Genomic DNA, 118,871 nt, shown 5'->3' on the forward strand with positions numbered 1-118,871 from the left:
GCCTGCCTTTCCTCACTCTATAGAAGAGAGCCCAGCACATGTAAACTCCCCTTGAATGGCAGGCTATTAACTGTCAAGCAAAATGCTTAGTTTGTCATGTAAAACTCTTGTTATAAATAGGCACAGGTTATAAATCAGTCCTGAGAACAATGGTGAAATCAGAGAGACCCTTTTGAAGCGTCTCCTTGGAGAGAAGCCTGTAAACAGAAGCGAGCAACAGAATGGGAGTTAAATGCCTAGTCTTCAAGGAAAACTCAAGGGTAATAGGAAAACCATTCTGAATTGGTGACTGTAGTAAAAAAAAAAAAAAAGCAGAGTAAAATTGTCAATGTAGGCATTAAGACTATATGATGTTTAGAAATGAATACCACATAGTTTGGCATGATAACTACTGTGATAGAGAGCTCCCTAACAGCAGACTCCAAGGAGCTGAATCTGTTAAGGTTTCCCAGAAAGTTAAGGAGGTGGTGACCCCTTAAAAATAGAGCTAATAGTCTAAGAAGACATTGAGTCTTTATTGGTTTGTGTCCTGGCTCACATCTATGAAAAGTGTCAAACTCTCATTGATTACAGAGCTGATTCTCACTCAGCAACTTTATTTAATGCTCAGGTTAGGCGGGTATTGAGGAAGACATTGGGGATTCAGGTGTAACCAGTTTCCTGCAGAATAGCTGGTTCCTGCAGAGCTTCTAGGACTCAGTATTCCCCTAATAACCAGTGGTGAAGGGATAGGTAGGCATTTGTCATAATAGTGTTGATGAGCAGATATTGGATCCCTGCAGAGTGGAGGAGTTGCATCTGCTGGTTAGTTGTGTAATTCTACAGTTTGTTTGATGTTTAGGAGGAAAAGAGGTGTTTGTTTGTGTTACTACTTAGATGACCTCTATCTCCAGGCTTAGAAAATGCTTTTATTTCCTCTGTAGCAAGCAGTTCTGATTTAAAACAGTCTCTAGGCTCCCAGGTAGTCCTGAGAATAGACAGGTCAGGCCGTAAGAGTTGGAAATGCCTCCTTCCTTCCGGCTCTTGGGAAAGTGTGAAAAGTCTAGGAGAGCTGCTGGACTACGCTTTATGATCTCACGTTCTTAACAGTGGAAATGTTTTAGCTTCCTTTATCCTGAAACACAAGATGGGACAGATGGGCTGCCAGCTGGGGCAAGGATCTTATGCCTTACGGTTTCTGAGGCCATAATATTCCAGAATAACTGACGTAACTATTGATGTAACTTTGGTGCAGGTTGGGGCTGATTTTGTTGCAGAGGCTCAGAGTGCAGGGACCGAACAGGAGTCCTTTTATTAGGTCTTGCATTGAAATTCTAAACCTGAACCCTGGTGTTGTAGCACCTGAGCTGGGTTTACCTCCAGCACAGACTCAGCTAAGAGGTGTCCACAGACACAGGATCCAGGCCCTGCTTCTCCAAAGACCCCTGTTGTGCCAAGGGTCTGTCTGTGGGCAGGGTGTTCCTGTGCTGTGCTTTAAGGCGACTTATTTTTCTGTGAAGTGAGATTGGATGTAATGAGACCTGTCTTGCCGCAGCTGGTGTGAGGTAGGATGTGTGCAGGCCTGCTGCATGAAGATGGGCTTCGAATGGCTGGAGGGATGGGTGCTGGAGGGGAGCTTGGCACCCTGGTGTGAGGGAAGAACTGGAATTAATATGGAACAGTGAACATAGCCCACCTGGCTGCCCTGCGCCTTTGCTGTACGACACCACAAACTCATCATAAAGCTTGTCAAGTCCTCTGAGCTCCCTGCAGCCACTGGCAGGTGCAGGTTGGCTGCAGACATGCAGCCTGCTCCCCCTGGTGACAAAGGGAGGGGTGCCAGAAATCCTCAGACCTACCCTGTGCTTTTAGGCTCTTACATCCCCGTTCGATCCACAGCGGGGCTGATGCAGCTGTGCCTTACGACAAAACCATAACCGTGTAACAGAACAGCTTTCTCAGGCGTACAGTTAAACTTCTCCGCGCAGATCCATGGTTCTCTAATTGCCCAGACAAATAAATCTGCTCAGAGGGGGTGGGGATGGAAGAAGCAGTTGTGAAATGTCTGTCGTGGCTTTTTCTTGGTTGTGGGGCCTGTTGATCGATTCATATGGAGGCTCCACGTGGAGATAAGGAGAGAAATACCAGCTCTAAAGTTACACAGCGTTGAACGGGAGTGCCCAGCTCTGCACTGCAGTGACAGCTCAGTGAGGATGGACCATCGCAGGCTCTGGATTTATCCAGGTGCTTCTGTGCAGCTCCCTCTGCGGCATGTCCCCTTCTTGGGCTGAGGTTCAGCTCGGGTGTCCCCACACGCAGTGCTGGCATGCTTGGAAATGTTTTCGCTGCTGTTAGGACATTTGAGAAATATTTGACAGACTCTGTTGTAAAACCAAGAGAGAAACCCGGTATCGCATGAAGAACAACATTTTGTGTTTTCCATAAAACCGTCCCACAGGTTTTGTGGATTTTGAAATTAGGATCTTAAATCTCATTTGAGACACTTGCTTCTTCGTTAGATCCACTCTGTGCTTTGGTTCTTTACTGCAGCTTGGGGGTTTTTTTTGGCCAGGAAAGTGTTGCGTTTGGTGTTTGTTTGGCATAAGCATTGTTTGCATGTTTGTTTTTTTCACTGGTTTTGGTGTTTATTTCTTTTTCTGTCTGCTGTTTGCTCCCCCTCTAGCTGTGGCTAGTTTGCAGAGCACTGAAAGAGCAGACAGAGTTTTCACAGCTCTCTGGGAAGGAGGCTCAGCCACGATTCTTTCTTGTGAAAGTGGCCCTGGCTGATGGGGTGGAGACGTAAGGGCGTTTGGAGCTCTATCTGGCAGGAGGACATTGGATAAGATTTTGTTGTCCTGCTCTGTTTAAGGAATGCTCCTCTTCACCGTGTGCTTTTTCAGAGCTTGTTTTCCTGCAGGAGCTGTGAGAAGAGGTGTTAAGGACAGGCTGGCGTGGGGAGCTGGATCAGTGCTGGGTCCGCGGGGGGCAGAAAAACAAAGTGCTCCGAACTCGTGGCAGAAAAGGAACGAGGCTGCATTCTGGGTATTCCTATTCTCCTCACTTAGGCACTCATGGCTTATTTATAAACGCCAGACAACCTTTCCTAGTCTTTTTCTTTAGGAAAAACATAGGGAATCTCTTAATTGATACACACTGATAAGACTGGGAGCATCCATCCTTCCATTGGGCTTCCAGCCTGCAGCTCCTGCAGGTAGGCAGAGGCAGCCCGTTTCCTTAAGCACAAGGTTTAAAGGTAGGCACAAAGTTCTTGGCAGGACTAGCTGCAATACTGATTAGCTGAGATGTTTGCGTGGACAGGAAACCAGGTTTCAGCAAATGGGTGAATATTCAGTGTAGCTCTAGTTGTGAGGGGGGAAAAAAAAAAAAAAAAAAAGCTTTAAGGACGATTTTCAGCCGCTTTTAAATTAGCTCAGCTATCTCAGGTGTCTCCTTTGACAGGGTACTGAATGTTTGCTCTGTGTGTGTGTGTTATACTTGGAATCTAATAAAACTTTACAGGATGATGAAGTTTGAGGTTTGTTTGTTTGTTTTTGTTTTGGTTTTGTTTCAAGCAAAGTTCTCAAGGGCTGTTGTAATTATCAAACCCTCTTTTTCCCAGCAAAGGGTGCTGGGAGTTGCCAGTAATCTATAAAACAGGAATGACAGGCAGTCTGGGGGAAATGATCTCAAACGGTATAAATATCTCCGACCAGGTTTTGGTTTTTAAAGTTTTATGAAGTGATAGAGATTCTGGGGATGTTTTTACAAGAGGTTGGACAGCGAGGAGCAGGGCAGCTCACACGGGCAGCTGTGTTGCTGCCCTTGGGGTTGAAGCCTGGAACTGTTTGAGGCTATGGCTGTTGTATCCTGAGGGGACACATGTTTGCCTGTGGTAGTAAATAGTCTCGGATCAAATAAGTCTCAGGGCAAAAGAATGGAAAAACCTGGGTTCTGTTTCCAGCACACCCATTGACCTGCTTGTTGACCCTGGGCAAGTTCCCTCATTCTTTCTGCGTCTTGCCCAGTTCAGCCCCCAGCTCTTCAGGAAAGGCTCTTTGGTGGGTCCCAGCAGCCAGGGCATTGGGGTCACGCGAGGTTAATGAGCGCTTGAGTTCTAGAACTCTCTTAAATTGGCATTAGGTATCGCCTGGTATCTGTGCTGACCAGCAAGAGCACTGTCTCTGTGAAGGGTGCTGGTGCTTTACAGGCGTGAATAACTCCTGTTAACGCTGCCACAAGCTGTGAGAGCTTTTCCTTCCTCCTGCTGAGAAGGGGAGGACAGGGGTATGAGATGAATTCAGGGCTTCTGCATAACGCTGCTAGCACTGAGGGATCATACCTCTCTTCTACTCAGGGAAAGAGTCATCTGCCTTCCCGAAACCTCCTGATGAAAATGAAATGGAAATTTCCCTGGGAGGGGGGGGGAGTGTCTTCTCTGAAACGTTTCTGGGTGACCACCCCCCCATTCTGCTGCTGCCTTTGCATTGCCAGAGGTGTTCTGCAGTCGGAGGTGAGGAAAAGCTGACCTCAGAAGATGGTGTTTCCAGTTTCAACCACAGGCAGGAGCCACTGGAAATATCGTCCCTTTGAAGGTTCCAGTCTTGCTATGCTGTTTGCTGTGGTTTGGATAAATCCGTGCAAGTCGATCTTCACCTGGGCTAAACCAGTAAAAACAGGGGCATAGAGAAGTTCTGGTTCCTACAGAAGTGGGTGCCCAGCTCCATCAAAACACTTAGTGATCACTTGTTCCTAACCTTGTTGTTGCCTTTCACTGCAGGGAATCTGAAACAGGAATTTCAGACTTCTACCTCTTTGATCTTGTTCTCACTCTCTTTTGTTGTCATGATTAATGACAGACTATTTTAAAAATGCTGCAGTGTCCGACTAATGCAATCTGAGGGGTGTGCAGAGTTCCTTATTTCCTCCCATTGCAGACCTGCTAAAGTGATTGGAGAAGAGTTTATTCTCCACTTTGCCAGAGCTTTTGAGTGCCTGAGGCAAGGAGAGGGTTAATATTATCTGCTGTGTTAAAAGTAACTTCTTTTTTATCAATTAACTGCATAACTCTCATGGTCAGAAAAAGAAACAAGAATGCGTGACATCCAAATTCTGCACATAAAAATCCCATTTTTTAAAATAATAAAATGTATCAGGTTACTTAGCTGGAGACTGTCCATCTTACAGCAACATTTATGTATCAGTTAGCAAACGCCTCCCTGTCCCTGCACATCTTGTCACCACAGCGATGATCTTGTGGGGCTGCAGCCCTGTCACACGTCTTTGAAGAGGTTTCTTCCCACCACAAGCGAGCAGGGGCCGGACAGTGTGCTCGGAGCGGGGGGAGGCATTCACTCCTGCCTCCCTGGATCTCTCTCCCAGGACAAATGTCCCCCTTTCAATAACGATCACGAGCACGCTGAGTAGCCCAGAGCGAGGGACGGTCAGTCTGACTCCTGAGATCTGCTCTTTGTGGAGCTGGTCTGTGCCTACATTTACTCTTTCCTTTAAAGAAAAATGCCAAGGAAAGGGAGCCAATGTCAGAGAGTGGTGCTAGACATCTCGGTGGGGGATCTCCAGCCGTTGCCCCTTGCCTTGCTAGGGTTACATTCTTCTTGCTTTCCCCCCTGTTTTAAACAAATAGGAGCTGGAGCCTTAGGGTATATTAAAGTGTGATAGGGATCTTCTCTGATAACACCATTTTGGGTTACACCTGAGGAAGCCATTAGCTTAAAACTCACAACGAAGAGGATCTGGTAACAGGGGAGGCAGAGGGTGGATGAGAGCTGTGCCAGGTACCATTCCCCTTCCACAGCCCCAGTGACTCTCAGGGCTGGGCAAGCAGGGAAGGAGCAGAGAGCAGGTGTGTGGGAGCTGCTGCCCGTGCTGGTGACGGAGCCTGCGTGGGGGGGTACGAGGGAACGGAACAGGGGGGTAGAGGTGCACACATGCACGTCCACTGGACCCTCTCTTGAACCCACAGCTACCTGCCCAGAGAACCCAAGTCCTCCTCCCATGCTTCCCCACACTCCCCCCTGCCTCATTTTCCAAGCCATCACTGATGGTGTTAAAGCTACCCAAATGTCTGTGTTTTTAACGTCAGCTTGCAGTAAAAATAGTAAGAGTAATTACTGTTTGAGGCTTGATGAATGCTAGCCCTGTGAAAACAAGGTGACACCCAAAGTTAGTCCCCTCTCCGCGCGCCACCAGGCAGCAGCACTTCAGAAGAGCACCCTGGGTGCTGATGGCTGAAGGTGCTGATGCACCAGGGATGCCCGTGGCTGCCTGTCCTCGCTCAGCCCTGCTGCCCTACGCCGACGCTCAGCCCTAACACGCTGTAGGCAGCAGAAGCTGGGCTGAGGAGCGTGTTTCCAGCCCTGAGGGCTTGGAACCACTGTCCTGCTCATCTCCAGAAGGGGCAGTTCCAAACTAGCTGTCTCCACTGGACCACTGAGACCACCTTCCTGCTTCCAGCTGGCCCGGCTAAACCTCAAGGATTGCTCTTGCTTCCCCCTCTCCTCTCCTGCCCAGTGGAATCACACAGGCATTTGGGGTCATAAGGAATGTGCTGTTTTGACTCTGAAAACTCAGCGGGAGCATTCGCTAAAGACACGCTGTAGTTGTATCAGGACCAAAAAAAGGGGGTGTGGGGGAATGGAAAAAATTACTGTTTCCAACTGCAGCCAGGTTCCTGCTTCCCGTGTCCTTGTACTGCTCGTAGCCTTGCCCCGGGCCTGCTGCCACAGTTTAATCACCCTAATGAAACAGCAGCGCGTGGCGTGGAGCCCGCGCCGCTCACACCGAGTCTCCCTTGGTTTGTGTCACAGGCTCTACACGCCTGAGGAGTCACTGCTGCTCCTTTTGCTTAAAGTGGCAAAAAGAAGCCGTTGTGGCCTGTCCCTGCTGTTGTGAGCTCTGTCATAGAATAGAATCCCAGAATCATCCAGGTTGGAAAAGCCCTTGAAGCTCCTCCAGCCCAACCATGAACCTCTCCCTGACCGTTCCCAACTCCCCCAGATCCCTCAGCGCTGGCTCAGCCCGACTCTTCAACCCCCCCAGGGATCCCGGGGACTCCCCCCTGCCCTGGGCAGCCCATTCCAACGCCCAACAGCCCCTTCTGCACAGAAATCCTTCCTCAGAGCCAGCCTGACCCTGCCCTGGGCAGCTTGAGGCCATTCCCTCGGGGCCTGGCGCTGGGGCCTTGGCTCCAGAGACTCATCCCCCCTCTCTGCCCCCTCCTGGCAGGGAGTTGCAGAGGGCCAGGAGGTCTCCCCTCAGCCTCCTCTTCTCCAGACTGAACCCCCCCAGTTCCCCCAGCCGCTCCCCAGCAGACCTGTGCTCCAGACCCTGCCCCAGCTCCGTTGCCCTTCTCTGGCCACGCTCGAGTCATTCAATGGCCTTTTTGGGGTGAGGGGCCCAAAACTGAACCCACTCAGCGAGGTGCAGCCTCCCCAGTGCCGAGCACAGGGCTCAGATCCCTTCCCTGTCGCCCTACACTGGCCTTGTTCTCAGCATCTGCTTTTGGTCACTCGTGGGGGCACAGGGAGCTTGCTCTGACCTGGCAGAGCCATTCCATGCTGGGGTTTTTGCTACGGCCTTGGTAGAGCTATGCTAGAATGGCATTTTTTGGGGTGTATAGCTTTGTTCTATGCTGTGTGGGCTCCGGTTTTGATTAGGGATGTCAGTAACTGCCTCCTCTGCTTCCCTGCACAAAAATTCCGTCTCATCCAATTAGTAATTGTGGGAGGTAGGATGCCTGAGGTCAGCTCTGTCTGATGATTTCAGGCCATTTAAACTTCGTTCTAGCTGGCTGGTTACTTTTTTCTGAGGATGTTCATAGATTGCCTGCTTTTACCTGGATGCTTTTTTTCATGAAATCTGTAGGAACTTAGCTATATCTGAGATCTTCGCATTGCTGCCAGGTTTGGTTAGGATGTATTATGTACAGATGTCAGAGGCACGATCTTATTTCTCTAAGAAACCAGGAAATAACTACTCAGCAAGCTGTGAGTAACTGTTGTCCCTTATCACTGTACATACAAACTGTGTGGAACAAGATAACAATGTGTTTTAACTTCTGTGCCACATTTTCATCCAAACATGCCTTCCATCCTCTGGGGAAGGATTTTTTAATTTATTTTATTTTTATTCCAGACAAATATTCCTGCTTCTCAAAGGGCTGAGTGCTCCCCGTTGCGTGCTTTAGTATCTCACCTGTCTTGGGGTACTAAGGCCTTTTGGAGTAAAAAGGAAGTCTGGGAGAGAGACTGGGTCAGGATTTGAGTGCAAGCTTAGGCCAGCTTACAAATGAGTCAGCCCTTACCTAACATGACAAAGCCCATCAGTTTTTCCCAGACTAGAGGAGATGATTAAAGGGATGGGAAAAGCAAAACAACCCCCCAAAGTAACTCTCTCAGATTATTCAAAGGTAAAGTGATAATGCGATAACAGCTAGAAATCATCTTTCTCTCTGCCAACGATGTCAGATGCTACTCTGACCTCTGCAGAGAAGTGTTACCAGCCTCCCACACTTTTTGGACCAGTTACTTCATGCCTCCAGCTAAATACCAGGAGCTCCAGTTCTATTCCTGGAGAAGAATATAGGGACAAATATTTGCAAAGGATGAGGCACTCCTATAGACATGGGGAAGTAAAATGCAAACCAAATGGAAAGGGATTTTCTGCAGCACCTCCAACACCAAAGGACAGTGGCCTGGCTGCCCGGGATGTAGAAGGCTCCCAGTCTGGCCGAGCACTGGTGCAGCCAGTACCGTACCCCGCATTTGCTCAGCTCTTCGCCACGCTGTGGGACAAACCTCCAGCTCCTGCAACGTGGAGCAGCTTCTAACCAATTTTAATGACGCTACGCAGTTTACCACAAGGAACAAACCTGGGCCCTTGATTCTAAAGGAGTCATTTTTCTGCAAAAGTCAATTTTATTAGAGAGAGATGAGACAAACCAGCATGTAAATGAAATAACTCTGGGTGTAAACGCCACGTGCAAAGGATTTGCCTTTCGGTTCTCACCAGGCTCCAGGACTCCCTTTCTAGTCACGCCTGAAGTCAGCTACAGGGAAGCACAGTCTGTGGGAGCTGGGGGCTGCTGATGCAGGAGCACCAGAGGTGAGGCACGCATGCAGGACACCCTCTGCTTCAAACGGCTCCAGCTTACACAGACACATTTTTGTGCAAATCTAACAGTAAATCAACACCTTCCTTTAATATAATTAGATGTTTCTTTTTGATATATCCACTTGGGGTTTGTCCTAAGGCTGTATCTTTTTCTCCACCAAGGTTATTGCAACATATACAAATCTTTTGGGTTTTTTTTGTTTTGTTTTGTTTTTTTTTTTAATTTGTGAATACTCATGGGGCAATTTAAGATGTGCTGGATTTATAGCCCTGAGCAGTAGAGGAGAAAAGCTCACAACAACCTATGTAAGACTACAGAGAAATCAATCAGTGGAAAAATGGGTAGAAGATCCTGAAGGGATTTTTAACATGTAGGTGAAAGGGAGGACACGAGAGAGATGATAGCATCCATCTTTCAGTATCTAGAGTGCCTTGCTCAAAACATCTCACCTGTGCAAGACTGTGTGATACCACCAGAAAGCACTGGGAATGTGTAAAGCAGTGACCAAGAAACTGGGGTGAGACAATGTCATTAGCAGGACATAAACTGGGGAGGAGCAGGAAGAGCGCGTGGCACAAACCAGGGCCAGGAGCAGGGCTGCAGAGTGCTGTGACAGGGAGAGGGAAGACCAGCGCCAGGCTGGCTCTGTGGGACCCTCTGAAATGGGTTCTCTGGACAGAGGGACGCTGGCGAAGTGGGGGCTTTGAATCAAGTGAGGAAAGAAAATGCCATCATTCAACCAACTCTCAGCCCAGGGGAATTCTTGTACCTTCCTTGATCTTTGAACCTGCTAGCATGAATTTTAGTGACGTTTGTGCAAATTGACAGTTCTCCTGCGTCGATAAAGACAAAAAGACTTGAAACAAAATATTGTACCTCCCCTGAAAGGTCTTGCAATGGACGCTGCTGTCTGGGGCTGCAGTGAAGAGTCAGGGAGTTTGAGAGCAACTTATTTTGGTGGAGCAAGAGCCTCCCTGGTAGGATGGGACTGAAGCCTGCCTTTTGGTCAGACACCCTCTGTGAATCTCCTTCTGGAAGGTGCTGCCCCTGGTAGCCTGAAAGGGGGCTGGAGGAGGCTGCTGGGATCACAACGTTGAGGATAAGGACGTATGAGTGAGACTGGCTGACTCTAGGAAAGGCCTGGAGACATGGATGGAGGCAACAGGGAACGTGCCTCTCATTTCTAGTATCTAAATTATTGCCGACCCAAGAAGGTTTGGGATTGCTCAGGGAAAACACATGTAAAGCAATCCCTTCTGGAGGATCTCTTTGGATGAGGCTTTGCTAGAGAAAGCTGGGGGTAGGGAAACAAAGCAAAGTTCCAAATCTGATACTATACTTCCAAACTTCCAAGACTGATTTTACACTCAGCTGTAATTTTATTTATTTTTTTTTTCTGGGGGATGTCTGCTGGTTTCCTGAAAACACATCCCTTCTCGAAAGTAAGTCGAAATCTCCCCCATTGGCTATTTGTCTTGGATTGTTTCATGGCAAGTAGTTTGTTAAGATTAGATATGAACATGAAGAAATCTGTGGAGAGAGGAGTGTAGGGAAAGATGATAACGAAATGCAGGGAAAGCTTATCTTGGACAAATAACCCCAGAGGAGGCTGTTCCCACCTGTTTGTTTATAAATAAAATGAGAAGAGAGAAAACACCAAGTCTTCGAAGAGGAAAATAATTTTTTTTTTTCCTGTTCTGGACAGAGTTGGGCATAGGCACAGAGAGAAAAATGGGAGCCCTTTGCCAAGGTGCCTTTGAAACCGAGGCAAGAGTGGGCTGGGGAGGTGCACAGGCAGGGAATGGACAGACTTTGCTGCAGCACGTGGCTAGTGATCACACCAGGGACCACTTGCTTCTGCTGAGCCACAGGCTAGAGTTACATGCCAGAAGTGCTTGGCTACGAGGGGTTTGTTTGTGGCTCTCTAAGCACAAGGAGTACTTGCTGCTGCTTCAGCACAGTCAGTCCCCACAGCCCTCGTGGGCTGCAGCACTCACCCTGGGGAGCACGAGCGTAGAATAATCGCCTGTGAAGGCCGGTGGTTACAGGGCTGCAGCCCAGGGCCGTTTTTTCACCATGCTTGTTCATTCTTCAGGGCTGTTGAACTGCTGCTCCTGATGGCCAATTGTTTTTTAAACAGTTTCTAACTAGAAAAAAAAAAAGGAGGGGGCAGTTATGACTCTCCTGGGGTGACGCAGGAGTAGCAATAGCTTCTCCTTGCATCGTGGTTTTTTTCATTTTGATGTTTTAGCATCCTTTCCACATCCATCCGTTTCATTGCTTTTAACAGTGAAGTGCAGTTGTCAGAAACAAATGCTAAACCAACCTCAGTGCTGCCCTCCTTCTGGATGCCTTAACAAGGCATTCAGGAAACAAAACTCTACAGGAGGATCTGCCAGAGGAAGGAGTAGCACCTCCTGGAAATGTTTGTCTCACCCAAGACTCCACACTTTTGCACACAGCTAGGTCAAGATGTATTGTCTGCACCAAAAACCTCTCGTCTTCAGGGTGGCAGTGCTTTTACCTCCAGGGGGTTGTCTCGGTGGGACTGTGCTACACGTTAGGTAGCACAACGCAGAGAAAGTCGTCACTGGTGTGACAGAGGTCCTCCAAGGCCTTCCCTTAGTTCTTACGTGCGTGTGCATGGGCGCAGATTCAGTAATTAGGAAGATGGGCAATCATAGATCTGTGTGGGGAAGAGCTCAAGAGGGACAGAATTCTGCAGCAGAAGGAACTAGAGGATGTAGAGCCAGAAGGGTTAGTGCCTCTCAGGAGAGAAGCAGGACTCTGTTTGGCTGCTTTCCTCTGTTTGAGGAAAGCAATCCACGCGTAAATAAACTGAGTTGGTTTTATAGTGAGGAGAATTAACAAGACTAGTTTTAATCCTAAACCCTCATTAGCAACGAAGACTTGAAACGTTCCTGCCTAGAAAAGAAAATTACAAGAGAAATGGTGAAAATAAAACCCCAAGTGGCATTTATACTCAACTGGGAAAAGACTAGGAAATCTTTGGAATCTACTTACCACTCTTTTTTTTCGTTGCCAGTGGAAGCTGCCTAACACAAACCCATAACAAAGATGGACTAATAGTCAGTGAAAGGAGAACTGCTTACTCACTGACGGCTTTGCAAATTTATATTTCATTATTTAGCTGGCACAAAAGGCCCTCCATTCCTGCAAATAATTAGCTGCCTGGCACGCCTCGGGGGCTTCAATTACACACCTGTATAAGTATTTGCCAAATCAGCACCTCAGAGTAGAGAATCAATAAAGACCACATAAAACATGTTTCTTTAAATAATCTGTTCAGTGGTATTTTTCTGTTGCCTTACTCATAATGGTGAAGCCTTTATACTCTAATGAGTATTACCTTCATTTCAGCCTAAGCATATTTGCTTTGGGTAGAAACTGCAGAGGCCAAGGGGGAGTTTTTGAAAAATTTAAGTTCCTATAATTCTGGCTGGTTTTGGCTTCCATGGACTCCAATAAAAACAGAAGTCTGATTTCTTAAGCACCTTTTCTAAGAGCTTGTACTACTCTCACGGAGCATAACAGGTTAATGTTACGATGCTACGGACTGTCTGAAATGTCTCTGAAGCTGGATGAGCAAGACCTGCTCTTCGTTCAGGAGAAATGTAAGAAGCTACAAAGCTCCTTTAGAAAAATCAGGTCGTTAAAACTGTAGGAGCCATCAGATCACAGGCCCTGTGTAAGACGTGGCAGCGCTGAGCTGTGTCCCCACAAATGCAGAAGGACGGGGCTGTGGAGTTGGGGAGGGAAAGCAAAGGAGGAAGGATGGACAGAAGGACCACAGAGGCAGCAAGAACACATCAGAGGCAGGTGGTTAAGTTTGAGAAGAACTAAGTACAACTGTTTGGGCAGAATGTGAGTCGAGAAGCAGAAAGTCAGCAAAGAACCTGTGAGCTCCTGGTGATGTCTGCTCGCGTGTAGGAACACTGGAGAGGCCAGTCAGAGGGAACAGACAAAACTGGAAAACCAAATCCTCGTCCTGCACTTCAGTGAGGTAGTAGTGACTTGCTGAACATGCACATAAATGTTTGCTGGGTCTGAATGAGAAGCCTAACCAACAAGAAATACATTAATTGTTAAAATAACTCTTGTGTTCATACAGAGTTACATTAAGGCGGTGCCTTCGTGAAACAAGTGGGCAAAAGACAAAACAAGTGGGCAAGTGAATGACTTGCATTATAATATACATCAGCGATATTGTATTATGTTATTTAAATTTTTACATCAGTGTTATATGAAAACAACGTAGTGCTGGGTTATTAATTTATGCTTTACATTGGGAACGGAGCTGGTGGGGCACCAAGCTGTTAGCTGTTAATGTAAGAAAAGAATGGATTTTGGATGCTCAAGCCACATACTTGTCTGAGACTGTGATGCTGGAAGATCAAGACAAAAGCCGGGCTCTATCCACTCTGCTTTGTCGGTGACCCTTGGACAGGGCACGTGTAGGAAGCTGTTGAAGCCCTTGCAGGAGAAGGGGCTTCTCAACCCAGCCTTGTACAAGCAATAACTCGTAGTATGATGTGAGGAAGATTCAAGACCAGAAAATGCAGATTACCCAACTCTGTGTTTCCTACGATCAGCCAACAGAGTCAGTTTGGTAACAATAAACACGTAAATATTGTTCGATGCTTCTTGGTCTCTGGGGCAGGATCTCTGAGGCTGTGAAGCTGCTGATCTCCCTTGCTGAGAATCCCGGCTACTACAGGGTAGAGAGTGCAATGCGGGAGGGAGGGGAGGAGGGATCACATGGTCTGTGTGTCAGGAGGGTGGAAAAAAAAGGAGTCTTTTTTCCAAACCAACATCGTTAAGAATAAAAGCAAATCACAGTGTCTGCAAAGAAGCCCTTGAGGACAAAGATGGGAACAGGGTTGGGCAATGCAACAAATAGACCATTTTTCATCACAATCTCATAATTGCTGTCTTGTTCCCAGTCTGCTCTTATGATAGACTTTGCAATACCCACTGGGGACTCTTCTAGGACACAGCACTGTGAGCCAGAACCTCATTTTAACATTATACCAGGGAAACTATGCTAGGCAAACTGGAGCCACGGAGTCAAGTTTGGATCCAAAGTACATTTTTTTTTTTTTTTTTTTTTCCTTTGGCTCCAGAAGCCCAGAGCAAGGAATGTAAATTGGCTTTGCAGAAGTATGTCAATTTTGGTGCCAAAGTTTCATTTGATATCATCTCTGTCTGGCACCTACACAGCAGGTGCTTCCCGAGATGACCTGAGGCACATGGGCGCAACGCAAACACTGGGCTCAGCTCTTCTAACCACACAGCTCATGTGTCTTGCACAACCTTACATGCCACTGCCTCCGTGCAGGCGTGGAGACTGTCTCCTGACACCATGCCCCCAGCCACAGCTACAAATGGATTTTGCAGGGAGGCTGCTTGCTCCTGCCTCCTTCACCCCCACCCAACCCAAGGCACCGCCTCACAGTCAGTGCACACGCGTGATAAACCTTTACTGCTCATTAAGAGTCGCTCTTGACAACTCTGTTCTGAGTCTTGCTGAAGCTGATCGATCTACCTCCATGAGTAAAAAGTGCTCAGAGGAGTCTGGGGTGCAGGCCTGCCCCTTTTGGGTGAAGCATGTCCCTCTCTTTGGGGCACCTTACTGAAACCCCCGGGGATGCGTTGTGGTGGCGTGCAGCAGAACCTTGTGCAGAGCTTGGCACAGGATTAAATGAGGCAATCGTGTCCTGCTGGACATGATCGGGGTCTCCTGCAGCTGCAAAGTCAGCCACATCGTTGGCAGTCATCGTCGTTTGGAGGGGGAGAAGTTCCTGCCTGAACCTCAGCCGCTGTGTTGCAGAGGCAGAGTCCATGACTGAGCACTGAGCTGTGTGCTGGTTCCTGTGCTGGTGTGAACCTTGGTCCCTCGATCACAAAAGGTGCTCAGATGCTCATTTCAGTAGTAAGCAGAAACCAGGTGAACCACACGAGCTTTCTTCAGGCCTTGGGGTCGTTGTCGTATTTGTCTGGATGCAGAAAAAGGAAGCGTGTCGGAGTAAGAGCAGTTTGGAGTATCAACCATAGTCAAAGGCAGGCCAGGAAGATCGAAATGCTTTCAGGGATTTGTAGTAAGGCGAGAAGCTGAGCATCTTTCTGTTCATTCAGCTGTGATGTCAGGTTTGTCACACTGAGTTGGGAGGTATGGAACGGACTCAGTTCAGCTAAATCCAGCCTGCTTTTGTGGATGCTTTTCTGATCCAGAAGTGTTTGAATCCACTAAGATTTAAAATAAGCTAGGACCAAATCACTGAGTGCCCCAAAGCTCCCCAGAATTTTCAAGGTGATTTTTCAGTCAGATTCCCAACCAAAGGAACGTGTTCTGTCTTTAATTATTAATGTCTGAGAGAGTAGATTAAATTGTTTTCATGATGGGGCAAGGATCCTCTATTTCTCACACACTTCCAGGCTCACATCTGATAGCAAACTCCCATGGAATGATTGCAAAAAATTCCTTGCTGGAAGATATGATTAACCAACGGCCTTCTGGAAACTTAACAGGCAGATCACACACCCGATTCCAATCTCCCTGAGCTAACGCATGCTGACAGGCGATTGTTTCAATTAATTCAAGGTGACAGTAATTGACAGTCTTTTCTGTGAAAGGCTGATCTGTCCATACAGGAGATGTCCTCTAACGTGCCTTTGCAAATAAAGTAGGAAGAAGGTAGATTAAAGAAGAGAGCAAAAGATATTTGTGTAAGGCATCTTCTTCCCTCCTCAACGCTCCGCGGAGTGAAGCCCTCTGCACAGCTTGCTCTGCTCTGCCATCCCCAAATCCATCACAAATTATTTTACCATTGTAACTGCTCTCACCTGTCCCAGGTTAACAAATCCCAGTGAGTAACAGAACTGACTCTGACTTCCAGCAGAGGCAGCTACACTTCACTACCTAAATCCTGCCTGACTGTTGAATTTAGCCTGGGTGGTGCTTTCCTGCCCCGAGTGGAGTGAAGCTGGGTGAAGTAACCGCTCTCATACGGTGATTATTTGGAGTGATAGGCCAGTATGTCAAGGGAAAGCTGCTGCCTCTCCACCTGAACTCATCTGTCCCAATTAAAGTTGAAATTCCTTCCCTACCGTGGGTGTCTATGAACTCATGGGAAATCAGGATTACCGATCTCCTACTCCCAGGTAAAATGTGCTCTCGTTCAGTGCCTTGGATTCGTAATGTGAGATGTGATGGAAAGGAATGGTGATATAATATTGAAAGAATGTTTCTTTTAGCTAGAAGCAATTTTTTTCCTGTGCTTTGTTTTGTTTTAACCAGACACAGCCCCGAGTGAAACCTTTTAATGTGACGCGGAGTAGTGTGGAGAATTAGTCATTTATATTAAAAAAGCAGGATGTAGCTTGGCAGAAAGGCATGAGGGTGGCGTGGCTAAAGCTGCAGGATTTACAAGGAGACAGGTGAATTGTTGCACTGTAATAACATTTGGCTGGAGGAATTTTCAAGGAAGCCGAGTGTCACAGTTAGCCCCAACGTGCACATAATGACTACGTGGAGTTTCGTGCTGCTGGTAGGAAGCAGAACGAAAGTGCCTCGCTCTAAATGTCTTAATTACCCGGCGCTAGATAAAAATGCGTTTCGCTGTGCTAAGCAGAAGACTGTTTATAGAGTAGGTGCAAAGCCAGGAGCTGCAAAAAGAGATTAAGGGGTTCAGAGAGAGGAGACAGAACTGTGTGTAGAGACAGAGGGGCTGGTGTTTAACCGGTAAGATTCCTGGGGGGGACAGGGAGAGGGTAAGGGAAGAAGAGGCTGTTTGTTGCTTTAGCTTCTCTTTCTCCTTGGGTCCCGCAGCTTTCGCCTCGAGTGCTTAGCTCTTTTTCAGGACACATCCTGCAACACGTCCCTGGCTTCTCCTCCCTTACAGCCAGACAAATTGGACCTCGTTAAGCATCCTCCCCCAGTTGCCTAGGCGCCAGGGCTGACAGTGTTGTGATGGCTAAAGAGGAGGCTGACAGGGAATCTGCTGAGTGACAGCTGGCCTCTGGCCAGCCCCAGGGCAGAGCTGGGGGGGCAGCAAGGCTCTTGTGCACAAGATTCAATCTTTAATATTTTGCAAATGATACGCCTGGTAAATTAACAGTCGCCGCTCAGAACTCACACTGGGAGAACCGCTGTGTTCCTCTTCTCATACTGGGAAGACAGAAAAAAATCCTCTTGAGGCTGGACAGGGGAAGTGGTGTGGAAGAGTTTGTCATGAAGAGGCTCAGGACTATGGCTTTGCTCCGTACAGAGATGTCCATGTGGCTGCACCGTGTTACTTCTCATTGCTAAAACACAAACGTGTGATAGATGGGCTACAGAGAAACCTCAGGGATGCTGCTCCGGGCCTCCTCAGGCCTCTCCTTGGTATTGCTGGAGGACAATGTTTTAGCTTTGTGAGACTTCTGGGAGTTTAATAGCAGGCTTATTCCAGTGAGACTGAGTCTAATAATTAGCCTGTTGATTCTGTGGGGCATGCTGTGGCCTGACCATTTGCTTTCCTGTGATGAGTGACCAATTGATTATGATCAGTGGTGACAGCCATAGTGAGTTAACAACCCATGGGGATGTTGGGTTTAGCCCTTGTTTTGCAGTAGGCGATGTCCACTCCCCCTGTCATTTTTTTTTTCGTTTTTTTGTAATTGCTAGGCAATTCTCACACACACAAAAAAAAAAAAAAAAAAAAAAGGGCCTGGGCTATTTTCCTGGCAGACCAAAACTATCCTCTTCATCATAGAAGCAGCCTGACCAGCAAAAATGGAATGCTTTGCTCTGCACTTGTACTTGCTGTGGAGAAGGATGTCAGGGGGCCGGGATGACTGTTGTACAGGCTGTTCCTTACCCTGCTCTTGAATCAGAAAACTGTGATAAATAATGGGAAAATTAGATTCCTGTGAGGAATCACAGCCACCAGAAAGAGAATGCATTTCAGTCATTGATTTTTAAAGCTACTGAGGAGCATCTGTGCTGTCAAAGTCCTGCTCGTATTTCTCCATTAAGCAGATTCTGATTCAGAACTGAAAAGGAACTTCTCTAAGTGTAAAGCCTGAGGACTTGGAGAGGTGCTCTTGCTGGTTTATCGTGTGGCACTCCTGACCCAGTAAGCCAGTGCAGGATGGGTGCTATGGGATTTGATTTCCTCTGCCACGAGGAGCAGGTGATTCAGTAACCCTGCGATGTGCTTCGATAACTGCAGCAGTGGAGAAAAGCGATAGAACTGGAGCCTTGTAGCAGAAGTCAGTTGAACTAATTGTAAAAAAAACATACGTTTTTGGATGGTAGCCCACAGCTGGGGGTTCCCAAATTACTCCAAAAACTGTGCATTGGTCAATCAGAGACATCTGTCAGACTTCTGTGACCAGTTCAGTGAATGAAGGGACAGAGCTGCATGTGGGGGCCATCACAAACGGAGGAATAGATGTTGCTATTCCTCTTTATAAGTAGGTGTTTTCTTTTTCTCCACGTGTGTGTTGATTTTCTTACTGTCACCAGCTTGTGCTCTTTTCTCACTTTGATCTTCAGATCAAAGAGCAGAAGGGGATGGGAGGTTGGGGGGGGACGGGCAAGGGCGGGGGTCAAGTTGGTCACAGAATATTAGATTTCCCAACAAACATGCTAGGAAGAAAAAAAAAAAAAAAGAGAAAGGAAGAGAAAGAAAAAGTAAAAAAATGAAAATAGAAGCAAAGGGGAAAGAGTCAATATGTTCTAGAGAATGATTACGCTTATTGTCCTGACACGGTGTGTCTGTGCTCAGATCAAACCATGAGGACTAACCCAGTCACTGAACTGGTGCTGGTTCCAGTCTGCTGAGTGTAACTCAGACACAGCCTCCCAGCCTGTCTGCTCGCACCCGGAGCCGCAGCAGGGTCACGAGGTGCCCAGCCTGTCCCCCGCAGGGCTGCTGTCACTCCCATGGCAGGGGCACCCGTGCCAGCCTGAGACCAGAGTCCCTCACAGGAATGAGGCAGGATCCGTGTCTCACCTGGGCACTGGTGTGGTGAGCAGACGTGGCAGAAATCTCAGCTAGTTTATAGCCAGTGGTGGCACAAAATAACTGGAAGACAAACAAGAAGTGGTGGGAAAGACAGCTTTCAAAGACTCCAGAAGACGATGTGTGTCCAGTTCCTTCAGGAGAAGTAATTCCCCCTTCGGTTTACCATCTGGACAAACCGTGTCTGGAGAACTCGGGAGGTTTTCACTGGTACAGGACAGGGCACTGGAGCTCCCAGCCCACCTCTGCTGCCCAGAGTGACCGTGCCCCTTCTCTGCCTTTGGGCTGCCAGTCAGACCGGGAGAGGATGATACACGGTGTTGCAGGGGGTGTATTAGGCTTTAACAGGTAAGGCTTATTCTAAGAAATTAAGCCTTGGAAAGAGTCAGGGAGCATCAACTCTATCAGTCCCGAACGTTTCATCATCTGTCAGCATTTTGGCAGGTTCTACAGTCTGTCCCTCAGGCATACCCGGTACTGAGAGCACTAATCATGTGTCAAACCCCATTCCAGCTCGAACAGGAGATGGCTGAAACCTCGCAAGTACATTTGTCTTTCTGGAGTTCTCAGTTTGCCTTTGACCGGGATGGATTTACTGAAGCATCTGCATCAGTGTCTTTCTGGATGAGAGATGTATTTGTCTTTCTGACACGGGCTCTGAACATGATGGTCCTTTTACACCCTTGTCCTGGTACTTTCAGATCTGTCTGAGAGTGTGTACACAAATGCACATGGCTCTTGGGAACTTATAGAGTTGACTTTCCAACTCCAACCTGAGGGAACAGCTTGCTGATGATGGTCCACAGAGTGAAAGCAAAGCCTGTGAGATGGGTAGTTGTGAAATGGAGGGGTTTGAGAAATATTGTTCATTTTATTTCCGTTGTCTCTGCTAAAGGCAACCCTGACCATGGGCACAGAGCCAGGACATATCGTGACTTAAAATAATAAAACCAATTTTCCCCGGGAGAGTCGGGTCCCTTCAAATTCTGTAAATCCCTCCCTCTCTCCTCTTGTAAATAGCTTTAATACACCACAGGCGCCAAATCACTTGACCTAGGTTAGCCTGTGAACGGGGATGCTTTCTGCTCGGCTGAGTAGGCTGGAGCCTGGATTTTTCCTCCCATTCTCTGGCTGTCAATCCAGGTAATAGTCAAAGGCCTTATCTGAAATGCATTAGACTCTCAGCGAATTGTCTGGGCTCCGGGCCCTGGGTGCTGAAGGCACTCGTGCGTGTAATGTGTAGAAGAGGCGAGACGGTAGCTTTTAACACCCCTTGCCTCATCTATTTTCTTGGCTCAGGTTCAGCAAGTCTCCACAGTCTGCCAGCAAGAAACGTATCCCTTTTGGTTCAAATATGTAGGCAGCGGTAAATGATCGGCTGCAAGATGCTTCTTTGAAGGCTGCGAACACTCAGCACCCAGTTTTGAGGCTATTTTTCCTAATATAGGGAAGTTATTTCAGAGACATAGATGGCTTCCCCAGAGGCAAGAAAAGCAGGGGGAAAGGAGAGAGTCTGGGGCCTGGGCAGTTCGAAGTGGCAGTGCTGGGAAGAGTGAGGATTTTCAGAGAGGTGTTAGGGCGTCTGAAGCAGCCTAATGGAGAAATATTCCCAACTGAAGAGCAGATCTGAGGCTTCATTCAGAACTGGCCATCTGTTCTGACCTCTTGCATACAACAGGCCCATCTTTTCCTTCTGACAGCGATGGCCAGCCTGCAGCTCAAGGTTTGACTGCAGTTCGTATCCCAGAGAATTCACATTCTCTTGAGCTAACAGCTCCAAGCGTTTCTATCCTCTCCCCTTATACCTTGTTCCAAAAATCTTTTAGCTGATGACTATGGACAGTAAATATTTAAGCACTTTCCCCCAGCAGATGTCAGAGCATGATAGTTAGATCTTGTTTGTTAATTGACGTGACCTTCCTTGTGTACAGTTAGGAGGGAAACACTTTTCAGTAGTCCAAATAGCTTTTATTTATGCACATGTTCAAAGATCAATTTTGCTTAAAGAAAATGCACTGAACATCTTTGGAGTGATCTAAATTTTTGTAATTAAAAAATGGGAGAATACGTTAACAATCTAATAGCTTTGACATTAACGTCTGTTAGCATCCTTTTCAATTTTACCGTGAAAACTCCTTCTTGTCTTTTCGTTGATTTGTGATATGGAAAACCAGTAGTGAATCCGCATGTTTAAATGCTAATTCAGTATGGGAAAAGAAGTAAAACCATCTAATCGATGTTATTTGACTGACAGATAAACCACAAGTAGTCAGGGCAGACCGGCTACCCCCCGTTAGCTGTAGGTAGCACCCAGTGAACTGGTACTTTGGCGATTTTCATAACTACCTGCAGTACCACACTTGTGCTTCCCAAGTAGAAGAGATGACCAAAATATCTCCGATGCTCAGCCTGATGTCGCTAAACTTTTGAAGCATGCCTGTTTCAGCAGTTTACTTCACTGGGGTTCTGGTAGTCTACATGATCTTGGTGCGTGTAGATTCACATGCAGTTGTCAGTGAGGAGGGGACAAGTGGCGAGGAAAAGAAAGGAAGATGGATCATCCATCATTTGTGTGCTTAGGAGCATTGCAAAAGTGTTTCTCATCAGCTCTGGAAAATCTCACTCACGATAAAATAAAGCAGCCATCGTAAAGATTATCCGTGTAGCACGTGGACAAACAAGGAGCACTCTTCAGGGCAAACCTGATGAAGACAGAGCATAAACAGCAGCAAAGCATGTTCCTTATCACATTCTCCTGAAGCAAGAGGATGAGTCAACACTCATGGCCTATTTCTCCCTTAACCTTTCTGATGATGAGAGGCAAACCCAGGTATGAAGGGGGCTCTTTTGGGATGGTGTGGAAACTAGTTAATGAAGGGACTGCTCCGAGTACCACTTCCAGACAACCACTGAGCAAACACTTACGTGAATTCAAGATCCTCCCATTTCTCTGTGTAAGAAGGAGCAGACACGTCTAGCTCTCCTGATGACTCTGTGAGGCAAGGTCTGTCATTTTCTAGATTTTTTTTTGCGCAATGTCTAGCAAAATAGGCTGACTATAATGCAAATAATGCTGTTATTAGTGGGTCAGCCTTGATGACTAGGAAGTCATGATTCACAGATGTGTAACAATTGTAGTTGGCCAAAGGGAATGAAATGGAGGGAAAGGAAAACACATCAGAATGTCAATGCAGCAGGATCAGGGCCAGTTCAATATATGTGGTTTGGATAGAAAATTCCTGATTTGCCATGGCATACAGAGGAACTTTACAGGAATTTAGAGGTTTGTCACTTGAATCTCATTTCAGGCTTCTGGAAAATGCTGTAAAGAAGCTGTCAAAATTGCTTTTGCCTTTTCCTGAAGATACTAAAAAAAAAAAAAAAATATTCTAAAGGAACATCAAGGATCAAGAAGAGCTGCACCACCTCCTGCTCAGACTTACTCCACCCAGCATGAAGCCCTCAGAGAAACTGCTGTGAGGGCGGGACGGAAATATTCATAGAACCATAGAATGATTCCTGGGGGTATTTCACAGGTACAAGCTCCTTTCTGATGTGGAGAGATAGGACATTTTCCTGCCAGAAAAATAGACCTGATGGTTGTTTTGTATTAGCAACTAGACACTTTGGTGTAAGGAGCAACGTTCTAACCAGAGCTGGGGAGTGGGGGCGGGCAGGGCAGGGGGAGGGTATCGTGCAGTGGTGCCACAGACTTCTTAGAACTGGAAAACGTGATAATTTCTGATCGAGCTGCGATGTGACTCTTTGTCTAATGTTAACACTTTGACCCTCACCGGTGGGCAGAGGTTGTCTTTGCTCAGTTAACTGAGGTGGTACAAGCTGCTTTAGTTCTGGGTGTGATTTAAGCACAATGGTAAGGAAAGAGCTGGGAATTGCAACCTGAAATAAGTGTAGCCCATAGCCTGGAAAAGGTTGGAAAGACATGGAGCTGGAAGGACTTTTATGCTATTGCAGTTGGTTGAGTGCTGGAATTGTTCAGCAGCAGATGGCATAGCACTGTGGAACAAGAGCCAGCTTGCCTTTCCTTTTTCCCCTTCCTCTGTATTGTTTTGTTTTTCCTTTCAGATTCTAATGAGCCTCATCAGAGGCTGTTAACCACTTAACTATAATCCTGTTGGGAAATCTCGGTTTCCAGAGCTGCTCTTCTCACAAGCTACAACATCTGAAACGGAAGCAATTAATTTATTATTATATATTGTTCTAGTTATCCAGTGATATGAAGTGCAGTGAGAAAACTGTAGGGAACTGTGATGCTTTTGCAATATGCCCCAGCCAGCAAGGGAAAAGTGGAGGCAGATGTTGTTTATAGTCAGGATATGACAGCAGGCATGGTCAGTACTGCCTACAGACTGGACTTTTGCATAAGTATCTTTTAATTTAAGCCTTTCACAGGAAGGTTCTCAGGAGGGGAAACAGGACCCAAACTGATGGGAGAATCCACATCTTTGGCATGAACTGGAGATTTCCTATAAAACAACATTTATCTTTCCCACTCTCCGTTCCTCTTAGCCCTTGGCTGTGCAGATTTCAGCCAGTACTCCAACAGGACTTCGGTGGCCCAGAGAACCAAGGGCCAACATGTAGGGAACAGTCTCTGCAGGCCTGGGGAGCACCACTGCCACCACTCCATCCCTCACTGCCCAGCCTTAGCAGGGCAGAGCAAAGGATCAGAAGGAGCTTGGGAGAGTGGCTGGGCAGGACAGAGCCTTGTCACGCTCCTGTAGCTGGCCAAAGCTAAAATAATTAGAATACTGCCCGTGTGATTTTTGCAGCAGGTTTATTTACTCTATTTTCACAGCTACCTTGGTAACGGTGAGGTGATACGAGTCACGTGTGGGAAGAATAATGCTTTAGCGTGGAATGAACATGTTTTCCTCCCGTTTTAACCCTTGCTCCCTTCATCAAATGCTCCCTTATCCTCCTGAAGAAAGAGTAGATGGACTGTCTGCAGACACAAAATAAGCCGGAGTGTTTGGGTCTGACATTTGAAAGGAGAAACCATTGTGGTAACGTTGCTTGGAAAGATGATGTGTAAAGCTAGCCAGCAAAAGAACCTTTAAGGTTCTTTTAAGATTTTCTTTTTTTTTGTTTTTTAAGGAGAAAGAAAACAGGAAAGTCAGAGTTTCACAATGTCTGTGCTGAAACAAACAAGAGACTGGGTCAGCAAGTCCAAGCCCTTGACTGGAAATCCAGAATTTATGGTTTGCTAGGTAATCTGTATGGAATTCCAGGAGGGAAAAGGCATTCACTGACCCATCCTGAGACTGCTTCTAGTCCTTGGGCTTGATCAGGAAGGAAGTGAGAGCCCTTAGAGTGATCTTGCCTGGGGACCAAGGCTGGGATCCAGGCCACAACCACATCCTGGAGTCCCAGCCTGGGCAATAACCAGCATGTGCTCACCCCACAGCTCTTCTGCACTGGGGCAGCCTCACCTCAGCAGTGAAACAGGAGGGGGCCTTGGGGGAAGGTGTAGGCTGCTTGGATGTGCTAAGGTACCCAGTGTGCCAGCAGAGATGCCTGCAGGAAGGTTGCCAAAGCCTTGCCAGCATGATGCCTGGCCAGATCCTCTGCTCTGGGTCCCAGAAATAGCTGCTCTACATTTTTGCATGCATAGCAATGTGGAAATTTGCTCTTTTAGGCTGTTCCAGGTATAACCAGAGCTAACATTCCGTGCTTTAGATAGTCAGATAGGACTTGTGCAGGGCTGTGACAAGCTTCACAGCCTGCTAGGCTCTGCTGCTTCTATTGTTGAGTTGAAACATCTCATGTTTTATTCTCGAATGTTTTTTTCTGGCCTGTTGCCTGAGTGGACAGGACAACGGGAAGCATGGAGCAACGTCCTCTGTCCATTTGGTTCCCATGAAGTGCTGAGAAGTGGGTTGTCAGTCTGTGGGCTTAGAACTGGAGAGAAGGGCAGGGTATTGAGAGTTGTCAGCAGGTCCAGAAGGAATTCCATGCATGAGCATCTGCATTAGCACTTCTTCCTTCCCGGCAAAAGACAATCACTAGGTGATTCTGGTTCTCACAGGAAGTTCATGAATCGGTGCATTGCATAGCACAAAAAGACTAGCTTTCTGTTTGTTTATTGCTCCCGTTGTTTTAGTCTTAGCAAGGAAGGCCATTTCATAAAATTTCAGGTCTATGGAAATACTCCACTCTTCAAGAAGGCATAAAACTGGAGGCTGGATGCTGCATGTGTGAACCGATTTGCTAGTGAAGTGCATGTACATGAGGTGTATCACTTCTAAGGGTTGGAAGAGTTATGGCATTAAGGCATGCACTTACTTGGCTGGAACAATCTTCCTTCTGGCTTCCAAGTATATTCCAGTTCTTTTAGAAGAATTCCACCCGTTGCCAATAGATGGAGGGTGAGGAGCAAAACACAATGCACGCAGTAAAAATTGATGCAATCCTCTAATGGAAAAGAGAGTGACAATTCTGGGCAACAACCAGGACAGAAAGCCAAAGCTGCTAATGACCCTTTCAAGTGATCAGAACTGTGACAAACCTGTTTATTAAGTCAATGTTTATTTATGGGCTTATGGAGCCAAGTGTCTTGAGTTCCCATGCTGGCTCTGCTGTGAAATCTTTAATTTTTGATGGCATCAGACAAGACACTTTCCTTACACACACTTTTGTTTACCTGCTGGTAAAATAAGGAGAGGAGAAGAAAAAAAAAAAAGCTTCATTCATTTCCTAGAGGTGAGATCCTGAAGAGAAATTGGTGAAAATCTTCACAGTCCTCAAAGAACTGAAACAAAAGAAAAGCCCTCTTCACTTACGTCCAGTCCATTTTCTTTAACAGCCTCTTTCTTTCTTTGGAATTCTGCTGCTGCCTCTTGCTGCAAGACAGAAAGAAACCTTAAAGGCATGGGTGAGAGCACAGCTCTTGCTCAGACTGCAAATCTTCCAAAGGATTAGGGTTTTACTTCAAATAGAGGAATGTAAATGTGTCTGGCTCCATAGTGGCTGGAAATTTCTTGCTGGAGCCAATGTTGGGCCATACTTGGCGGTGACGAGACGTTTGTTTGCCCACCCTGGTTGGACTACAGCTCTCGGGCTGGAAAATGTTAAAATGGGCTGTGCGTGCTTTCGGTGTCATAAAGCAGAGTTGGGTGGGGGGAGGAGGAACTGGATATAGGTGATTATTCTCCACTGCTCACGGTTGTATCTACTAAGGGTGGAAAACCTGGGGGAAGAAGCTGGGTTTATTTAGTCTGACTGCAAGGCTGGGAGATTGAGCTCATTTATTTTCACCCCTCTCTGTCTTTTAGCTATCGCTGCTTCCTGGCATTTTGTCCACTCGTAGATCCACAAAGGTGTTTTGGGGCTCTAAATCCCACTGAGGCCAGTTGGGTATTTGGCATTTAAATGCCTTTTGTGGTTTTCAGGTTCTCTTTACAAATGCAGAAAGGTGTCGTGCTAATGAGTAGGCAAAAAGAGTTAACAGCAAAAAGAGCAAGTTGGCCTGCACACAGGAGAGGGAAACATGGGTGTATGGAGCCAGGCAGCCTGCCTTGGCTGCTGGGGGATCCTAGGGAAAGGTCTGAGCACACGGAACGTGAGGCTCACGCACAGGGAATCCACAAGCCCTGGTACAGGCTGACGGCGCCGTGTTAGCACAGAGCTGTTGTGAAGGGCACAAAGATGAGAGAGAGGCCTTGGGGGTCTCCCAAGTCACCACTCTGGCCTGCCAAGTAGCACTTGGCTTTTTCTGGATGTCATCTCGTGTTTTGATGGGGTATGTTTTACTGCCACGCTCCCACATCTGGGCAGTGGGGGTCGGGAGATAACAGCTCTGTAGAAGGGCAAGCAGCTGATTGCTTCTGTGCTACCCCCAAATCCAACACCTGATAGGAAGACAAATCTCATCCGCAGGAACCTGAAGGCAGAGATGCACAGCATGCTTTGATTTCTTCTCTTGTTGTCAGCAATACCCAGAAACCTCCTTTTTGACAAAGCTCTGTTCTGAAATCTGATGTCTATAGCAAAGTTATGGCAGTTACGAAACAAGCGGGGTTTTTGCTCAGAGCGGGGGAATTACAAAAGGGCATGAGACCAATAAAAAAAAAAAAAAAAAGGTTCTGAAAATGCTTAGAGAAAGTAATGATGGGGCAAATGCAGCCAGGTTCCAAGTGTAGAATGTCTCTAATGTTTAATTCTGTCAATTTTTTATTAGTCTTTAAATCTGTTCAGTAATAGCATCCAGCCTTCCCTCCTGCCCTGCTCTGCCGGGGGGAGAAGGGCGTTATAGAAAAGCACAGGACCACAGGTTCTACTTGCAGCTCTGAGTCCCTGGCTGACTTCAGGCATCTTGCCTTATTCTCCTCCACGTTAGAGTCTCCTGAATACGATGGGAAGAATAACAGTGCCTTTTTCAGACTGTGACTCGGCCATTAGTGTAGATGAAATGCTTTGATTTCCGTGAAGGACTAGCTATTCATGATAGGGGATGGGAATCCTGTGGGCCAAGGGGTGTTTGGCTTTGGTCAGCTGAGTTTCTGTGTTATCCCTTTCTGGCAAATATTTCCTTGGAGCTAGACATACCTCTTAACTCAGTTGGAAATAAGATGTTATGTGTTGTCCCCGTGAGCACAGATTCAAGTCATCATCAGTAATTTACAGCCCTAAGTGCTTTTGTGTTCAATTGTCCACTCTGTGATGTGCAATGGGAGAGAAATTATCACTCCAGTTCTTGATAAAGGGAAAACCAACTCTGTGATAGATAATCTTACCAGAAACATCCATACGCAACAAGTGCAGGTGTGAAAATAAAAAGGCAGGAGATGCTTATTCAGGAGCAAATCAAGAAAACTTTATTTCAAGCAGTGTCTCTTTTTCTTCTTTTCCAAGAGCTCTAGGATGAAGTTCTTCTCCGGCCCATTCTCTTTCCAGCAGAACCCTTCCCCTAATTCATAGTGAACACCAAAGTATCTTTCACTCCTGACCCTTACTGTCCTTTCCAAAGAAATATGTTCAGCCTGGGGGTTTGACAGGCTCAGTGCTTTAGCCCTCAATGGCAGTTTGTATTTACGTAAGTGGAACACTAATATTTACTTAAGATTATACCCTATTTTTCATGACTGAAGGGAAGATTATGCTGCATGCTTTTTATATTTAAGAGGTGGGGAAGAGGGAATGGTCCCGTGGCGTGCCTAAAGGACCAGAGACTGTTCTGCTTTGCATTAAGTATGAAAATTAGAGCAAAAGGGTGATTGGGACTAGAAACAAAGTTGTCCAAAAGCAGTGGAAATGCATGCTAACATCATTTCTCAGGAAAAGCAACATGAATGGGGAAAGAGGGGAAACCCCCTAGTTTAGGCTTAGTGATTGGGTGCAGGTACCTAGGTTAGTTTGGCATTAAGAGATATTTCTGCGTAGATATAAGGTTCTGCTGCTTCTCACCCGTGTTCTTCCATGTACTGCTCTCCAGCTGGGTGGGACTGAGCCAGGGGACTGAGCTATCATCTGTCCACGCTTGGTCCTCCCAGTACTTTCCATGCGTGGTTTTAAGCAACTGTCATAGATTTATCCTTTTTCATAGAGGCAGGGAGTCTGCGCCGTACGTCACTGGTGTCTGGAGGATTCTTGCACCTGACTCTGATTTCAGCAGTTTTGGAAAAGGGGAACTCGGGAAGGTCTGGAGGGAAGCAGCCTCATCCCAGCCCTGGAGGCACAAGCCTGGGTGAGAGGGATGAGGCAGCTGCTTTCAGCATCCAGCTGCACCTTACCCCTGCCCTGCAGACAGCACTGCTCGGTCACCAACCTCATTTTGGTGACACAAAAAGCTTGTTTGCGGGGCAGTGAGGCACAGAGCGAGGGGTGGCTGGCCAGAGTTATCTACCACCGCAGAGATCCCGTATCTAGTCTGCCGCTCCATGTCTCGAGAAACACGGCCCACCGAGATCACTTATTTTGTGCCAAATATCACCAGTCAAATCCAGTTGGGGTGACAGTGCCCTGACATGGGGATCAAATGAACCTGGATCTTTGCTGACCCCAAAGACTGGAAATCGCTGACTTCAACCTGTGCTGATTTATACCAAATGAATATCTGATTGCATACTGAGGAATATAAATAATTATGTTAATATTTGTATTCTGTCAGCATCTGAGCATTTATATTTGATAACAATATACTATATATTTATCTATTGATATATAATTTTAATATATTATAGTAACAGCAAAAAAGAGCTGTAGAAATATTAGGATAGTAAGGACTTGTAACTCGGAGACAAACACCTTTAATCCAACTATCACCAATCAATGCAACATTTGGAGTAAGTTGATAGCAAACATTTCAAAATATATTTTAACTTTGGGAAGGAATCTACTCGGCACCTCTTTAAATAACATTTATATAATCTAAAAGAGGAAATTCCCACATACTGAGTGACGCAGATATAATTTTGCCGCAGCCAAAGGCAGGAAATCCAACGGTAAGCCTGAAATTCTACACTCAGCCATTTCTGTTGTGCCTCAACAGTAACGGGTATTGTACAAGTAACAGCTACCTAGATCTAGCCCTGTATGAGACACATCTGTGCCTCATCTGCAGAGGTCATGAATCTCTTTTTAAGACTGAACTGAACAGGAAAGTGCAATGGAATTGCCTGGCGTTCAGTGCTTTGCTTCTTTTTAGCATCTGAGCCTTGGTTCTTCACTCCAGGCTGTCCTGAGCTGGGACCTTTTGTCACTCGCTGGCACAGGATGATGATGGCTGTTGCAAAACGTCTATCCTTGCTCTATTGTGAAAAGGCAACCAAAGCAATATCCTTCTTCCAGGCCTGTAAAAAACTACAAGCTCTATTTTAATTATTCCCACCATCCAGCAAGCAGGATTAGTTGCCAGGGCGAGTGCTGGCATTAGCACTGACAACTGCTCTGCAGATCTCACCAGCCAAGGAGTTGGACCTTCCAAAGCTAGCGCTGCCATCTGCAAATTTAACTGCAGCCACCAAACCACTGGCACAAAGACATATGCTGGCGATGATAGAAAAGAGAGGCTGGGCAGCTGTCCCTTCAGGAGAGAGGCCCTAGTGTCATTCCATGTGAAGCATTTTCCTTGCCCACACAAATACACTGATGATGGTATTAGCGGTGTCTTAAAATGGTTGGGCAGAGACTAGAGATAGGAAAGCCCAGGCTGGTGTGTTTCTCCGGAGACCACACACGTGCTGTATTTATGAAACAAAGAAACAAAAACGAAGTTGTCTCCCTTTTATATATTTAAAAAAAAAAAAAAAAAAAAAAAGTACCTGAATAACAGAACTGTGTGGTCTGGCAGCGCCTCCCTATCCTTTGCTTAACTTAACTGGAGAAACAAACACAACCTTTTTTAACTTTTATCACTTTGCTCACATTTCTCTCCTTTTTTTAAGCTTTTGAGAGAAATCCTTGGAGTAAGCCTTCAAAAGAAGCACTGCTTTGTGACCAGTGATTGCAACAGTCCAGGTTCGAGTAGGACTGATACAGGGCAGTACATGGCTTCAGTGCTTCACAGGTGGCCCTTGGCTTCGGAAGAAGTTATCTTGACGTGGTTGATCCTACCCTGGCAACGTGTTGAGATAGCTGACCCCTTGCCTTCACTTCCTAACTTGCTGTGAGCCTAAGAAACCCTTTTGAGTACAATTTGTGTGTTTCTACAGGCTGGACGGCCTGAAAGAATTCTTCTGAAAGTGATTTGAATTCCTCCAACATGTCTTTCACCTCCCTAGGGCATTATCTTGTAGTGTGATTATGGGTGCTTGATCGTTGCAGTTAAAGATTGCCAGAAGGAAGTTAGTTAACAGGAAACATCATCTGGTTTTCAAAGGTCAGCAGGCAGAGTGTTAGGTTATTCACCAGCCTCTATCAAAGTTTTTTGGTACAAATAAGCCCTAAGCAGGGCAATGATGATTTGGCTCTTCTACCTCATTCCCATAGCCTTGACATTTCTGGGTGCATGTGAAGCTGAGGAAAGGAAGATTCCAGACTTTATGATGGTTTTGGTTCTGGTTTTCTGTGGGTCAGCCTCCAGGGTATTTATTTTGGCTTCTCGTCTGGGGAAAACAGGTGTCTACCTGCTGCTTTTCATTTTTAATCTTCCATTAGTACCCTCAGGTGGGGCCTTTAGGATAGACAGTCACTTCCTTCCACCTCACGGAGAGGTGATTTACATGTTCAGCATCACTCAGGTGGCGAGTGACAACTGCAGGTTTTGTCTTCACTCAGTGATGTATCGATCTCCGTACCACCACTTAACTAGTCCCCTTCAGAATATGTTAAGAAAACAGAGTCTGCCTGCCTGCCCAGCCGTTTGGCATGATCATGTCCGACTAGTGGTAAGCCCCATAATATTGGGAGCCTGCCAGCAGAGCACTAGCAATCCACAGCTGGCAGCCCTATTAATATTTCTTTAAACGGCTTGTCCTTTGTTGTTGCATGTGCTTTTCTTCCCAGTTTGTCTCAGCAGACAGGGTGCATCCTTGCAAATAAGGTGGGTGATCTGTCCCGCTTCACCCTGGGGAAGAAAGCCAGACTTAAGGTCATCTCAAAGTGCCTGTGATACCCCCGGCCAAGTTGTGTTTTCTAAGTGCACAGGGAGCACTAAAGCAGCTTCCCCAGCTTCCAGCACAGCACTGGGTACTGGGAGCTCCAGAGGGACAATCATTAATTTTTATTTATTTTTTTTTTTTTTAATTTGCCTTGGTCAGATTTTGCAAGGGTGGTTTTAATTAGCCCTGCTCAGCTATTAAGCACATGTCCAAAGCCTGTCTGGCTGTGGAAAAGTGAGTTAAATAATTTGGGAAGGTCTGTGCAGTGCCAGCCAACTCACTGCTCATGAAATGAGCTGCTTGGGCCAGCACTGGCGCTTCTATAAAGGAAAGCTGGTCCCTTTGAGGCCCAGGTCTATCTGCTTTTATCACTCTGCAGGCTCTCGAGTCTAACTCCCTGGCATTTATTTCCCCAAACAAATGATTTGAGCTCGAGAGGAGGGCAGTTCTCTTCTCAGACCATTTGCAGCTGTATGCAGCCACGCAGGGAGACCAAAACGTGTTTAAAGATTGGGGTTTGCAGAAGCTCCCCAAAATCTGGAGTCTTTTCTGACCTGAGCTGTACGTGTCTGCAAAAGTGAACCAGAAAGCTTGTGAAAACTAGAAGGCTTCCTGCAACATATCCAGTATTTCTCCTTTCATTCCATCTGTAAAATATCTTAGGAAGAACTTTTCCAGAGCTCAGGCCTCCGGTGTGAAGGTCTTAAGGAAAATCAGAACAAAAAACTGTGGCTGAATGTACCTCACTTCAGAGAGGTTCTAAAAAAGCCTGAAGACTAATAAAGAAAGAAAGATAAAGACTAAGAAATAAAAATATCTGAAATCCATTGTCACTCACAGAAAGTGTCCCAGCAAGGACAGTTTTATTCCATCCTGCCACATTTTAAATCTTTCATGTCTGGTTGGCTTCTGACACACAGTTCTACTGAGAGCAACTCTTCTGAATTTGTCAAGCTGAAGTCAGTATAAACAAAAATGAAATTAAAGCTATCGTGCAAATCCCAGTCCATTGCAAAGCTAAGATATACTCCGAAGATCTCTGTCGTGCAGGCATGTGCAAGTTGGTAAAGTGAATCCACACAAAAATGTGTATAAATTCAGACCAATAGGAGCTGTGTGTGCAACGCTGAGCTGAAAAGTTTGCCTGGGATGTCAGATACCATTGGGGTGACATGAGAAGACAGAAAGACGGTTGATTCCTTGGAGACTGCCTGGGGCCAGCCGCAATTCCCAGTGAAATAAGATTAAGAGTGCGCAGAGACACTGTCATGTTTGGCCCATGGCTCGTGATTCCAAGAGAGCTGAAGTCAAACTGCCAGAAATCTGATAGTCTGGAATGTGTGCTAAAATAAATATTTCCTCATAGGTATTTCTTTTGTCTGGGGGTTACCAGTCAGGTTGACAGGCCTACAAACCAGCTCCCTGCCTCAGGTTTATCCAGGTACTGACTGCCAGTCTTCTACAATGGATTATGTGGTTTATCTGCTGGAGTCCTGGTCTCTCATTCCTTGCCTAGTGAGAAAGGATGAGTGATGGAACTTGTGCTTGTCGTGGCACATTGTAGACCATTGTCTCCAACAGACAGGACCATCGCAGAGTGGTAGAGTTTGTTGGTCCAGCCCCCACACAAAGCAAGCCCAACTTCTATACAGAACTCATCTCATTATGTAAAACTGATGGTTTAAATTTTGGCCTGTGACTGTGGATTCTGTAACCAGCACCATCCCTAACTGAACTTTAATTTCAACTCATATCTCTCTTTATATCACCAAATGACCATGTAAGACTTTTCTGCTTTTGTTCTGCTGGATGCTGTAACCACTTGCTAAACATTCTTAATTACTGTATGCTGGATATATGTATAGCCTTCTGCTTCAGAACCAGGCTGTCACCTGAGCTAAGGGACTGTCAAATTTAGCCAAATTTAGGGTTTATGGCCCGTGATGGGCGGTTCTGATGCTCACCATGCAGTGACATGTGCATAGTTAACTTAGTGTTCAGTCTGAGTTCCTCCACTGATGTTCTGAATGAAATGCATGTTCTGTGTTAGACCCTGGTTAGGGTTTATTCAAGGAAAATGGTTTGTTGGGATATTAGGTTTTTATATCTGTGAGAAGAGAGCCAGTCACTAGCCCTGTAATTTTTTTTTTTTTTTTTTTAAAGATCCACTTGGCTTTGTCCTCCAAGTTGTGGGATGAGTGTGCCACAGCTTTCAGTTTTCAGAAATATTTAAAGATTGACAAAGGAGACTGGTGAGCAGATCTTGCTAAACAAACCTGTTTGGAGATCCACACGCATCTTGCAAGCTTGGACGATGAAAAGGAAGCTCTCTGCACTGAGATGCTCTGACCAAGCAGTTGCACTGAAAAATTTGACTGGGAGGGGGAACAGAAGGCCTGGAAACAAATGTAATGGGGACAATGGGCAAATGCAGAGATGGCCTAGAGTAGGAACTGGAATGTGGGTATAATCTATGGCCTCTGTACGTGTCTGTGGCTCTGCTCTGTGCTGGCTACTCCTGCTGTGATTATTGCTTGGTAAACTTAGGAGGAATCTATCTCAGGTCCATCAACCTGTGCTACCTTCTCCCTTCCAACAGCAGTGCTGCCACCCAGATCTTTTGGTTAGTGTTTTGTTCAGACTTTTCTTTTTTTTTTTTTTTCTCCTTGTCATGAATATTCTGATCTCTGTGATATTCATGAATCTCAGCAAGTGCTTGCTTCTGAAGAACCCAAATTCCAGAAATATGTTGGTTTATAAAATAAAGCGCCTGGCTATGCTTGGAAGCCTTTGATTTGTTTTATATTCAAAGATCCGAAGTATAGAAAAATGTCTTGCATTCCTAGAGCTCCTTTCATAGCTAAAAACTGCTCAGTGTCTCTCTGAAAACCCCGTAGAGGCTGAAAACCCTGGCCCCTTGTGTGAGCAGAGCAAGTCTTCTCTGTGCTTAGGTCCGAGGACATGCCCAGGTGATCTCTTGGCTTGGGGCTCATCATCCTGCAGGACAGAGCCTTAAAGGAAGGTAGAGAAGGGTTGATTGTCTGGGAATTTCAGTGGTATGTGAGTAATTAATGCAAACAAAAGGAAAAACTTTATTTTTCTCTCCCATCAGAAGCTCCGAAACAACGCTGGTTATTGTTTGTGTGTGTAGCAGAACCCAGTGGATCTGGGCAGCTGATGGCAGTCTCTGTCTGTCACATGGGACGGAGGGGTTGTAGTTTTTTTCTTGGTGATATTATGCTGGAGTTGTGAACTGCCACGAAGTAGACAACCGATTTGTAAAATTAAAAAAAAAACCAAACCAAAACCAAACAAGAAACCAAAATGTTTTGTCGTATTTGCCCGGCTCTTGATCTAAATATTGAGCTGACAAGAGGGAACAGATCATTCCTGCCTGTAGTGCTGCAGTGTTTGTTCTAAACATCGAGTTCATCCACCACAGCCTCACCCTTTGCTCCCTAATGGCATTTTTGTGCTATTGCTTGTGTTGGCCAAAAGCGAGGAGAGAGGCAGGTGTGACTTTTACCAGGCAGTGGCAGCCACAGATTTATCATGTGCTGGGTTTCTTTCTTAAATAAACAAGAAAAGCCTCAAAGGGCCTGTGGTCGTGGTGAACACGTGAGCTGTGGCAGGGGCTCTTCTTCCTCTGCAAGCTGATGTATTAGTGATGTGGCTTTTAAAGTCACGATTGTCTTTTCTGTAGAAATGGTTTTATATTACGGAGGAGAAAGAAGATGTAGAAGATGAACTGATCCCACTCATTAAGAAGGAGATAAAGATTTGGGCCGTTATTTTCCCAGATCTAATATTGTCTCCATTACTTCTTGGTGCTTTGTGTAGCTGTATTGGACTTCTCACAGTCCCTGAGACTTGTGCAGGCTCCTTTCCTCCTGAGATTTCTGTGAGGTCTGAGTACAGACTTGAAAGAAGCGGAGGTCTTAATCGGCTTTTGAGATGCTTGCAGATAAATCCCAGACAAACAGATAATTTCTCCTCGATAAACACCAATGGGTTGCTTTGATTTTTATTTTTTTTTTTTTTTTTCTCCAGAAAGAAAAATGAGTGACGCATGCTATTCCTAGCTCACAGCCCCATCTATAGAAGTGTCTTTGGGGAGGCAACTGAGCCTTTGTGAATGATATCTGGATGTAATTTATACATGACTAAGAAGGGCTAATCATGAGGAAAGAGAAGATGTGCCTGTAGCAGCTCTTTATAAATTGTATAGCTCTATTACTGACAGTCTTTTACTAGCCTACAGGTGCTCTCAGCTTTGCAAACAGAACAGATGGAATATGACCCAATTTTGAACAAACTTGTGGTTTTATACAAGTTTTCTTTGGCAGACCTTTTGCAGAAAGTAAATAGTTGATATTCATGTGAGATTGTTACCACTCTTTGAAACAATTCTTGTTAAGTTTCAAGACGTGAATGCGACCAGCTTTCAGTCAGTCCCTCATCTGAACTGGGTGAAGTATGTGAATCCTCAGTGGAAGAGCAGATAACTCCTCCCCCTGGTTCCAGATCTGGTTTCCATAAGAGACAGAAAATCTTGAATCTCTTTCTGAAGTTTGTTAGACATTTCCAAGTTAAATTGTGAGGAAAATTACAATCTGATGAATACAACTTCTCTGCACTTTGTGAGCATCAGCTTTTGTTCTGAGACCAAGAATAAACCCTGTGAAACAGAAAATAAATGGGGAGGAAGTAGTGTTCAGTGAATTTCTAGAAACTGCTAAAAAAAATTCTAGAAGAATTTTTTGGAAAACACTATACACAGACTAGTATGTGCCGGTCTTCATCCCTTCTTTGGTTGCTTTGTGGGATGTGACCAATGTTTCCTAATATTTAACTCGCATCCGTGGATTTCCTGAGGGGCAGGCACTGAGAAATGGTAAAGTTTTCTTATTAACGCTGCCTGCTGCGTTGTAGGCAGCTCTGAGCAGTGTTCAGTGGCATTAACTGCCCGTGGAGCTCCACTTGCCATCTTGCAACAGCCTCCAGTCTTCAGTACTGAGGAGTTCAGGTCCAAAACCGAGGCCTCCGGGCGCTGGTGCCTGTCGACGTGCAGAATGGTGTTTGCAGCTGGGAATTCTCTCTCTGATAACGGAAGGATTGTCATCACTGATGGGAAGTGTAATTGCGGGGGGTGGTATGGGCTGATGGTAGCTCAGAGAAAGCAATAACAGGTACCTTTATCCCATCTGGAAGTGGTGCTCGTGTTTGCCATTCTGCTGCTTTGTGCAAGCCAGCGGTGTTATGGAAAGGAGCCTGAAACGGAGCACGGAGAGTTCGGCTGACGTGTGGAGGCACTTCAGGGCCTGCCTCTTGGCAACTTGAGAACAAAGAGAAATGAAAAAGTTCCCGTTTACTGCGGGCTTCTGTTTCATTTGGGGATGTGAATTTAGAGTTGGGACCGGTGGGGCAGACCTTGGCGACAGTCAGAGACATTTAAGCACATTCTCTGAGGATACATCTCAGATTGCCAACAGGAGATAAGGACGGACAGACCTGCTGCACCCCACGCTCGCTGATTTTGAAGGCAGGGATGCAGCACTGACCACAGGAGTAAGGCAAAGGGTATAGAAGTGAAATAATACCTCCGTTTTGGTAGAAGTTTGCTGGAAGAGGCACTGTGCCTGGGGGCTCAGCGTTCTGGTCTAGGTCCATATCAGACATGGCTTCAATTCTTCCGCTGCCTTAAGTGGTCCTCCCATATAATTTCCTGGTTTTTCTGCATTCTGAGATATGAATAACCTTTGCTTCATGATACAATTTGAGGTTCTGGGTAAAAAGGTATCACAGACGTATCTGCAGTTCTTATAAAGATGAAGCATATAGTTGATCAACTGCTAGAATGGATAACTCGTTCTTCTGGTAGTAATTTCCAGCTTTCATGAGCTCAATTGAATTTGGATTTCGGGCTAACGCAGCTGAGGCTGGAGTCAAACCAGGTCAGAGCCAAAGCTACAAGCCAGCAAATACTGTTTGGGAGCTTGTGTGCCCAAGTGAGCTTGTGCCTTTGCCCACGAGTTTGCATGCTGCCTGTGTGGTTCTGTGGTGGCCTGAGTTATGACTTCAGAAAGGACAGAGAATAAGTAGCTGAGAATGAATAGTGTTATTTTTCCACAGCTCATTAAGGCTCTAATAAGTGACTTGCTGTGTTGTTGCTTTTGGGAGGATGTTCCGTGGTTGCTGAGGAGAAGATGGTTAATGTGTTTATTTGTATGTTGCAGTTTGGAAAATTCCTTCGGTTGTATTTCATTCTGTTTCAGTCGGAGCTGACGCTGTAGAGGTTGCCAAAGCTGGTGAAGGGGAAGGCAGCCAGCAGGGGCCAAAGGGCTTTCCTCTGTTATCATGGATACAATCCCTCCCTCACCTCGCACAGGATTTTTTATGCTTCACACACCAGAGGCCTCATCCTTGTCTTCTGACAGGGGAGACATGAGGGGAACAGCCCGGCTGGGTTGAAGCCAGCTTACCTTACGTGTGTTTTCGGGCTGAACCGTTTGACTCCCTTTCTGATAGGCGTGCTACCTGTACGCCACTGGGAGGGGAATCCTGTCACGGGGCAGTCACTGCACCAGTCACCACACTACGAGTGGGGCAAACTCTGCTCTCCTCACAGATTTACAAAACCGTTACTGGGATCCAGAACATGGGATTTGTGATTTGAGTCTGATTGTGTTACATCTGCCTTTGGGCAAGGAAATAGCCTAGAAGGCTCTTGAAATACTGCTCAGCCTTGTCTTCTTGCCACTGCTAGAGGCCTAGAACAACGTTTCATCCGTAGATGTAGTTAGTCTCCGCTGACCTCTGTGCAAACACAGGAGAGTAGCTACCCAACAGACTGCACCTAGATGGATGGGGAGTTGTAGTGAAAGGATGAGCCGCAAGGTCAGCTTACCACTCTCGTGTGTTTGCTGGATGTCAGTGGTGTAAGCAGGTATGAATCTATTGCTTTCAAAGAACCTGCACCCTCCTGAAGTGTGAATTTGGGTCCCCGTAGAGTCACTTTCCATGTAGTACTTGTACTCAATCCCCGCCCTGCACGAGCCAAGGAACAGGATGTTGTTTTGTGATGAAGTTAATGCAGAGATGTCGTCCTGCTGACTTGTCACAGGTGGTGAGCAAGCTGTTCACACATCGTGGTCTTACAATGAAGGGCCTTTACAGGGCTTGTCTTGTTGAGTGGAAGAGATCAAGAGCACATGGCTGCTTCCCAGGACAATCCCACATCAATCCTGAGCTACAGTGCCGCTCTGAGTACCTGCACAGCCTTCAGGGTTACTCTCCCCTTACGTCCCCTAGCTCCACACCTCACAACATGGGTGGCATATCCAATCCAAGCTGACTCTGTTTTCCTGTTGTTAGATTATTCTTGGCAGTCTATAGGTTCTTTATAACTGGTTCTCTGAGAGAGCTAAGAAAGATCAGCACACACTACGTCACTTTGTCTGGGAGGCAATGTGGGGAGAGGGTGGGGTGTCAGGAAAAAGAGGAGAGCAGCTGACCGAGGAAAACTTAGGTCTCATGTCAGCCTGCCTTGGGAAACATCTCACCCAGAGAATTTACTAAGGTTTAGAACAGCAGAGCTGTGTGAAGGTTGCTGGAGTAACTGGGATTATGCTACTTTATGGGTCGTGAGAATCTCAGTTGACAAAATTTTTGTGGAAGGTGCAAACTGAATCAAAAGCTGTGGCCTCTAATAGGGGAAAATATGATGTGTTTGTGCTCCAAGAATGGGATGTACCAATGCCACGCAAAGGTTAAATCCTACAGTCAACCACTTGAGTACACCCTCAGTTTTCTGTCTGGGATTTACATGGTAGGAGAGGAAACCATGTCCTTGCTCCATCCCTCCCAACCCATGGTTACAGTCCGCACATCCAACTGCTGTCTTTGACATCTCAGGATCCATGACATGTAAAAACGTGGTTCTTTTCTGTCTGCATCGGTATTACCCAAGTCACATTCTTGCCCAAAAATTTAAGAGTTCCAGGTGTGCAAAGCAGTTCCACCACATGCATACCTCTGCTAGGAAAAAAATCACAGACCACCTCCAGAAGTGTACGCAAACACAAGCAGTATCTGCTTCTGTGATGCTTTCCTCTTCCAAATTAGTCTGCAGATGTTAATTGTTACCCCGTTACAGAGAGGCTTGTCCCCCCCATTGTGCAGAGACTGAAGCTGAGCTATCGAGTGGGTCAAATGATGCCTGGCAGTGGAGTTGCTGTCTTTTCACCCTTAGCTGTTCTACATCCTGCATTTGAGCAGACGCACACAAAAAAAACCTTCTTGGCAACATCAGGCAATGTATGAAAACAGCCTTTTAATGTCAAATTCACCAATATTTCATGGCATAATGAAGTTAATTGACACAGTAGGCCTGCAATTTCACACATAACAACTCACACATTACTAAGCAAACAACAGTAATTCGGGAACTGCAGTTCTTACAAAATGAGATCATGTCCATTCCATTTCTAACACAGAATTTCTGTTCTGTATTGGCCTGACATGTAGGTGAAAATAGTGTACTTGTTTTAAACCATTTTAGCAATTCCCAAAGAGCTGGGAATAACCAGTGCTCAGTTTGTCAGTGAAATGTTTCTCAGAAGAAAGACAAGGGGTTTAGTCCTAAAACTTAAACCAAAACCCTGTGCAGCGTACTTAGAATTGTCCACAATAAACTAAGACTGTGCACAAGGCTTAGGAAACAGTTTTATCTTCAAGCAGAATTGATGTGAAACTGTAGTGCTAACAACTCTCATGGCTTTTATCCTAAGATACTGTTGGGTTTTTTTTCCCTCAAAGCTCCAAACTATGGAATCATGGGATGATGTGGGACATTCCGTGTTCATTTCAAACGTAAGTGTATTCTGTGTAATGGGCTGAAACTCAACTCCACAGCTTCCACTCTCAGAAGCTGTATAAAAACTAACCAGGATGCTCGAGTCCTAAAAGTCTCTTGATTTAAGATAACTGCATAATTAGTAACTGCCAGAATGCAAGCACTTCTTGGGCAGAAGGCTGCAAACACAGTCCTTGCAGCAAAGGCGGCTAACGGGACCCTGGGCTGCATTAGACAAAGCACTGCCAGCAGCTCAAGGGGGATGATCCTTCAGCACTGGTGAGCTCACACCTGGCGTACTGAGGCCAGTTCTGGGCTCCCCAGTACAAGAGAGGGCAGGCACACTGGGGAGAGTCCAGCAAGGGGCCACGAAGTTGATTAAGGGTGTGAAGCATCTCCTACGAGGAAAGGCTAAGAGAGCTGGGAGTGTTTAGCTTGGAGAAGACTGGATCATACTAATGCATAGAAATACCTGAAGGAGACTGCAAAGAGGACCAAGACAGGCTTTTTTCAGTGCTGCCCAGTGACAGGACCAGAGGCAACGTGCACAAACTGAAACACAGTGTTCTGTCTGAACATCAGGAAACACTTTTTTGCTGTGAGAGTGGCTGGAACAGGTTGTTCAGGGAGGTTGTAGAGTCTCCATCCTTGGAGAAACTCGGAAGCTGTCTGGAAACAGTCCTGGGTGGCCCTGCTTGAGCAGGAGGGTTGTGACCTTCCAGAGGTCCCTTCCAACCTCAACCGTTCTGTGATTCTGTGGCCGTTTGTGGAGCAGTCCAGCCTAGGTCCTGGAGAACACCCACCATCAGTCCCTGCAGCACAGAAGAGGGAGGATCTCTCAATGCAACCACCAACTAGCTGACCACAGCCCGAACACCCAGGTAAAATAGTTCTGTGATAACACAGCTATCTGCATTCTTGTGCCCAAGCTAACACACTGTCATGGTAGATATCATGTAGATGTAGAGCAAGCAGAGTATGACATCTGAGGCCGCATCCTAGAAAAATTTGCCTCTGTTCAGCTGTGAAGTAGCACCTTGCTTCTGCCTTATTATCCAGTGCATAGTCCAAATCTCCTTTTCTACAGCACAATGGAAACTGGGTGATAAAACTGCAAGTTTGTCTGGGGAATGAAGTTTTCCAGCACGTGAAGGAATGTGATGGTGTTTGCCATGCAGAGATGATTGGAGGCCAGTTGGACACAGAGTTCAGTGTCAAAAGATGATGGAGAACTGAGCACCATTTATGGAGGCTTTGAAAGGAATAAACAGGAAAGCAAACGTCAGAGAGGGGAGGAATTTGCCTTCAAAATGGATGGCCTCCAAAGCCATCTGCTCACAGTCTAACCATGATAATGATTTATTGTCTCCTTTGGGCTGACTTTAACTTCACTTGACTGCCAAATGCAGAGTATAGGCCTGCCTTGCCCCAGGGAACAGCACGAAATATAGACTCTCAGGGGAGATGACAACCGGGGAATAAGCACAGGAAAGGAGCTGATTTTGCCAGGTACAGATCTTCGTCTGCCCTGGGAGGAATCTTCAATCCAAAGTGGCTTGTAAACTTGCTGGCCTTCAGCAAGTTATGAGCAAATTGCTCTCAAAACCAGATGAGTGTGATCATGCTAAAGGTTGCCTCCTTCCATCACTGGGAACTTAAAACCACATTTAAAGGTAAAACAGTAACATTTTCTTGAGTGGCTATTGGGGGCAACTGGGGCACTGAAGATAATTAACTTACTCACTGTAAATCCTGCCAAAGTTCTAGGAATTTCTCCCATATGTGTGGCTGTATCATCAGTAAAAATCAACTGCTGTGCACTCATAAACCATGTGAGAACTTCTGATAGGTGCTTGGGTACATTCCTTGGAAGGGAAATGTGGCAGAATAGCAAGGTATTGGGAATTCAGTGTTGTCAGAATAATATTTCTGACTTCTTATCTCACTCAGTGTTTATTACCATAGACTTCTTCTTAATGAGGAGACAGAATTTTGTAGAAATGTCTGAGTAAGGGGACATGCCATGCAGTAAACTGGCACCCTGGCTTCTTTAAGTCAGGAAGGGGTTCATATTTCTACCTTATATATCTTAGTGTACTCACATAACTGTGGTAGTAAACCAGTATCTCACACTTAAAAGCATATAGTAGGAATAGAAAAGGTCCAGGAAAGACTAAGAGGTCTAGTCAGAAGTATAGAACCATATGATATAGGGAGAGGTTAAATAGACTACAACTGTTCTGCTTGGAAAAAAAAGATTAATGAAGGAGACAATAAAAGCCTATAAAATCACAGAAAGCAGAGAAGAGGGATAAGGTAGACACAATTTCTTGTAATCTGTGGCAAAGGAGTATACAGACCCCAGTACTAGACTGTTTCCCTGCATTGTCATGTGTTGACAAGAAGATTTCAGAAACGTAGCCAACACCCTCAGAGAAGAGTGGGAGAAGCACGTAAGCCTGGCTTTGCCCAAAGTGAATCAAGATGATATTCATTCCAGGAAATTTGTTTTCATTCACTGGAGAATTTAATTAGCCATGGAAGGAACTCTAATTACGCTTAAGAAAAAAGTCTTGGGATACATGTGACTGAGAGCGAGTCATTTTCTATTGTTTCAAAAGTAAACACTGGAGGCCTAGGCAATTTTTAGATCATCTGAGTTACAACGAAAATAACAAAGATGGATAAAAGTTGATTCAAACTTTTAAAAAGGCAACAAAATATTTCGCATGAGCGTGGTGCCTGCTGGCCAACTACGGCTTCATCACGTTTGAAAGAAGCTGTGATCTGATCCTACAGTAGTGATTTCCTTGGGACAATCCCTCAGGAATGTGGGTCAAACTTTTACTTTATATCTCTTTTTATTTGAAAGCGTGTATTCGGTGGCCAGCAAATGGGCCAGACCCACAAAATAAGCAGGCAGTGGAGATTTGAGGATGCTGGAGAGAGTGCAGCTTGCTACACATTAAAATGCTTATTTTGAGTCTTTATGATGAGATTAGAATGAATTTACTTTAAATAGAAAAATCAAAGTCTCGGTTCCTCATTTGTTTTCCCAGCCTCACAATGGACTTGCCTCGTTGCCTACTATAACCCTTCAAAAATTAAGACTTGAGACCCCAGACGAATGATATTGCATTAATAAGATATCACAACATTCATGCTAATACCATGAGGCTCAACAGCCCTGCCCAGGGCAAAACCCTTTGCTTTCCAATGCCTGGGTGTTTTTTCTGTAACTGAGGCAGAAGAAATCCTTACTTGCCTCACGGATGTGCATATGAGGCTTAATGAGGCTTGATTAATGTTATCAAAGCAGTTGGAGATCTTTGATGAGATAAGCAGCTTCCCAAATGCCAAACGGTGCCGACTCCAGATGAGTAAAGGTCTAACTCAATCCCTGTGAGAGCACACAGATGGTATTTCCCTTGGTAATATTGTTGAATTTTGGCTATGAGGAGAGCTCTTTGGTTCTTGGCTACAGAATTGTGTAAAACAAACATCCTGAGGCTGGTGACCATCTGGAAGACTCTGATTAGTGGTAACATCTGCCTTTAGTCTCTGGACACCAGATGGCAGAAAACAAGTTAGTATAGTGTCCAGGACACCCAGGCTAACCTAGAAGATCTGTTCTTCTGCTGGTAGTTAAAGCAACGTTTTAAAGTCCATTGCTCTGTCGTGTGTGCTACAGGGTCCTGTGAATGGGTGTAATGTCATCCCAGGTGAGTAGACTTAGTACATGAGAGGTGAAAACTAACCTAAGAGAAGCACTGCGTGATGTAGAAGGAAGTCCAGTACCCTAAATTATTCTCTATAATGTCTGTATCATCATCTTTGCACTCAGTGTAGTATGTTATAGTGCAAAGAGAAGGTGTGTGGGACAATGAATCCACTGGTAGCAGTGAAAAAAAAATTTATGAAATGTGCAAACACTGCGGGAGACAAACATCTATTCCAACATCTCTTCAGCTTTCCGGGTTTCCAGTCAGACCTTTATAAAGTCGTGAGTACATTAACCTCTGGAGCAAGAGAGCGTTTGAAAAGCTCTGGTGAGTTAAGAGCAAAGACCGTTGCTTAACAGATTTTTGTGTGTTTGTTTTTTTTTTTTTTTAACAGATAAAAAATAAATGGGAGTGGCTGGGGAAAGTTGAGGTTCAGGTAGAAAGCAAAGGTGCTGAGGAGTTATGCGGGGAGATAAATTATGTTGAACTCAGATGCTAGTTTTTGTATCCTGGCTATATTATGGTTTATTTTACATTCTATATTCCCTTTGGATTAATTTTTTTTTTGTTTTCTTTTAAATCCAAATTGGCTGCAGGTCCATAGGAGGCAAAACGATTTATTTCTTAGGCTCAGATTCACCAGGCAACGTGTTATTTATAGCCTCCTAAATGACTTTTTTAGAGGGCAGGTAGTTTTATATTGTATTGCAGTGTTTTGATAGTGCCGAAATTGTTTGCTTTTGAGAGAACTATTACTAAGAGCCAGACAGCAGAGTTTGGCTTCTATAAGTGAAGTCCAGGGCAGCTGGGGTAGATGTTCACACACACCTGGTAACCCCAGTGCACTCGGACAACCCACAGCTCCAGCTGTCTGCCTGGTATTTCAAAATTAAACCCAACTTTTCCTATTTATGGATTCTCACACTGAACAGACGCCTCTTTTGAGGGGCAGAGCTCTTCCCAGCTTGATGTGACTTGTTATGAATTTCTAGGCTGTTGTTTTTAAGTGGCCTGAAGGTCTAGCTCATTTGTTTGAAATTGTTTCGAAGAGCTCGATAGCTGCTGGAGAAAGGAACGCTTTGCTGACTTCAAATTCTCCATTAAAACCCTGCTTAGCAGAGATGCTTAAATCTTTAGCTGCAGTTTAGGGACATGGTGTGCTGAGATCCCTTCCTGGCATGCTGACCAAAACTGTTGCATTGTTTGATTAGTTTTTCTTTTCTGTATTTCTGTGTTACTTTTATCTTACCTTTGTTTGCAGATTCTGGGTGGCAAGAGACTATTTTTTTTTTTCCCCCTCCGGATCTGTTCAGCACCTAACACAACAGAGGCCATAGTCATAGTGGAAAATACCAAAAGAAAGAATGAATAAGTTAAAGGAATTCTGTTAAAATTGAGATTAAAAGTGAGATGAAACACAGCTCTTTATAGTCTTCATATAGCCCTTTCTACTGTATCAGCTCTCCGAGACCCAATCCTAAACCGTGTTCATCAGGTGCCACCTTCCATTAATAGGCTTTGGGTAGATTAATGAGTGGTTGGTTTCATTAATTATCAGGTGACGGTAAATGCAAAGAGAAACCCCTCGTGTCTGTTGGAAGCGGGAATGTGGGGTGGCGGTTCTGCATTGCCTGCGGAGTTAGCAGTTCTCAGATCGGCCCAACAAGGCTGGAGTTATTCCAGGCCCAGAAAACTGATGCTTTTCTAGCAGATTGGACGGGAGCTGACCACCCACTCTCGCTATGCTTTATTTACACAGCAACAGTAATCCGGATTGCCTCAGCGAGGATATGTGGAGAGATACATCCATTGGCCTCCGTCTGTGCTCGGTTAACCTCTTCATGGCCATTGCTGGGGCTAGTCCTGAATCTTAGCATTGGAAACTCAGGGAAATAATTCCCCTACAGCAATGCTGATGGGGGAGAAACACAACAGATCTGGACGTTCCATTCTATTGGAGATGGGCAGGCAGACCTGGGGACACCAGGACGCTCTGCACAGCCTAGTTTTAGCCCCTCAGTATGGCAGAGGTCTCGCTGTCTGAAAACACTTTTTGAAATTCTCCTCTGACATGAGGCCTGTAAGGTTTCAGTACCGCTGGACTTGAACTCTGAACCAGATTTGAACATGACCCCAAACTCTGAAACTAAAGCTCAGAATCTGTTTGACCCTCAGTCAGGAGGAGCATATTTTGTGCCAATTTCTGCTCAGTACAGTGACCTACACTCAGTCTTCAACAACCTTGGTGTGAGTTCTGAAATAACACCACTGACTGCAAGTCTGACTCCAGGTATACATGGCAGAGACTGAAATCAGAATCTGATTTAGCTCCTCTTCAATCTTTAACCACAATCCTTCCTCTTTTTGAAAAGCCTTTCTGCTATACCTAGTGGGGACTCAATAAGGGATGCCTTTGCAAACAGAATTTTTGTACTGTGGCCACATTTAAACCCCTATATTTTTTTATTCCCTCACATCTGCTTATGAGCTGGAACTAAGAAACCTGTTCCCAATTAAAAACACACTAGTGCCCTCATACGTGAGAAGTGTGCACTACTGGTTGCACAGGGGAACCTCCTGCAAGATTTTATGGGGTCCTCTTTCTCAGCCTGGTTGTTCAAGCTTCTCGTTCAGTGCTCCAGTTCATGTCTCCTATATTCCACTTTCTCTTATATTTTTAAATGAGAAGAGTACTCTGCCTACGGCAGAGATGAGTTCTAACAAAAAGGAACTGAATGCTTTATGGTTTAAATTTGGGAAACGCTTCATCAATAGCCACGGGCTTCCACTGCTTTGCTGTTGGTGGGAAGATGTTATCTTGTCCCCTCTTTGACTACAACTCTTGCAACTGCAACACAGACTCATAGAATCACAGACTGGTTTGGGTTGGAAGGGACCTTAAAGCCCATCCAGTTCCAACCCCCTTCCACTAGGGAACACCTTCCACCAGCCCAGGCTGCCCAAAGCCCTGTCCAACCTGGCCTTGAACCCTTCCAGGGAGGGGGCAGCCACAGCTTCTCTGGGCAACCTGGGCCAGGGCCTCACCACCTCACAGGGAATTTCTTCTTAATATCTAATCCAAATCTCCTCTCTTTCAGTTTAAAACCATTACCCCTCGTCCTACCCCTACACCCCTGATTGTTGAACTCCATGAGGTTTGCGTGTTCCCCCTCTCCAGCCTGCCCAGGTCCCTCTGGATGCCATCCCTTCCCTCCAGCGTGTCCCCACCCCACACAGCTCCGTGTACGTGGGGAACTTGAGGGTTCCTCGATACCCCTGTCCGTGCCCCAGCAAAGATCTTAAACAGCACTGGTCCCAATACTGATCCCTGTGGATGCTGCTCATCACTGCTCTCCACTTGGGACATCGAGCTGTTGACCACAACACCCTGAGTGTGACCATCCAGCCAATTCCAGCCAGAAAAAGAGCAAAAGTGGTTGCTCTGGAGTTGTGTGTTTTGTTGTGGGGTTTTGGTTTTTTTTTTTTAGTGTTATTCCATCTTTCCTCTGTGAGCCTATGTCCCTGTGCAGAGCATGCTGCTAGAGAGCTGGGGACTCAAAACCACAGATGAGAATAGGAAATGAATGTATAAATCAGATCATTACCATGGCGCCCGCTAGCAGTGCCATACCAGACAGAGGACACTGCCTGTCATTGTCTCACCCATAAACCCCACTGGAAGGGGTTTAGATTACTGCTGGAAGGTTCTTTGTCTTGGCCTCTGAAACCACCTCTGCAGAAGGTTTGGCTGAGTGGCACTGTAGAATCTGAGAGGGAAAAAGCATACTGGGTTTGATGGCTGCAAGATGATACTCTTTCATGCTCTCTGTTGTTTTACAGCTCTCGCAAGGAAGTACACAGGAGAAAAAAAAAAAATCAATTGGTTTCATTTAATGTAGGGGAGTTTCTCAAAAAAATCAGGCAGACTGCAAAGCGGATCAATCACTTCTGCTGCTTGGCAGAGGAAATACTGAATCAACTGCTGATCTATTCCCTCAGCACCCAAACTCCCTTGGTTAAATTATTTCGTATCAAACATAGCCCCCCTGGACTAAGCACACACATGCTCACAAAAATCAATTTTTGTCCAGCATCTGGAGTGACAACATTTCTTTTACTCCTGATTATGAAATTTTATACATCTCCAGTAAGCTTTGGCTCAGCTGAGAAAGCCCCATGTGTCAGCTGTAGTGACTGCAGTGAGCATGGTGTGAGTTTGATTAAACAGCACACAGTCTAAGGGATCATCAAGGGTCTTCTACCAGTAACAGTGACTTCAGATCCATGCTGGGCCAGTACAGGAGTACTGGGCAGCCACTGGGAAAGGAGTGAGTGAATTCAGTCCAGACTGCAAAGAGAAAATGTTTTTTTGCTTGCTGGTGGCCTTGGCAAAGCGACCCTGTTTTGAATGGGCTCTAAGCAGAGGATTATGTCAGCATTCTTGCAAGGGGCCCCGTCCAGCCCTACATGGAGAGCAGGGCACGTAGAAAGAGCTTTATTAAAGGGTGCCATGTCTCAGCTCTTTGCTGGGAAAAGGGACAGAGGAGAAAAAGCAAATGGCATCTGAGCCAGCAAGACACAAGCCTCTCAATCCCCTGAGAAAAAGAGCGATGGGTCAGTTTCCCAGTGGTGGTCGGCGAGGGCTAAGCCATGTTATTGTGGCTGGTGTTGTGATGGGGGGGGGGGGGGGGTCATGGTGCCTGGGGGGGCTCAGTCCTGCAGGGAGCAGAGCGAGGTGCTAAGCACCGTGGTGCTCACTGAAGCCTTTAGGCTCAGCCTGTTGCGGGATTAGGCCTAGCACACACCATCTAGGCTGGCCTAGGATGCAATGCCCTGCTCTGTGATGAATGTCCCAGCCCTCTGTGGGTTGGGCTCAGACTGAACATTGCTGTAACGTTGTCTTTGTTAGTTTAATTTTCTAATAACATATTTCACCGAGTGATGCAGCCAGACTGGAGCCATAACCCAGAACAGCAGTTGGCATGAAAAACTCTACTGTATTTCTGACACTAGGGTCTTTTATAGCCAGGGTATGATGGTTTCAGCACCAGTGCAATTGCAACCAAGTATTAAATATCCCAATTAGTGCAATTCACAGTTATCGACAACACTGTTTTCTTTCCAACATTCCCCAAGGACAAGAAAATGTTCTGTGTGAATCTGAAAGCTTCAGAAAGAGGAGGTGTTTGTTCATCAGGAGGATGCTCAGTGTTTAACGTGGATCTCCAGAGCTGATCTGGGGCTGGGCAGAGGTAACACGTTAGCTTTCTTAGGCAGCCAAGGTGAAATAGGCTCCACAGCCCTAATTTACCATCTAAGAGAGGCATCTGTGTAGCAAATGGCAACTGTTGGACTCTCGCTTGCAAACAGCAGTGCTGAGAAATGAGAAGACGGGAGGCCTGAGCTGGGATCCATTTGCCCACAGAAGCCTGTATTGCTTCAGCATCTGCACAAGCCTCCAAACACAGGCATTTATTTTGCATTTCCACCTGCTTTGTGAAAACGAGGAGAAGAAAGCTCTGAAAGATAGCCTGTGGAGTCACAAAATGTTCAAGGGAAAAGCACAATGATATTAAAACAGTTTCTCCAGTCTAGACCGTAAATCCAGGTGGATTTCTGGCTGCGCTCTTGCAGGTTCTAGTCCCTGCCAAACCTGTGTTACCATCTTCAGTGTGTGATTGTTACCCAGTGCAGCTACATTAAAATGCTGCTTGCCCAAGCTCAATTCACTAGTTGGTTCTAAATTTGCCCAGGAAAAAAAGGGGCATTTTTTTCCTTATGTGATGGCTACCTAATGTCAGTCACAAATAAGGGCACGATCCTCCAAATGTAGGTGTGTGCACTCATTATTAAGCCAGTGAAATGCAGGATTGACTTCCGCAAGGCGGATTCCCAAGGATCAATGATTACTAAATGATCACTTTATCCCAATTTCTATCTTTTTTGTTTGTTTGTTTTCTCCACCTTCAGTTTCTTGCTCTGTAAAGCCAGAGAGGGAAACAACACAGCTGCAGAAAGATGCTGGATTTCAAGAGTTAAAAAAGGACAGTAAAAAAAAAAAAATCATAACTGCCTTTTAAATAAACATCAGTGTTACTGATCCAGTTGTTTATGACTCTCTGTTCCAGCCCATTTCACTGACAAAAGCCAAGTGAAATTAGCGTTTGATGCATGAAAAGAAATGGAAAGCCATAGGCCTCACATGAAAGGGGAAGCAGTGGAATAAACAAACTCTGATTGCATGGAAGAGGTTGCGTGTTCACTTAGAAAGAAATCAGTGAATCAGGTTTGTTTTCAGTCGGGAGAAGAAAGAGCGCACTCTGAATAATTCAAGGAATGGGGACACTGAGACTCTTCAAGACCTCAGTGCTGCTGCTGCACAGCCCAAGGGGAGACGCCACAGCAGGCTGGGGCCCGGGTAGGGCTCTGAAAACGTGGCTCAGTTCTTTGATTTTGCTCCTGAGCAGCAATGTCAGCAAGTTCCTTGTGGTCTGTTAACTTTTGGGGCTGGGAGTCTGAGCTGATTAGCTCAAGTTCATGCTAACATAGTTATAATGTCTTCCTGGGGCAGCGGGCCTCTGTCAAGTTTGTAGAGCAGGAGACTAAGCTTGGATCTGAGGGATGATGTATTGTCATCTTGCGCTCCCTGTGCCTCGGGTCCTCTCTGAAATGACTCCATAGAACCAACCTTTTTAGTAGAGATGCTGTGAGGCTAGGTCAAGCCTGGGAAGTTCTCTGGTAATGGGAGCCTCATTTAGTATCTGACCTCAATGGAAATAACTCCCTTCAGCTCCTACCGTTCATACAAGAACTGGCTTAATGCTTCTAATCCTGCCTGCAAGGACAACACCTTCCAACTAGCTTCATATCTGTTTAGTAATATCTCTGAACCGGTCTTTTTTCTTGACTCTGAATAATCCTACTCCCAACTGCTGCTAACTCAGCCTCATAAAATTCCCCAATCCAGGAATCTGCAGCCACTTCCAACCTGCTCCTGGCTTGTGCCTGTTCTTTTCCTAGGGATTCTTCAAACCTGCACTTCCCGTGCCATGAAGAAATCCCTGGTCAATATGAACCCTAGCCTGAATGTGGAAGGGGAATGCAGTGGGAGGAAAGGAAATTAAGGCCTTTGATCTCTTATTTCATCTGGAAGGCATTGAGAGACAAATGCTTTTGACTAAACAAGCTGTCAGAGATAGAAAGTGAACAGATCCACATGGATTGGGTGGGGTGCTCTCTGCACGAGCCGAGGTGGAACTGATGTAAGGCAAGCAATGGGATGTTTCCCAAGCATTCCCCTGCCTGGTGATGTAATCTCTCATTTGTCATGTGCCCTGGCTAAGGCTGATCTCTACACATGCCAAGGATGAGTGGAGGCAGACTTGCTGTCAATCCTAGGATAATTAACGTTGGAAGAGACCTCTGGAGGTATCTAGTCCAACCTACTGCTCAAACTGGGGTCAGCTTTGGGGGCAGACCAGGTTTCTCAGGGCTTTATCCAGTTGGGTTTTGAAAACCTCCATGGCTGTGTAAGCCCAGTGCTGCAATAAAGAATTCCTGCTGTCTAAAACTCTAAAACGAGTCTTAGAGAGTTCCTCTGCTGTCTTTTATGGTGACGTTTGGAGACTGAACAATCTCTGGGCAAGCTGTCCCAATAACTGACTGTTCTCATGATGAAAAAAATGTCTTTTAATCCAGTTTGAACCTCTCTTATTTTAACGTGCCCATTGTTCCTTGTCCTCCTGCCATATACCACTACGAAGAGCCTGGATCTGTCGTCTTGCTAACTTCTCAAAGGTGTTGTAAGCTTGCTATTAGTCCCCCTAACTTCTTTCCTCCAGTCTAAACAAGCCCAGCTCCCTGGGCCCTTGACCATATTGCTTCTCAGTAGCTTGTGTCTGGAAAGAGGCAGCTGAAGGCACGCCCCACCTCCTTGGTAGTGCAGGGAGTGTGTTCTGGGGTCCCCAGACAAGGATTTATAGGCCTATGGGCAGGTTAAGGCAACTACAATGGGTGATCAACACAGCAAACAAGAAGTAGAGGGAGGAATTCTCAAACCAGGGCACCCATTTGCATGACCCGCAGGTGGCTGGGTGCTGCGGAGCCCGTAACACAGCTCAGAACATAGGAAGTAAGCTTCTAAAATCACATTGCCTCGAGTCACCAGCCTCTCTTTCCCTTCCCTGGGTAAGTACGTCCTCCCAGCCAATAAACAAATTTCTCCCCTACTCCCAATTCCACCATCTCTCTGCTAAGATGATGCAAACTTTAGCCCCACTAGGTTCACTAGTCTTCAACCTGGTGATGTTTGAAGTTACCTCTATAGCTCCTTCGGATCCACTGCCTGGTGATCAGGTCCCCACCTGGGAGACACTGACTTCACTCAGGCGTGTCCCACTTCTGCAGGCTCCTACCCATCACCCCAGAGCGACTCCCTGGGCTAAACGTGGCTCTTTTGTGGTTGTGCTCTTCTCTTTTCCAAAAGCAAATGGAGCAGGGAGCTGTTGCTGGTGCACAGTAACGAGGATAAAGTTCCTCTTGTCACAGCTGGAATTAAAATCAAGGTCATTTTACCCCTTCAAGTTCCTCCTTTTCATCTCAGTCTTTCCCCAAACAGGCATCTGCCTCTTCTTGGGTGACCCCAGCATGTGAGACAACTGGGACAGGACATCCCTGCCTCGTGGCTGATTCCACCCAGTTGCAATATTTATGTATTTCTTGCTGTCTCTTGCTCTTTGGGACCCTGCAGCTTCCTGATCTCTGCATTTCATTTGTCTCAGGTTTTAGAATTTATTTCGGTGACTCCAGCCCTGATGTCTGAGACTGGCTGAAAATAGTAACTCAGCCTGATCTTATCTGCAGCTATTAGAGACTTCAATTATATCCTCCCGGGACTATCTATTACTCCTAAGAAATTAGATCTTGGTTATTGTTTTCTTACCCCTCTCCCTGTCCTCATAAACCTTCCAGCTATGGGTTTTGCTTTGATGAAGCTTTCCAGGAGCCAGATTGGACTTCTACAAAGTGTAAGATAATCAGGCACTTCCCTAAGTCCAGCCATGCCTGGATCCCACAGGCCTTTGAGAGCTTTGCTTCCCAATCCCCCGAGAAGAGGTAATATCATCAGTTTACTGAGGGAGAAACTGAGGCACAGAGTAGTTATTGGTTTCATTTGAAGAGCTGTTGCCACTGGATTCTGTTGGAATAATGGAAGCTCAGCACATTAAGGACCCAGAGCACTGCAGGCCTCCTCTATAACAAAAAAATGACCAGTCTTACAGGCTGCATTAACCGATGTTCAGCACCACTCTCTTACTGCACTCAAGAGTAGATGTTACTTTGCACTTCCAGGAGAGAGAGGGTTCCAGGAGTAACCGCATCTTCCAGCACCTGGTTAAGGAGCTGACTAACCCGACCCTTCAAATCTGAAGGCGTGGAGAGCAGGCTGTCCTCTCCGCTCACAGTGCATCACCAGCAGCTCTTCTCCCTTCTGCCAGTGCCAGTATCTCTTGCAAGATTTGTTTTTAGGAAGGGATGAGGTGCAGCATTCACACAGAAGCCACTTTCTAGGGGCTATGAAGACTGGCTGCAAATTAGGGCAGAAACAGCTGAGGAAATTGCACATGCACGTGTGCAGATCTAAGGACCTACAAAAGACACCGAAATTAATCTAAATCCAGGTTAGCTCCTGGCCTCCTTGATCTCAGCAGAGCCATAGATTCAAGCCTGGAGCTGAGCACGACACGTTTATAGGGGTGGTTTTCCAGTGTGTAGAACGCTTGTTTGATTGAGGTCAAAGCATGGAAAGAAAGACAAATATATTAGACAAGATAAGGTCAGAGAGATTAGGCCCAAAACTCCAGTTCTTAGCACCTCAATTGCTGGTATGTTTGTAGTCAAGATCTACTATCTCTGGCTTGAGTCCTTCCCTAAAGTAAATATATAAAGTAAATATTTGTAACTCTTGTGGCTAGGATCTGTTCTGGATGAATGTTTTTGCAGTGTCTTGTGCTATGATGCTTCAAAGCCAAGTGGAGCCATTTGGCACTATCCCAAATCAATTGATCACTGGCAACAACAACAACCTTTTCCTTTATTTAAAAAAGACAGTGTTATTAATTTTCCAGTCCCCTCCGTTGCTTATGTACGGTGCACTTTGCACTAGAGGCTCTTTGTGTAGAACTTCCCTACTTGTCCAACACTTGAGATTTAAATACTGCACATCAGCCTGCTGCCTGGAAAATAAACAGATGCTGTAACAGGACTCACATTCCCTGGATCTTGGCTGTCAAGCAAAGAAGGGAATGACATGGACCACCAGAAGCTGGGGCTTGTGGCCTTAAATGACTAAAGGTTCTTTAGCCTCCCTGCCAACTTGCTAAAGCACGCGGCTGTGCCGGGCAGAGGTGATTGCCTTGGCGTCTCCAGAAATCAGGGCCAGAGTGATCATCAAACAGCGGGCAGCAGGGGGTGGATGTGCAAGCTTGTGGCTTTTCAAGTTTTCATCAAAACATGAATCAGTGTCTAGATTTTTCCACATTTTTTTTTTCCATGTTTTCATTGAAACCGATAACAAAAAATTAAAAAAAAAAAAAAAAAAAAAGAGAGAAAGAGGAGAGGATGTGGAAAGTATGGCTGAAATTTGGATTTTATGCAATGTTTGTGACCTGGGTATAAAAGCATAAGGCTGTGACAGCTTGACAGCAGTGCTGGAACGAGGCCAGAGCTGTACCACTCCATACCCACTGAGGCACAAATAAATATTCCTGCATTCCAGCTGGCACGGACAGAAACTCTGGCTGACCCCAGGCAGGGTTAGAACCACGCTGGGACCCTGGTGTGGAAGCCCACCACGGCTCCACTTTGCCTGGCACGCTCTGGAGTTCACACATCATGTGTTCACACATCCGAGAGCTGCTCAGCATCTCCCTGAAGTGCTCTTGTACTCGCAGGGGGATTGTTTTACTGAGTGGGTGCTGTTAGAATTAATAAAGACTTTGCAATCTGACTCAGAACAAATATTTATTTCCTCTGCAATAACATGTAAGTATTGATAACTCATTCCTTAACCTTACTTTTCCAAAATTCTGTTAACACTTCCTAAATTTCAGCATCAAATGCCAGGTGAATGTTTTCCTTAAAGATAATAAATAATTAGTTCCTTATCCCAGAAAAGACTCATCTGAGCAACTCCTAGATTTGATCAGTGCGTTGATATATTTTAACAGGATTCATTTCTACATATTCTTTAATCAACCCAAAAGTTCAAGAAGGAGTCATACCTAGACATTTTTTGAAATTGAATTCTCGGCTGAATATTTTTGGGGAGGGTTTCCCTTCAGAAAACTAAATTTGACAGCTCAAATCAATTGTGTTTTCAGCCACAGAAAAACTTGATTGAAAAGGAGGAGTGGGCATGGGGACTGGGGCTTTTGGTTTGTTTTGGTTTGTTTGATAAAAAATGTCCACTTCATCGAAAAGCTATTTCTCTGCCACCTGCCAACCCTCCCCCCAACAACAACAAAGTCCTTTGATGTAAAATTTTTGGCCAGTTTAACCACAAACATACATAGACAAGAAAAAGTCATCTAAAGATTTTGGAAAACCAGAGCTGCATTTTTTTTTTTCCCTAACAGGCACAGTTAGTTATCTCTCAATAATCCCCAGTTATTGTAGCTCCCAAATAGTGTCTAAACTTCACTATCATAATGACCAAAATGTGGCTCATCATTTTTAGTTAATTTGCTTTCTCCATTTTTGGGTGGGTTTGTGGGCTTGTACAAAGGTTCGTCTTGAAAATCTGGGTGTGCATTACAATCATTAATTACATGGAAAAATATGTTGGCTTCATCCTCAATAATTCCTTCAGAATTCCATTTCGGAATGGGAAAACTTTCTTCCTTTTCTCCCCAACCATCTGTTTGAGTGTTAAACACCAGCTACTTATTAGAGAACACAGATTTTAGTCATGAACTGTCTTTCGGCACTGCTTAGGTTCCTCTTTCTTTTTTTTTAACCAAGAAACTCATCCCGTTATCTGCTCTTGAAGGCCCATAGTGACATCTAGTGACTGAATTGCATAGGGCAAGTCAACAGAAAAACTAGATTTCCTCGCTTCAAAGGTCTGCTTCTATAACAAATTGGAAAGTTATTTTGAAATATTTATGAAAAAAAAAAGGGAAAAAAAAGTCTTATATTAAATATTTGTAGCAAAGCTGCAAAGAGAAGTGTCCTCATTATATGCATGTGAAAGATTTTAATTTGGATGAAAATGCGTTTTAAAAAATTGGAATACACATTTTAATTGTATCAGGGAAAAGAGAGGGAAAATACCCATCTGCGGGTGTCCTTTTAAAGTAGTTGGGCTTAATCCTCATCTGTAGCTGATTTGTTGCTTCCCAGCTATTGATGCCCTGAGGTCAGAAATAAAGTGAGGACCAACTGGTCTTTATAAAAACAATAGATAGAGTTTTATGTTTGGTTTTTTTTTTTTTGGTGTGGAGTGTTTGGGCTGTGATAATGGTCATCACCCTGTGGAAGTTGAGTAAATGGCTTTTATTTGCATTCTTCCTGGGAAAAAAAAGTAAGGTAGATGAGTGGAAAGGCTTGTTTTGCCTCTCAGGGTTTAGAGGAGAGGTAATGCTGCTTCTCCATTCTGGAGTCGTGTGTTATGGGGACAAAAAAAAAAAAGAAAAAAAGAAGTTTTCACACTTCTCTGAAGTACAGACTTCTCTGCGTACGCTTCTTCATTGTAATTCCCTGACAATCTGCTACGAGTCCCTAGATATCCATGGCTCAGGGAAGGTACAAACGGAAACAAAACTATTAAAACCAGATGACAGTTAGATGTTAGTTCTCTTATCACAAACAGGATGAAAAGTTGTTGGATTTGTACGATTCTGGCATGTTTCTTTTGAAAGGAAGAACTTAAGATCAGCTTGTATGTAAGATTTGGAATGCTATCATCAGCTTTCTCCTTCGTAAGAGGAGGGCATTAGCCTACCAGCACCATTAACTAGTTTTAGCTTCTGATCGGTTGCCAACTTTCTACACAATCTCAGACGAGTTACTTCACCTCTGAGCGGACTTGTTTTCACTGTAAAACCGAAACACTGTGTGCCCTTGGACACTGATTATCTCTATTTTTCTATAATCCATAAATTCTATTTTTACGCAACTTTCTTGGCTACTGGAAGAAATCTTAACATAGATCTTCTTTGGTTGATGACCTGGGCAGCCAGTTTTGGGTTTGCCTTCTTGACTTGCATTATTTGTGAGTTTTCTCCTCCTTATGTTCACTTCAATAGCAATTTGATCATTTGTGTAGGAACTAAAACATCTCACACCATGTAGCAAAATAACTCATCTTAGATTCAAGGTTTTTATACTTGTTCTTTCATTTACTTTAGATTGCTTGGCCTTGGAATAATTTCTGAACCGGCTTTCTTCGGAATTGGATGACTGAGTTTGAAGCAAGCTTCGAGCAATGAAAACTTGTTGTGTCCCACAGACAATAATTTAAATACAGAGAATGGGTAGGTCCTAAGTAGAACAAATAACGTGTAATTCATGGTGCCTCCCAGCAAACTTGGGGGACACAACCAAACCCAACAAATCTGGTCCAGTCCAAGACTCTGAACAGTGTGCAGTATTGCTGGACTCAAACTTCCTTCTCCCCTCTTACTGTTACATAAATTGCTTTTTGTCCAAATGTAGATTAAAGCTGCATTTGTATTGTGACCTGGACATTCAAAACCATGTACAGATTAACTGGGAGGAGAATCCAGCATCATTTTTGTGGCTCTGGTTTTCTCCTACCTTAGACTCTCCTGGGGAGCAGAAGCACTACTGGTGACAGAGCCTTTAAAATGATACTGGATCTGGTGAGATAGATGTAGGATGGGACTATTTTATGATGGTAGCCCAGAAAAAGGGGAAAACCCTGAGGTACATGATAAGCCAGACTGAAATAGCTCTTGTTGACTTGTTTAAAACAGTTTCCTCTCTTCTCTGTACTCTGGTAATTAGTAGACCAATACCCCTGCCATGGCTAGAGCAAAACCAACACTTAAATTGCTCCTCTGGCTGCACATGGAAGTATTAACCACATTAAATCCTTTGGTGTTTTCAGTATCTTGCACATAATCAGAAAAATAATGGTTTTTGATATTGTAACAGGCTGTATGGTGTGATCTCTTACAAGCTATTAGTGAAATCTTGTTTTTTTGAAGACTCGAAGGAATTGCAAAAATATATTGAAACAACTTCAGTTACTACATGAATAAAAGTAGTAAGGGCTCTGATGACTTATATTTGTTGGCCCCCAAGTCTACACGGTGAACGCAAGGTTACTAATGAGGACAGGTTAGAACTCTGTTCCAGTGTGTTTTTAATGTTTAAGTACAGCATTTCTAATTGACGAGAGTTCTTTAACTTGATTTACCATTGGGACTTACTATTTCAGTCAAAGAGGATATCGCATGTATTATTTGGCAATCGTAGTGTTTTATGAATTTTAATTAAAGCTCAATATCGCTGCTGCTGGAATGAGGTGAATATGACATTTTGAATTTAATTATGGTCTATGGGTCAGGATGCAAGCATGGAATCCAAACCCCCTGCTCCGTATGGTCACTTGGCTTGTCTTAAAAAATTCCAGAGCATTGAAATACTTCCTTGTTCCAGTCTCTGTAGATGAGGAATTTCAGCCTTGCACTTCTCTTCTTAAAATGAACAGGCATGTGTTGACTTAGCAACATATCTATAAATATTCTACAAGACACAAATTTTACCGTTTGGCTTACCACAGTTCTGACTTATACTACGTACCTAAAACTGAATACCTGTTACTCTGAGTGAGAATGTCCCTATGGCTTGCAACTTCAGTGTTCCGTGTCAAGGGAACGGTGCTCTGGATGATTCCCCTCCTCACTTAAACTACTTAGATAGGGCTTTCCAGGCATGCCAGCTCTTCCACCTTCCCAGAAAGAACATCAGGTGTGACACCTGGATGCTTGAAAAAGGCCGGTGTTCCTCATAGGCTCCCACACTGTGGAAAAATATAAACCATAAGCTGCTTAAGGTGTGTTCATTTTAGAAGTTAGATGCATCCTTATGGTGAATTTCTAAATATGTAGATATGGAGGTGTCTTTGATTTCAGCGAAACAGCAGCAAAAGTGTTGCAATCTTAATTCTAGTTTAAATAAATGATCAGACCTTAGTGTTTTTAAGTTACTAATGCACTGGAGAAGTGTTTTTATTATTACTTCTCTGTACCTCTACCTCAGCAAATACAGCAATATAAATAATACAAGCAGCACTGAGCAGATGAGTCAAATGGGGTAGGTAAGAAGCATTACCTTTTGCTCTCCACTTAGGAACTAATTAATATGGCTAGAAACGTATTAAATTTGCCAAAGCTTTCCATGTGACAGAGGTGATGGTGATACTTTGAGATCACAGTATTAAAAGGGAAAATTACTGCTGGTTTCTGGTCAGCATGTACTTCATTACAAACACCCTCAGGAAAAAAACCCAAACATCTTAATAGGTAGTTGAAGAACTGTTAGTGAGAACCGAGACACTTTTGATCAACAGTAACAACTTCATCTTACTCAGAGTCATCTTGTGCTTCTGGGTTCAAATAGATTGGTTTATTTTGCTAAACCTGAGGCGTTTCTCTGGGCTAGAGCCCAAAATTGCTGCCAAGGTTGTGGCAGAAGCAGCAGCAAGAACATACTAATTTTAAAGGGAATGGACCACCCACTTTGCCAGCAGAAAGTTAGTGCTATTTAAGCTCCTTGAAGTGTTGAAATGATTTGAGCAGATGTTATATTGAAAATATTTTCAATTCTGTGTCAGAATGGTGCTCGTATTTGGGGGTTTTAACATAAAACAGAGCTACAGCCAATGGTGTTTATGGATGTCTAACTGCTTGAAATACTTTTTAGCCGAGACCAGAATCAATACACTTTTTAGTCAGAGCAACCCTTTTTCTGACTGCATTACACTTTAAGCCATGCTCCTATATTGCTACCAACACATTAGGATGAACAAGTATTTATGTACACGCGCGTGACCCAGTGGCATTCCTTCTGGGCCACTAGTCACTTCAGGGCTCTGGCATGTCGATCAGTCGTTATTACTGACATTAACTGAAGCATTTTTGTGCAATTGCTTCCGACTGAGCCAATCCTCTGCGCCCCTCGTGCCACAATGAGATTCAGGACTTCTATCAGTTCTTACACAGACCAAACAATCACCTATACAGCAAAAGTCTTTTATTAAAAATCACAGCACACAGATCCTTTGGCCAATAAAGGCATACATGAGAGGACATAAATACACACAGAATACGCTTACGCAATTACCAAATTTTTCATCATCACAGATAGCTTCAGGTTTCTAGCAGTTTTATTTTCTATATAAATGCTGAGCAAATAAACTGTGTGCCACACCCCACCCCCAAATGGTAAAGTTATGTGGCTGCAAAAAAATGTGCAATTTCATTCAACTGTTTAAAACATACTCAGCACAGCACCCCACGCTAATTCTGTTTCATAAAGGCACACTTATGTAGTATCCTTCAGCTTCAGATAGGCTACGAGTAACAGACTGATCTGTTTCCAAGTTTTACTAGACATTACCTAATTAGTCTGTATTAGAAGGTAATAACTGGCATATTATGTTGGCATAAAGTAGTTCCAGTTCCAAGGTAAAAGCATATCTTACACAGGTACATGTAGCAACAGATTTGAGTCTTGCAGGCAGCGCGTTCTAAATAAAACGTGTAGTAGTGTAGGTGTTGACAGTTTGTCAAGCGTACCGTAATACCAAAAACATATTTCAGCTCTGATGCTGGAGCTGAGCTGAACAGAAACTAATAGGAATGCAACTCTTAATCACCTTCCCATGCTGCTGGGCTTTTAATCAAATCTGCAAAGCTAGCACCTTAAACCTCCCCCCAAACAGTAGCGTTAACAGATACGAAATACAAATGTAAATGCTCAAAAATGAGGCATTTCAACTCCAGAAAAATGTAACATTTGTCAAAAACATGACGCACAGAAGCTGTACGTGAGCACACTTCACGTGAACAAGGCTTGACATTCAGAAAATAAAGTATTTGGTTACAGGAATAGTAATTTGTAAGTTGGGCTTGTGTTTTTCTTTAAATCTTGAACTGACTATAGGAATTCTTGGAAGCTTGATGCTGTTTAAGTGGAGCTGTTTATTTAGTACGTCAATTAATGGTTTAACTACTTGCTTTTACACACTGAAGTAATTAAGTCAGGGTGCACATCACTTAAAAGTCACTGGAAAATAAAATCAACTTTCGAACCGAGTTTATGGCATTGTCAGCTTTAAATATTTCAGTATCAGGTCTTAGATATGATCACAGAGAGGGCACATTGTGAACAATTAATTTCTCTACTGTATCTATTAGCTCTGGTAGAATGCTAAATGCGTGATTTCAAAAAATAATTTGAAAAAGAATCTGTAAATAATAACAAAGACCTCATTAGTGTTACAGATCAACTCAATGGTAGTCCTGAATGGATGCCAACATAAACTTACAGACTCGACACAGTTGCTGAACTTACATGCTGATATCTAGAAAAGCTAGGGTGATAATTTTCCCCCAAACAAACAATAATATTAAAAATGCAAATTATTTATGAAGAGAAAACTTGAAAACCAGCAGAAACACTGTTTAAAAAAAAATAAAAATAAAAAGCCAGACACATCACTAACCTATTGCCACTAAGAATGGCTACAAAAAAGAAGATAAATCTCTTCCTGGATGATTTTGTTTTCACTAAGGCCCACAACAAAACTTTGTACTCTAATATAAAGACCAAAACCTGCTTATTTCTCAGCAGCACATAGACATTCTCCCAAATGCTGGACCCACTGAAGTCAGACTCTTCCCCCAACTCTGGAGAGGGACAAAGATTATATTATGGTTTTCAAGTATAAAATCATCATATCAGAGACTTCTGAGATGGTGTCAGGAAAAATGGAACCTAGTGCTGAGAAGGTATGAAAGACAGCCTTCAATTACTACTTCTAAAATATTCAATTCTTATGTTACTCAAAATGTGCTTTATACTTTGCTCTAAAAAAAATGGGCTCAATTTCAGACAAACTTTTTTAGTGACTCACTCATGCAATACACAGATGTTTCTTGATTACTCAAAATAACATTAATAGGTCTTTCACATGAAAATTCTTTGTAGTAAAATATTAAAAAATAATCCTGCGCTAGTTAATGTTTTTCTCGGGTTTTCCACACACGTATGATGTCTGCTATCTCCTAAATGATTCAGTTTGGTTTTAAAACACCAAAAAGTCTAAAAACTTAATCTTCTGTGGAATTTTCCAGTTGATTGGGATTGAAATCTAAGTTCTGTATTTGCAGTAAGTGAAGGCCCACTAAGAAAACTAAAACCACTTACCAAAGGACGAGAAATCAGTCAAACCTTCCTTGTTAATTCGCAACTAGAGCAAAACATGGGTAACCTTAAACAGAAAAGGGTACAAAGAAGCTGTGTCAGACCAAGATCCAGGTACTGAGTGTGTAAGAGTGGTCACCAGCATTCCCGAGCTTCACCCTGCAAGCGTGCGGGCAGCGCGCTCGGCAGATCCAGCATTTCTCTGCCATTAATTTTGCAATGAAAAACACTTTTTTTGGGAGCTGGGGATGGGAGTTGTGGGTAGGGATAGTCAAAGTCAACAATGTAAACAGCCTCCGTGGACACAGTTATCGATAGCAGTGGATAAACAGTACATTCTTACTAGCTTGAGACATGCAGCAGACTTTTGATCTGCAGTTTGGATCCCAGTACTTTAAATAATGGCTTGTACACCAACAAACTCAAGCACTGTTTGATATGTAATTCTCATGGACGTTACAGTACCTCCTTAAATTTAAAATGACATTTAACTATCTTATTTTTTCCTATACATAACACATTTTCAATAATTATAAATAAATACTCACATTACAAGCATTTAATCACATACATACACACAATACTAGTGAACCCCAAATGGCAAATAGGCATTTTTAAAAAATGCTAAAACCAATTTAAATTTCCTGTAATCTTGTTGAAGTCTTGTTTTAGAATAGTATACCTTGCTGAAAAGCACATCTGCCTGTCAATACATAAGCATGCAGTAGAATGGACACATGCTAAAATAACTTGTTTTCACTATCTTAACTTTGTTTTACAAGTCAAAAATTTCTTTGAATTTCCAAAATAGAGAATTATCATCCTCTGCAGAAGACTTTTCTTAATCCTCAGTAACTTAATCAAAACAAGAATAACAAAAAAACCCCATACTCGATTCCTTTGGTATGAATTGTTAACTTGCTAATTTCAGAAGCACAAAATAGAGAGATATTGGCACCTTTTTTTTTTTTTTTTTTTCTTTGCAATTTGTCACTTCCTGCAGGTGGGAACAGACACTGACCTAAGGAGTGGCGGAAATTAAATTGTATGAAAGTGCAGTGTGCAACAAACAGTAAATATTATTATTGATAAGTAAGAATGCCCTTCAGGCATAAAAGTAAAAACTCTGCTTATACTGAAAGATCTGTAGCTGACAAAGTTTACTGGAAGTCAGTAGCTCTGTGCTAGTACTGGAAAAAATTTTTTTCTGTGTGTTAGAGCACCTGCCATTCAACAATGTTTGAATTACAGGCTTACTGAAAGGTGTGAAGATAAATAACATGATGAAATTTTGTAAGTTATCTGTTCTACAGCCAAGAATGTCGTGTCTGTGTTTACTGTTCAATGCTGCATCTGATGCTGACAAGCTCTGTCAGTGCTAGAATTATCTGTAGACAGGACTAAGGGACACAATCCCATTTACTGCCATATCACTTGAGCTATTATCTTAGACCTCCTGTAAAATTACTTTTAGTTCCACTAAAAGGTGCTATTGGAGAGGAGAGAATTCACACAGTCTATCTTTGGGCATCTAGATGTGACTGTTGGGGGATTGGTCTCCTTTGATTGCGATGTGTCTCCCAAAAAAGAGAGACAAGGTTCTCCTCAAACAGGCATCTTGGGGGTGGAGGAACCTATTTTTCTTTACATGCAGAGTTTACTTTCTTCGCTGAGGTACCCACATTAGGGCAATCTTGCTTTAACTCTGAATAGCTTCCACTGACCTAATCCTGCTAATTGACACTTTACTTAAGTAATCCAGAACAATGTAAATCTGAAGCCTACTATGTCTGACCCTGTAGTAGTCAGTGAGATTATTTACTGTACGGAGAGGAAATGTTTCTTCATACACAGTGTGTTTGGAGGATAAACTAAGAATAACACCTAATAACTGAAGGGTAGCTTTGTAGCATAACTATTTGCCCCCAAAATAAGATAACGTCATCTATATCTGCCAAATACCATAACTCATCCACCTTTCTAAATATAGACTTACTCTGTAGCTGCCAGATAATTTATGTACACGATGTCTTTAAAGCAACAAAAAGCTTAGAGACAAGTTACACAGAAGGTCCAATAATTCCATTCTTGTAAATCAGAGCACTTGTCAAAGAACAGACTCTCTCCCTCCCCTAACACAAACATCCTAGGTAAAATTGTTCCCTTTACTTGACTGCTTGTGTCAATAACCAGCCACCAGTTTCCACTGGCAATAGCAGCTGATTTGTGGCCCCATTAGAATCTTCAAACCTTGCCAAACTGACACTTCTTCCTTGCCAAGAAATAAACAGCAGATGCTAGTTTCACAATCTCATAGATAACATAAAGGCCTGTCATGATCTTTAGCAAATAAATCTTAGAATCTGTTAAAAATCTTCCAGTAACTTTTCATTCAGGTTATCTCCCCCAAATTTTCTGTACTATCCATATCTTGCAACCTATTATTTGCCTTCAATCCCGTCATAATGAGCCTTCCCATGCTTTTTCTCATCTTATTTCGTTTTTCTTCTTTTTTTTTTTTTTTTTTTCCAAACATCTCTACATCATGCCACATCAGTAGCTCTTAGAAGTTTCAGGGGTTTCATTGATCGTGACAATGAATCGTGCAAAATCTTCTGAGTAATTTTTAAGCCCTAGTTACTGGGACTCTCCCCACGTAACAGTAGCCGAGCTGAGAGAGTCCATCAACATTCTGCCTTTTCTTTCCTCAGACTTTCATGGGATGCCATCCTTCCTTTGGCAACACTGTGAAGGAGGTACTCCCCAGTCATACATGTAGGAAAGCCTGAGCTTAACCTCCTCCTTACAGAGCTTTCCTTCTTTAGCCAGGGTCTGGTGCTTTTCCAGCATGTCCTCGATGCTTTGCTTATGAGTTACTATGTACTTATTGTTGCAACCTCGCGACTTATACTCAGTGTCAAAACGAGGGTCGTGTACTCTCTTCACGTCGATGGGAGCCAGCCACACCCCCAGGGAGACATCTTCACTCTGCCACATGTTCAGGTAGTCTCTGCTAAGACGCAAATAGTGCACCAGATCTGCAGAAATCACGTAACCACCACCCAGGGCATACGGTAGATAGTAGTCACAGAGCACCCAGGCGCTCTCTTTCCATTTGCCACCAGATTTCACTCGACCGCGGCCAGAAAAGAAGCCCCAGTAGAGGCGACGCGGCTCCTTGGCTCTCAGCTCTTCCACCAGCACATCCAAGCGTACGAAGGTATCGTCATCGGCCTTCAGGGCAAACTGGAAGTCCAGGTGCAGATCCAGCCAGACGTACGTGGCGAGGACTTTAGCAGTTAGGTTCTCGTAGGAATCCCGCAGCTCTGGCAGAAGGAGGAGATCTCTGTGCCGGCTCTGCTCCAGCTCCAGGCTCCGCAGCTCCTCCGCCCCCAGCCCGCCTGTGCCGATCACAAAGCGGCTCCAGATGTCATCGTGGGGTGGGCGCCCGGCGGCCGAGAGCCACGTGCTGCGGATGATGCTGCGACGCTCGCTGTACTTGGGGCCGCTCGTAATGAGCACGGCCAGGAAGGCCGTCTCCTCCGGGGAGGGCGGCGGGGCCGCGGGGGGCTGCGGCCCCCTGACACCTCGCGGCGGCAGGGCTGCGGGCTGGTTGTGCGGGAGCCCGCGGGGGGCTGGCAGGGGCCGGAGGCCCTCCGAGGTGCACTTGGCCAGGTAAAGCAGCACCACGGCGAAGAGCGACAGGCCGCCCAGGCCCAGGGCCGTCTTGTGGCGGCACAGCAGCCGCAGCAGCTTCATGGCCGCTGGGCCTCGACGGGGCGAGTGGGCCCCGCCCGGAGGCCCCTCCCTTTCAGGCCCCGCCCTCCCCGAGGGTTTAGGCGGGAACGGCAGGAGCCCCGCCCCCGGCTGACGGTGGCCGAGAGGGGACAAGCTTCCTGTGGGAACCCTCAGCGCGCTCCGCCGTCCCTGGGCGGCGGTTTCATGCCTCCTTCCTGCCTTTTCCCCCTTCTCCCCGGGGAGGCGCCGGCTCAGGCCGGGCGGAGGGGCGGCTCCATCCCTGCCTACCTGCTGGGCCTCCGGCGCGGGCTCGGTGCGTGCAGCGGCCGCCGCTCCGCTCGCCGCTCGCCTGGCGGGGGAAGGGGAAGGGGCAGGAGGCGGGGCCGCGCCCTGCACCACCTGACCGCGCACGGCGGCGCCTCGCGGCGGCCATCTTGCAGCAGGGCAGGCGAGGCTCCGGCGCTGCCATTTTGCTTGCGGGCGCGCCGCGCCGCCACCCGTTGTGAGTCACGGCGAGGGAAGGGCCCGCCGAGGGGCTGCGCGGGGTCTGGCGGCGCCTGCAGCCCTGAGGGGAGCTCTGCGGCATGGCGGCGCTGCCTCGCTGTGGCACGGGAGGACGTCTTGTGAAAGTCGTCGCGTGTTAGCTAGCTGTTCTGATTTCGTAAGGGTCGGTAGCGGCGTGTTACATACAAAAAGGACGTATTTTAAGTGCTTCAAAGCTAAAGCAGGTGACAGATAAACACAAAACTGGAGGGTATAGCCAGGCAAAGGGACCTGATGGGGAATTAAAAAGTTTTCTTCACGCTTGAAGGTCTGCTCTAGTATTAATTGAGGTAAGAAGGAGCAGGTGAGCGCCTACGCTAGGAATTTTTAGCGCTCGGAGTTTTGCCTTCCGTATTTTACAGGGTCAGGGGAACCCCAAGGCCCTGGGCGGGTCCGGGGGGGACACGCTGGGAGGGAAAATGGCTGCCGCAGGCGGGACAGGGCCCTCTGCTGCCCGGCTCCAAGATGGCCGCTGCCCGCCCCGCGGGCACGCACCGCGTCTTGACGCACTTCCCGCGCAGGCTCCGCGGCCCGCTCTGCGCCCTCCGCCCGGGCCTGCGGGGCGGGAGTGGGCTCGGGGTCCTCCGCGCCGCGGACGCCCGCCCGTGAGGAGCCGCCGCGGGCACCCGGGGCAGCGAAGCCGAGGCCGGGCCTCCCCGCGGCCTGTCACCCTTCTCGGAGGGCGCCGAGCGCCCCGGAGCTGGGTGAGTGCGTGTGGCCCTTCTGGAGCGGGATCGGGACCGCTGCTGCCCCTCAGACCGGGCAGGGCAGCCCCGGCCGGGCTCCCCTTCTCCTGTGGAGAGTTGGCCATCGCCGACCGGGCTGTGAGGCCTGCCGCGGGCTGGGTGGGTACTCCCTGCCCAGGGCTCTGCTCTGCCTCTGGGTTTTGTGCTCCCCGGGGCGGGTCTGTGGGTTTTGTGCTTCCCGACGCTCTGGCTGTCCAGCTGTTGTCCTTTTCTCTGTCCCTGCGGTCTGCGAACTCGTTCCGTGGCAGCGATTTTCACGCTCCGCCAAGTAGGTCATGACAGGTCCGCCCCTGGGGTTGCTTTTCCTGCCGGCTGATTCCTGTGTCTTTCCAGCTCCGCTTGATGTGATGGCATTTGTAATGGTATTTCCCTCGGTCGCCTCTTTCCAAAAAGACCTTTGCATTTTTCAGTCTTCTTAAAGAGGTGGTGTGATGAGACCTGTGGTGCTGTCGTGGCTATTTCTGCAGCTTGCTGGATGTGCAGTGCTGGTGTCGGGGGCATTTGCGGTCAGTTGTGCTTCATGCGCTGGGTTGGCATCTCGGTACGTGTTTGGGTTTTAGCTGTCAGGTCAGCTCACGCCATAATACCTGAAGACAGTTTTCAGAGAAGAACTAGGCCACTTAAAGGATGTTATCTTCCAAAGTCATCTGACAGGGGTTTTACAATTGTGCAGACTGAAAACTGACACAGATTAATTTCTTGTGTATTCATTATTTAGTGAGCTTTTTTATGCTTTCGTGGAAAATAATTGTAAGTTCTTCGAAATTTGGGGAGATGTTCTATTAGTGACATAATGTTCTAGAGTTTAATTTCCGTGTGTTTTCCCCATTTTGTTTTTAGATCATTTAATCCATTCACAGTAATTGGCCAATACTTTGAATACAAAGGAAAAAATGATGTCAAGACAGGCCTTTCTCTGCGGTTTGGGATCTCTGTATTTGTCCCTTCTGTTTGTATTTCTTCTAATGGATGTTTATGCAAGGCCTGCAAATAATTCAGCCCTCAAAGAAAAGCCAGCTGACAGTAAAGATGAGAATGAGATCTTGCCCCCAGATCACTTGAACGGTGTCAAAATGGAGATGGATGGACACCTTAACAAAGAATTTCATCAAGAAGTTTTTCTAGGAAAAGAGATGGAAGAGTTTGAAGAAGATTCAGAACCCAGAAAAAATAGGAAGAAACTAATGATCATCTTTTCAAAGTAAGTTTTGTACTTTGCCAGGAACAGTGCAACCTCTTTCTCTGGTCTTCAGAGTACAATTTGCAAATTTTTCTGTAATATTTAAAAATTATAATGATGAGGGGGAAAGCATTGTACTATAAGCACAGTGCTCATGTTGTGAAGGTGTTAACGTACCTGTATAGACCATTCTCAGGAGCGAGGATGGATGTGTTGAGAGTCACGATCATTATACAGGATTGGTGCTGTGGCCTGTAAAATTTATTACAAAACAGACTGTTTCTGAGTGAAAAAACCTACCTAGCCTCCTGAGGTAGGAAGATTAATATTTTTCTTTTTCCTGGCTCAATGAATAATCAATCACACTTGTACCTTTGATCAAGGAATTCATAACAAAGGGTGTTTGTTACTCTCAGGATGTCCCTGCAACGAATTGTGAGGGTGGGAGTTACAGTTTTGTTCTAGCAGGAGTATGCTCTCTGCTGTAAGTTTAATTTCAGTTCACGATCAAAGTTTCTTATTATTTTGTCATATTCCTTATGGATTTTGGTTGTGTTTCTGTTGTGACTTCTGAAAATAGCTGCAGAGGAAAACCACTGAAATAGTAAAGATTGTGGTAAACAAACAGTTGTTTTCTGTTCATAAAACTTTCTAGTAGATGTCAAGTGTCTAAAATTCAAGTGTTTCACACGGAATACATGGAAATTAAAAATAATTGTGCCTATCTACACATACCGAGAATTCAGAAAATGATATGACAGCTTTCTTCATTCAGTTAGCAATGTTGTTAACAATACATTTACCTCCCCTGAATTTAGAAAAAGAAAAAAGAATGAGAACGAAACATGAGAATAGAAAGATTAATATTTTTTGTAGCTTTTTTGAAAACTTCATCTAGCTGTTTACTTGGTACAAAAATATTAACTTTACTTTTAGACATTAGAGCATTTTCCCGTTTATAAAGCACTTTTTGTGCTAGGTAAGGGTTGTGTCATCTAATAAACTGTCAGATGTTTGGAGGTCGGTTAACAGAATTGAAATGGAAATCAAAATCAGGGCATACTGTTAGACACTAGGTGGCAGAATTGGCTTTGAGTTTTTGCAATGGAAGCTTAATCTTACTAGAACAGCTTAAACTACATTGGTGCTCTTATCGATGATGGTGTGGGGATGTGTGTATACTTGAGATAAAATGAGAAGGCTTACAAAGCTTTTTTTTCTGCAAACTTTTCATTAACAGGGAAAAAATATCAGTAATAATATTGGATTTTTTTTTTTCTGGTGTTCTCCTGAGTAAAGGTAGCTAAAGCAAATAGGCAAATCAGAATGTCTTTTTCCTTTAGGTGGAGTCTGTTATTGTTAGATTTGCTATGCAGAGCACTCACTTCATTGGTAGGATATACAGAAATACTAAAATTGTGTTTAGAAGCTTTCATTTTATTGCTATGTTTATTGGAAACATTCAACTGGTGGTTAGTAAATTGTCATACGCAAATTGCAAACCCTAATCATTTCTGTCTCCTTGTTATGAAAGAGATTGTCTTAGGAAGCTTAAACCACTTGGAATCAGGATCAGCTTCACTCAGATACTTAAAATTGCATTCCATCAGCTGATTAGATTAGAAATGTAGTAAAGCGTTCTGAGGAATCTGATTGCTTTCTAGGCATGCTCTTAAAGGCTGAGTGAAAAGAGAAATACTATGAACTTCTCTGAAAAGATAGTAGGTCACAGGCTTCCAGATGCTTTGGAAATATTTTCTTTGAAGACATAAAGAAAACACACAACATGTTTTTTAATTAATGTCAGCTGAGATTCTGTGACGTGCCAGGATGATACCAAGTAGTTAATTCAAAGCATACATCGTTATCTAATAGGATTACTGAAAATAAAGTAGGAACGTGGAATAAAAGCTCCCCAAGCCATGTTTTTCTAGGCAAGCAAGCTCTATGTGACTGAAAGGCAAGTGGCCTTTCATAATTCTGTATTTCAGTTTCTGCAGTCACTCTTTACTGGGAGGTTGAGCCTTACTTTTCTACAGAAGTGGGTTTTTACAAGTTAACCTGATCTTTCACTTTGCCCTGTGAAATTAGGGCATGGTGCAGAAAATCCTGGGTGTCGCTTTTTCATCTCCTTTCCCTGCCCAGGGGTAAGTGTTCAGATATCTTCAGGTCAAGAATATCTGTGAGGGAGCTTATGTGACAGCCTTTCTCTTGTAATTACCAAAAAAAACATTTGCTTTCGTCTCCATTTAAATCGTTTAAATTAGCCTGGAATCTGTAGAAAATTCATTTGCTGTGTAGTGTAGCTTAGCTTGTGTAGGTGGGTGTTGATGGGAGGGAAGGAGGAACGATATTGAAAGCAATCAAGTGTATTTATGGTGGCATGATTTTGCTAAATCAGTAGCATTGGGTACTAGAATCCAGTTTGAGCCTTGCTTCTAAGGGTCAGTTATCTTTTAAATTGCCCATACTGAACAAACCTGGTAAATTCAATTACAGAAGAATGTAATGTGTGGGGTTTCTGTCAGGTGGTGATGGAGTTACCTACCTCTGTGAGTTTGAAAGTGGAGTTTCCTTCTAGCATTTGCGTTTTGCTGATGTTTTCACAGCCTCTTAGTGACAGCTGTGATTTAAAAATTCAAATCTTTGTGTTAGCTGAGTGTCCTACCTTGATGGTCATTCACCAGGTCACAGGCTTCAGTGGACCTTCTGTAAATACTACCATGTACAGAGATTTTTGTTTTTTTTTTTTGTTTTTTTTCCCCATTGTTTAAAAGTCATGAACTTACAGTTTCCTAAACCAGAATGCCTTCTGAATGCCACAGTGCTTGTAAATGTGCCTCACTTGAGACTTTACAACTCTGTCCGTTTGGGTTCAGACTGCACACAGGGCAAGACCTAATTTCAGGTTTGTCTCAGCCTAACGCAGTATGAATTTCTACTGGTATGCATCCTGTCTGTGGCAGGAAAGTGCTAGAAATGACAGCCCATGTTGGACAACAGCAGGTAAAATAGAGAATGAGGAGAAGGGGACATTTTAACTTTTCCTGTTTTGTTATCTTTGGTTTAGAGTACAGATTTGTATTATTCAGTTAAAAAAAACATTTATGTTTTATGCTGTTGGAAAGTTTTAGGTAGTGTGTGCATCCTGATTTGTGCTTTTCCTAACCTGTATGTTTAAATATACATCTAGTAAAACTTTGCATACATCCTACCATGGGAAGTAGAGCTTTGCTTTGCTTTCTGTTACTAAAAGTTCTTTTCGGGATCCGCTTTTTTTTTTTTTTTGGATTTGAATATTATTTGGATGAAGCAGAAACCAACTCTAAAGTGATCTGCATTAGGTGCTCAAGGGAGTTGTGATCTTTAGTCCTTCATGTAAGAACATTGCCTTCCTGCTCCCCGCCCGGTACCTCAGGCAGCCTTGGGGTGTTGTCATTTAGGAACCTGAAGACGTGAATCTGAAAACTGGAGCGGCCAATGTTTATCGATGATACTTTCAGATGTGGACCTTTTGAAAGGTGGCCACAAAAATCTGGTTTTTAATGGCTTGTGGTTGAGAAACTGAGCTGAAGTGTTCAAAACCTGTTCTTCCAGGCTTGACATCTGTATTCAATGCAGCCCTTACTATAGGCTTTTGTAGGATAATTGTAATTTTTTCCTTAACAAAGTAGCGTATTTGATTGTTTCTTACTCAAAGGTATTATTAACTGTGAATAGCTAATGAAAGACAGTTTGCATAGTCAGTGAAGTATTAACCTTGAACTTAGGCATTATAAGGAGCTGTTATGTCTGGTGCTGCCCATTACTGAAATGTGTTAGTACTAATGGCATTGGTCACGTTGCATCAACTACTGTCTGGGCTGTGGTTTATCTATACTTTTGTTTGGAATGAGACAGGTGAGCAGTAAGGTAAGTTGCTGTCTGTAGTCTTGTTTTGTAATTCAAATTTATGCTGATGGTAATCCCTGCTTTTAAAAAAATTTTCTTTGCTGTCAGTTCGGGAAGTAGTACCTCATACACCTGAGTTTCTACAGATTTGAGGTAGCATTCTTTAGCAGAAAACTATGCTTCTTGTAGAAAAAGAGCGATATTTTTAAACTTTTTTTTTTTGAGCTGGTATATCATGAAGTTTGAGAAATTGTCACAAGATTTCTATACACACTTTGCTAACGAGGGCTTGAGCAAAGTTGTAATCTGGGATGATGTTCTTGCTTGGATTCATCTTTTCTTGAATTTAAATTCTTCCTTGCCAGTACTTGTTCTTTGGCAATTTTTTTTAAGTGGTGCATTAGAATGTACCATTTTTACTAACACCTTTTGAGTGTTCAGGCCTATCTGTCTCAGAAAACTGATTGCCCATCACCATGTTATAAAATCAGTCTTCTGTGTCTTACCAGTGTTAGGTTGTTCGGCAACATGTAATTGTCTAAGCTTGTCATTTTTAGTGGAAATATTTTCAGTAGTCCATTCTGAATGAGATCATTATCCAAGGAAGCATCGACAGTCTTTTTTTTTTTTTTTTAAGGCCTTAGATGGTAACACGGGTCCAGCAGGACCACACCTTATTTCATACAGTTGTAAATACTCCTCTCAAAAGCAGAAGTGCTGTTAATGGACACTGAAAGGATTTCAGCTCACCTTGGACGATGGGTGCCTGCTAGTTCGTGAAAATCTGAGTCATTGCAGACTTCTTGTGAACTGTGGTAGCAGGACAAAGGTGTGCTTTCATGAGCTAGAGCACAATAAATGGGATGTTTGTTACCTTTCTCCCTAGTTACAACGTGATTTAGATGGAAAGTACAGCTCGGAAGTAGTAAGTTCGATAGCTTTGATCTAAGGAAACCAGAATGTTAAATGTTGAGGGGAAAGTGCTTTGTCTTTCTTCCCTTCTCATTTTTGACAGTACCTATTCCATATCAAAACCCACATTTGTTCACCTGGTGAGTGTGCGGTGGCACAAGTGGAACGTGAACAGTTTGCTGGTCTTGCCATTAATACTGAAAAACTGCTAGTACTGAGCCTGTGCTTATATACGTGGAAAGATGTGATAGAGTATTTAAAACCACTAATACTGCATTTATTAATGCAGCCAAGTGTTGTAGAAGATTAGGTGCTGGGGTTGTTATTTAGCTTAAGCTCTTAACATTTAGTTGACATTTAAAGGCAAATCACATATTTAATAACTAGAGTTTCGATTATAACACTTCAGAACTGGTAAGACAGTGATACAAGCAGATAAAAAAAACCAGAGTCAAGCTAGGGGGTTTTGTTGTGTTTTTCTTTGTTGGTTTTCTTTCTTTTTTTTTAATTGAACAAGGGTGGTTTTGGTATGCTTTAAATAGAATCTTGCCTCTGAAATGTTAGTGATGTCTTTTCAGTTTTAAAAATCGTTATATCTTTTTTAAATAAATACTTCATGATATGCACAAAAAAACCCCTAAAGTGGATTTGTTCTTCAACTTTAATTTTTATATTAACTTCTTAATTAACTAAGCCTTAATGGAATTGATGATGTAGCAGTGTGTCTTAATACAATAAAGCAGTATTGGTAGTCCATTCAGGAGAAGAGTGGGTTGTCAGGTTGGACTTTACTGATCATTTCAGTTGGGTAGAAAAACTTTGGTTCTGCAGCTCAATACCACTTAGTACAAGCATGTCCTTTGACAAAGCAAAGTGAGATAGCTCAGAAACCTAACGGAAATGTATGTGCAGAACTTCTAAAAATGTGTTAAGAATTAAAAACTATCATTTGTAATGTGTTACCAGAGATCAAGGTATAATAGAGGAAACTTGGTTTGTTTGTTTTGTTCCACTTACAAGTATTATAGTCAAATAGTTCAAAAGTCCTTGCACCAAGGTTATTCACTTTATTTTTTGTTGGTTTTAATGGTCACGACAGTTGTAATGTGATCTAGGTAGATACAGGGAGGCAGCTCATCAATAAACTTCAGAGGTCTTGGAAGATCAAGGTAAAAAGGACTTGGAAAGATAAATTGAGAGGGAGTTAATGATTTGAAGGAATGTTAGAGGAGAAATTTTTCAAAGTAGTGAAAGTCTGCAGCAGCTGGTAGTTGCCAGTTCTGAACCAATAGGAATTGAGTTAATATGCCGTGAGTGATGTATTTGTGGTTTCCTCTACTTTAAAAAAAAAAAAAAAAAAATTACTCCAAAACATAATATTGGAATGAGTTAACTTACAGCAAAGCAAGTATAACTGAATGTTTTTCACTGAGTAGTAACCTAGATGTTGTGGTTACTTAAATGTAATTGTGAAATGAATGGCTGACTTGCTACTTGTTTACTCTGTAGTTCAAAGAATGTGCAACTTCTCAGAGAGGGTTATAAATATACCCTTTTCTGTAGCAACCTATTTTTGTTATTATTGAGTGAAGTAATTAGTTTAGAATCTGAAAATACACCACCACCCCCAACCTCCGAGTCTAAATCTTGTTTGCTGTTCATCCATAGGGTGGATATAAATAATGATAAAAAGATAGGTGCGAAAGAGATGCAGCGCTGGATCATGGAAAAGACGGATGAACACTTCCAGGAAGCTGTGGAAGAGAATAAAATGCACTTCCGAGCTGTGGACCCTGATGGTGATGGTAAGATGAACGATTCCTCCATCTCCTGATGACATCTTGAGTTAGTTTCTAGGAGCCAAACCTGCTCAGGTGTGCTGTGACAAAATCCAGGTTCCTTTGGCCTGCGTGTAATCACAAGGGGTTTGATCCATACAGAAAACAGTTGAGCAAAGTAGTAATGTGCTCCAGGCAGCATTGTAATTCTGTGTTGACTTCTGTGGTACCTCACTTGTGGTCGTAGGAACTTGTAACAAGTTCAGTGGCTCTGCCAGGAATGGGGGAGGACGGTGACATAAATAGGTTACTTTCACAAGGCCTGTCTGGTCTAAAGAAACAGAAAAGTGAATCAGGTAATAGTTTTCATCTTGCCATTCATAAAGCTTAGTGTGATGGTTATAGTGCTGAACCAAAAGATTTTACCACATACTATTTTAAGTAATGAGAACAAAAGTTTGTCATTTAATCTTGCTATGTCATGTCTGAGATATGGCTCTTTCTTACAGGCCATGTGTCCTGGGATGAATATAAAATTAAATTTTTGGCAAGTAAGGGCTTTAATGAAAAAGAGATTGCAGAGAAGATCAAAAACAATGAAGAGTTGAAAATAGATGAAGAAAGTAAGTGTGGACCGCTGGTGTGTGTCGGGCTTTCTCTTACTTTCCTAAAACCTGAATGTCAAAACTGTTCTTAATACAAGCTGGATGTTTCACTTGTTCTTCTGCTTCTGCGTGAATGTAGAATGCGTAAGTCATAAGACAGAAATACTACATCTCTTTCCAACTCAAATCTGCCTTCCCAACACTCTTGATGTAACTATTTAACACTGAAAACTCTTGGTTGCTTACTTGTTACTGCCGATTTGAATAGTTTTCAGTTTAAGCCTGCTAAAATTTCAGACCTGTGTTGGTCTGTGCACTGTTATATTGTGAATGGGGGAACCAGGTCCCCTGTTGCCCCAAATGAAAGGGAGCTGCTGTACACAATTCCTGGTCTAAAGTTGGGGAGCTGTGTATGTGCTACCAGTGTTGTGTTTAAATAGGTACGTGCTTAGGCACTGCAAAACACACGAGAAGTTAATAAGGTTGCCTACAATTGTTTCATGTTTCATCTAAGTTCCCTACAGACAGAGATTGATCATTTGTTCACTATTACTTGTGAAGCTTTCATTTGAATCTGGCTTGGTATAAACATGACAGCTCTTAACAGAATACTCTCCCTGCTCCCACCCCCCACCATCTAAAAGTGTTTAAATTTACTGTTAACTAAAACACAAAGCCCTAGACTTTCCTTGCAGGAATTAGTCATTTAAAAGTGGGTTATGTTATATTTTCCATTTATCAAAAAGCAACTAAATGCAAATAGGCCTTTGAATTTTATGGCAGGGAAAACACCTGTGCAGTGTGTTCTATGGCAGTGTGGTTAACTACAGTTTACAGGAATGCTCATCAGATAAAAGATTTGCTGAATAAGGGAAGTGTGTACCTAATCATTTTTCTACCTAGGTAACAAGCCTTGTTTGGGAAAATCAAATTAGGTATCTACCGCTTCCTGAAGATGACAGGAAAAACGTTATTTTCATACTCCAGTGCAGTGTAAAAGTACTCTTTTTTTTTTTTTTTTAGTCTGTATAATAAAAAATAACTGAATGTGTGGATCTTAAGGCATGTTGTGAGTCTTGTGCAGAAGCACGCTACAGTTTGGATGCCAGGCCAAAACTAGAGACACAACTTTATTTAACTTATGCAGATAATGGCAGTTTCAACTGATGACTGACAGCTGAATTTCATTTAAGACTAAGCAGCGTAGCCTTAACTCTTAATTGCAACTAGTTGAAAAATGTGGGTGTAACTGTTGGGAGTTTTTTTCCCCTCTTCTAACTCAGCAACCAAAAGCATGCAGGAGCTATTTAAGACAGTTTATTACATTTTTTAAAAGTTTATTATCTGAAGACTGTAGTCTTTCAGAGTGTTTTTTAAAACTTGTGAAAAGCAAGTGCTTCAGATTTGTGTGTGTTAGTCTATTTTGCAGAGATCAGGGTGTACTAGACAGTAGTTTTTCCAGTGTGTCATTTAGAAAATGCCTACACCAGAAAAAGAATACTCTATGCAGGTATTTTTTTCCTGTTTGGTTATGGTCAGGACCACTAGGTGCACATAATATTCACGTTGTGTGTTGCAGGGTGGTTTTTTTCTTCAAATCAGATGTATGGTTTTAGCGGAAATTCAAGCACAAATTATGATTCTCAGTTGATTTTAGGAAAAATCAGCTTAAAAAGTGCTTGTCTGCATGGTGTAAGCTGAAATGAAAGAAGTAGAAATGTAAAGTGATTTTTGGTGCTGATATGTGTTCATATATCTGTACTTCAACTTGCATTTGCTCCTTGCAGCAAAAATATTTCCCTTTATTAAGTTATAGTGGTAACTAAAACACGTGCAGGGTTTAGGACTGAAGTCAGAATGCTTTCTGATATAGAATAGACAAGGTAGCCAAAAGGAGTAATAAGCATTTGCACCCTTAAGTGACTGAAAACTAAATGCATTTCTTGGTGCTTAGCTTAGCATTTATTCTTCATGTTTCCAAACTTTCTTTTGTAGACTTACCCTCTTAAATCTCTCCTAGTTCCAACAAATCACATTTTTAGGCTGAAATACTGAATAATGTCTGTGTGTCTAAGGATTTAAGTTTTCTCTGGGTAGGTGATTCTTCTAAATTCTGAGCTTTTGACAGTGTAAAGGGAGAAGGGAGGAGCAGAGGCATGGCAGAAGTCTCTTGATAGCTTTCCTAGTCCCTCTGCTTTATGGCTTTGCTTATACTGCCTTTTCAGTTAGCTGCTTTGTAAAGAACAGCTGTCCATTGAAACGTATGGTTGGTTTATATGAAAACTAGGCTTTGGTGGTTTTTTATAATCTGTTTAATAAAATGGTGCTTCACAGGTCAGAAACATCTGTAGATTTAATAATAGTCATGGCATTTGGTCTTAGAAGAAAACATGCTAAATGTTAAAGGGTTTGTTGTTCTGTGGTTATTGTTTGGGTAGGAAAAGAATTGGTTAACATCATCCTTGTAGATATTAGCTAGGCGTCACAATTGCAATACATGGAGATAGTGAATCTGAGGAATATTTTAAATATGAAGAATGTTGTGGCTCTTTCTATGTTCAGGACTGGTTTAAAGTAGAAAAAAAGTGATTTGTTCAGAAAAAAGGTACTACTGATATTCAGGCAGGTGAAAGATTTCTGTTGGTAGTTGTCTTCAAAATATGAAAGCAAGACAGGAGAATACGAAGTACTGAACACAGTTGGATTATTCATAACTCCTACCAGAACCAGCTAACAGTACTGGTAGGCCAATAGTTTTCACTTGATATATTGATACAAGTGTAGCTAAATCTTTATTTTCATCTCCTAATTTCAGTTCAGTTGTCCGATTAAAGGATCTTTCCTAATGTTTCAGCACAAACTAGACGAAACTAATGGCACTTCGTTTCCCCTCAACACCCACTTTCCCTGGGAGTTGAACTGTAAAATAGGTTCGTAGATCATCCTTGTTTAAACAGCTGAGTCACAGGGGAAGATATATTTTAAGAACTTTAAATAGATTGAACATGATTATGTTTAAATATTTTTCTTAAATTCTAGCACAGGAAGTTTTAGATAACCTGAAGGATCGGTGGTACCAAGCTGACAACCCACCTCCCGATCTGTTGTTGAATGAAGAAGAATTCTTGTCCTTTCTTCATCCAGAGCATAGTAGGGGAATGCTGAAGTTCATGGTGAAAGAAATCATCCGAGATTTGGGTATGCCACTTTAAAAACACGTTTCTTGGGAGCTGTTTATTTGCAAACCATTTTACTGAGTCGATGTTAGGTCATTGCACTGTCGTGGGTCAGTCTGAAACATCTTATTTGCTCTGTTCTACACATCTTCTGATGTGATGAGTAAGGAAAACAAACTGTTAGCACAAACGCTGGCATCTCTGTGGAGCTGTCTGTGCATCTCTCAAGACTAAGTTTAGTCTCTGGTTGTTAAAGAACAGTACAACATTTTATGTGAGAGATTCTGAGTACTTCATACAGAAGAAAACAGCTGACACTGCTTCATACTGAAGTGCTGCTGCAATGTAGGGTCCTTGTATCAATAGTAGAAAAGTTTTGATGAATAATAAAATACTATAAAATATATTGATGTGACTGTTCCATGAGGAACTTGCTTTGTACTTCCCCAGTACAGCAGCCAGGTAAGAATCGTGACGTACAGTCATGAAAGTGGAAATAAATGGTTGAGGTTTCTATGAAAACAATTATTTTTGTTTAAATTCATAAGTATTGGCACACATGGTATTTTTCTATTGAGTCAATAGCAATGCGTATTTAAAACTGCTAGAACACCTAGATTAAAAAAAGAGAACGATGACTTTTCTGCTTGATAGCTTAATAAACATGAAGAGTTTCCAGTGATACCCGAGTGTGTGATGTGCACAGACAGAACAACTCCAGTACGCAGTTTTTTGTGAGGGTTAATTTACCTGAATGCTGATATAAGGGGAGACTGGATACAGCTGGAAGGAAATGTCTGTTGCAGTAGATCGTTGAAAAAATAAACAACAAATTCAAAAGAATAAAAAAAACCCCCCAGCTTGCTACCTGGTGTGTCCTTCAGGTCCAGAAAAATTCTGGTTTTTTAGTATATTGATGAGCATATGGGGTTTTTTGGCCTTCTGAAAAATTGTGTATGTATCATAATACAGAGGGTTTTTGGTTAACCAAAGATACAAACGGTAACTGTTCTGTGCTAGAGTCAGGACTGTGGGCTTCTGAAGCCAGGCAGAGCATACCAGTGACATCTCTGACATGAAGGAATTTTTCATTTTTAATGGGCATTAAACACTCTTCAGTTACTGTGTTGTTCTGTTGTAGATCAAGACGGAGATAAGAAACTTACCCTGTCAGAGTTTATTTCATTACCTGTTGGTACTGTGGAGAACCAGCAGGCTCAGGATATTGATGATGACTGGGTAAAAGACAGAAGGAAGGAGTTTGAAGAGGTCATTGATGCTAACCACGATGGTATTGTCACAATGGAAGAGTTGGAGGTAAGTCTTCCTCAAATGGTTAGTTCTAGTGTTTTTAAAACCAGTAGTTGGTTTTTAAATACAGGATTGAAACTGCTTTAGAGAATATGAAGTCCAAACATTTTTGAATTAACTGTATGGTGTGTGTGTGTCTACTTTACAAAACTCTGGATTATTTGTATTGTTCTACCGTGCTTGCAGATCGTGTGGTTCTGCTTTTTTGTTAAAGAGGAGGGGGAGATTTCCCAGCGTAACTGCTATTCATAGGTATGCTTTTAGGGGGTTTTGTCACATACACTTGTATGGATATAGAGTGCGTGAAAACAAGCAAGTCACAGACTTCATTAGGTGCACTCATTAATGGGACAATGAGTCATACTTTCAGTTGCAAAAGGAATAACTGGCAATCTATATATTCATTACAAAAAAAAAAAAAAAGCAAAAAGCCCCAACGACCAACAAACCCTGGGGCCCCAGTAACCTAGAAAATAGCAGAGATTTCTTGTCTTTCAGAATGTTTTTCTTTTTTTAAAAAAAAAAAAAAAAAAATTCAAGCATGGTTTCTAGTTTATGGACTTTTGGGACTTCGGTTTGCAGAAGTAAGGCTTTTTTTTAATCATTCTGTCTGTAGAAGAGTCTACGAAACAACATGAAATATTTTGCACCCTATAGTTGTGGCAGTCTGTGGCCAGTGGAAGGGGCTTGTGGCTCATTTCTGGCTTTTTTTGCCTTTCTGGATGTAAGAATGTACTTTGCCTGGCAGAATTCAGACTGCAGCACAGGCAGCATGAAAGGACACCCTCTAAAATGTTGATCTTCTCCCTGAGACAGGATGTTAAACTTCCTGACCATCTCTGTATGCGAATATGTGGGTATGAACAATAGTGGTAATATGGATAAACAGTTATACTGTGACATAGACAATGTTAATAGCCTTTTTACTGAGAATTTTCTTCTAAAAATAACCATTTTATCCGTGAAGTCTTTGTACATGTATACACACGCAGGTGCATGCACAAAGTGTCACATCTTCTGGAAAGAATTTGAAGATAATCTTGAGTTTTCTACATCACGAACTAAAGTGCACTGCTTGAAAACTTTCAGTCTCTTTCAAGTTAAGCAAAGAAGCAAAATGCTTTGTTTCTGACACTTCTGACCTTCTGCCACCAGGCAGACGTTACAGACATTTAAAATGGAACAAGAAAGTTCTAAACCGAACATGTTCTGAGAAGATTATCTCCAGAAACAAGAAAATTTAGGTCAGATGATAGTGTGCCATTTTTCAATGTTGAATTGGTATTTCTTCACAAAAACCACCAGATTTGATAGTGAGTTTAGTTTGCAACCAAAATGTCAAAAATATTTTTATTGTAGACGCTGGCATAAGCTGAGAAAATCTGGATTTCTCTTAGAACAGCCAAGGAAGCAGTGACTGAAAAAGTAGCTAGGGGATAGATGTAAGCCTGTTAAAGAGAATGCTAACACCATTTTCGATGACTTCTGTCGTCTTATGTTGGTCTTATAATTGCTGAAGCTTACATACAGCTCAAGTTCTTAATTCTGATGTGTGGAAATGTGTGCTTAGTGATTGAAAATAATTTTCTTACTTGTTTTAGGAATATATGGATCCTATGAATGAATACAATGCCCTAAATGAAGCAAAGCAAATGATTGCGGTAGCAGATGAAAATCAAAACCATCACTTAGAGCTGGAGGAGATCCTGAAATACAGTGAATACTTCACAGGCAGCAAGCTTATGGACTATGCACGTAACGTCCATGAGGAGTTCTGATCCTGCTCACTTTTCCAGAGCTCTGAAGCACTTTCTTGCTTTCACAAAAAACCCCAAAAGAGGAAAAAAAAAAAAAAGAAAAAATCCAACCCCCAAACAGACAGAACATTACTTTGCTGCTATCTGTGTTATATGCCTACAGTGTGTTGTCCTAGACTTAAAAAAACCCTTCCGTCCATACATAATAAGATCTACAGCTCTGTTGCCTTCGGTATGAGGGGAAAAAGCAGGTCCATAAATAATGGGGCATCTACATCAGTTCACCCTGGTTTGTACAGTTAATCCAGCTGAAGTTTCAGCTGCTTTTGGCTAATCATGTTTGGTGGAGGCTTCTTAAATATTTAACTCTTCTTGTTGCCCTCATAGCTGCTGATCCATGGAAATCACAAATAACACTGAAACAAGTTGGCTTTTTGTAAAGGGGATTGTGGTTCAAATACATGTTCTGACCTCATGAGAATATCCATACATAGACTGATTGGCTAATCTTACAATATTTTCCTCAGCATATCTCAACCTACTTACATATTGTTGAGAATTTAATACAAGTTCTCCTTCCATCACTGAACTATCTTTAGGGGCTGTGGGGAGGAATTTAGTTTAAATGTTACAGAGAAACTCTTCTACATCTACTTTGAAAAGAGGACTGGTTATAGTGTGACAGGTTTCGTGTTTGCAGCTGCAATGGGAATATGAGAGACTTGAGATTGCTCTGTCCAACATCAAGTTCACAAAGAAACTTTCCCATTGTTCCATTTTAGAATGAAATTTGATTTTTTTTAAAACATAAGCAGTGGGATTCACCTAGGTGTATTATTACTACTTAACTAAAATTCATTGTGAAAACTAGTATAATTACTTGCCTCTCTGCAGATCATTGAGGCTGTTGAACTCATGAATGATGAAGCTGGGGGAAATACAGGCTTTGCTTTTGAACTGCTTTTGCCAGAGCAACGTACCGTCAGCACCCAGGAAGCTTTTTAATCAGTCTGGTTTTGGGTAATCTCCGAAAGCATCTGGTAACACAAGGGTCATATCCACTACTGTCTAAAATAGAAAATTTATTTTTACTCTGGTTCCATCTTTACTGTAAAAACCCCTCTTTCTGAAGGGTTGCCTGAAAATCCGAGTGAGATGTTATATTTGATTAAATTTATTCTCTTAATATAATGTAAATATAAGTATTGCTGTCTGTTTCTGACTCAGTATTCCCTCTCCTTTTTTTGTTTTGTTTTTGTTAAATGGCTTGTATCGAGAGTCTTTTTATATACACATATCTTTTTTCATTAAATATTTTTCTTCATGCTTTGGAAATGTTGCTGGTTTTAGGTTTGTCAGTGAGTGGGAAAAATTGAAACTCTTCAGAGGAGAGACAAAATACGATCTTTTTGAAAGAACTGTGAGAGATAAATTCAGTTGATAATCTTGTGTTAAAATGAGTTTAGAATGCCTGCCACATTAGTCAGCCCCCGCTCCCTTCCACCCCCGTACCAACACACTTGATTGCAGGGTAGTGAGATTTTAATATTTAGAATCTGGAGACGTTCAAAACAAAATCCCGTGTCTAAAAATGTGGTTCTTAGAAGAAGTCATAGATGTGACTGGTTTAGATTCACTGACAAAAGCTCTAGGTTTTGCTTTGCTGTTGTTTTAATGAAGGGTTTATAAATATGCAATGACTTGCACTTTGAACTAACAGAAAATGTTACGTGTAAACATACAGTTTTGCAATGTAGTTGTCCACAGTAGTTAAGAAAAATGTTTTAGCAATATTAGTTGATAATTGTATAAATGTCTTGACTGCGTTCTTTTATTATATACTCTGATTGTTTGCACAATTCAATTGTTTAGATACAATTTGAGTGGCCAAGTTCTACTTTATCCTACCTGATGCCCAGAAAGCAAGTGCTACTTTGCAGTGGGATTCTTGAGCAGCTGAAACGTGGTGATGGAATTTGGAACTTTATCTGTCAGTACAGGCAAAGATTATGCATACGCAGTCTCAGCTCAACCTTCTGATAATGTGAGCGTGGAATCCCTTGAAAAATACAAGGTAACAGAGTATTTAGCTAGCAGCTGCAAACACGTTAAAGTGGGTACTGTTGTTGCAGTATTTGCCGCACACCTCATGAATCTGAAACTTGAGGAACAACGGCAAAAAATTAATTTTTAATGTATGCATGGAGTTCTGCACCTTACTGTGTTTTGTTTTTCTCTGCCAGAAATCAGGTTCACATGTTAACTAACAGCTGTAAGGATAAAGTTGGACTGCATGGTGAGATTTGGAGGTACCGGAGATGATTCCTGTCTTGGAATTTTAGGTCAAGCTATTGGAATTTGTCCATAGACTTATTTATTTTTTTAAAAAATCTTTAAGTATTTTATAGGCACTCAGTCTTTCTCAGATTCTTGTAGGTCCTTCCCTATAGGTGAACCCTTACTTGCCTTTAATCCCTAAAGAATCAAATGGCTTTTTCTTTAAAGCCTTTCATTAAGCACTAGTTATGAGTTCCATGCTCATGTTTGGGTTGGGTTTTTTTATATATGCAAGTGAGCACTACTATCTCATGGACATGTTTCATCTTTACAGAATTCAAAAGCTTCTATAGAGTAGGGTAAGCATTAATATTCAAAAATGACATGTGTATATTAAATAAAAGCAGAACGGGTTCTTATTTCTGACCCATAGCATGGCTCAACTCACCGCTCTGAAGCTCTCCTCTCCTACTACAACCGGAGTAGCTGCATGCAGGTGGTTTTTCAGGAGCAGTCTGTGGCACATACGATCCCCATGGCTGTGCCAAGCAGCATCTGGGAGAGATTAATTTGCATTGGTGAAAATCCAGCCAAGGAGTGTGCTAGGTGTGAAATGCTGTGGGATAATCACTGTCTTCTCTCCCTGTTTTATTTATTTGCATAATATGGCCACGTAAAGGCATTTGTCAGTACCAAGCCTGGTAACTTAAGGATGCCATACATAAAGGTTGAATTCTCCAGATAGTACGTGGCTAATTGCTTTTATTAAATGAGCATTTAATTTCTATTAAAGTATCCTTAACAAGAATATAGGTGCTTGATCATCGCTGCTCTAGTATTTTGGGAGTTTTCAGTTTAAATGTATACAGTAGAATTTTAACCTTACCTTGTTTGTGAATATTACAGGAATTTGCATTTTCAGTTTCTTACTGAATAATAATTGACATTGAATAGGGAAAGTCTGCTACGGTTTGTGAAAGAGAATTGGGGGAAAAAAAAAAATCTGGTAAAATGTTGCTGAGGGAATGACTGAATCATGAGGCATAAAGCCACTTAAATGGCATTGAGTGTGATACTACAGTGGGAAGAGCTTTGGATATTTCCTGCATGCAGGTACGGAGTGTGAAGGTGGTTGAAGTTCAGCTGGTGTGGTTTACTTGCTTTACTCCCTTTTGGAAAGAATGGCTTTATAACTTCTTTTTCCATAATGTTGTTGTTTTGTTTTTTTTTTTCAGAATGCTTGAAAAGTAGGAGAAATAGAAAAATAGTGTTTCATCTCACTTTTGTCTCTCCTTCCACTCTTAAGCAGTCTTACAGAAATTTAAGAAAGCAATGAGAAGTGGCAGTTCTGGGTGAAATATGCCACGCTATTGCTGTTCAGTCCTCCCAAATACTGCAAGCAGTTGGGATTCCAGATGTACTTCTGTTCCACTCAAATCTCCTTTGCATTTAGATGTAAATTGCCTGTAGATCTGCTTTGTCTGGGAAGTCTGGCTCTGGTTTTTAACTAAACTAAATAAAGCATCTTTAATTACCGTAGGATGTCTTAATTTACTTGGGCCTTTGCATAAGAGTTGCTCAAGTCTCTTAGAACTGGGAGACCTAACGTTTAGATCCTAGTGAGATCAAATTAGTAAAATTCTGATAGTGAGCCTGGAAAGTTAACCCCCCTAATTCCCAGTGGGATCACTCTACTCTGCATGCCTGTGTGAGGGGAGGGCAGGACTGCAGTGCCAGCGTGCTAGCCAGCCTCCTCCGTTGCTGTCCTGTTGTGGCTGGCTTGCACAGCTGGATGGAGAAGCCTTTCTGGGGATTAACATGCTTCTGTGAGATAAACTAGGCATCAAAAGTAGCTGGTACGTGAATATTGCATCCTTTGCTTTCATAGAGCACACCTCTGCTGGAAGCTTTTTTTTTTGCATGGGTGCAGATGGGAGACCTAACACAAAATCTTTATCGTGGTGTCAGGAGCTTCCTCTTCTTCAGTGGCAATGCAGGGAGTCTGATATTATTGAAATGGAGACTGCGAACGCTTCTCATTTGTAGCTGTTGCTAGCTCCTGAGGGCAATATCAGGATGACTGATGATTTGTGATTCCACACTCTCCCTCAGAAGAGGAAAGTATTAACAATGTTGGGGTTTTATGCAGCAATAAAAGTCACGGGTCTGCCGTTACCGTGAGACCAAGGGGAGAGAATCTGTACTTCACCTTTTAAGGAGCAAGCCTGTGTGGGCTATGTTTCATTTTACTATGGCTTTCATCTGTAAAGGTTTTCAGGTGTTACCTCTGTATTGCTTTAATATTCCTCTTCGCAGTAACAAGGATCATCTCCTCTAGTTCTGGCATTCAGCGCCTGTGCTTTAATACTACGTAGAGAGGTATGTACCTGGCTGGAGGCACTCTGTTTTAAGGCTACAAATAGAAATCTTTTCATAACTCTATTCAGCATGCTGTCTTTCTACCTGTGAATATTTTAGTTGTGAATGGCAGAAAATAGTCCTATGGGGTGTAGGAAGAAGGATGGGGGCGTGGAGCACATACTGGGAATTTCCCAGCAACTGACATATGAATTTGTTCGGGCCATCAGCAATTTAGAATCACTTCTCCAAAAGTCTGCCACTTTCAAAATTTTGCTGGAACAGTAGGGCTGCATTATGGTAGCTGTAGGTTTTGACTTGCATTTTTCTACTGTTTTGTTCTTGCTGCTGGCAGTCACTGTTAGCCATTGTTTGAAATTGAAATGCAAAGAACATGAATATCCTTTTGGTGAAAGATGCTGCAAGGACTGTGCCCCCGGTAAGTATTTTCACTGGATCCATTTTCACTGGATGTTGTTTATACTTGCTTGATGTAATATCTATCAGTTAATAACCCACATGTGGTAGAAAACAGCTTGATGGAAATACCATTGAAATGTAGAAGGCATAACACGGGGAAAAATAATTTGAGGAGACTTTCATTTCAGTCTAGACTGACAAAGATTATTTCTATATCATACTAAATTTAGGAATCTTCCTCTTTGGAGGAGCCACACGTTCTTTAACTTCTTTTGTGTGGCTCAGCTTCCTTAATGTGTCGGTCTGGTGCATTTTCATTGTGGGTGTATTAGCTGAGAAAAAATGGTAGCATTTATGTTGCTGTTCTTTACCTATCACATAAAGAAGCTCAGAAACCTTGTATAATAATCATGGAAAACTTTAGGGGTTTAATTCTATTGCTAAAGATGTTTTTTTAAGCTTTCTTTTGTAGCAGTGCTTACACTACTTAAGACTCTGGTTTTTTTAAGGAAAAAAGATATGCTTGATTCATAGAGATTAGCAAAGCGTAACTTGGTATGAAGTGTATTTGTTTCCTACTTTCCTATTGCAGAAGCTGAATGAGTCTGAATTCTGGGGTTTGCATGCATAGATGTGGGTTTCTTTCCACAATCTGAGTATCTCTGAAGCCAGTGCAGTATTGAGAAGTGCAAATGCAAAATATCTTACTTCAAATACTTTAATAGTTGGGATTTCATTGTAGAAATGGCTTAGTGATGAAGCGTGCTAACAATTAACAGGTAATATTGCTGTTCAGGGGGATTGCCCCTTAACAGAAGAGGTGATTTTTAGTAGAGTGATTTTTAGTACAGTCACTACTGCCTGTACTGAAAGAAGGGCATTTGTATGTGCCTAAAGGGAGTGTAGATCATGTAAATGCAGTTGCAACTTAAAATCTTGTGTATGTTTTTCTGCGCATCTTTCAGAATAGTTTAGTTCTCTTCCTGTAATTAAGTGCTACATAAAATGGATATGGTTTGAACTGATGCAGTAGCAGTATCTTCAAAGATGCTAACTGGAATAAATTCAACCTTTAAGACTTGAGGCAGTTTATTATTGCATTATTCTCAAAACTATTTAAATCTGAGTGTTTGTGAACTCAGTGTAAAGAAAGGCATACTTGTATGCAGATACAGATCATCCTTTATCTCTAAAAGTTTTTTGTTCCTCCTTAAGCGGAAAGAACTTCTATCAGTTTTTTTGCATTGTTAGCACATCTGCCGCCGTTGGGGGGAAATATTTCTTCATAGTCTCTTCCTGATTGTGTAGATCCTAAAAATGTAGAAGTTTATTACATTTATTGTGGTCACTAAAAATCTCCTGTATTTTGCCACTGATGGCACTCAATAAAATACAGAGAAAACTACAGTGAGCAAGAGACTTGGCACTCATTGTTCACCTACAGAATGGGAAAATGGAGAACCAAAATGAAAGAAACAGTCTGTGAGAATAAGGGCATATTTAAGCTCAGCTATAAAACCCGACTCATTAAAGCTGTCTATAGTCCTGCAGCCTGTGGTATATGGAGAAAAGCTCACGAGGTAGAAGGAACGTGTCTGACTTTCCAAAAACCCACGGTTAATCACTGCTGTGTCAGCGTGGGCAAGTTGCTTTGCTCACAGATCTTCTCATTGTAACGTGTGTAAGTGGTGGGCATCGTTCAGGTTGGAGTGTGTGCATGCAGGCATTCTGAACTTGGCTCTAGATGCAGCGTGTGATACAGACGTACTGTGTGGAAAAGCATCAGATGCCTGCCTTGCATCTTGTGCTGTCTCTCACTGTTTATGAAATGCACCTAGTAACCTCTTTGGGTGCAATACAGATGCATATCAAAATACAACCGTGTCCTTTCATGCCTAATGGGCTCTCAGAATGCCAGCGGAAAGATACTACGAATGTTTCTTCTTGACTGCTTCACTAATGAATTTTCTGCAAACCTGAGCAGATCATTGGCATCTCTTGTACCTGTTTGGGATTACTTTGGGTTGAATTGCATGATTTATCTCATAAGGGGAGGCAGGATCTGTCAAAAGCTATTGTGTTACACTGGAGATCAGACCTCTTGCTATGCTAAAAACCTGCTTTTTTTTTTCCTAATTGATGTTGGCTGCAAACTGTGATGTCCAAAGCATATGAAAAGGTGGTCTGGAGAAGTAATATTTGGAATCCCCTGAGAGAATCATTTGAGGCATTGCCTCAATTCTCAGCAAGTCGTCAGGCCCTTGCTAACCCGTTAGAGCTACTTAATTTACAGTGAAACAGTCAAAACTTCTAGAGATTCTGGTGTGTCTAAATCTGCTGAATGTTTTCAGCCAGAGCTGTAAGTGGAACTGTCGCTTTCTGGGCAATCTTTCATTCTAATGCATGAAAATGAAGAGAGTTTCCTTCCAATAACGATCAGTACCTCCTTCTGTGTGGTCTTTGTTTTAGGTGAAAGAATGAGAAGCCGTTGCACTGCGAGAACAGACACAGTCTGTGCTCCCTGTCAAGATGAATACTTCAGTAGCGAGCACAACCACAGCTTCTGCAAGAGTTGTACCATCTGCAACACTAGTAAGTCAGCTGTGGAGCGGCCATTTCTTGATACGAATGTGAGGCCATCAGTCTTTGTATGCTTTCTTATCTTTGCACGCTCCTCAAAGGCTGATGTCATAAAGCCTGTCACTTGAGATGTGACCAGGTCCCAAGACTGAGTTGGTATTTCAGTGGCTGATATCTCCTGGTGGGTACTAGTGGTAGAGCAGTCAAAGGGAAGCAGGCTTGTACTGCCTGAAAACTGGTGTCTTCAGAATTGTTCATAGACTGTTCTCTGCAGTTATTTCTACACACAGCAGATAGACACCGAGTAGTTAATTTTTTTTTCTTAACTTCTTGTCTCTCACTTCCCATTTATTCTGTTGTTGCCAGGAAAGGGGAGCGTGGAAGTGAAGAAGTGCGAGAAGACCTCTGACAGAGTTTGCATGTGTGTCGCAGGTTACATGCCAGATGTCAGATACACGCTGGGAAGTGGTGAGTTAGTGATATGTCAGACTCTCCAAACGCCTGCCTCCACCTCAGAGGAGAGCGTTGTTATTTCTAGTGTAAAAGCTGTTGTCATTTGTCTCACTGATGTCTCCACACAAGTGTTACAGCAGTACAAACTGTTGCTCTGTGATTCCCAAGCTGCCAGAAAACTTAATGCTCTCCTTGTTAATATCCATGATTAGCCAGTAGAACAAACTGGAAACCTTGCTAGCTGCAGACTAAAATGAACCACTGAGCATGTGTGTTACTTCTGACCCAGTAACTATGGTTTTTAGAAGCTATGTGGGTTTTGTTGGGTCCGTTCTATAAGCTAGGCTACTTTATATATGCTATCACTGTAATTACTGTGTAGCTGTCATACAATTATGTTACTAACCGAACTTAAGTTCTGCCTCTTTTCTATTTTTTCCAGCATGCTTACCGTGTCCTGAAGGGTCTTACTCCACAGGGGGAAATGAAAACTGTCAACCTTGGACCAAGTATGTATCACAGATCCAAACATGTGCAGAGCAACATTTTGGGTTTACTTCTGTAGCAGTTGATGCCCAAATCATGGTGCAGTGAAGCGGTGTTCTTCATGACTCTCAGGAGCCTCGAACAGTCTGTGTGCTGATTTGAAGCATACGTCTGTCTTTTGTCCTTTCTTCACCTGTTGCAACAACAGTATTCTCAGCCTTTTTTTTTTTTTTTTTTTTAAAGGTCTGATGTTTTGTTTCTGTAGCAAAAGGTTCCCTTTCTAAATGCAGCTGTGCTTCAGGGCTGTTATATGTACAGATGCTAAGAAAAATAGAATGTCAGGGGTTTTTTTCCCAATAATAACTGATTAGCTTAGATGTTCTTCACATATCCTCAACATATCCCATGTAGAACCTGGGAAGAGTGAAGCCTGCGTTTGTATTGATAAAACAAGGATTGTAATGTTCACTCACTCGTTCCATGGAGATCACTTGTAAAGTCATTACTGCAGCTGTTTGGAAAAACGACACTTAATTTCTTTTACATCTCTAGCTGCAGCGTTCTTGGGAAAAATACTCTTCGACCAGGGACAAAAACATATGATGCTGTTTGCAGCAACCATGTCACACAGCCAGCTACCTCTCAGAGTACAACACCTGCTTTGAATCTTTCCACCACTGACCACAAGAATAACACATCGACCGCAGTGTTCTCACCACCCAGACCCAGTGTGATTCCTTCCATTTGCCTGGATAAGAACAGCCTCACAGAGACCAACTGGGGTAAGGAGAGGGGATGGCCGAGTCTAGTCTCTATTTACTAGAGCTGGTCAGGGATTTTCACCTGAAACTGATTTCATTGGAAGTGAAGTCATGCTTCTGCTCAGAAGCCATACCTGTATTTTACAGTTTTTCAGTGAGACACACACAGGGTTCCAGTTTTCTTGCCAGTCTGTTTGGCAGCTGGGACTTTTAGTCTTTGTGGTTCAGGGGTGCTTCTGGAGTTCTAGGTTCCCTCTTTGGAAGCTGGAAAGCCATGGAAACTCCAACTAGAACCATGAATCTTTTTTAATGTATTTTTTTTTGTTCCAGGGTCTTTATCACTTATCCTTATTTGTCTGATATTGCTCATGGTGAGCGGAATGTCCATCCTCCTGTTGATTATCCAAGCAGCCAAAAAAGAGACCAAGAAGAGGCCTTATAGAAACAACCATCAGGGTGAGTTTCTTTTTAATGGGAAAAATGTATAGGAAAGAGAATAATCAGGGCCTCATATTTGAACTTTGATAATTGTTTCAATCATGACCAAGTCTACCTGGCTAAGTAGCACAGTGTCATCTGCTGTTGATACCAGTGGTTGATCCTCTGTTTAGCCCAGATGTACTGGAGGTCATAGTGTCTGGAGTTAGCATTCTTACAGAACACGCCCTGCCCTGCTTATTGCCGTGCAGAAGGATTTTTCTCTCTCTCTTTCTCTGATTTTTAACTTCCTAGCTTTCTTCCCCCTTAGTTGCTGCAAAAAGGATGTAATGGTTTTGTGCAGGGAGTTCTATTCAGTCCAGAGAGGGTTGAGGATCAACAGTCTTTAAAGATTATATTGTGAACATTTTGCTTATATAGAAGTGAACTGTTTTGACGCGTCTCCTGCAAACATAGAAAAGGTTTGACTGAGAAGAGCTGAACTCTGTATTCAGAATGAAGTGGCAGCCTGGTCCTTGAGTCAGCCCACAGCTGCTTCATGTTCCATTCACAGAGCGATGGCAAAGTGTATCTTTGCTGTTTCCTACACTTGGTGTTTCCTAGCACTGGCTGGAAAGACAAGCACCATCCCAAATGTCACTCATAGGTGCCTAGTCATCCATGAAACTAGAAAAGTCCCTGGCTTTCCTGCCTCTTCTACCCTGTACAGTATTTTTGTTATGATTATTATCTGTCTTTCAGGAGAAAGGAGCTGCCGAAAGCCTATCCAGGAAGAACATATTGACTCCAATTCCAGTCTCATCAAAAGCTGACTCCACATTTCGTTACTGTTCCCTGCATTTTTGAGCTGATTGATTGCAACAAGTAATGTGGCAGCATTCCGTGGCTATGTGTGTGGGTGTGTGTGACTGTTTAATTGCACTTCAGTTCCTTTGAGTCTCGTTCAGCAGCCCCTTTGGCATTAGGACCCAGGGGAGTAGCTGTTCGCGGTGGAATTATGTGATTCTTTCTCTTAGGCAGATCCTGTGTTGCCAGAACTAACTTGATATAGTCCTCTGTGCATTTCTAGCCAATTCTGTATGTAGTGATGTCTTTGGACTGAAGAAAGTGTTTTTGAAGCTGTCAGAGCTGATCATTGAGCAGGCAGAAAAACAGGGAAATCAAGACCTGCTTTATGACTGAGTTTGTCTTGTCTTACAATTCTGAGATGCTAAGCAGAGCATGTCTCCCTCGGTTTATGTACCTCCAAGTGTTTCAGTCTAGTTCTCAAATGAACTCTCCTCACTTTAGGTGGAGAATCTCCCCTGATGAACCTAGCCAACTGCCTTTGTGCTTCCATTTTTTCGAGGTAATTCTTCTTAGTCATGTGGAGTGTCATATGTCAGCTGTGCCTCCAGAGGTAGTTGTCATTGCTGGTAACTCGTGCTGGCCATGCTCCACAACAGCACTGAAATTCTGGTGCTAGCTGACTGTTGAGAGATGCCAATTCTCTCTTTTCTGTATTTCTTCAAACATACCCCTTGAGAAAATGTCATGTTAATGTATTGAGCAGTATTGTCGTTGTCAGGCCAACAAATGGAATTACTCATGATCATCGGGTAGCTCCAGATCTCCAAGTGTTTGGAAATCCAATGGGGATCTTCATGTGAGTGGAAAGTAGAATATGTGGATTGTCAGAAGGCAAAGGGAATGGTAGTTTCTGACTGGAACATTATTAGTGGAAAATAGTTTTTAAAAAAAAAAGTTGAGTACCACTTGTCTGCACTGTTAACCTTAGAAGTTGCCATGTATAACTGATGTTTGATCTATAAGCCCTGTGCAACCAACGTGTGTGCTTCCTCTTGGTGGACATTCTGCCAAATATCCTGGTGTGTCAGTCATCAGCAAGGCTGCTTCGGTCAAGCTTGGATATCTCCACAGTAAAATTCTTTAGCTTAAACCACTTTTACGGCACTTGGTCGCTTGCTGTGGATGGAGGGAGAAACCCACAAGCAAGTTTGGTTCTAGAGAGTGTTCTGCATTTGGGGAAAGCCTGTTTATGTCTTAAGTTTAGGAGCACGTACATGGACTTCTAGAGTTTTTCTGCTGATGAATGATAATTTTGTGATGGTTCAGAAAAGAGTAACTCCTTGGATATTCTTTGATAAGAGGCAAGAGTGGAATTCTTAACGCAGTGCTGGTGATCTGGGCCTTCGAGGGTTTCATGTGAGCAAAGACGTGCAAAGCTGATGTAAGAGTGGATAGATGCCTAAACCATGCCCTGACCTTCCGTCTGGATGATCACCTTGTGCATGCTGTCAGTGGAACCTGTGTTCAGAACTGAAGAAGTGTTCTTGATGTGGTCTATATGTTGTTAAAATACTTGGTTCTTTGCCTGTACACTATGTGAGATGAATTTTACTTCTGTAATGTTTTTTCCGGAAGTTAATTGTTTTGTAGTTTTGGGAAGCATTCAAATTTTAGACGGTGAGTTCAGAATCTAAAGTGTCTGAGAGAAACCGGAATTGTTATTGTGAATAGCTTTTGGTGTAAATTAAATACCTCAGTGTAAAAGTTCAGGAAGTAAAATTGAAAGTTATATAATACAGAAGTGTTTTTTTCACTTCAAATACAGCTCCTTGGTAGATAGCTCATTAGAGATAAGTGTTTTATATATGCAGTACCAAAGCATATGCCAAAATATGCAATAGGAAATGTATTCAAGAATACAATTGGTGTCTAGAAACATGTTTTTAAACATACATTTTTTTATATGTTATACATATGGTGTACTTGGCAATAATTTCCTATTTTGAAGTGCATATACAATGTATATAAATATTTGTATTGTATACGAAGTGTGATAGTGACTTTGAAATAAATTGTGGTAGCAGCTAGGTGCACATGTATGATGTGTATGATTGGAGAGTACAAATGGGCAAAAAGTTATTCCCTTGTGTGTATAATTCTTAGAGAAAGCAGGATCACCAAATGGTCAATCCAATGGTTTTAGCAGGCTTTGCGTTCACGTGCTGCCTTGCCCCTGGTTTTCGTGTGACATGAGAAAGCTCTGTGTAGTGTTTTTCTCTGTACATCTGGCCTGGCAGCAGTTCTGCCCTGCGAGTTGCTGGAATGTTCAAGATGTGACTGCTCAGCCCCGTCAAAACCACAGAGCCCCTGTAGTGAAGTTAGAGTGTGCCGTGACCTAAATGCTGTCATCTTGCAGTGAGTTGGATGACAGAGTGCACCGGATCAATCCGAGAGATGGATTCCAGGGAACACCCAACAAATTCTCAGAAATGATGCTTATCGAGTTTGTAGACTGTGCTTGAGAGAAAGTACCCCATTTCCATGTAACTGAGCAAGGTGCAGATAACTAATGAGCTGCCTGAGGTTGTGGGTTATATGATGAAAGCCCACAGGAACAGATGAGCTGTTGGCTTGACAGAAGTGCTGCTGTGGCAGCAGAGCTCCTCTGTGGCGTGGGCTCATCAGCTGTTTCCACGAATCTCACTTGTTTTCTGCCCTCTGGCTCAGCTGCACAGGAAGATCACTGACTGTACTGTGCTCTTGTGCCTTCCCACAGCCTCCTGATCGGGAGATTTCCTGCAAACTAGGGCATGGGGTTCTCTCTGGCTGAAGAAGGAACTGATGTCAGTCCTGGAAGTGCACAGCAGAGGTAGGGTAGATGAGGTTCAGGTTGCATTTCCACTTGGCAAATTGAAGATTCAGCATGTGTGTGGCTGAAGGCCTGTAACAGCAAGCCCTCACAGGCTGGAATTGCTGCCTTTTGTGCTAATGCATACCTGGGAGGCAGTCTGAGCTGGCTGTGCTGCTCTAGAGCTGTGCTTCTTGGATATACTGTGCCCAGACACATAATCCCATTAGAAGAGTTAAACCCTAATAACATTTGATAGGATTGGAGGCATTTACGATTGGATTTTTTTTTTGGAGGATTTGGGTGTTGGTAAATTGTCAGTTTAAATAAACTAATTAGGTATTTCACTCTAAATAAAGGAGTAACAATTTTTGTTTTAGTTGCCATGTTCAGTCTCGTCACTCTTTTGTGGAAATGTTACTTGGATTTTTTTTGTTCCAATCCTCCCTAAAATGGCAGAAAGTAGTTAAAATAGGTAGGGAATCTTGAACAAATTGGTGCTGCTTTCTGCCCACACTTGTGTTCCTACATGCCAGAAATGAAACTTTCCCTTCTCAAAGGAACGGGCCTGTGTCACAGAGGAAGTTCCTGTTTTTCAACCATTCAGATTTCCCCTTTTTCAGGCACTTGAGAGAGACACAGTCTAAGTTGTGCAGCTTCATCTAAGCTGATGAAGATAGGGCTGTACTGGAAATTTTTTCCAGTGTAATGCAGTAAGCTGGGGTGTCAGGTCTTTTATTCTGCAAACAAATGCTAACTCTGGTTTTAGTGTGAACTGTATTGGCAGTCAGAGTACTCAGTGAACCCATATGATTTGTAAATTAAATGCATCTTGGTTGCCATAGAGCTCCGATTCAGGAAGTCACTTAAGCACATACAAAACTGTCTGCAGGAATGTTATCACTAAAATTTGGTCTCTTGATTGTTCTAAGAATCGTCTGTAAAACTGATTTGTAATTCCTGTAATGTATTTCTGGGTGAGAATAATGCCATTTTTTTCCTGCATAATTTAACTTCTTTTCAGCTGCACTAGCCATGAGTTACAGGCCACATGGCCAGCCCTTTACATTATTTGTTTGTAATTAGACACAGACAAAGGTTAGGTCAGATTGCTACAAAAAAAACCCAGGAGGAAAATCAAACAAAAAAGCAACTCCTCTTGTCTTTGGGATTTCTATCCACAATACTTTTTCTCTTACATGTGAGGCTCTCACATGTGGTTGACTGGAGTTTTAACAAGGCTATTTGATTAAAGTGAATGTTTGTTTTGCTTATCCCTTTGCTGCTGTCAGTTTTGGAGAAGGATTAGGTATGGTATTTGGGAGCCATGTTGGAAAAAAAAACGATATAAATGAGCTGGGTGTTGCAGCTCTTGAATGCTCCTTTCAGACTGCAGATGTGGCAGTTAACACATGTATTTCATATTTCAGTAGTTAGTATAATTTTTTTTTTAAATCCACGAAACAGGTCTGAAAGTTTATGCTTTTTATGTTCGCTTCCTCCTTTGTCTGTCTTTTGGTTTTCCCCTGCAAATACATGACAAGTTTCTGCTACTGTGGCTACTCCAGATCCTTTATCTCTTGCATTTTCTCTTCACGTTCTCCTGTGACTTAGAAGTGCATCACGGTGACTCAGGTTTGCCATGAGAGACTGAAGAAAGGTCACATCCGCTGACAGACACCATGCCAGGTGCTAAGCTGGAAAGGAAATACACAGCTGGGTAACGTCAGGGACTTGTGGTTTTTACCTTGGTGTGGTTTGGTTTCCCTCTACGAAATGTCAGTGACATTGCTCCTGGCCTTTGTGCCACTGGGATTGTCTGCACGGAGCCACCACTTCTGGGGTCCAGGCCGTGCAGACAGCCCAGAGCGGGGTCCAAGAGACTCCAGCCTCATTCTGTAGGCTCAGGCAGAGCTCTGATGGGTGCGTGCTGCAGGGTCCTTAGCGCTGCTTGAAAGAAGGATCCAGCGTTCTTTGCAAAGCTTTAATTGTTTTGGGGTGAGAATTTCACTCACCTGGGGAGCCCACGTGTGGCACTACATGAATCACCCATGCTGCTGCCACACTGTTTGTCTCCTGTGCCCCCTGCCTTACCTGCGGCAGGTTTGCAGGGCAGTACTTCTCCCTGTGTGCCAAAAGAGGGCAGGCATTAGGCACTGCAAATACCCCAGGGTCTGGAAAACCCCAGGGTGGCCAGTCCTAGTCACTACAGCATCACAAAGCTGGCCTAAAGGTCAACAAAGCTGAAAGGAACACAACAGTTTTGTCTTCTAGTTTCAGGCTGCAGATAATTTGTCTTTAGACTTCTTTTTTTTTTACCCCAGTCATAGAATTACAGAACAGTTTGGGTTGGAAGGGACCTTAAAGACCATCTAGCTTCAACACCCCCACCCCACCCTACCCTGCCCCAGGCAGGGCCACCTTCCACCAGCCCAGGTTGCCCAAAGCCCCGTCCAACCTGGCCTTGAACCCTTCCAGGGAGGGGGCAGCCACAGCTTCTCTGGGCAGCCTGTGCCAGGGCCTCACCCCCCTCACAGGGAAGAATTTCTTCCTCATAGCTAATCTAAATCTCCCCTCTGTCAGTTTAAAACCATTCCCCCTCATCCTATCCCTCCCTGCTGATGACAAGTCCCTCCCCCTTTCCTGCAGCCCCTTTCAGCCCTGGGGGGCCGCTCTAAGGTCTCCCCGGAGCCTTCTCCAGCTGAACCCCCCAACTCTCTCAGCCTGTCCTCACGGAGGGGTGCTTCAGCCACCTGAGCATCTTTGTGGCCTCCTCTGGCCCCAGTTGAGCAGGTCCCTGTCCTGATGTTGGGGGCCCCAAAGGGAGAGAATCCCCCCCCTTGCCCTGCTGCCCACCCTGCTCTGGGTGCAGCCCCGCACACGGGGCCTTTCTGGGCTGCGAGGGCACGTTGCTGGCTCACAGTCAGTTTTCCACCCCCTGACACCCCCAAGCCCTTCTCCTCAGGGCTGCTCTCCAGCCACTCCTCGCCCAGCCGGGGTTTGTGCTGGGGATCGCCCCGACCCACGGGCAGGACCTTGCCCTTGGCCTTGTTGAACTCCGTGAGGTTTGCACGTCCCCCCTCTCCAGCCTGCCCAGGTCCCTCTGGATGCCATCCCTTCCCTCAGCGTGTCCCCACACCACGCAGCTCCGTGTCAGTGGGGAACTTGCTGAGGATGTGCTCGATCCCCCTGTCCATGTCCCCAACAAAGGTGTTAAACAGCCTTTGGGCAGTACAATGTGGACTGTCACTGCTCAGATGATATTCTGGGGAGCTGATGTCCCTGTGTCCCCTCTGACAGCAGCCTCCCCTTGCACTTGCTGCAGCACTCGCCTGCCCCCCAGCACTGACTGTTCCTCCACGCTTTCTGCAGCCCATCAGAACTGCTGCTCTGCCACAGGTTCCCTGGCCTGGCAGGTCACTTCACCCTGAGTGAGGAACATCTCTTGTAGCTGTCACTGCATCGTAAAGTGCGCTCTAAATAAAGACTGACTGACAGTTTCCCAAGCGCATAGACAAGTTTTCTACAACAATGTGAGTCCTGTAGCTAGCAATCAGTTTTCTACAGTGGGATGGAAACAACTTACAAAATGGAGCTTACGAGGCAGTTTATACATTGGTCTATCATTAGTCATTCAGAAATTATGTAGGTTTCATGTGAACAACCTCTTACTTGCAGGACAAGTGCAGAGTTTCTTTGGTCATGCATTATGGGTAATCAGCAAAATTTCAGAGTCAGGAAACCAAATTCTCTCCCTGGTAACAATTCTCTCATTGATGACGTTAAGTCCAAGGAGTGTCAGCAAAGCCACCGGACTTGCAAGAACTTATTATGTGTTTGAGAAGTAGTTACGTTCTTTTTTGTTTCTTTTTTTTTTTTTTTTTTTTGTCCTTTCCAAAAGGTTATTGCTTTGGGCAGTTCAGCAAATTGATGGCTTCAGTGGCCTCAGCCAAAAAGAAAACTGTAAAATGAGACATTTGGTGCTGTGTGTCACGTTCAGCTCGTGGCTGGATATCCTTAAGATGGGCAAGAGTAGAATTTGCAGCCAGTTCTGTAAATACTCTGAGGAATGTGTGCCCTGAAGACCGAGGTACAAGTTGCCACATCGGGGCACTTCAGTGGGTGGAAGAATCCACTGGTTCTTCCTTCAGACCTCATCCCTGAGCACTCCTTCTAGTGTTATGTGTACAGGTCACCGTAGCACAGAGAAGGGTGAAGGGATTAGATCTGTAATGTCTGTTCTGTTCCATCGCTGTGTGCTTATGTTTCAGCCTTAAATTTGCCCTGAGCTCTGTATGGGGATGGGCAGGTGTGGCTGGAACAGTCCGTCCTGTGGAGCCGGGGCAGGAAGGGAGCTGCTGTGCTTGGGGTCTTTTTGCCACTCGTGTTTCCGTGCCTCCCTCCCTTTGATGAAGGAAGGAGAAGAAACCCATCTTCTTCAGGTCTGATACAGCGGGGCCTCGCGCTCAGAACTGAGGTTCATTTCTTGGAGACAGTCGCTGAAGATTAAGACCTCTTCATCCAAGACTGAGGAATGAGAGCCTGGCACGCAAGAGACCCTTTCGTTCAAACTCCAGACCCTTGCAGAGTCTCTCTTCAAAGGGACAGCAGCAGCATTATTTGGATGCTTCTTTCCAGTGGCAGCTGGGACTTTGAACCCTGAGGCATTTCTGAACATCTTGGCCTCTAGCTTCTTCTCTTTGCCTCTTTGAGACTCTGCTATGTCTTCCTGTTTCATGCAAAGGAGAAGGCACTTCATGATATATGTGCTTAGACAACCCCGAAGACCACATGGCTTCCAACAGCCTTTTAACCCTTGGGATTATAATTTTAAACACAGCTCACATGGATTGAAAGAACTCTGCAGGCCACAGAACCTCTGCTTGTGCGTGAAGATAAAGACACTAAGGATTCCTAATTTCTGAAAAGTCTCAGTCAAATGTTGTCTAGTTAATCATGTAACTGCTGCTGAATAAACCCACCGGGCAGATGATGAGGAGGGGAGAACTATTGCTTATTGATGAGTGAAATAGGCATTTGTTCTATCAATAGGTGCAGAGAGAGCTGGAAACCCTACGAGGTGAGGCATGGAACCTGGCAGCATTGACTACATACAGGACTGAGCAAGAAAGGGATTGACAGATGAAATGTCACTACCTTACATCAGAGACAGGTAAGGTTATCTTTAGAAATCTTTAGAAAACCCCAGAGATTTTAAAGCCAGATAGTCACGTTGTCTCTGAAAGATCGCTGCTGACTCTAGAGATTTGGACTTGGCGTGTACAGCTGTTGTCTGTGATCTGACTGTAAATGTTCCATCATCTGGCAGTATCGTAATGCTTGAACAAGAATGTAAACATGTAGAGACGAATTCAGAAAAACCCCCCACAACATTCAAGAAAAGAAGAAGGAAATAAATTATTAGTTCCTATTCTGGTAGACACCAGGTATTAGATAATATATGTGGTAACTGCCTGCCTGCAGCCTTTGCCAGGCTTAGGGTTCCCTTGGGGACCACCTGCCGCTTGTCTCACTGGGACCTTTGGAGGTCACTTCTCTATTGCTGTGTTTATGATGCCGAGCACAAGTCTCATTAACGTTCGTATTTTGTATTTAGGCAGTGCTAGTTATTAATGTCCATATTTGAGTTTCAGGGGAATGGCCAGTTCCTCCATCTGGAACCATTGCACTGTCCTTGTCCCTTCTGGTAGCTGTGATCTAGTCTGTACTTCTAGAGATGAAGAGAGTAAGGATTGGGAGACTAAGTGTGGTGCCTAACTTAGAGACCTGCTGTTCTACCACTCAGGTCTTTCTGTTAGTTATAAAATGACCCATCCCAGCTGCTGCTGAAAGTAGCAGTTCTGTCTGTGGGTTAATCAGCAGCATTAGTTATCAGTGACTGGTGTGCCAGTTATTCTGGGGTATGGCCTTGAGGTGTAACTTAAGAAAATGAGGCTAAATGACTCTTGGCTCCTCAGGTCTGCAGCTTTGGCATCAGAACAACTGTCAGGATCCTAACAGGGTTTGTCTGCTCTACATCAATAATGACAGGGGACTCTGCCCAGGGTATAAGTAACACCTAACAAGGCCTTAGGGAGTTTCTGGGGAGCCTGAGCTTCACCCCTGGGCAAGTCTCACAGCAACACGCAGAGCTGATCCCGTCTCTTCCTATTCCTGAGTTTAATTTTTCTCTGCACACCTCATGAATGAATGATTTGTCAGGGTTACTCCTAAGACCATTTGTGATGTGTCCCACAGTTTCTGTCAGCGTTGCCAGCTATTGTTAGGAGGTTTGCAGGGAGCCTACGCACTTTTAATGAAACTGGAAGCACCTGACCTCAAAGGTAGGTATTGTGGGGATGATGAAGAAATCTTTATTTCAAGAAATTTGGATTTCCTTCATGGGTATTTTGTTGTTGCTTTCTTCACGTTGAGAATTAGTACCTCTTTCACAGACTCAGAAGGACTTGCAGAGCCAGGGAAAGTGTTGGGCTGATAGGAAGGTGTATCCCCTCTGGTCCACAATCACTTTATGTGTATCTCGAGGAGCTTCTGAAAGTTGCTGGTGCCACATTTCCCAGCTGTACCAGCCTGTGCTGGGGAAAGGGCGAAGGGTAGGAGATAGAAGGATAAGGGATAATAAGAATATCCTCACAGTTGGTCAGGGCTTGTGTGCAATTCAGAAATGGTCGTAACGGATTGGTCTGCCGGGTATATTGTTGCAGTGCCCAAGTGCTTTGCCTGGGAACTTCATCGTAACATTCTGCAAAGTTCTGAAGAGGGTGGGACAAAGTTTTGTACGCTGCTGAGTGCGCTATGTTTTCTGACCAAGGGCAGCACCCTGTGGACCTTCCCCGTCCCTGCCTTGCTGCTCAGGTGTGGTGGTTACACCGTTTGGAAGAGCTGGTGAAAGGAATCCTGACCTGGGGGGCTGAACCCAAGCACTGTGGTGTCCGGGACTCTCCATGGCCAGTTGGCAGCTGCAGCAGGCAGTGTGTCTGTGTTTCCAGTGTAGCGTGAGTGGTACAGACTGTGGCAAGTGTGAGAAGCAGTGCTGTGTGGGAAGAGCAGGGGATCTCCTGTGTGGCAGAAGTACAAAGTAGGAGACTTCTGGTTTCTGAAACATGACAGTTGGCCTTCTAGGGGTATTATGTGGGAAAAAGTGACGGCAGAGACCTGCGTCTTTTGCCTGCTTGCATCTAGTCTGGATGTCAGCTTTTGATAGAAAGGTTTCACCTAGCACATTTAAGAGTACAAGAAGTATTGCAGCACACGTTTTTAAAACCATACCAAACCTGATTGTTTCCAACCCATGACAGGAACCAAGGTAGATCCCTGAATAGACCAAAGACTAAGTGCGGAGCAGTGATGAGCAGCGTCCTCAGGGGTCAGGGTTGGGACTGGCGCTGTTTAACATCTTTGTTGGGGACATGGACAGTGGGATCGAGGGACCCTCATCAAGTTCCCCACCTACACCGAGCTGCGTGGTGTGGGGACACGCTGAGGGAAAGGATGGCATCCAGAGGGACCTGGGCAGGCTGGAGAGTGGGGACGTGCAAACCTCACGGAGTTCAACAAGGCCAAGGGCAAGGTCCTGCCCGTGGGTCGGGGGGATCCCCAGCACAAACCCCGGCTGGGCGAGGAGTGGCTGGAGAGCAGCCCTGAGGAGAAGGGCTTGGGGGTGTCAGGGGGTGGAAAACTGTGAGTCAGCAACATGTGCTGACAGCCCAGAAAGCCACTGGTGTGCGGGGCTGCACCCAGAGCAGGGTGGGCAGCAGGGTGAGGGGGGGATTCTCCCACTCTGCTCCGCTCTGTGAGACCCCCCTGCAGTGCTGGGTCCAGCTCTGGGGGTACCAACAGCAGAAGGACACGGACCTGCTCGAGTGGGGCCAGAAGAGGCCATGAAGATGCTCGGAGGGCTGGAGCCCCCCCTGTGAGGTCAGGCTGGGAGAGTTGGGGGGTTCAGCTGGAGAAGAGGCTCCTGGGAGACCTTAGAGCGCCCCCCCAGGGCTGAAAGGGGCTGCAGGAAAGGGGGGAGGGACTCTTGATCAGCAGGGAGGGATAGGATGAGGGGGAACGGGTTTAAACTGACAGAGGGGAGGTTTAGATTAGCTATGAGGAAGAAATTCTTCCCTGTGAGGGGGGTGAGGCCCTGGCACAGGTTGCCCAGAGAAGCTGTGGCTGCCCCCTCCCTGGAAGGGTTCAAGGCCAGGTTGGACGGGGCTTTGGGCAACCTGGGCTGGTGGAAGGTGGCCCTGCCTGTGGCAGAGGGGTGGAATTGGATGATTTTTAAGGTCTCTTCCAACCCAAACCACTCTGTGATTGTATGAAGGGTGTGTTGACTGACCTCGTTTTTGAGATCCATAGATGAATCTTTGGGAAGAAGGTGTAGAACAAGCTGAAGGCAGAGTGATGGTGTCTGTGTGAGAAGTTTATTCAGTCTTGACTGGCTGTGTATTAAACTAAGAAATTAACAGGGCAAGTGTCAAAAGCTGTAGGCATGGTATTTTCTGGAGACGCTCATCTTTTCACAGATCTGACTCTCTCTTGCCTTGACCTATTTTTGTCACACACGGTGTGGAAAAGAACCCGTTAAAAATTGTTTCTGCATCAGAATTCGTCTGTTCAGTTGAGAATGAGGTTGGATTTTAAATACCGTCTTCGCTGTGCACACATAAAAGTAACCACAAGCTACAGGGATAGAAGCAAACCCCAGGGTACGGTGGAAATAGAGGCGAGGGGAAGCAAGCAAGCTGTCTGCACACACAGCAGAGATGGAAGTTTGCATATGCCTTTGTATAAGGCAAGACATTTAGGAATTGAAACCCAGCAGCAGGTGATGATTACAGGCAGCATGTCTGGGCCTGTGTACAGTTTTGTCGAGCAGCTGTATTTTGTTACCTAAATCCCATGGGGGTAGGGGTCAGAGGAGCTCTGTGTGTCCCTAAACTGCCCATTGCAGCTATTTTCAGTGTTGGTCCCAGGACTGATCTTGCAGCCTGTGGGGAAGACAGTATTCTTTCTCGTGGTTTCATGGTATCCATATGGAGTTACATTGGCTCTGGAAAATAATTAAAGAGTCTCCTGATCCGGAGTGAAGGAAGTTGAAAACAATTAACAGAATCAGAATCAAAAAAATCTGAGTGGATGGATGGACTTTACATTGCAATCTGATAGTAAATTCTTGAAGGTTTCTAAATTCATTAGGGACTCTAAGTCAGAATGAAGTAGCCTGAGAGTGCTGAAGTTCACACAATAATTTCATTTGCATTCATTTTTAATTGTATATCAACTTGCAAAATCCTTTGAAAATCGAATTATGTGATGCTACATCTTGCTCTTAACCTGCTGCTCCCTTGATGGAGTCACTGGTGCTTGGCCCTGCTTTTTTAAGAATTTGATGATGTCAAATAAAAATCTTTTCCCCGCCCCTAAAGAAACAGGAAGAGTACAGCCACAAAAAGCACAGTGCTTTCCCACAGTATCAGGAGAAAGAAAGTCCTGATACAAGCCCACCCTAGTGAGCTTTTGGGTTGTATAGCTCCAGACATGACTGGACGGATAAGTAAAGTTGGTCACCTCAAGATTCGAGCCTCCTTGCTGCTGGTGGTGTGCCTATGGCAATGGACACAGCAGACTTGGGCAAAACAGTGCCAGGGTGGTGAACTGAGAATAATCAGTAAAGATGAAAAGAAATGTTGCCCCAAATGCAGCTCAAACACAGGTAAGGGAATGATGTGGCTGTCTTCTTTCTGTTTGTCAATATTGTTTTATGTCAACCAGGGTGATCAAGTGTGGGGAACAGTCGTGTGTGTGTGTATGTATGTAAATGGATCTTGAGTAACAATGTGCAAAACAAACCAGCAAGGGCTTCCTTCCTGCCCACTAAATTCATGATGTGCCTTAGCTGTAAACTTCAGAGCTAACGCAGGTTTTGAGTTTTTTATGTGCTTATACGTGTTATTCTGTAGTGAGAAAGGGAAAGTTAAGTTTCGGTAGGTTGGTCTTGCTCCCAAGGGAGGTGTTCACTTACCACTGATTCTGAGCCCTTGCTCCATTCAAACATGATTTCAAAGTTTGTGCCATTCAGACCATGGAGGGAATACAGGGAGTGATGCTCTCGGTAAGGCTGACCCTTGCAATTGGTGTTCCTAAGGAGAGGAAGCATCCCGCCGTTCTGTGTCCGTCCATCCCGCCGTTCTGTGTCCGTCCATCCCGCCGTTCCGTGTCCGTCCATCCCACTGACTTGTGCTTATCATTAGTTTCAACAACCTGTTCTAACCTATATCCTTGCCTGATCTTAGGATGGTGATGAGATGGTAATGGATTCTCACTTGCCTGTAATTTTAAGTCAAATTAAGGCTCTAGAGGTGGAGCAAGGCTGAGTGAGTGACATTGCTGTGCCTGTTAGGCTGAAGGACAGCACAGGTGATTCAAATGGCCTCTTCCATGGTCCCAGGAACAATCATATTATTCTTTCTAATTTAGTGCTGTCCATAATAGTAGCCAGAGCTGGACTGTGGGGAACATGAAGCTGTTTCTATGACCTACAGCAAGGAATGCACCTTCCTTTTCTCTTTGTCCCGGAACAGGGTTGCTGGCAGCCTTGTCTAGGTAGGGCTGTTGACCTGCAGGTTAGCAATAAGATTAGCTGAAAATTTACATTTTCGGTGCCTAGGTAGGAGTCAGCCTCCCACTTAGTAGTAGCTTGAATATATCTGCCTCAACTGACAAGAAGAACATTGAGTTCCCATGGAAGGAGTGAGTGGACACATGGCATTTGTGGGAATGAGCAATAAATAGGTGAAGAGCTCCTCAACAGTGTGGACGCCCCGGGGTATTTCCCTTCCCACTGAGATAAAGTTATTCAGCATGAGGTAGGAAACTCATTGCTTGGTGGGATCAGCTCCAGAATCACCCACTGGTAATACACAGACAGAAGCATCCCCAAGCTGTTTCGGTGTTGCTGCCAGGATGCATTAAGTTTTGAAGGCCGGTGAGAGGAAGCCGGTGGGCAGAGGAAGATGTGGGCAGTTTCTGGTGGCCCTGTATATTCCATCACCAATCTCAGGAAATAATCTTTGCTTGATCTTTGCTACTCACTGTGGGTTTTTAAGCACACTGTTGAACTAGCCAGTATTTCCCTTATTTCTTCAAGGTTTTACAGCTTCCTGGTTGGACTGCACTTTTCCTCTAACTGGTCTCCGGCTGCCTGAAGGACTGTTTGATCCTGCTTACTGGTGGGATCAGTATGATCAATCCTTTGCTTTCGTGAACCCAGGAACCTCTCGGAATTAGAGATGATATTTTTTGAGTGCAAGCAAAGTTCACAACAGAACTCCTCTAGAAATAGGACAGAGGGCAGGAATGGTCCTGGGTTTAGGGCATAGATTTAGACTCACATATGCCAACAGAGTGTAGGAAGCAGCTGCTGTTGCTAGGAAGGGACACAGAGAAGGAGTTCTGGCTTCACTGGCCAAGGATCTTTTTGGCATCCCTCCTCTAACATGGCTGAGCCTAATGAGAAGAGCTCTGGCAGTGTCCTGAGAGCTGGCTGGATGGCTAGTTAATGTCTGGTGCTTCTCTGGGGTGCTGGCAGTGCCCTCCTCACACCACAGGGTCTAAATCTGCACAGTGTAGTAAAGCAAACCTGCTGCCTTACTTCTGTCTACCACAGCCTACACTGATATTCCAGATAAGAGAGAAAGGTTACAGTGGTAAGTCATGCAGTGCTCAGATACTGTGCTGTAAAAACCCCAGTGGTGCTGAATTTGAGTTACTTCGAATTTTATCCAGTATATGAGAGTGACATCTTCCTGGTGTCCATATTTTCCGCCACAGCACAGGAAGGAACTATTTCACCTGTGTCACCAGTAAGACTACTGGTTAAGTTAATTTCTAGCCTCTGACAAAGGCAAGTCTAACTTCTTTCTTTTTTGACAGGACACGTGAGTGTCTGTCATACTACGGGGGACCATGACTGCAGGTGTCGTCAGGGGTACAGCTGTACTGATAGACCATGTCTGTACTGCGAAAAACTGCCTGACTGTGCAGCGGGCGAGGAGCTGGTTAAGTCTGGTAACTAAAGAAATGCAAATTACTCTAGTTCAATGTAAATGGCTGGCGGAGCAGCAGTTCCCTTCACTTACTATAACCTGCTTTTGTGAAGGCTTGTGATGCAGAGAGAAATGGCATTTGTATTGTGGCTTCTGTGACTAAAACCCTCTCTTCCCTATTTTATAACTTCTCCTTTCCTAAATTTGAGACTTTCACTTTCCTGCTTGGACTTTCAGTATTACTTTTCTTCCAGGCTGTTACTGCTGTCTGTAGAAGATTTTTTATCTGTGTTGCTTCTTAACTTTACACCCTCTGCTGTCAGATCAGACTATTCCGTATCTCTTCTGTCAGGGCTCTGCTCATGCTTTTCCCAAAATACAAAAGTGGCAAGAACTGCTTGTGTTTTGCCAGGGGGGTGACATAATGCAGAAAGAGCTGGAGGGAATGCACTGTGCTCTGATCTGTTGTATCCCCACCTTTCAGTGAAGGCACTGACCACTAATAATGCACATTCTCTTGTAGGCTTTTTAGACTTCACATTCGCATGTAAACCGTGTGACACAGGAACCTATTCTGATGTTGTGAATGGCTGGTGCCGTAACTGGACTAAGTATGTATTTATTGATACTTTCCTTCTTTGAAATATGCATAATAAAATTGTCAAATGATTAATACTTAATTTAGAAAATTAAATCGAATCAAAGATGAGATACAAATGATGATTTTTTTTTTAATTCAGCAGTATATGGCTTTATATTTGGCTTTATAAATAGTCAGTCTCAAAGCAGAACTTAAGACAAACTGCAGTGTATTCAACTTGCTTCCAAGTCCAGCTCAAAAAGATGCAAAATTAATACAAACACGGGCATCACTTAAAACAGAGACTAAAAAAATGTGCACGCAAACAACTGAGATGTAGTGTTATCCATCCGGGGAACAGCCATAACTTTACCTGCACTGCTGGAAAGAGGAAAAAAAGGAAACAATTTGTGGAGAGGATGGAGGGAAGGAAGAAAGGGAGCCAAGAGAAATGTGAGAGGAATGAAAGGAAAGGCAGTGACGTTCTGAATGTGACTCTTATTCTTCTTTTAGTTGTGAAAGTTCTGGGCTTATAACGATCAAGCGAGGCAACAGTACACGTGATGCAGTATGTGATTTGCCTGCCAAAGATTTGGAGCAAGGTACCTTCTCACAATGGTTTTGTTTCTCTGAGCCTATGACTTCTCTCTACACTTCTTCAGTTGGTGGCATGCTGCAGAGTTATCATCCAGAGCTTGCTGTCATGAAAACTTGCTTTGAAAATTGCTGTTGTTTCTTGCCATATTAATGTAGGTAGAATTATTGACCTGGGCAAAGATTCTACCATTAAAGCACTATTAGTAGTAAAGGTAGAGAAAAGCCCAACAGTTGTCCTTGGGTAGAGCACGCTTATTCGGCAAATTATCAGAGTTTTCCATTGAATTGCTCTTGCTGTTTTGCTGGATTTTCTTAGGAAGACAATCATTTAGTTTGTCATCCAGTTCCTTTACAAGTCTTGGCTGAGTCCACAACACCCAGAATTGAAATCTCATGTTTTATCATGGATTAAATTAAGATAGAAATAGGTGGCTACAAGACTTTGCAGGTATTGAGTATCCTGAAGACAGCAAGCTGCTCTGCTCCTGCCTTTCCCCCCCACCGTTGTTCCTACAGTGAATTGGTGCCTTTCAGGTCTGGGCCCTTCATTCAGAGAAATTGTTAGTTCTGCTGAGACAAATTACAAAAAGGTGCTACTTTTAACTTGAGGGAGACAAAAGTGTGAAAATCTGCCTTGCTGTAGTTCAATTCAGGGAAACATTGAAACCAAATACCCCCAAAAAAGCAAAACCCAAACCAGAGTAGATAGAACAAGGGGTAGCTGCAAGAGAGAGAGACATTGAACAATGAAGAGATCAGGAATATGGTGGGGTTTTTTTGCGTGAATACTTTTTACCACAGGCACTGGTCTATTGCACCCTTGACTTGGAAAGTCTCAGTTTTATTGTTAACACCTGTATTGGTCTGTCTTCCTTGGAAAATTATATTCCCAAGAAAGATGAAATGAATCTCCAAATTGCCTTAGGAGAAAAGGCTTTTCTTTAACAACAGTCTGGGCACATGGTTTCTTAATCTTTATTAAATATATTTAATTGCAGCTCCTATTACAAATGACTCTCTATATACCACCATCCTGGCCATCCTTACTGCAGTGGCTGTATTTGTTCTCATCTTGCTGACCTTCTTCTTGCATTTCTGCATATGGTCACTGAAGAAAGACAAATACCACACAGCTGACGGTAAGTGCACCTCCGTGGGCTTCCGTGTGGCTTTTCAGCAGCAAACAGTGTGTCCTCTGACCCAGAGTTAGAATGGAATGAATTAAGTCGAATAAATTAAATGAATACGGATTTACTCTGTGATTTGGGGCGGGTTGTGTAGTTTCAGTGAGATGCAGTGCATCACCTGTGTCGTTGTCCTTTCCTCGGGGAGAGGCTGTATTGGTAAAATTAACGGGCATCTACCTGACCCATGTGAAGACGTCTTGTATGTGCAGTGCTTTTGCTTATTCTCACTGCAGATCTGGAACATAACTTCCCTAGGCTGCCAGTGGCACAACTGTCACACCAGAGAGAAGAGACTTACAGCTGCCAGTTTCCAGAAGAAGAACATGGAGACAAAACACCAGAAGAAAAGCCTTGCTATTTCCACCCTCAGAGTCTACAGTGAACACAGATAAATTGCAGTGGGTTGTGAGAATGGGGAGCTGAGCTTTTTTTTTTAAAAGAAAATAAAAAAGGAGTGGCTGGGCACATCAAGCATCATTATGTACATAGCAATAAGGAATGGATTTGGGGGCAGTTTTGCTTTGTTTCTTCTCAACAAACCTAACATTTAGAAACAGAAAAACTGCTGAGTGAGGCTGGCATTCAGTTCGGCTGCACTGCATTGCTGCAAGTTTTCTGGGTTGTTGGAGTTTTTTTGGTTGGTTGGTTGGTTGTTTTTTTTTTTTTAATTGATGCTTTTTTCAACTTTGTTTGGGACCAGGGACCCTTCTTGTCCTTGTTCCCCTTTGCAATCTTCTGCACGTGTCTCTGTGGTGCCCCCCCAGATTGGTGGGCGTGCAGAAGGCTGGTGTCCCGCCGTCGATCCCTTCAGCACTACAGGACATAGGTAGCACCACAGGGCACTCACAGCTTTCACCGGCCATCCCAGTTTCCAGGGTGTGTTCTGATATTCATCCTAAGGGAACGAGGCATCCTAAGGGAATGATGGCAATGAGCAGCCATCTCTACTACTCTTCTCCAAGCAGACTATGAAATTGTTTTCACTCCTATGAAATTGTTCTCCTTGTTGTGCAGCAAAGGGCCGTTATTCTTAAACCATTAAATCCTCTCCACCCCCAGCAGGAGGTGGTGGTTAGTCTGGGAGCACAGAGGTGTGAGACTGCTGCTTGCAGAGATTTTTCTGTGCAAGTTCTGTGATCCCCTCATTCAGGGAAGCTCGAGGAAGAAGGGAGTAACACTCATCCTCCTTCTCTTCTGTAACTCAGCAATCCTGGGTACTGGAATGCTGGATTACAACAGGGAGTCTTCTGAAAGGCTGAAACAAGGGTCAGGCTGTCTAGAGAAAGACATTCAGCTTGATGCTCTCCTCACCTAGTTCACAGAGTAGGAAAAGACAGTGGAAAACAGAGAAAAACCCAACATTTGTTCTTGATTTATTTTTTTTTTTCCCCCACCCAAGCGTTTGCTGGTGTATACCAGCATAGCTCCAGTGACTTGATCATCATTCCCCTTACTGAAATTGTACATTGTTCAGTTGTTCCCTGTACTGAATTGTACCGTGGAGGATTTTTTTTTTCGTGTCAGATTAGTGCTCCTCCAGTTTCATAGAGCTCTAACATGGCTAGAATTGTGTTTTGCCTGAATTTGAAGGGGCAGGGTTTCATCTGGAGTTGGTTGCTTTCTGTGAATTGACATTGATTTCAAATAAAAATCTAGCCTGTGGCTTCAACTAGTTAAAACTCGCACATCTTTTTTCATATAATTATTTTTGTGTTATGTGACTGTAATAATAAATTCAAAGCTCTGGATGCCTCTGGTTTGGCCTTCTGGTGAAAGCTGCCTGGAGTAGATTCTTTTATGACCAAATCAGCTCCGGGCAAAAATGAGTTTTGATTCAGGCTTCACATGAAATGTTATAAATATCTCACAGTGCAGCCATTACATCAGGTGCCTCACGTTTTCTTACAGATAATTTAAACAGTACAGGGCTTCTAAATGAAATCCTAACAGAATAATGAAATTTCTGTTAATCACCTCACTAAATACTCAGAGGGGATTATTCCAAGTCTGAATGACGTGCTGTTTTCAGTAGGGCTCTGTGAAATTACAATACCTGCAGAGCAGGAGTTATTGCCTCCACAGACACGTGTTGCAGAAGCACTCGAACAGAGAATCCTGAGGAGTGGGACAGGTTATTGCCTTGGTAAGCCAGTCACATAGTGTGTGCTCCCAGGCAGGCTTGGCGAGACTGGATAACAATCTACTGTTAGACTTTCATTGAAGTGACTCCGTGACCTCTCTAGGCAATCCAGTCCAGGGGCTGATTTAAAGTCAGAGAATGAGAGAGATTTTGTTAGTTAAAATTTATATTGTTCATTATGACTGTGAGGAGGAATTGTCTCTTCAGCATCTTTTTAAGCATTCATAAGCTATCATCTCTGCTTGGTTTCTCTAGGCTCTCTCTTATCCTGCTTCACAGGTTGTGGTTTCGAGACCTCTTAGTCTCACCCTCTAAGCTCTTTCCAGTTGGTCTTTCTTAAAGCCTCTCTGGAGGAGGTCTTGGCAAGCTTGAATAGAACCAAAGGATTAATTTTATGATTCGTAGACAAGGTTTTATTGCTGAACATTTTTTCAGTGATTATGTCAAGAGGAGTTATCCCGTCTTTTTTGCCTTTTTTTTTGTGCATTATACAATCTTGTAACTGGGTGAAATAATTGTAAGGGAAAATGAAATGCAAAGGGTTATTCTTATTCACTATAATGTATTCCTCTGTAGTCCTAGTTTTAATCTTCTAGTTTCTCTGATATTGTGTTTACTCTAATTGATGTCCCTATACCTTAGCTTCCCCTTCATGTAAGTGGGACAGTGATACTTCTCAACCCTAAGAAGATGTTGTGAGACGTAATTAGTACTTTCAATGTGTTTTTGCCTTCTTTGATCCTTTTACTGTTAATTCTTGTGTTACTGACAATTTTTCCCATAGGGACCCCTGTGTGAAATACACTGTTAAAAAAAAAAAAAAAAAAAAAAAGTGAGTTTTCCTCTATTGCTTTGGGAAATGTGCAGATTCTTAATTGAGGTGAACTGGAGATTCAGCCAGTGAAAGGTGAAAGTGCTGGATTGGATTAAATAGGATAACTTCTTTAAAGTGTAAGACTGTCTCTGCCTTGTAAGCAGTTTCTCTTTGTGGTTTAATATACTCAGAAGTCTCAACACTGGCTCGTAAAGACACTTCTCACTGCTCCTTCTACCTTGGCCATGTTTATTCTTGGCTCTGTATTGACCCTTCTTGGGTTTTTTAATGTTTTCAACAAGATTTCTGATTGTGACCTTTTGTAAAGGTAAAATAAACTTGAAAATTGAATGAAGTGCCTACGTGATATAATTAAGCAAATTGGAAAGGTAGGGTTTTATTTTTTAGGTTGTCCCAATCTTCTTGAGTGTACTTAGTTTTACTTTCCCAATTCCCTTCCCCACTCTTACAGAACTCTGGCTCTGTACCCCCAACCGAACTCTTCTGTCGTTGAATTTTAGATTGGTGCACTTGCACTTTTTTCTCTTTTTAAGCAAGTGGCTTAATGTTTCCTGGTTTGTGGCTAAACCAGCTTGTCAGCTACCCACTACCAGAACAGCAGGAAACTGTGGCTGACATTTTTTGCCGTTCCTGTCAATGGCAGAAAAGCAGCAACATTTTGGGGAAAAAAAAAATAATAATAAAAAAAAATTCAACAGAGCTTACTGTTTGAGGAATGAAAGATTTGAATGTATGGTGGAAGTCTGTGCCTCTGGCGACAAGCAGCAAATCTCGGTGAGGTGTACAAGACTTTCTGGGCTGTGGGTGTTGAGCAGCCACCACTGCTGCCAGTTAATACTGAAACACGACGAGTAGAGCCATATTATTCATTGGAAATTTGCACGGTGGCCTTTTGGGTTTCTGTATGCCTACCTTGAAGAACAGTCCCGCTTCCTGCTTACCTAACCACCTGACTCTACGGCTGCCACTTGATGGGAAAAGCAACCAATTTCCTGACTTCTTACAGCTCCAATTCAGAGGGAAAAACCCAAAGTGTGAATCATTTAAGCCCTGGAGAATTTCAGTAAAAGAGCTGTTCTCTGCATCAAAGGAAATGAAAGCTATTGGCTCAGAACAGTGAGCTTGTAAGAAAACACTCTATTTGAGTTTCCTTTCAGACAGAATAATAGCTTTATTTTATCGGTGTGCAATTACTGCAATATTTGAATCGGATCACGGCTGCATTTTCATCTCAAGTCCCAGACTTCATGGGGTTTTTCATGTTCTGATTTAAACTTCAGCTTGGTCTCTGTGTATGGACTGCAGGTTAAAAAAGGCTTCTCCCCCAAATCATTTACATCCGACTAAATATCTAACTTTTTTTTCTTTTCCCCCTGAATCTCTTTTCAAAAGAGAAAATATCCCTGAAAAATATCCCAAATTTTCTAGAGGCTAGGTGATCTAAGAGGTTAAGTGAGGCTAAGAGAACCTAAGCTGGACTCAGTGCAAATCTGGCTTTCTTCTGATGTACAGACCTTGCCAAAATTAACTATATAAATTAGATCAGAATTCCTGTACCATATATGGAAACCACAGGGAGGGTTTTTTCCAGTTTTCATTGTTGTGAACACAAATGTTGTAGCTCTTCCTAAGATAGTCTTCCTTAAATTTCCATACCTGCCCTGACCATCATGCTTACAGAATACCTGGCAGTCTCTACCACCATCCTCTTTGAGAAAAATCTATGCTCTTGCTATTGGTACTGTAATTCTGAACTCTCTGTTTAGCCTAAGAACTTCAGTTCATAGCGATTGTGAGATACTTGTTGACACATCAAATTTGGTTGACTCTAAGCTTTCCTTATCAGATGTGGTCACTAATTTGACATTTTACCAGCTGTGACAGGCCTCAGCTAAGGCTACTGAAAGAAATTGCTTGATCGTGTAAACGTATCACAAACTTAGCCAGTTCTAGAAGCCATATGCAAAAAATAATGGTAGAAATTAAAGGCAAGGCTGTGAAGCTCTAGAAGGGATATTTAGGCTAACAAAGACTTATCAAAGTTATGAAATGCTCTAACATGAAAGAGTGGAACAGCACCTAAAAGCTGAAGCAGTTAGCTCCTGCAAAGTGGGTTTCATGTGCCCGCCATAGTCAGAAGGGGGTTTATAAATATTAAATATGATTAATATCGGTTTGTTGGGTTTTTTTAACAGAGGCATTTATTTTAAACTGAACTGTAAAATAGAATAGATAACAATAAATGAACAGAACCAGTTGGCATTCAACTGTGAGATCTAAAGAAAATCAAGTGCAAAGCAGCTGTGCTTTAATGACTAAAGACATTAATTAATGACTGTGAGTAAAGTATCATTTAAGTTTTTTCTTAGTACTTAAGCAATGAAAAGTGATAAACATGAGGACAATATTTTTAAGAGCTCTGGTTTCTGGCTGAGAACATCTCTAAACCAAAGACTGCCAGGAGTGGGAAGGATATGCTGGGGAAAGCCACCCCAGACATGTCTCTTTCCTATTCCCTAAAGCCTAGCCTACACCTTTTGAGTTATTTACGTTTGCTCTGATGGTGGCAGTTGCCTTGTGCTGACATAGGGACTTTTGCTTCATCCGAGCCCGAGCGAGTGAAGCGGCGGGTGTTGAGGCCAACGCTGCTGGGCAGCCCCAGGATCCAGCTGTGCACAATCCCACACCCCCACCAAATAGTGATCTTCTGAAAAGCAGATAGCACTTAACTAAGGAATTTCTGGAACAATTCTGTTTATACAACAGAGGTTTAAGAAGCCTCTTACCTACTGACAAGGGTGCCTTTTCATTCTGCTTTTCTGCTCTACTGGAGGCAGCCTCCCAAGCTGCCAGCAGGTGTTGTGTGTCTCAGACCTGCTCAGCAAATCTTTCACTGTCTTAAGAGTCAGCTTTTTTTTTTTAGCAGAAGTGCTTTAATAATACTTAGAAAGGAACACCACTGACAAATTTTAAGAAGGTACTAATTTTTGTGATTTCTTAGAAGCTGACATCGCTTAGCTGTGCCTGAGGCTCCCTTGCCTCCGGAAAAAAAGGAAGTGGCTGACAGTGAGAATTGAAACTGGCCTTCGGGAGGCAAACCTCTCGTTGCTCTGAGTTCTGGGATCTTCCAGTGACCTAGCTCAGAAGTTAGAACCAAATTTAGCAGCTTTTCTTTGAGTAATGTTCATTATTTTCCTGACGCCAGGTCTAGGGTTACCATTTAGCGTTTTGAGCTTCTAATCTGGATGTGTATTCCCAAATTTTGACTTCTAAAATGAAAAAAGTGTGATGGCAAAGTTCCAGGGCAGGGAAACGGCACCTAGCAGAGGAGTGCAATTACCTTTCTATCTTTGTTTTCGTGCACTTTCTCCAAAAGTTTGAATAAAAAAAAAATAAAATTATTCTGGTTCTACAGTTCTACATGTTTTCCTGTGTGTAAATGCTTAAGAAACTTCACACTGTTAAAGTTTTAAACTTTCTTTAAAACAATGTTTGAGACTTAGAAGTGGCTTGCTGTTTATAATCAGATAAAGACCTTCCCACACAGTTTTAGGAAATGCAGGGTAGCAGTTAGGAGAATAAGGTGATACCCTTTGATATAGTTATTTACCTACATACATAAATAATGATCACAGGTTTTTGGGGCCCCAGTGAGCTCTGGGGATTTCTTCATCTTTTAGATGCAAAAAAGAGTGAAAGAGTAACAGGATAAGAGAAATGCCTGAGGTATAAAAATGGCTTTTCTTGTACTCGAGGTCTTGCTCAAACAGAAACCAGCTAAGGATACGTGCAGACAGTGTTTTGTTATGCTACCACGTCCGCTCACGTTTCCTGCAAATTATTAGTGTTTTGAAACTAAAGAAGATGAAACAATATTTTCACGGGACTTCCTGTCCTTAAATTTTTTGTTTTCTTTCCCAAGGAAAGGTAAATCAAGCAATTGTGTGATTACACACCTGTTTTTCTGCATAACTTTTCAACTTACTGCCTAGTTTCAGCCCAACCTGGCAGAGTTTTTCAGTTCTTAAAAGTATCAGGAAAAGAGACTCATAATTTATGGTGCTCGTGGGTGCACCTTTGTTAGATTTTTTTTTTTTCTTCTAATATTGTTGATAATTTATTTTTTTTTTTCAGTATATGGAGTTGTCTGTTTTCTTGATTTACATGTGGCCATTGTAGGCTGCATAAAGGAAAAATTGGGATAGAACAGGGACCCTGGGACCACACAAAGCTTGTTCAGGTGACCAGCTATACCATGGATATACGAGGACATCCAAGCTATACAACCTGGATGATTAACCTGCAAGTAACTGAGAACTTCTGTTTGAAATTAAATGCTTGGCTGTTTTGGTTTGTAGCAATGCTTCCTTTTCAGTGCTACATATAAGTAGAGTGGAGAAAAAAATTCTTGAGGTGTTCAAAATCCAAATGAGTTGTTTTGAAGTCATCAAAATAAATAGATTTGATTCAACCTGGAGGTTTTTGGGTTGTTCTTCTTGGAGGGTAGAAGACAGCAATGAGTATTTGGGAAAACAATTTTTGGTTTGTGAAAAATTCCAGGATTAACATTTCTTTTTGATTTGGGCAGGGAAGACAAGCTGTAGAAAAGAGACTGTTCACCACCACGAATGGCCCTGTGCCTGCCATTTCAAAGGAAGGTAATGGCTTTCCAAACCAACAGTTATCTGAATGCTGCTTTCTACACAGAGTTTAGGTTGAGGTAAACGGGGTTTATTTTGTAGTATTTACACAGCATTTCACAATGTTTCTGATAAGAATCAGGCAATAAATATAGTAAGAGATGTCTCCTTGAGGCATATGTACAGGTGAGGTCAGAATAACAGGATTGCAGTGGCCCCTTCAGAACAGCAGCCAGTGGAGAACAGCTTGTGTGCAGACCCTTACTCACCTCTCAGGCTGAAAGAATAGTGGTTTCCAATTTCCAGTCTATTCTTACTCATTCTTTCAGCTCCTTCCCTTTCTGTTGGCATTGTATTCAACGTACCTTCTTCTTGTCACTGCACGCTAATGTCCTACCGATACCGCCGAGATTTCTTGGGGATGATTGGTGGTGGCTGAAGAGTCAGAGGATCAAGGATTTTCTCTGGCTGGAACATATTTTCAGCATGTGAATATCCTAACTCTGCCAAGAATTTCTGCACTAGATAAACATAGCCATGCTCACTGTGGAATAGCCATACTGATTAATAAATACACAGAGCCCAACATCTCTTCTGCATCTAAAACATCAGCTGCTGATTCACCTTTCTCTCCTCTGAGCCCAGATAGGGTTAGCCACTGTGTAGGGTGTGCTGTATGTGCTGGCCAACAAAAAACGATTGACTCAGAAAACTAGAACCTAGATAAGGTTCTATTTTGAAGGGCCTAATTAGAACTAACTCCTGTTTACATGGGTATAACTTCCAGGGAACCAACTCGTAAGCTGGTAGCACTATCATGAGTGTTTTGGGAGGTATTGTGACACAGTGTGTCTGTCTATCGTCAGGAAATAGAGTTCGGTGGCTTGCCCCCTCCCCTCAGTAGTTCTGCTTATTTCAGTATGTAATTTCCACTGAAATCAGTGCAAGTTGAGTGTTTAGGTATCAGGCTTTCACTCCTAGAGTAGGTAGCTGTTTTGCCTAAAAGGACCCAAATTCAACCCCTGCTGACAGTGTTTTCTTTTTTTTTTTTTTTTTTTAA

At 43.6% G+C, this 118,871-nt stretch overlaps 4 protein-coding genes across 11 annotated transcripts; 3 read left to right on the forward strand and 1 right to left on the reverse strand.

The window, feature by feature from the left end:
* Positions 1–41,234: 41,234 nt before the first annotated feature.
* Positions 41,235–66,820, reverse strand: B3GALT6 (beta-1,3-galactosyltransferase 6). Of its 3 annotated transcripts, none has more exons than XM_074924842.1 (2): positions 62,733–66,820; positions 41,235–41,363 (listed from the first exon to the last, which is right to left on the reverse strand). In XM_074924842.1, the coding sequence occupies exon 1, from the start codon at positions 66,486–66,488 to the stop codon at positions 65,445–65,447; it is 1,044 nt and encodes a 347-aa protein (XP_074780943.1). In that variant the 5' UTR covers positions 66,489–66,820; the 3' UTR covers positions 41,235–41,363; positions 62,733–65,444. The 3 variants fall into 3 exon arrangements, with proteins under 3 accessions (XP_074780943.1, XP_074780944.1, XP_074780945.1); XM_074924843.1 differs by lacking the exon at positions 41,235–41,363 and adding an exon at positions 59,222–59,322; XM_074924844.1 differs by lacking the exon at positions 41,235–41,363 and having other exon boundaries at positions 60,546–66,331; positions 66,383–66,820.
* A 132-nt stretch (positions 66,821–66,952) lies between these two features.
* On the forward strand, positions 66,953–82,556 carry SDF4 (stromal cell derived factor 4). Of its 4 annotated transcripts, none has more exons than XM_074924500.1 (7): positions 66,953–67,300; positions 68,597–68,957; positions 75,408–75,544; positions 76,027–76,140; positions 79,162–79,320; positions 80,440–80,615; positions 82,211–82,556. In XM_074924500.1, the coding sequence occupies exons 2-7, from the start codon at positions 68,650–68,652 to the stop codon at positions 82,385–82,387; spliced, it is 1,071 nt and encodes a 356-aa protein (XP_074780601.1). In that variant the 5' UTR covers positions 66,953–67,300; positions 68,597–68,649; the 3' UTR covers positions 82,388–82,556. The 4 variants fall into 4 exon arrangements, with proteins under 4 accessions (XP_074780601.1, XP_074780599.1, XP_074780602.1 ...); XM_074924498.1 differs by lacking the exon at positions 66,953–67,300 and adding an exon at positions 67,533–67,714; XM_074924501.1 differs by lacking the exon at positions 66,953–67,300 and adding an exon at positions 67,739–67,855.
* Positions 82,557–83,833: 1,277 nt separating this feature from the next.
* Positions 83,834–95,025, forward strand: TNFRSF4 (TNF receptor superfamily member 4). Of its 3 annotated transcripts, none has more exons than XM_074924503.1 (7): positions 83,834–87,440; positions 89,891–90,013; positions 90,368–90,469; positions 90,897–90,963; positions 91,493–91,722; positions 92,032–92,157; positions 92,881–95,025. In XM_074924503.1, exons 1-7 carry the CDS (start codon positions 87,299–87,301, stop codon positions 92,949–92,951), a joined length of 861 nt encoding a protein of 286 aa, XP_074780604.1. In that variant the 5' UTR covers positions 83,834–87,298; the 3' UTR covers positions 92,952–95,025. The 3 variants fall into 3 exon arrangements, with proteins under 3 accessions (XP_074780604.1, XP_074780605.1, XP_074780606.1); XM_074924504.1 differs by having other exon boundaries at positions 92,884–95,025; XM_074924505.1 differs by having other exon boundaries at positions 87,308–90,013.
* Positions 95,026–105,325: 10,300 nt separating this feature from the next.
* TNFRSF18 (TNF receptor superfamily member 18) lies at positions 105,326–110,578 on the forward strand. The gene is made up of 6 exons (XM_074925010.1): positions 105,326–105,500; positions 107,720–107,854; positions 108,356–108,443; positions 108,926–109,014; positions 110,008–110,148; positions 110,430–110,578. Exons 1-6 carry the CDS (start codon positions 105,326–105,328, stop codon positions 110,576–110,578), a joined length of 777 nt encoding a protein of 258 aa, XP_074781111.1.
* Positions 110,579–118,871: the final 8,293 nt, after the last annotated feature.

Source organism: Athene noctua, chromosome 22 (assembly GCF_965140245.1).
Source record: "Athene noctua chromosome 22, bAthNoc1.hap1.1, whole genome shotgun sequence".
NCBI lineage: Eukaryota > Metazoa > Chordata > Aves > Strigiformes > Strigidae > Athene > Athene noctua.

What these genes read in the sequence shown, in the direction of transcription:
- B3GALT6 (XM_074924842.1), bottom strand. Translation starts at nt 66,488, where the DNA reads ATGAAGCTGCTGCGGCTGCTGTGCCGCCACAAGACGGCCCTGGGCCTG.
- SDF4 (XM_074924500.1), top strand. Translation starts at nt 68,650, where the DNA reads ATGATGTCAAGACAGGCCTTTCTCTGCGGTTTGGGATCTCTGTATTTG. An exon ending in TGTGGACCCTGATGGTGATG is followed by an intron (nt 75,545 to 76,026) that starts GTAAGATGAACG and finishes TCTTTCTTACAG; the next exon opens with GCCATGTGTCCTGGGATGAA. An exon ending in AGAAATCATCCGAGATTTGG is followed by an intron (nt 79,321 to 80,439) that starts GTATGCCACTTT and finishes GTTCTGTTGTAG; the next exon opens with ATCAAGACGGAGATAAGAAA.
- TNFRSF4 (XM_074924503.1), top strand. Translation starts at nt 87,299, where the DNA reads ATGGTAGCTGTAGGTTTTGACTTGCATTTTTCTACTGTTTTGTTCTTG. An exon ending in TTGTACCATCTGCAACACTA is followed by an intron (nt 90,014 to 90,367) that starts GTAAGTCAGCTG and finishes TGTTGTTGCCAG; the next exon opens with GAAAGGGGAGCGTGGAAGTG. An exon ending in AACTGTCAACCTTGGACCAA is followed by an intron (nt 90,964 to 91,492) that starts GTATGTATCACA and finishes TTACATCTCTAG; the next exon opens with CTGCAGCGTTCTTGGGAAAA.
- TNFRSF18 (XM_074925010.1), top strand. Translation starts at nt 105,326, where the DNA reads ATGACTGGACGGATAAGTAAAGTTGGTCACCTCAAGATTCGAGCCTCC. An exon ending in CAAATGCAGCTCAAACACAG is followed by an intron (nt 105,501 to 107,719) that starts GTAAGGGAATGA and finishes CTTTTTTGACAG; the next exon opens with GACACGTGAGTGTCTGTCAT. An exon ending in TGGTGCCGTAACTGGACTAA is followed by an intron (nt 108,444 to 108,925) that starts GTATGTATTTAT and finishes TTCTTCTTTTAG; the next exon opens with TTGTGAAAGTTCTGGGCTTA.